Genomic DNA, 144,179 nt, shown 5'->3' with positions numbered 1-144,179 from the left:
AGAAAGACAATTTTTTTAAATATGCGTACAGAACTTATAATCAACATTTTGTCAGGTTAGCTCAATGATACTCAACCTTTTTCTTCTGCGGGCTACATTCATAAGTTTGTAAAGCTACGCGGGCCGCAACACTATACTGGTATGCAAAAAATATCATGAAACCCACCACCCCCGTTTTTTTGGAAAACCATTTGAGTAACCATCAGTGTTGCCAACAGATCTTGACCTAATGTCGCCGTTTTTAGCCGAATTTCAGTTGCAGTAATTCTAATGAGCTCACATAAATTCTGCCCACATATTCCCCACAAATATTCTACGTGAGAAATACCGGTGTATTTTTGTTTAAAAGGTAAGTTCAAGAGGTTTTTGTTATGTTTAGTAGCCTAAATGGCGATAAATCGCCTTCGTTGGCAACACTGGTAACCGTTTAACTTGGGAGCTGTCAAAAATTTATGTGTTGCCAAGAGCAAAATTATTTGCGCGCATATTTGTCTGTCAAATCTTTGTTTTTTGGAGATAGATCTAGCGTGTGCAGTAGTAACACTATTATACCAGATCTGATGTTGACACGACAACGACTATCCTCTTCGGGTTTCAATGTATGTACGTCAAAGTCTCAATTAATCTCAAATTAACGTGATATAGAATGCCAGATTTTGTAATTTATGGTCCTGATATTAAATGTATTGAGGGCCGCACAAAATAGCTTGGCGGGCCGCAGGTTGAGTATGACTGGGTTAGCTTATGTTAGGTTAGGTTAGGTAAGGTAAGATATAATTTATCTTTAAGTTATGCTTAAGCGAAACCACAGGGAAATAATGGATGAAAGCCCTGATGAGGTTATCCTTTCAATATAATCCAAAGCGAAGGATTGTTGGGTTAAGTTAGGTAAGGTTGGGTTAGATTAACACAGATGAGAATGGAAAAAAATTGACCACCTGAGAGAATAAGTAAACGCCGAATCACCAGAGGCGGACGAAAGGTCGTCAAGTTCACTCGGCCATTTATCAGGCCCGCGCATGTTGTAGGGGGAGGCCCGTGTGATTGGCGTGAATTCAATTCCGGTTTTGTAGTCATCTAGTTGTATGCAGAGACGGGGTCTATCTCACCCCCTTATATGGGGAGAATCGATGAAATTTTCGCATCGATGAAAAATAATGAAAAAGAAAAGAAGTAAAAAAAAAGAAGTTAATATCAGCCCTGCCATCGTTGCCAATATTAAATTCCTTGTGCTGACTAGGAACACAAGACAAAATGTAACTTTCTTCTGCAATACATAAACAACCAACTATCAGACACACTCACTATCCAATAGAATGCATGATCTGGGAAACAAGTTTGGGGGTACTATTGATATATTTACTGACTCGATTTATAGAATTAAGCGTCTTCTAAACCAGCGCTTTGTTAAATCCTACAAATTATAGTAGCGTTAGTAAAGTAGTTTTTGTGACAGGTCATATATTTAGTATTGTTCTAGTTTCTATATTATTTTATGTTATTGTTTCATGTTTCAGTAATATTGATTAATATTTAGTTTATCATTTTAACGTTATTTCATACTTTAAAAACTTTGGGTATAATATTCAATATCTCACTAGGTACATACTGTTCTTAAAATTCATGTAAAAGCCCGGCTGGGCGAAAAAACAATTAAAATAAAATTATCCGACAAAATGCGAATATTTTCGAATTTTTATTTTAATACAGATGTGTTTTACTGATATTGTATTAGTAAATCTGTCAATTAATTTGTTAAAAGCCTGCAGTCACGTTTTAAACAGGAATACGAATAACTTGAACAGATTTTCAATAAGTTACCAATATTATATGTTAGTATGTTTGTTCGGCTTGTAAACTAATCTTTCTAGTGTTGATCTTACAATATTATCTAAGATTGAAAGCTTGTGCTGCTAGATTCGTATTTGATAAACCGTATACTAAATTAGTAAAACTAAATGCAAGACCCGAGTGCTTCCAGCTGACCATAGCCGCATTGGAATCTAAGTGCCAAATATCTAAAAACACAATTTTTATTTGATTTTTTTAAACATTCCCGCGTTCAACATTTATCATTGGTAGAAAGCTGATATAATGCTTTCCAATTTTATCAATAGATGTCTAAATTCCGCCATTTAAAACCTGAAGTAGACTTTTCTAGAATTCATTCACATTTTTATTTATTTCTGAACTGCAGTTTTTTTTCGAACGCGGGCTGCCAAAATGGTGCAAATGTTTTTCTTTTCAATTTTTATCACATATTTACACACCAGTGCATTTGTAATTGAATTACCCATCTAACTAACGCGTTTTAACTCATGTGAAACGGTTTTTATTCAATATTTATTTATTATTTTTTTGGTAAACAAATGTTGGAAAAATCTTGTCTTGGTTTAAGACAAGATTTTTTATGCATAGCACAAAGGGTAACAATTATTTTACAAGCAATAATTATTAGCCTGAAACACTTATCCACATTGAAAAATTTCCTGATAAAAGATACATGACGCCAACGAGACTTGAACCCGTGTCCTTTCGATTTCCGGTCGACAGCTCTGACCACTGAGCTATGGCGGCTTATCTAAAAATGTAGACAATTTTGTCTCGACGCCATCTAGTGAGAGAGTTAGCACTTACAATGCCTTTCTCATATAAAAATTAAGTTGGTTGTTTCAGGTGAAAAAATGTAACAAGCAGTAATTGTTGAATGAAGAATTATTTCGCGGATAAGAGATAAGCCGCCATAGCTCAGTGGTCAGATCTGTCGACCGGAAATCGAAAGGACACGGGTTCAAGTCCCGTTGGCGTCATGTATCTTTTTTCAGGAGATTTTTCAATGTGGATGAGTGTTTCAGGATAGTAATTATTGCTTAAAAAACAATATTTATTAATTCAAACGCCATATAATGGCTTTTACAATACAGTGATAATCGAATTACAAGCGTACAGTGGTAAACAGGATAATAATAGCAATAAAATAAAGAACAATTATGTGTAAACAAAAACACTATTGCAAGTGATGCAGTTATTAATATAAGTGCAGTACGACAATGCATAATTCAAAAGAAATATATACCAGTGTAACAATAGTTGAACTACTTTATACTAGGTTTGTATAAGACCTGTCATAAATTGAAGTATGAGGTGAGGTGAGGTGAGTTATTGTTACCCACAAAATTGATTGTACTTGGAATAGCTGAGTAGGCATTCTTCTAATATCTTTGGTAGGCATCAACTTGGCATTAACATATTTATCTAATCAAAGTGTTATTTCTCTGCCACGTGTCTTTTACATTGTTAACTGTCATGTATAAAACTGTCTGTATAAAATGATTTATCGAAGTAAATAATGCAAGAATCGAGACTATTCTTACTGGCAATTGTATACAGCGAACGTATGTTTCTAAAGCAATACCATTTTTTATGGTGAAAGTATTTTTTATTTTAAATTGGTGTGTTAAATTTTGACAGTTAAAATACATTTTTACTAAACTTCTAAAATATATTTTTTTTATACAAAACTTTTAGAATAGCTGTTTACAATTAAAAATTAAGTCTTGTAATGTAAATTTGTATCTATGACTATCAAGTAGGCTATAAACAATATACATAAATAAAAAATATTAAATGTTGACCCAAATAAATGTTGAGGATGGCAATTTTAAAAGAACTCGCGCGTTCATAAAGATTATAAAATTTTAGGACACATACTTTGGTTATTTACGCGATCACTCGAGTGGTTAAATGTTTAAATCAGCTGTAGGCAGACTAATGAAACCTAAGCGCAAGCCAAATACTAAGTTTGGTGATCGCGCTTTCGGAGCATCTTGGCCGAAGGCTTGGAATAAACTCCCTCCAGAACTATAAGATCCATGAAAAGTCCAACAGAATTCAGGAACTAAAAACTTTTTAAGCTGTCATACCCTTAAATTAAATACACCATTCCTGAGAGAAAGTCCAGTTATATTAAATTATATCCTAAATCCTGTATCTAAATTTCGATTTTGCAAAAAAACGGTGCTATAAAAATCATCCAAATATTGTTATTATTTAACTAATGTATTTTTACATAAAAGTTGGTGGAAAGGACAGTCTTGGCGCGAGCAAGTACCTAGTCAGAATAAGAAAAATTTTAAATGAGAAAAATATGATACCGTATTTATCATATAATTAAGATCGTCCCATTTTTATTTTAAGAGACACGTATAAAGGACCACCACATTATTTATAGTACACGAAAGAGGAAAAAATGTGTACCTTCTCTCCGCTTAAAAACGTGTAACTTTTAATCTAAATATACATATTTTATCTAGCAAAGAAAAATAATCATTACTCTGAAAGTTTTGCTTGTATTTATTTAATTCGAGCAATCAAATCTACCACAAAAAGCCCATAGTTCTCGATATCGAATACGTCAAAACTAAACTCCGAAAACCACTAGAATTTAACTTTTTTTATAAAGAAATACCGGACATGAGAGGATTAACACGCGCAACACGATATCACTTCAGCATAAATAAAAACTTTATCACAATCCACACATCCACCCTGATGATGATGACAATCATGAACATTGTAATGCTGTACGAAACGTCGGCTAAAGAAGCCAAAAGCTAAAGAAGCCAAAAGCTAAAGAAAAAACCAAAAATTAATCACAGTGACCAAATCTGTGGTCATATAAAGGTGGAGTTTTTTCAAGCTTTCGTCAAGTTTAATAATCATAAAATCATCGATCAGCGCCATTTTGACTGTTTGGCATTAGATCGGTCCCTATTAAACGTCGATCCTCGGTACGTTGCAGTTTTTAAACACATTGCGATCGGCTAACAGGCACAACAACATGACTGTTATGATGACAGCTGATTTTGTATTGATTTTAATCAGCTTACATTCAAATTTATATCACACTTTGGAAGGCAGATATGGGTACCGCCGCCCCGGGAACCATTATTTAGATAGCCAACACCTCTGCCATATGTGACTGCAAGTTCTTGGCTATATTTGTTGACTTAGAAGGAGTTGGCGAGGTCTTGTCGTCTCGTGCCTACCCACTGGCTGCGTGCCGGATCGAATGATGCATCGCCTTGCATCGCAGTCACTCCTGGACACACTGACCGCCGGATTGTACAACAGCCTAACCACTAGGCAGAAACATTGGGGGTCTGGATTCTTTATATAATAAATGTAAAGTCATTTAACAACAGCAAAAATTAGAGTCCTTGCGAGAGCCCTTAAGGAGTAACAATTTTAAGGCGTAATTAGGGCGGGTAAGCGATGGATAACCTCCAGTGACCCCCAGATTCCTATCCATATCTCATACCATTTTCTTTTCCAGAACTTCATTAAAAAGACCCTTCACACAGCATCACAAAGCAAAGGGATTTTTTTTCTCAAAGCATCCTGTGTGGAGTTAATAAAAAAACACGGCTAGTTGTATTGCATTCAGAGCTGTTAATATAAATAAACAAACAATTATATCAAACAAAATAAAACACATTTACCATAGTGACTGAAACGGATAAAACAAATGTATTTCCTGAAAACAATGTAATAAATTTTCAGCTTGTAAAAAGGTAAATAATTCTCATGAAAACATTTTAAGACAGTGCTCGGAATACAGCCTTCAAAATATAAAACCTCTCAGATGATATTAAATTCTTTCCTACTCGCTCTGAAGGCTAATGATGATTTGCCATGTGGGGGGATAAATAAGAACAATTTCCCAGCTTTTTTTATTACCGCGCAATGAGAAATTGTCTTTTTACAGTGTTCTTTATGTCTACTCGCTCTACGTGATAACCGTCGCTCACAGCCTCCAGATATAAACGGATGTGGGAGAGAAATTTGGATAAGTTTATAATCAATACATACAGGGGCAAATTAACCATAAGACGGTGTGGGCAGTTGCACAAGGGCGCTATCCTTTTAGGGGCCGCGCGAGAATGGATCAAAAAATGGCAGTAAGGATTTCGTAATTTTTTTTCGTTGATTTGATATTCAATCGAATTTGATGGGGCTTTAAGCAATTTAACTTATATAGCTCAAGAGTTGGCTTATTATCTATCTGTTTGTGATCCATGCTGTCAATTTTGTCTTCAGTATTCTCAAGTAGCCAAATATTCAAACAGGATGTGTTCTTTTAGCTTTTTTAAATAAAAATATCGTACAAAAGTTCCAGCTGCTGAAGCTAATAGATCTCTGGTAATATTTTCATTAAAAAAATTGATTTTTAAAAACTGAATTTTATTATATATGGGCATTTTTACGAACAATCGTTAGCCATTACTAGTTATTCCCATTGATATCTTAAATTATAATTGCTTGGTGAAAATTTTTTTTATTAAAATTATCAGATCGAAAAATTATATCCGACTTAATATGCGTGTTCAAAATTGAAAATTCAAAGTTAAGAGAGTCCTGATTGAATTTCATATACCTAAGAGAGCTTACGCAGAAGTGGCGGATCTATTTAACTGTGCCGAAGGTAGGTACAAGAAGGCTATCCTGTCATATATTATCAATCAATATTAATACTTAAGTCCACATGTTTGGTATGCACTTGTATCTCTTGCTTTGGTATTCTTCTAGATCTTGGATTTATGAATTCATTAAATGATCAAATGCAACACTTAGGACAGGTTGTTTTGGAAATTTGTAAAAAATTGTATTCTTCAAATTTCAAAGTAAATTTTCGTTCTGTGAAAGATTTTTCAAGTCCTGTTATTATTTTTCTCAAATAACTAGCCTACACTGATACAGAACTTGAATAGAATTTAATTTAACTGAACAGAACCCGAAAATGAACATTGAAATTTGATGAATTGTTGAAATTCTCCGAAACCACCCCTTCCTTAATTGTTATTTACTTCCAATACGCTCTTATGCTTTTATTTAATTGTGGCTTTTAATTATTATTAATAGTATATTTATAATATTAAAACTAAATATCATGAATAACCGTTGAAACTCCGTTTGTTCAAGTTCAAATCCGTCTCCGTTCGTTAAAGGCTTTTTTTATGTGTCATCTAGTTGTAGACAAGCTTTTCTGGATAGCATACAGACTCGATAAACTAACAATCTTTTCATCGATGTCAATTTTCAAATTTCATTAATGTTTTAGTGTAGTGCTAGCAAGTTTCGACATTCTGAAATTGTTGATAAAAGTCTTTATCGTGACAGTATTAATTATTTTAAGGCGTTTATATTGCAAACCCTGAGACCTTCACAGCTCTTAATCCGGCACTGAATCCACGGTACCTTTTTGGTTTCGTGTGGGATAAAAATGGTATAAGTAATATTTTCAATTTCCTGCGGTGTAATACGGATTCATTACTTATGTTTAAAATGTCTCGAGGTATTTCTTTTATTTTCACAAACGTTTTACTGTATTTATATACGGAGCTCAATTTATTAGTCAAATTGTAAAAAAATCCCAGAATCATTTTAATGAATTTGTTTCTATTGCCTTTGGTAAGTATCAAATTACGTTTCTCCCCCCCTCCTCAACATTCCCACCATCTATTCCTCTTCCACAGTTTATTTTAACAAATTTTTATAATAATATATATTGCACCTTCAGAAAAATCTCGGAAAATGTGGATTTTATCAATGAAATCAATATAACTAAATAAATTAAAACTTTAATGTTTGTTTGTTCAAAATCTTTAATCTTGATTGTTTTGAAATTTTGATACAACGTTGCATTCGGATACGCGTGTGTTTTTATATACCGCTGGGAAGTGAGTTAGCTGACAGCTTCACATATGCACTCATAGAGGGCAGTGCAAAGTGCTTGCTTGGTCCGCAAGATGGCAGCTAGTAGCCAGTAGTAGCTAGGGCCAGTTAGGCTGCTTCCAGACAAATTCGATGTTTGCAGATCTCATTTAGCCAGCTCCTAGTTAGGTCGACCATCAAAGTCGCTCTTGTAATACGCGTAGTATTGAATAAATCCCTGACTTAATGTAAAGAACTTATTTTCTAAAATCTCCTTCCACAACGAGTTGGAGAACTGTTTGTGTGAACACAACATATACCTTCATTATACCTACATATAATGTAGGAATGTCCAACAGGTGGTTTAAAAACAGCGCCATCTGTTGGACGTAAAATCAATACGCGCAATTGTTTATCTATCTGCACAGATAGACTGGTACAGCTTGTTAATCAATATTATATTTATTTCCATATTTTTAAATTATTTAAAATACATACGGCACAACATATGCCAACATAAAGTAGAAAAATAATAAATATTGAGTGTAAAACCGTTTTAAATTGAGAACAACTAAAAATGTATAGTGTTAGTACGAAAAGGTAAGAAAAAAATATTTTTAATACATATTAATTATTCATATTATTAAAAAATAATATTCTGAGATATAATGTTAATAATATTATGACGAATACCAATTAACTTATCAATTTAAAAGGTAAGAAAATAGTTATACCGGGCATTTCAATTAAAGGGATTTTTCAAGGAGACTCATTGAGTCCTTTTTGATTTTGCTTAGCATTGAATCCTCAATCTAAAATTTTAATTAAAAGCAAGTTTGGAATAAAAATTAAGGTTAATACAAGGGAGAGTAGTACAATTTTGCATTTATTATTTATGGATGATATAAAATTATTTTCGAATCCTGAACAAAATTTTGAGAAAATGATCAAGGTAGTTAAAAACTCTTCAGATGATATCAAAATGACTTTTGGTTTAGATAAATGTAGAACGATCCATATAGTGAAAGGCAAAATTGTAGATGGGGACGAGAGTATATTTAGAAATTTCCAAATTACTAGTATGAAAAGGGATGAGGTTTATAAGTATTTAGGATACGCACAATCAAATAGATTAGACCATTATAGTACTAAAAATGATATTAGGATTAATTTTTAAACCAGGATCAGGAAAATTTCAAAATACAATCTATCTGCTAAAAAATTAGTAAAAGCAATAAGTACTTGGGCAATACCTCTATTAACGTACTCATTTGGCATGATTAAATGGTACAATACAGATTTAGATAACTTAGAACGATTAATTAGAACTACGCTAAAAAAGTTTAATTGCCATCATCCAAATTCAGCTATAAAAATAAATAATTTACTAAGAAATTTAGGAGGTAGAGGTTTAGTCAAAATAACTTGTTTGAAACATAATCAGGTAGAAATGTGAATAATTTTTTTTCCAAGCTCATAGCTCAGAAATGCATAAAATAATTTGCAAGGCAAATAGAAACATTACACCTTTAAATTTATACGACGAGAATGCCAACATTTTTATAAATCTCAACCAGGAATTATTAGATTCCTGGTCAAATGAAAATTTTACACGCAAAACACTTAAATTATCTCAACCAAACATAATATGTTGACAAATTTTTGTAAAACAAATGGTTGAGTATTTGAGAGTTGAGCGAAGAAATAAAAGGATGTATGCTTGCCACTCGCCAAAGTTTGGTAATTAAACATAACTTGATTGACTGCCGTAATATAATACCATATTATGAATACGAACCAAATTCATTTTTAGTAAACAAGTTTTATAAAATATATCATGATAAAACTATACTAACAGACCGAACGATTAGTCATAATAGACCCGATATAGTTTTACATGTTTAATTTTAAAAAAATAACTTATATCATTGATGTTGTTATTCCAAATTCCTGTTATATTCAAAAATCTTTTTATGAAAATGTAAGAAAATACACAAATTTAGGAAATGAGATAAAAGAATTTGGCATTCTCAGACAATAAAAATATTACCATTTATTATTTCGGCTACTGGCATTATAACTAGCTCTCTCATTAAAAATTTAGGCGTATTGGATCCATCAAAAAATGTATATATAAAAATGCAAAAATCATTCATTTTAAATACACGTAGGATTACGAAAGATTTTTTAAATATTTATGTTGAGGGATCAATAGGATTTATAGGCCCTGTTAGAAGTTCTATCGAGCTGAACCCTCTGATATGAAAATATCTGGAGTCGGTGAATTATTTTCCCATTTGATCTCTGATGAGTTGACGTGTTGTTCTTGTATTGTTTTGTATTTATTTTGTTTATATAATGCACTTGCATAATGTTGATTGACTAGATCAGGTGTGGCGAACCTAGGGCACGCGTGCCCGAGGTGGCACGTTTGATCATTTGGATGGCACACTAACGATTTCCAAGTTCATTTTTTTTTTAAATTTTTATGTTTAAAAAATATTTTTTTTTGGTTTGACCAGTTGTTTCAAAAATATCTGAACAATCGTTCATATTCTTCTTTTCTTTTCAAATGTAACAGTCATTCTGTTGATTTTTTTCAAGCCAGAATTGGGTTGTTTCAACTCAAATTTAACTTACGTTACATTTGAAAATTTCATTTTCAATGTTCCCCGCCGAAACTGACAATTTTTCCAGAGAAATCGATAGGAATATTTTTTTTACGCTTGCAACTTGATTGGTTTATTTATGTTCGCCGTGCGCACTGTTTTTTACAAATAACACATAAGTAAGTGCTGTTTTTATTCGTATTTAGTTAATTACTTGTACAGTAAAGCTTTAAAGACCACATAACACGTCGTGAAATACAGGTTTATTGTGTATTTTTAATCGACATTTGATAGGCTTGAAGTGCAAGATTTTTTGTAAAAAAATGTCTTATCCGTATTCAGAAACGTATCTACCAAAGTTTGTTTGATGTGATATGATTTTTTAACGTGTATAATTAATTAATATAACTTTAATTAAACACATAGTTATCAAGTTATATTAATTAATTATACACGTTAAAAAATCATATCACAATTATTTGTGTTTTTTTCTAGGGTAAACATGGCTGGTGGAAATAAAAAAAAGTATCGGAAACGATTTCCAAAGTTGGAGACTTCCAAAGTTGGTGGACTGAAGAGTATGGTATGATAAAAAAGGGTGAAAAAGCGGTATGTGTTTTATGCTCCGGTACAGTTGTATGCAGAACTTCGTCAGTTAAACGACATTTTGAGCTAAAACATAAATCTCTCCTTGAAAAAAGTAAGGAGGAACGAAAAGAATTTATTGCTCGAGCTAATAAAAATAAAAATGTACAATCAACATCCCCAATGAAATTTAAAGGCGGTGGTTCAAATATAACTACTGCTAGTTTTGATGCTTCAAACGTAATCGCTAAACACGGAAAACCATTCAGTGATGGAGAATATCTGAAAGAAGCATGGCTAAAATGGGCTTCCAATCTCTTTGAAGATTTTGAAAACAAACAAAAAATTATTCAAAGAATTAATGATATGCCTTTGGCTAGAAATACAGTGAAACATAGAATGATTGAAATGGTCAAAATGTAACTCATGAGCAAAACATAGATATAAAGTCTTTCGATTTAATTTCCCTTTGCCTTGATGAAAGTACTGATATAACTGGATCAGCTCGTTTAGCAATTCTTACTCGATACTGCAATGGAAATAATATCAAAGAAGAATTGATCAGTTTAATATCATTAGCAACAACAACAAAAGGAATAGATATTTGCAATGCAGTTGTAAAAGCACTCACTGAAAGAGAAATAGATCTTTACAAAATTGTATCAGTAACGACGGATGGCGCTCGCAGTATGACTGGAGAGGAAAATGGTTTTGTCAATTTATTTACTGAACGTGTTGGACATTCCGTTCTGGGTTTTCATTGCATTATACACCAGCAAGTTTTATGCGCAAAGTACGGATTAAAGTCACTGGAAGATGTTATGATTCTTGTAACAAAATTAATCAATTTGATATCTGCACGCGGATTAAACAAACGAAAATTTTTAGAATTGTTAAATGAGGTAAACTCAGTATATAAGGGCTTACTTATGTACAACAATGTGAAAAGTTCTTCAAAGATTCGTTGAGTGTTTGGAAGAAGTTAGGCTTTTTTTAATAAATGAGAATCTCATTGAAAAATATAATGAGTTACTAGACCTCGAATAGCTTTCAATATTAATGTTTTTAACTGATTTGTGCTTATATTTAAATGAATTAAATATTGAATTGCAAGGCGTCAACAAAACAATTATTGTTATGTTTGATTTAATCAAAGCATTTCAAGCTAAATTACAAATTTTCGATCATGACGTAGTATTTAACACCTTCAAATATTTCCCAAATACAAAAAAAAAAATTTCAGAAGAAAAGCCAGATCAAATCAAATTAACACAAGAATTTTCTGTAGTTATTCAATCGATAATCAACGAGTTTTCTTCAAGATTCAAACAATTCAGGAGATTTGAAAAGATATCAAAATTTATTTTATATCCAGATACAGTATCAGCAGATGACCTCAATTTGGAGATTTTCGAGTGGCTAAATCTAGAAGATTTTGTAATGCAATTTATCGAATTCCAATCGAGTTTGCTATGGAAACAAAAAATTGTTGATTTGAGAAATGATTTGGAAATAAATGAAAGCGATCGATTAACGAACATAAATAATAAAAATGCAGAAGAAGAAATAATGAGAACATGGAAAGCCATTCCAGAAATCTTTAGCAATTTAAAAAAAACTAGCGAGAGCAATATTATCAATTTTCTCTTCTACATATGCTTGTGAGTCGTTATTTTCAGAAATGAATTTCATAAAATGTGATTCAAGAACGAGAATGACTGACGAATCCAGTTGGTCGTGTGTGTTACTAAAAGTGACGAAATATGATCCAGATATTAAGAATTTGTCATCGAATGTACAACAGCAAAAATCTCATTCATAAATTACTAATATGTACATTTATTGATTATGACTTTATTTTTATGAAACTCTCTTGTAATTTTTAAGCTTATGAATAAAATTTAAAAAAAAAACTTTTTTTATTTTATCTATTTGGTTAATTTTTTTACAGCTTGGGCACGCCACACAATCTAGAAATAATATTTGAAGATTTTTGGCACGCGGGCCCAAAAAGGTTCGCCACACCTGGACTAGATGATCATTTGTGGAAAAGTGTGTGGAAGGGTTTAGTTTTTCCTATGAGGAAGATCTAACCCGGACATAAAGTCGGAAATTTAAATTAAAAAAAAAGTAAAATTAAAATAATAATTATTTATTATTAATTATCCCAAAAAAAAATATTTTGCGGATGATGCCATACTGTACAAATTCGTAAATAACCAATACGTTTATCAAATTACAGATTGACTTAAATTCTTAAATAGCGCAGTTATCTTTGTCAGATTTACCAGAATAACCAAGAAATGTCAACAAAAAAAATTAGTTGTAAATTAATTATCTGTTAAACGAAAACTATTGTAAGTAACAATATAAATTACACACTAATCAATTCACAAATAAAGCAGCCACAATTATTATACAGAGTGTATTTTTAGTCAGTTTTGTTTGTTAATATTATTTAACCCATCACTGTCCAGATTATATTTTTAATCTAGGTTTTTCTTTAATTTTTTGGTTTATTTAGACCAAAGTGCCATTACACACTTTATTTTTTTTTTTCTAAATTTATTTTTCACAGAAATAATGGTTGCTATCATATGGTATCGCAGGCGAATACGGGTACAATTGGTGTAAAAAATATGGTAACAAGCAAAAAGCGTAAAAAACTAAATTTAAGTGTTAAAACAATATTTTTTCAACCTTTTTACAATATAATAACCGCTTTAAAAATTACACTAGTATTAATAATTTTGTTTGGTGTGATATTCGGTAAAACAAGGAATCCCATTTTTTTCACATTTTCCTAATAAACGGTTAGCAAGATTTTCTAGCACATCGACGTGTAACAACAAAGTGGTCTTATGTCCGTAAGAAGTCAAAATGTTTTGTCTTCTGGGACTTATAGAAGGTCCACGAAAACTCGTTAGCTGAATTTTAGCGAGCCCTCTCCAAAATTATAGATTTGTTACTTCAACGTAATTTTTGTTTTTTACATTATCCGCGAATAGTGTGCCATAGAAATTCCTATTCCTAATTTGTTTAATGCAATAAATTCTCCTTCAAATTCACCTGCAGAGTCTTCATCCGAAGAATCCTTATACGGGGGAATATTTAAGTAAAGTGGTGGGATAAATAAATATAAATGTCTAGTTCATTATCGGTAACATCGGTGTTTTCATGTATAATGTCAAATTTCTTCAGATAGTGAAAATTCAGGGATGTAAATAAAAACATGGTTACATTTACGAAGCCATACTTTTTGTAAACGTTACCTCCCACCGATACCGTATAGTATCTTACCACTTGTAGTGTCTACACCGCAATCTTAATATGTTATTAAAATATTTATCTCCCACACTCATTGTAACAATAAAAACAAATTGATTATTCCAAAAATATAGGATTGTAGAAAATATATGCAAATTTTAGATCCGCGTTTTTGGGCATCCAAATTTTTAGGAGAAAATGACTGTCGTTTATTCTTCACAAGCTTCAAAAATGAACTGCCCGTTAAGTCAGATGTCCTCACACATATCTGGTACACTTATGGGACCAAACACAACATATCTCCCATATATCTCATATATTTCAAGATGGTGATGACAAAAATAATCTCACTATTTCGAATACCAGACGGTATCTGCGGGCGCTAGTGCGTTAATAGGCCTACCTACGCCATATTTGGATGAAATCAATGGATGATTCAATATTCCTTTTCACCCAATTTCCTTATTTCTACCGAAATACTTTGTCTTGTATATTTTAAAAAGGACTCCTTCGTAAAACCAGAGTTGTTGGAAAACGAAAACTTCTTATTCACAGAGAGATTTCCACAATTTCACTGGAAAGATATTTTTGTCAAAGAGATTGGAACTAAACTATAAAGAAAGCGTAAGTAACGTATGGCGTTCTCATTTCGTTTCATTTTAAGCCGAGTCAGTAAGGATCTTTGCTTCTTTCCAGATATAAAATAAAGTTTGGTGTTATTTAAACGTTTTTCTTGAGTGGTGCAGACCTTAAGTGCTTCAGAAATAATCATGAGAATTGTTAAATTTTGTAAAATCTCGGTCTTTTGAAATTGAATAAAAAATACTTTATATTATAATAAAGACCGAACGACTTTATTCCTGATATTAGTATTTTCTATGGTTGTGGAAAATTTACAGATTATTAACTCTACCCTTTACGCGGGTCCTGCTTGGATGGCGGAAAAAGCATTTTATATCCGATAATTTTACATAATGTTTTATACCAAAGATATTAGAAGAACGAGATGTGCTATGAGCAGTTCATACTGTGGGGAATTGTTTTGTTCACCAATACTACTGCACACCTTCGTTTACGCTAAGGTATCCGCACTAATACATAGAACAGATTTCTGTGCGTACACGTCCCGATAGTACTCAAAGTACCCTAATTAGGTAGCACTCCGCCTACGGTCCGGCGGCCAACATAGCATATCTCGTTCTTCTAATATCTTTGTTTTATACCAATCTCTTTTTAAGAGTCCCAACTATATTTACATATGTATTTAAAAATGTGAACCAAGTCTTCCCATATCTTTAAATCCTTGATTTTAGTATGTAGGTATATAATATATAGTCACATTCAATAGTATTATACTGATGACACATTAGAGACAGTTGATTGAAGTAGACATTTATTAAAAATATTAATATATCTTTTGGGGAAAACCGGCCAGTCAAAACTTTGTGAAAATAAGATCAAATTTTTTTCATGAATTCATATTTCCGTATCTAATGAAAAAGCAACCGCAAACGGCGTATCGCGCCATTTGATGTTACTTTGGTCCTTTCCTATATTTCGATACTCGTCTCGCGTTCCGATTCTCAAATGTACATAGTAAAAATAAATATGTAAAGCATAACAGATTTTATGTTTTTTGAGCCAGACTAGGGTTTTCAAGTACAGTATTTAAAGGAATCACTATTGAAACTGCCGGATTATTACAAAACCGTTCCTCATCAATTTTTTTTACCAGTCTTAACTCAGAATTTAAAAGAAGCATTAAGTGGGAATGATTTTATATCTCCACAAAATCCAGACAGTTGTAATTCTTACATTAAACGGAATCTGCGGTGAAATCTTTGAATTTGTTTCCTGCCTTCTACAACAAGTATTTCTTCCATAATACCAAGGAACACTCATCCTTTCCCCAGAAAGACCCTCTTAGCAACAACATCAAAGATGACATAGGCCCTAAAAGAAATAATTTTCCTAGGGAACTTCTACATGGAGTAAGTAAAATTGTTCAAGATACCACGATGTTCTAGCACAGTGAAACAATAAAAATGGTGCAATTGAATTAAAATTGTGAAACGGTAGATTATTTAAGTCCTCTTTAAATAACCTTAAAACTAGTTTATGTAGGAATTTTAAGAAGAGAAATTTTATCCTCTAAATGCATGATTAAAATATATTGCATTAAATAATAAAAAGCTTTAATTTAAAAATAAATAAAAATGTACCGTGGAATTAGTCTAATTTGCGTAAAATTTCCACAGAATTTAAGGGTGCGGACATTTTGGAAGTGGCATATTGTACCTCGCGTCGCAACCAATCGCAACTTTCACAAATTTCTAAATCATTTACTTTTCCAATATCGCCAGAAAACTCAAACGAATCTGAAAATATCTGACAAATGGCGTTTGGGGCAAGTATTGAAAGCCTTATTTGCTCACACAATCGCCGTGACAAGGGTTGACTCTGAGACTTCAAATCAGAACCAGAAGATACAAAATACCACCCTCAATTCCTCCCTCCCCTTAATTTAACAGATGTTACAGAAATTAAGAGATTACCTTTCAACTACTGATTTTGATATCGTGGACACTTTGAAGTTATTTGCAAGTTTTTGTTGTTATATTACATGACTTAGGGCGATATGAGACTATATTAACGGGGGTTTACTCGACGCTTACATTTTTATGATTTCTGATAAACGTATTACTAAATTTTCTAGAGGGATTATCAAGATGTAAGTTATTTATATTTAAAATTTTATAAAAACAGGACCTTACCTTTAAAACATTTTATGTAAAACGATTTTCAAATTTTATAAATCGTTTTTAATTTATAAAATTTGCAGTTATTACCAGATGATGAATAAGTAACTTCCCGAGGGGTCCCTCTAGAAAAATTTGAGATTTTAGTAATATTTTTATCAGTAATAATCAAAATAAATCCAACGAAATGATCCATTTTCTAGGGCTGCTATGGCAAAGTTACGCCGGGACGCGCGCCGAATATTGTTTTCATAAGACTTCTCTTAGTTCGCTAAGATTCTCACTTTATTTTAGAGATTTGATAGGGCAAATTGAACCGTAGGTCCTTCCAATACACCAGAGCGGGGCGTCATATATATTTTCTACGACTGTTTCACTTAATTCGTTAAGATTCTGGCTTTATTTTAGGGTTTTAACTTTTTTTGTTCTACAAATTTGAATTTCGATTTTGGTTTCTTGAATGGATGAAATATAATCTTGGTGGTGGAAATTAACCCTCTTTCCGACAGCCGATAGAGCTGAAACTCGGCAGATAAACTCGTTGTTGATGACAGTGCATTATAAATCCACTACCTGTTTACTGTTGGGGTTGAAAATAAGTTTATAATCCTTTTTAATCATAAATTTTAAATAAACTTTTGGTGGCACTCACCCACAAACACGCGCGCACACACACAATTATTGAAGCGGATGACATTTAAAAAAATTACAGCAATAAACCTCAGTACCATCCAAATAAGATTTGGCTTGAGTAATAGTGGTGTTCACTGATCTAAGTCAGCCCCTGGGGAGGAAGGTTCAATCCTCAGTGAAACCAAAAAAAAATCTTCTAAAGACATTATAAAAGTTTACAACAGTTAAAAGCCAGCCCCTGGGGAGGAAGATTCAATACTCAGTCAAACCAAAAATGTCCATAAACATTTCACAAGGAATTCCCTAATTGTACTGTTTTTCCTTTAATTGCATGTATTCAAAAATAAACATAATAATAAGATAATTTATGTAGTGTCATTTTTGTGAAAAACCACCTCAAGTGCGTTGCAAAACTAATTATCAAATACAGAACTAACTCGTTACCACCTCGTTATTACCTAAAATACGGTCTAAGCGCATTAGAAAATATGTTGATAATACTTATTAGACTAAGAAATATTCTTAAGATAGTTTATTACGCGTGCAGTCATTTATCAATTATGAAATTATTAGATGGAGAGGTGAATAGTGTCAAAAATTGTCCTAAAGAGGTGGTCAAACATTGTTAAAAAATAATAAAATTGAAGGCACTTTAATTTCAAAACTTAATTTATTATTGAGTCAAAAATTAATATAACATCACACTCCTGTATTTTCCACACAACAAATACGTAAAAAATATATTTAAAAGGGTATTTTTATAGTGAATACCTCACAACAGTCCCAACTGCTCCCGTCTGGAGCCAGTGAGACTATGGCATCCCCAATTGGGGGATGTTGTGAGGCTGAAGGTAAGTGGGAAAGGGAAAGAGGAAGGTGGGAAAGTACCTGGCTATTCAGATCTAGTCACTAAACACGGCTAAAGCCATTTGGAGCAACGTTTCAATTCTGAATGGTGGTCTTACACCAGGGCGATTCTGGTAGTATCTTCCACTCTGGAACGTGCCGCGAATAGACTATATATTATTTTAATTAATTAATTGTATGAAATAAATAACTTATCGATAGGTTATGGGACTCACTCCTTGCCTCATTCACATTCATGCATCGTGTCATCAATCTCTTCTGCGCGAAGAAAAATGAGTTCGGCTTTTTTATAAAGATACTGTGAAAATGTGACTGCATGACCATTTCCTAGTAAAATATTAGTCATTCAGAATATATCTGAACACGTTTTCACGCGGGTGGCCTTTTTCGAGTAAATATAATGGACGAGATGAGGCAATATTATTATTTGAAAAAACCTCCGCATAATACATTCGTGCTTTACCTAGAGTTTGTAATGAAATTTGTCAAATCATGCGTTATAGGCCTCCAGTCCCATTTTTAACAGGAGAATGAATAATTTGACCAGATTTTTAATAAATTAACAATATTTCATATGAGAAAGTTTTCTCCGTGTGTTATTCAGAATCTAGACATGACCCCACTCAAATATTTGATTAACTTGGTCTGCACTCACTATTCTTCCAACATCATTATATACCTTTAAATATCTTGTAAACATACTTCCCAAATACAAAAACTTTTTAAATTCCTTAGTATTAATCGTTATCAACTATTTAGATTCAATTTCATCATGGGCTGATGAAAATAAATTATTTTTTAATACAAAAAAATGTGTCGCTATGTCGTATTCACGTTCGAGAAACCCTATCAAATTCGATTAATGCATCAAAAATGATATTTTTTAAAAGTAAAATCCATCAAGGACCTTGGGGTAGTCTTTGATCCCAAACTTACGTTTTTGGACCATATATTGCAGTTGACTATATCATGCTACAAGCTTCTCGGATTTGTCATAAGACTCTGCAAACAATTTTCCAATCCCGAGGCAATGATGACTTTGTACAACTGCATTATAAGGTCTAAAATTGAATACACCCCTGCTGTATGGGCCCCATACTAACAAAAATACATTGAAAAATTAGAACAGATTCAAAAAAAGTTTTTGAGATACATGTATATGAGAATGCACGGAGAGTACCCGCGATTCATGCATCACGAAGATTTGCTTGCCGAAACGCGCTACCAAAGTCTCTACCCGAGGAGTGGGGCCCTTGCAGTAACGGTGTACATAATTCTTAATAATTTAATAGATAGCACATACCTTCTGGAATGCTATAAGTTGTTCGTACCGAACAACTACAGCCAGGGACGGCACCATGATCTGATATGTATCCCACGTGGCAGAACGGACGTACTGGCTTGGCAAAGCATGACACGAGGTATGGCGCTGTTAAACAACACCTCCAAGACTATCGATATTTTTAATAGTAGCCTTGAAAAATTCAAGAGGCATGTCAATGCCAAAAATCACTATTTATAACTTGTTATTTCTATTCTTTTTTCTTTCATTGTTTCGTATTATCTTTATGTAGTTAAAGTTACATGTGTATTGTAAATGGACACACAGTCTGTAATACACAAAAAATATATATATTCCAATGCTGAAGTGTACGTAACTTAACGATTACCTACGTTTTTCCGTCATCGCCTATTTGAAAAGATCCGTTTTCAGGCTGTGCGTGGCCACCACTTTTCCAGACGAGACAGCCTGATTTATAACGCCATCAGATACAAATCAAAAGCCTAATAAACCTTCCGCACCGGAAGTCTTCAGCGATCTCCTGCCAGAACATCCCGCCTCCGGAACCAGCTTTTATATATCCTGTTCGGTAGATTTAACCGCTGTTATATCTATGATTAGCATTATGCAGGATTGTTGGATTGGAGATATGTTAAAATTGTAGATGTCTTTTATAATATAATAAAACGAAGATTGCAATAAAACAATCAATAATTTTAAAATCAAATATTATGTAATTATAATAATTTAAAATAGATGTAGAAGGTCATTTACCGAGGGAATTTAAAACAAAAAATTGAGAAACTTTTCTTTTCGGTACGGACCGAAAGAAAAGTTACAAGGAGAAAGCAGATACAAAAAAGTATAAACCTAACAATCAACTTTAACTTTTGTTAGACTTCGTAAACAATGTTCATATTAAACGCCGATTTGTAGACAACAAAACTGTTAAAAAACTTGTCTGGTTATATACGTGTTTTTTTTTTTATTTCTCCTAAATACCTGATAAAAGTCTGGACATTGTTCCATCTAAATAAAATGTTACATTTAAACATTTAAGATAATATTGACGAGTCTCAAACGAAAAACTTAAAAAAAATGTACAAAAAGATTCGGAATCGGAGACATTTAGGAATTGAAACCTGGACCTCAGCCTTGCCGGGGCTTTGCTCTGCCACTAAGCTAATCTGACCCTATCAGTCCTATCACTTCGGTTCATATTTAATATTATCTCCAATGGTTAAATATTACAATTTAAGGTTATGCTCAATAAGTTATTCCACTTATTCGACCTCTCGTAGTCGGAAATCTTAACTACTCTACCCTGATGGTAATTATTCACAGGTGCGGATCAAAGACTCAAAAGGCAGTCGGCAAAAATAACCAAGAAGCAAGGCTCTTTACTGACAATCTGGAGATCGTGGGCTCAAATCTTGGCGTAGTAGTAAATATTATACATTACGTATAGTAAATTTTATATAAATAATTTGTGTTAAATATACAGGGTTTTCCAATAAGAGGTGTTATTTTAATATTCAATCGAAAAAGATCAATGGTTTCATTGCTTGTGTGGCACGTAGCGCCGTCTTTTTTAAAGTAAATGTTGTTCAAATCAATATCATCCAATTCCGGCCATAAAAAATCATAATTCATCTCTTGATAGCCTCATTTTAGAAAAAGTAAGGTCCAATCACTCCGCCGGACCATAAACCGCACCAAACAGTCACACGTTGAGGATAAAGAGACTTTTCAATAATAACTCTTGGGTTTTCCGAGCCCCAGATGCGACAATTTTGCTTGTTGACGAAACCACCGAGGTGGAAATGGGCCTCAGCACTCTAGATGATTTGCATTTGATTCACTCAAGTGAATTTTAATAATTTTAATGCGTTGTTGAAGCGTGTATTGTTCCATTTTTATCAATAACATAGTTTTTACTTGACAAATTTCAAAAAATGACAGCTTTAAAAGTAACATCTACTGAAATAGCGGGCTATTCAAAATAACACCTCTTATTGGAAAACCCTGTATAAAATACATTTGGGGGACTTTCCAAAGGGTATTCTAAGGACGGTTTGTTTCGGAGTATTTGAACAATTCATCAAATTTCAACGTTCATTTCTGGGATCTGTGAAAGTCCAATTCAAATTCTGTTATTAAATCATTATAGGCTAGTTTCTTGACAAAACTGAAATAAAAACAGAACTTGAAAAAATCTTTCACAGAACTTGAAAATGAACGTTGAAATTTGATGAATTGTTCAAATACTCCGAAACAACCCGTCCTTAGTATCACCAGGCTTTAGCCGTTTACTGATCAGATCTTCTAGGTACTTACCCACCTTCCTCTTCTTCATCTGCTTCCCTCCTCATTATTACCTAGAGATATTTTAGTAGATTAGTTCCAATTTCTCAATAATCTCGGAGCCTTTGGCGTCCCCAACTGGAGTAGGTAAGTTACGAGAGCGAACGGAGTAGAAATTTTTTTTTAAATCCTAATACCTTCTCAAAGACCCGAAAAACCTCCACAGGCAAAAATTTTTACATGGTGTTCCTCAGGAGAAGAGCAAGAGGGACAGAACACTTTTGTACTATCTCCTGTATTGTCTACGTGAGATCCCGACATTACATGTAGGTATTAAATAAGGCTTTGCGACATTGCATCAGATGGCGTCACCAAAGTTGAACAACTATTCACAAGACCTTCTCAATGGGGTTCATATATGTCATGTTGTTTTTCATGAATATAAATTCTTAAAATCATTACATTTTTTCTAGAATTTCTCATTATTATAATATTTTGTTTATAAAGGAGCATTTAGGGTATGAAGTTTGATACTTATGGAAATAAAGTGATTTGTTTGGGTAAATTTATTCATTCGAACGAATTACCATAATTCGTTTACCAAATATCGATCGATTTAGACTATTATAACCAGTACACAACAAAAGTGTTTTATGGAGAAAAGAAGTTTTCTAGATTATTAACTCAATTTTCCTCATTTAATATTTATCTCCCATCGGATACTTTCCAGTGTATATTTGACAAACAAAAACACAGAGTATATTTGTGCTTGCTTATTTCGAAAAGTAGACCACCGATTTCGATAGAAAAATTGTTCTTATTATGTCCTAGGGTGTTTAAAGAGTATTCTGAATGGGATAAGAATTCGGGGACACCCGAGGAACACTTAAGAGGAAGCTTCAAGCCAAAGATGTGTATATTCTTAGTAAACTTATATTGTAGGTAATAGGCAATAAAATCGCTTCTCAAACGGAGTTTAGAAACAGTCGTTTTCAAGCACAAAACTGGTTTTTATTTATTTTGTAAATAATTTTATTGGAAAGCAAAAAAGTTAATCAAGTGAAACTCTCACAGATAATCTAAGCTATAATACTGTATGTTTGAAGGTTGTTTTCTTTACGCTTTCATACATTTCTATATTGAAAAAAAATAGTAGTTAACATTTATATTTTTATTGAGTAATTTATTTTTTTATTTGTATTCTACTAAAGCGAAACGATAGGAAAACCTTCAATTTATCCAAAGCTAATTTTTTTGGTATTCGTAATGTACACCAATTCGTTATAAAGATTAATCAAAATAGTGATTTAGCATTAAGCTTCGCCTTAACGCAATATATCTGCACCGGAATGAGATACGGAATCGCATTCAAATCGATGTAATGCAGTTTTTTTAACAGTAACATTGTGGTATACAGTATATTCAGTAATGAATGGTTTAAGAAGTTGGAGATACCCGAATAAGATATTATCAAAGCATTACGGGGTCCAATAGTTAATAATAATTTGCTAATGCTGGGATTCAAATTTAAACCAAGTTGGTGTAATTCTGGATTTTTAAAACCGGAACCGCATTCCGGCTCGCCCCATTTTTTGACAACTAACGATGTTAGAAATAATAATAATAAACGTTACTCTTGTTTCTGCATAAAACATTGTAATTGTTATCCCAGAGAGAGGTCGTACGTACTCCAACGATGATAGTCTTTTTTTTCTTTTCACGCGTCTGGTATTTATATTTAGTCCCAACCACTCACAACCATCTGGAGCCAGTGAGACAATGGCATCCCCAATTAGGGTATCTTTTAAAGCTGAAGGTAGAGGGGATGGGAAGAAAATGAGAAAGATGAATTTGGGGAAGTACCTGGCTATAAAGATCTGGTCACCAAATAAGGCTAAAGCCATTTTAAGCTTGTTTTCAATTCCGAATGACGGTCTTCCACAAGGGCGATATTGAGAGGAAGTATATTCTGGAATATACTTTATATTATTTTAAATGAGTAATTTGTAAAATAACACAAATTAATCAAACAAAATTCCCTTGCGCACGCATGGATGTTAACCCGCGACCTCCAGCTTTGCTAGTTGAAAGTCTTAACCTTCGACCACGGAAGCCATCATGTATCAAAACGACAAAGACAGAAGATAATAGAACAATGACGTCACTTGCGACAACTCTTTGGGACTACAACGGTAACTGTGAGAGAAAAGAATAAGTATTTAATTTTACATACGTTCTCCTATAGAATGCAATCCTTAAGGCGATGCGCTACGCCGTGTAATATTTTAAATTGAGTCGCTATCAATTACAACCCTTACGAAGATGGCGATAAGGTTTAAATTCCCGCTTAACATCATCCGCCTGTTTTGATTTATGCAGTAAAAAAACATGGCCGAAAAGTGCCTTTTATTTTATTTTGTGGATGTTCAGGCATAAATATTTAATTTTTTTTCGATCATTTTATAGATAAATAATTTTCCACACTATACAATAAAATCATAACCGAAAATGGGTTCGTAAGTAGGAGATTTTGAACTTTAAAGCAGTATTCATAGGCCTTGTATATTATTTTTTTCTGAGCTTATAAAAAGACTTATCTAAAAAATACTCGATTATTTCAAAGGCCAAGATGTATTATACTCGCAGTATTTAATTAAAGCATCTGAAACATTTCTAGGCGACCAAATTTTCAAACCAAAAACAAATTATTTTGCATTACTACGTATGGCATCGCCTTAACACTATTGCAAAATAAAATTAATGATTGTAAACAACTAAAATAATCAAGGCTCTGTTTGAAGGTTTAAAATTCACTTTAGCAGCCTCTAAAAATTATTAGGTTGGGATGTTTCACAAAAATTCAAATCTGTCACTGTTATCAAATGGCTTATCAGCAAAAAAAATTACATTTGAATGTTCCCCGTTAAACGTCGATTTCATCTAGGTCAGTTTCAGCTTTGGTACACATCCGAGGTAAATCAGGGCTGTCTATAAACCCATCAAAAATTTTATTAAATGAAAATTATTCGATTATTGAAGACAATATTAGCGATTTCTAAACGAAAATCTGAAACAGAAAATCAGAACAGGATTTGGTCACATCTAGGACTCGAACCCAAGACCCTTGCCTTGCCGGGGCACCGCTCTACCACTGAGCTAATGAGACCCTATCCCCTTCGGTCACTTTAAGTTAAAGGTGACCTAATGGGATAGGGTCCCATTAGCTCAGTGGTAGAGCGGTGCCCTGGCAAGGCAAGGTTCCTGGGTTCGAGTCCTAGATGTGACCAAATCCTTTTCTGATTTTGTGTTTCAGATTTTCGTTTGGAAATCGCTAATATTGTCTTCAATAATTAAATATTACAATTTTAGGTTTTACTAAATAAAGTTATTCCAAAAAAATAAATGAAAATTATTCGGTTCCAGCAGTGATTAGACCCCGGTCAAACCACGGCCCGATCGTCCTAAAGACCCGCAATAAAAGGCACATAATACATGGGATAAGGTTTTAATACAATATGTCATTTGGACGTTTTATCTCAATTGAATGGTCCAGCGCTGAATGTCCGCACCATATTGCGTCACTTTAACGACACTTACTCCAGTCGTAAAACTCACGAATGGCATTATTAAATCTGTGAAACGTGCCCTTATTATATAATATATTATCAATCGAAGTCTTTTTTATGATATTTTATGAATGAATTGAAACAAAAGTCCTATTTAATATAAATATTTACTATAGCGTGATTTATAAATTATATGTTAGATTCCTACTAAACAATTATAGTAATTTATTTTTTGGGTATTAGTAGGGTTGCCAGATGGTCCAAATAAAAAAAACGATTATTTTTTATCAAGGGGTCCCCCCTTTGTTTTTTTGGCACAATTTCTCGAAAATCAAAGGGTCCTTTGATAATCATAAAACCCCCTTGATTTTGGTCAAAACAGAGAAAATTATCAAATATTTCTGAGGGTGATCACGATGAAACACTTAAAACATTAAAACTTATATTGGTTTTTACTATTCAATAACTTTTTAACATATTTGACACTAGATGCTACTGCTTTAAATAATCGTTTATTGAGTGAAGTAGTATCTTTAAATTTAGTGCAACTGACATTTAAATTGAAGAAAACACATAATTCGCTTTTTACGGTTTTTTCGTCAGTTCAAAAAAAGAAAAAGAAAACTTTTAAAAGAAACACAGATAAAAGTATATAGATAGATAATTTTTTTTTATTGTATTTGTTTATTATTTGTGTTTTTTACAATAAATATACAATGTTTACAAGTCATACGGCCGCTGTTCCCAACTTTTTAATCGTTATCTAAGTTCAAATCTTTGTTTTTGCTCAGCCAAGCGATTTTTAAGCAGTTTGTAGGGAACGTTCGATTTGCGTTGTTCCCAATCATTTTATCTTTGAAAATCTTAAGTAGCCCCACACACTACCGCACATTACCATAGACAATAAAATGACATCAAATTAAATACTTTCTATGTTAAATTAATATTTAAGAGTTAATTATTGTAGCTCTTATTAATCCACATTACTTCTTTTAAATACCGTTATTCATAAACTGGTATTACATATTTTTTAAACTAACGTATATAATATATTAAAAATAAAGTGACAACTTGAACGTGATGCCACAATCGGGACTTCCCATTTGATTTGGCAGATCGACGTAAGTTTTTTCTCCGTGCGACAGCAAAACAAACCCAAACAAACCTTAAAATGGAGATCAAAGCAAAGCGTGCGAAGAATAACATTAAATTGATAGAATAGAAAGGTTTTCAGATCTGACATGAGGTAAGGGCAAAATATTTCGCACATTCATCGCAAAAATGACACTTGCGTAAATAAAACTTACCTTTCGCTTGCATAAGTTAAATTCTCCTCAATTAGGATCAAAATATACAAAAAACACCTTTTCGTCATACGAAAACGGTCAAAAAATTCTTTGTCATTTAATTCATTTGTAGTTATTTTCTATATGTACTTTTTCTATTTTACATTGTCTTTGCCCTTCACATACATGTTCTCTCCATTCACTGTCATCTATGTTTTCTTATTCGTGTCAATATTATGGTTTTAATGGACATATTGTCCGTAAATTAATAAATAAATAAATAGTTCGATGTAATTGACATCCACACCCTGTCGCCGCCTGTATAACCCGATGTTTTCATCAATTACTTCGGCCCATTCCGCAATATCTAGTATATCTAAAATGTCTAAAACTTCTCTATCCATTTTAAAACGATAATGACAAATGCAACACAAAAAACTGAAAGCAGCGCGACTGTCGATTGTCAGAGTGACATTTGATTATTGATTCGCGGTATTTTTTCACTCTGTCGACACTTTTTGTAACTAGCTTTTTCCTTACATATTGCATATATATATTTTCCTTACATATTAAATAGCTAATCCAGCTGTCCGGCTGGCTTAGACTGAGCGGCTTGCTTAAGCAATTATTGTGTGTTGGAATTACGTAATGCAGTGGTGATTCGCTTAGAATTTGATTATTAGGATTGGGAACAGCGGCCGATACTGTTTTAATTTATACTACACTTCCATTGAAAGCTTGTGGATGGAAGAGGAGTGTACATTTGCGAAAAAATAATATAACTAGGTTACAAAGTAAAAAAAAATACAAAATTAAAATCCATGCAAATTATTATATTTGGAAGGAAGAAAAAATATAAATCATGGAGGATAAATAGAGTATAGTGGGATAATTTGTGAGATTTTCAACTGAAACTAGGGGAATCAGTTTTTTTGTTAACGATTTCCCTAAAATATTTTTTTGTATACTTGAATATTTGTTTTTTATCAATAATGCTTCTAATTTCTTCTGGTAATTTATTAAAGAAATGTTTTCCTTGGTGGGTATAATGGTGCTGGGCAAAAGAAGTGTGTGGTTTAGGGCATGCAAATATATATTTAAGTCTGGTTCGATTTTCAGCTTTGAATGAGTATTTATCTTTTTCTTTTATAATTTGAATAATTATTTTTTTCACAAATAAGTGTTTAAATGTAGGAACTTTGAATTATATGTCCTATAGTGGTAAATACGCTCAGTATTAGAAACATTGCTTTAAAATGGCTTTAGCCGTGTTTGGTTACCAGATCTGAATAGCTAGATACTTCCCAACCTTATTTTACTCATTTCCCTCCCTTTCCCTCTCCCTTCAGCCTCACAACATACCCCAATTGGAGATGCCATGCTTTCGCTGGCAGTTGGAAATAAAAAAAGAATTTCAGAAACTTTTTTTATCATTTATATTACATTATCCTTCGGTCTAAAATTAACAAAATGGTTATTAAATCTTGGCAGGACTAATTCCGTAATATTATTAAAAAAATTAATCTAATAATTATTCATCACGAACGCCTAGTTGTACTTATTTTCTCTGAAATTTTAAATTTCAACCAATTTTTTTATTTTTCTAAAATTCGCGTATTATGTAATTTAGTGTTTTATCTACTCAATTTGTTGTCATATTATTCAACAAGATAATGTCACTACTATGTAATTGTATTACTATTATGTGTTTTTTAATGTTATTATTATGTAATTGTAATAGTGTACATGTATGTTATTTGAAACCAGTTAATTTGACTGACCTAAAACGGGAAATTTTCCTTGTTGGACAGTTAAAAGCTTCATTCCATATAACGTAACGTATCTTTTGAAAATAAATAAATAATTTAATGAAGCAGTATTTATGAAGTAAAACTTTCTATTAAAATTTATGTGGCAAGAGTTCTAGGGGGGAGATAATAACAAGAGGAGGGAATAACAAGAGTTCTACATAAATTTTAATAGAAAGTAAATAAATAAACTCCTGGAATAACAGTAGTATAATGAGCTTAATTATGATTATTATTGGGGATATGCTATTATAGTCTTCTTGTCACTATATTCCGTGCAATTGAACATGAATACAATTTCAGCGAATGTATTGCTTACTGCATGAATCTAGGTACAAGCGAGAATCTTAATCCGTCCTGATATTGCATTTCAATCATTAGGAATTTTCGACCGAGTAGTTCTAGTTGGCACGTTGATGGTGATTAGGCTCAGTAAATCAGGGGTGTCTATAATTGAATTAACAATTTTAAAAATCAAGTCGGAAACTAGAATATTTTTGATATCTATAATATCTGAAAATGATTTATCAATTTTTCATAAGAAATAAGGAAGAAATGAACTTATTTTGAGCATACAGACAGACCCACAACACACCTCTAAATAAATTCATATTCTCTTCAGTTCTCTAAAATAAAAATTGTAATTAAGTTCATAATAATATATACTAAAAATATTTTGAGAATAAGTCGAAAATAACAATATTACTTCTTGGAATAATAATTACGATTTACTTCTAACAAAAGTTAGATTTATTCTTGTAAATTACTCGATTTGTGCCCTGACAGAACTCATTACGTGGCGTAATTACGCACATTTAAATTAACGCGAATTTCGTAGAGACAATCAGTTTGTTGTTGTGTTTTTTTTTCTTGCAAATTGTCTGTCTGCTGCTCCATTTTGCCAGATTAAACTTAAATAAAGACAAGCGAGTTTTAATTTGATGTCAGTAAAATTTTATACAAAATTTTAAAACTTTTTGTTGTGATTATTTAATAGGTCGGTAATATCATGAATTTTTTTTAAAGTTAAGCTCATTCATTTGACGGACTTCGTGGTTGAGGGGTAAGGCTCTCGAATGGCAAACTGGAGGTCATGGGTTTAAATCACGGCGTGCAGAAGTAAATTTTATTTATTTAAGTAAACTGGCGAGGTGACCAGAGGCGGCTCGTGACTTAAGAATGTGATAGAGTCTGAAAAAATCAATATTATTGAGGTTGCTTAGTCCAAAACGATTTTTTTTCTAAAATTTGATTTTTGGCTATGAAGATTTTACAAAAATAACGAATTTTCGAAAAAAAAATAAGACGTTTTCGGCTACATGACAGAAAATAGTCAGGTCTCAATAGCTCAGCAGTCATAGTATTTTCCCGGTAATCCTGGATTTGATCCCCGGTTGCTACCCTTACCTTTATTACTTTCTGTGTCTTGTTCTGTTTCATGTTTCCTTTTGAATTATTAATATTTTATTATTTTTCTTCAATTAAAAAAACCAATCCAACCTAACCTAACCTAGTCAACCTAGTTTTTTCTCAAGGCTTTTTATGACTCAATATAACTTGTCGAAATATGTTCAGTTATGTCACTGTTCTGTTTGGTCTAGTTACCGATATTTAATTCCTTTTCTATCTAAAAATCTGTTCCGAACTTATAAGTGCTGCTTTGACTCATTTAGACATTTCATACGCCAGAACTCACCAATCGAAAGTAGTTTTTGCTGGGTCAGAGACATTTATTAATCAAGATGTCTAGAGTCACTCACAAGACTCTGAGAGCTTTCTAACACTCCAACCTCCGTATGACGTCACTAATCTTCTCTTTATAAGTCAGGACTATTCTCAGTGCCTTGAGGCATCCCTCTGTAATCATTGATAAAGTAATAGAAGTGTGCGTTAAATACCAGATTTATGTACATAGACGTTATTCTGTCTAAAAATAATATTAACCATGACCTTTTAGATTTGACGTCTGGAAAAACTACCAAAGTTCAAAGATAAAACGCCAATGTGGGAGTAGGACGCCCTCTATGATTTGATTTCAGCAAAAAAATGTTTATTCAAAAATAAGACTTACAGGAAAACCATAGAATTCTTTGTAAAGTTATATAAGCGAGGGTGTGTTCCCAATGGAACAAGAATGAAATGGAAATACAAGTTTTTTTTTTATTTCATTGTTCTTATAAGAAGAAAAATATTCCCGGGTTACGAACAATTGAAATCATTTTTCAACTCCTACTGCCATCATTATTAGCTTAAGGTGTTTCCTGTGAAATGATGGAGGATTTATATGGCATATAAAAGGTACCAACGTCGCTAGGGCATGTACCAAAAACACATTTGTCAACTCGTCACTAACCGACCTGCTACTAAAGGTTTATAAACAAATCAAATATTCGAGAATATTAATGGAAGATACTCCCAGTGGTGTCCTAGTGAACGTTCATCGAGAGATAATAGACACAAAGGGATTTGCAACATTGAAGCGTGCCTACTACCACCGAGCTACAAGCAAACTACGCGGACTAACAAAACGGCTATGCAATAAAATTTGTGCGTCTGGTGCGTAGGTTGATACAAAGGCGGGCACCGCTGGTAGTATAGATAGTAGCATAGATGAATGCAATAATGTGCGATGAAACAAGCGTTGACTTTCTTTTTATCGACGGGGTAAGGAGTTCTCCATTTTTACATTAGCTCCACACAGGAGGTCATTAGGCCCTCATGCCCGATTTCGTCTTCAGGGATGCTGTGTGGAGGGTATTGGTAATGAAAGGAAGGAGAGGAAGTTCTGGGTATAAAAAAGTGTGAGGGGTGGGTAGGAATCTGGAGATCAATGTATCCAGGAGTGACGGACGTATGAATCCATCCCTCCCACTGCACTGTTCAAGGGGATGGGTCGAGAGAGTCCGGCTGGAGAGAGAGAGAGAGTCCCTGTTAAATCACCAAACGTGGCGAAAAACTTGGGGTGATTATGGCAGTGGTGTTGGTTATCCAATAAATAGTTCCCGAGACGGCGGTACGCGCACCCGCCTCTCAAATTGAAACTTTATGCCGCCAGTAGCGAAAGATGCGCTACAGTGTTGCGATCAAACTGTCAACAAAGCTTTAATGAAGTTCATAATAAAAACCGTCATCCTGGTGATGCATAAATCCAATCGGATAAAACAGAACTGTGAAAAAACAGAAAATGATTAAATAGTTAAGATTAGTTTAGTTTAGGTTTGTCCTTTTTCTTCAATATTCTGTTTTGTCGCTGATCTGTTTTGTCATGGAATCCTATTTTGTATAAATACAAAAGTAAAGTTTCGTTTAGCCTTGCTCAATGTATGTAACTAATTTCCCATTTTCCAAACTATCCAGAAGTAAGAAGCATAATCGGTCCTCCTTTTTACCAACGTTTTACAATAATGGCTTTTCAACCCGATTCAAAATTCCAATCGCTTTTTCTCCGTGGCGGCACGAAGGTAACCAACCACTGAAAAGATGAACCGACAAAAGCGTATTGTGGGAGGGACAGTGTGCCCAAACTAAGGGAAAATGATTTATAATTTTGAAATAACTTATTGCGCAAAACATCAAATTGTAATATTTAATCGTTGAAGACAATATTAAAGACTCAACTTATTCCAAAAAATAAAACACACTCATCCTAGACTTGAGAAAAAATCAATAGATGTCGCACATTAGAATAAAAATGGATATATTAATCAAAGAAACTATCTAGTTTGCATTTAGTTCGGGAAGAATCTTGCAATAATACGTAAAGATCAGCCAATAAAATATGCGTTAAGAAAATGAACTAACTAACCATACTAGAAATAGGAATACAAGACAAAATATAACATTCTTCTGTAATGCATACTCGACCAACTATCAGACACACTCACTGACCAATAGGATGCATGATCTGGGCAGCAAGTATGGGGGTGCTATTGATTTATTTATTGACTCCATATATAGAATTAAGCATAATCTACACCAACACTTTGTTGAATCCTACAAATTAGAGTAGCGTTGGTAAATTAGTTTTAATGATTTGTCTTATATGTAGTGTTGTTGTAATTTCTTTTTTACTTTATGATACTCTTACGTTTTATTGCTTCATATTTTTTTAATATTTTCTCATTATACTTGTTATCACAATTTTACAAGTGTGTATTTTGTACCTTCTTTAAAATGGATTACATCTATTTACTGTCAATATCTCCTGTATAATACATATTCTCCTATGTACACTGCATCATGTATCACTTCTATGTAAAAGCCCTTTTAGGCGTATATATATAAATAAATAAATCACGCCATTTCACCGCAGGGGTAGGCAGAGAGGACGGATCGCTAAAAAATTTGGTCTTGGCACACACTTCTTGCCCCAGTCACATTCATACATCGTCTCATACTACTCTTCTATTATTCTGACTCCTGACATGGCCGCACTCAAGTATCTGATTCACTTGATCGTGCCATATCTTCCCTTGGCGTGCCAGTTCTTTTACCATTCACATTTGCGTCATACATTCTCATTAGACTCTTTCATTTGCTCTATCTATCTCTCTAAATCTTTTTCTGTTTTTCCTTTTCAAATTTTCGTTTGAGATTCTCTAATATTGTCTTCAATGATTAAGCAAAAGATGTTCATACTTCTGGTTAAATTGACCAAACTTTTTCAGATACCTATCATTCTTCAACACACAGTATTTTAAATATAAAAATAAAAATGCAACTGCGCAGAAACGGGTGGTCCATTTGACAGATTCCCCCTGCCTTAACAAACGGTTTGCCATCATTAGAGCACAATCGTCAGGTGAGAATGCTGTCCGTAATCTACTGGAATTTAACTTTAAGATGCTCCGAAGAACTAGCTTTATTGATTCCTTCAACACCAGTGCATTATCGGGAAACATGCCAAAGGCGCGCCCAATATGTATGCACCCCTTAGATTTTTGTCACATGATTAAGTGTACTTTCTACAATTCGTTCTTGCGTTTCACAGTTGGGGGGTGGAACGATTTACCGGCTTCTGTGTTTCCTCCCTCCTACAAAAATTCTTCAAGAAGCATGTTTACTCCTTCTTCTACTCAAAAGATGACCTATGAGATGATATTTTTTTTCTCAGGACCTCCTGTAGGGAGTTATTGTACTAAAATACATTTCCACATTAATACAGGTAGTTACGTAAAATAATGACAAACGACAGATAACTTTATGGAAATCGGTACCAAAATAGTCCGTTTTTGCATCCCAAAATCACATTGTGAAAAGACGACTCAATTTTTTATATTTTTTAATTGAAACCGCATAAGAGTCCCAACAGCTCCCAACCATATGAAGCTGATGAAACTACGGTATCCCCATTTGAGGTATGTTGTGATGCTGAAGATAGTAGAAAAGGGAATGAAATGGGGTAGAGGAAGGTTGGAAAGTACCTGGCTATTAAAATCCGGTCACAAAACACGGCCAAAGCCATTTCAAGCAACGTTTCTATTCTGAATAGTGGTATTTCACTAGGCCGGCACTTAGAGTATCTCAGAACTCTAAAAAGTTCCGCAAATATTCTATGTATTATTTTAAACGAGAAAATTGTGAAATAACACTAAAAAATCAAATAAATTTTACTTTCACACGCCGGGATTTGAACCCGAGACCTCCGGCTTGCTAGTCGAGACCTTTCCCCCCGATAATGGAAACTGGAAAAAAAAGCATCGTGTATAACGCCCATTACTATCGAAACTCCATTCAATGCTAAATCACGAATATGGACTTACCGGACAGCAGATGGAAGTACACCTAAATAAGTATTTAAATAATTAAGGAAATAAATATTTATCTATTATCACACATTTTACGATGCCGAATCCTTTGAGGCTTATCTCGTATGATAAGTAAGACCCATCTACTTCAAATGATGTCATCTTGATAAGATTTTAAATCACCGTACACGTGTCTTATCGCCATTTCAAGGATGAATTACTCGCACGACAAAACTGTGGGACCATAGTAGTTAATTCTCGGTACTATGATGCATTGTAATATTTCGGTTTAGATATAAGAATAATTGCTCCACATTAACACGTGTAGAAACTGTTGAATTTTAACCCAATCGCAAATAACTGACCCAATCAGTCAGTTATCCGACGACTTTCGTGAAGTTGTGTTTCATTGCAAATCCTTCCCCAAGGTATTCCCGAGAAGAACCCGGCATTTTACAGTCGATGTCACTGGCGTAGGTGTGCAGTACAGACTTTTATCGTGTTAAAATTATCTTTTTACATATCTAACTCATGTTAAAGGGCGACATCAGTTTTATTTAAAATCTCATAAAGTATAGATGACACTTCTAAGGATTGTCTATTTGGTGGAAGCGGCTATCCGCTATCTGGCTAATGGCCGCTATTGTTAGATATCGGCAGACTATTTTGTGACGGAAGGAAGCGGGTGGGAAAGTGGGAGATTTGGAGGGTTATAGGTTGTATCTCACCCTGCCAGGTATGAAAAGATGTCGAAGTAAATTGATTCGTTGAGATATGATAATAATATGGGCAGTAACCGTCCTCCAACATCAACATTTTTTTTCTAAAATAAATATTTTTGATAGGAAAAGGGCATATTTAAATCCATCGTCAGATTTTGTGTTTAGTTAGGTTTATCAATAAATGTGGGGCTCTATCGCAAAAGTTGCTCCCAAATTCAATTGTTGGGCATACTTACATTTGTACTGCATTAGCTGCTGATCACTATTGAAGAATCTGACAGCCCTGTACAAGATGCCCTATACAAATTTAGTTGGGCTTCACGGTACTGGAGCTGGCCTGATACACCTACTCCAGGCATATCAATGGAGTCTTTATTGGGGAGGAACCTTCCATCAAATTGCAGCAGACAGTCATTGATCTCCCTCTTTGCCGAAATCAGACACGATTTGAAACAGAACAGGTTGGCCTTCCCGCACGCACGAACATTTGTGTAAATGTACGAAAGTAAATGCTTTTTACGAATACATGTCCAAAATCGGAATACTAACAGAAAAGTATGATGTTAAATTATGTAAGTCAATGTACGAATGAAAATGAAGCAATGATTGACTCGCTTGGAGTTATATCATCTCTGTATTACCTTTATGCCGGCGAGCCAACTGAATTTAGTTATCCTATATGAGGTATTTAACAAATGAAATTAAAACGTAGAAATCGGTTTTTAAGTTATTTGTATTAGATTAGGAGAGCCGCAAAAACAATCGGAAAATGTTCAATTTCCTAATTAAAATAACCACACCGTATTATTATTAACCAATTAAAAAATCTCGCCATCTATGGAAAATTTGATGACTTACGAATATAACTTTCGACGTAACCTCAAAATAGCCAAGACGCAAACCGTTAATACGAAAATTCTAATAAAAGCCTGTTGATGTAGCGTACGGCCTTACCAATTATAATAGAATCATCGCTTCTTGATTTGCAGTAATGCTTTCATGATCATTCAAAAGATGTCAGTGACTAAACCGACCATCACGCTATTTCCTCTCGGATGAGAGGATTCTCTCTCTTGACGCATACTGCTTGCTTCATTCACATTCATCCATCGTCTCTTATATACTCTTCTGTTAGTCCGACTCTTAATATAATCCAATAGTAATTGTTTCACAAGAAAACAAAGTAATTGCAAGAGAAAAAAGAGTGTTTTTTGTCATCGGATTATAATATTATTCACTGTTTTCAGTTTCTTTGTAAGGGCAAGCAGTTACATCGATAAGAAAATTAGGTTAGGTTAGGTTTCAGGGTGAAATTTAGTTTTCCTGGCCCTGGGCAAGGTCAACCAAATTTGCCAAAGTTTGTGATAGGCATATAAGAAATATAAAAGATGTTTCGAGCGAATTGAATTTGCCTTTTTTTATTTTGTTTTACCAACAACTAGCATGCAACCGTGCGCGACTATGCCAGGGTAAAAAGCAACAATTTATCTTACAAGCTAACACAATTTTTGTTTTATGTTTTAGCCAGCTGCAAAACCCGTTAAACGCCCTTCCGTGATGATGTTGGAAGCACTGCAGTAATAATGACCTAGAAATTCCAGAGAGGAAAAGCCATCTAAATTTTCGCACACCTGTTCGACGTTTTTTTCCAAGCAGGTTAAGTTGTTGACATTCAAATATCTGAAAGAAAAATTAAGTTATCCCAAAATAATATAATGTCATCAAATATTCCCGGAACGAATTCAATACTTCGTTTGTGTGAAAGCACTATGAAATAATACGTGACGTTCAATTTCAAATAGATTCGCAGTTTTTGAACGTATCCTCTTTCAGATTGTTTTATAATTAAAACTAAAAAAATGTTACTCAGACATAACTTAAGTGTTTTTTGCTAATCGTATTTACCACTTACAAAAATAAACAATAAATTACACTTGATTCGAAAAACGTATTATAAAGGTTATTGTTACTTTTTATCGCCTTTCAAAAAAATATTAAGTTAACCCGTCAGGCCTTTGGTATATTGACCACTATGTTTCTTAAAGACTGTTAGAAAGTCGAATAATTTGTGTGTATTTCCACTTTGCAATAAAATCAAAATAAATAGAATATATCTGAACGTATCTGATAGTTAAAAACTGTTTTTGAAAATTGATACGCTTTCAAATTTTTATTACTTGAAATAAACATATTTTTTCAAATGTAAAAATTTTTAAATCAAACCCTGTTTTTAAAAAATGGGGCAACGTTTTTCAACACTGAATTAAAATTACTGATAGCGAAAAAAATTTATATTTAACAAATATAAACATTACTGCCACCTCACTTTTTTTACGTTCCATTTAAAATAATAATTAATAAAAAATTCACAAAGTTTCAATAATTTTTCTCAAATTTTAGTCGGAACCTTTGGTTTCATAGAGGTGTACATTTGAAATATTTTGTGTTTAAATTCTAGATTTGAATATAAAGCGTGGTGTTTTTTTCTAACACCGTTTAGATCATATTGCTCGCCATGAAAGTAAGGGAGACAGAATGATTTCTCTAACACCATATGAAAGAGACCATAACAACGTTCTGTCAAAATTTGAAAGCAATTTTATTGAAGAACTTTCGGAGAATCAAGATTATGAATAAACGAACCTTTACATTTTTTATTTAAATAGATGTTTTACAATAATAGAAAATAACATCTACTGACAAACATAATATAGCACTATGTATTCCGGGGGGGTTAAGAAATAAAAATATATTCTTGACGCCTTAAAATAAATCTTGTTTTTTCAATATCAGTGGTAAAATATCATTGTTTATTTCCTTCTTTTAAGCGTGCAAGTTTGAACAATTACATGGATTTCCCCTTAGTTAACCAGTATTAAAAACAGACGATAATAATTACGTGATTCCATCTTTATTTCTCTCTTTTAAGCAAACTATATAAAAGCTTTAACAAATTTGAGTCAGCTTGTGCAATAATTTGATGTGCTTTTTTCCTTGGATTGTAGTCGCGGACTGTCGCATGTTGTCAACAACACGAAATAAAATGGCAAATTCAATGTAAATGATTATTTTTTTTCTTAACTATCTTAAAGTATGGCAAATTGGATTGACCTTGCTCAGGGTCAGGAAAATTAAACTTCACGTTGAAGCCTAACCTAACCTTGTTATCGAAGTATCTTTTTGTATTTTCAAAGAATCTGAAGAACAGCATAATATAATATAATCCGATTATAAACATACTTTTACTAAGAAAATTGCTTTTTTACGTGGCTGTATCGAATTACGCACACTCGTGTTATGTATCCCCCTAAACCACACCTAACCTGACTTTTCTTTTTAATTGCCTCCATTTACTACTCCCACACACTGCTATTTGTCTGTTTGGTGGGGTTAGGTTAGGTTAGGTTAAAAATGGCATAAAAAATGTGATCGAAACTTTTTACACAGTTTTTTTTTAAAATTTATTTCGCGTATGCACCTACATGTTGTCTGGAAATTTTTTTTTAACTTTAATTTTAAACAGTATGTCGTCTATTTGGATTCTTTGTGGGGTTTTTTTTTAAGGCGCAAGGCGATGGATCTAGAGACCAGTTGGAGAGGTCAAAGGGTCTCCACAAACCAGCCTCTCCCGATCTAGCATTCCACGCAGCTGGTGGATAGGTTCATCCTGAAGAATTCATCCAAAGAACCCGGGCACCCCTGCTAAATCATCAAATTTAGCGAAGCACTTGAGGTGACCTATGGAAGAGGTGTTGGTGATCCAATAAATGGTTCCCGGGCGGCGATACCCAAAACCGCCTCCCAAATTAATATAAGCGGGAAATTCGTTAATCTATTTCTTTTTCGAATCTTGAGCTTTCGTTTTGGAGTAAATTGAAACTTTTTTTGGTATTTTTCTTATCCTGGGTTAGTAGCTGTTCCAAAGATTCTGAAAACGTTGAAAAATACACAATAAAATGTGTTCAGTTTCAGTTTAAGTCACCACTATAATTACCATTAACTACCATAATTAATTTGCTACATATTTTTAATGTATGCTTAACATTACCCACCTCACTAGGTATAATCTGTTCTCATTTTACACCTAGTAAGGTGGTGAGGTATGCCTTTATAGGAAGGTTCTCTTAGCGATGTGGATTCCCTAATTTCCCGCTTCTAGAATTTGTTTCCAGACAGTATAAAAGCAGTAATTTACATTTTTTAAATGTACGTTATTTTGCCCAAAATCTCCGACTCTTCCGAAATAAATGAACAATAGCCCTGTTCTTACGTGAAAAGCAAAAAATTGTTTTGACCAACGCATAAAAAGTATATTCAACTTTAGTTCGTCATGATCTATCTTGAGAAAAACTTTGAGATGTCTTACTAACATCGCTTTCTCCACAAAACTGTATGAATTTGAATTCAATACAATTAAATCAAATAACTCATTTACCTCCGGTGTTATCCCTGCTTCACTTCAAAGTGGCCTGGAGTGGACCTACTCATTCTGACTTTCTTTCCGGGACCGAACTGCGGGCAAAATACTGGCGGCAGTTCCAGAGGGAAGTTATCCAGTTGGCCGCCTAAACTAAACAGGGGAAAGCAACTTCAGAAGCTGAGCAAGGAGAGGCTGGACCAGCAATGGACAAAGGCCGCTGAAGTACTAAGAAGACGACACCTTGTCCAAGCGATGAGCCCATGACCCAAATACGGGTGAGGAGAAATCTTCAATCTCTGTACAGTGTATAATTTACCACAAAACGAGATCTCATCCAAGCAGAGGATTGATCCCGCGACACATGGGTATATGACCTTTGGTTTCAGATATAATAGACAAAGATAAGTTTTTCTTAACCCTCGATAGCTTACGTTCGTCAAAATGACGAGCATCAAATGCAAATCTTCCGGTATATTTTGAATGCTTCTACCGATAATACCATAACCGATAAATGTCAATTTAGTGAACAAGAGACTCGTGTGTATTATATGGCGTTTGTTTTTAGGCGGTAAGTTCTTTGGTTTTGAGTTACCAACTGACTACTTACTATTCAATGATTTTGGTGGTTTTAATGGTTTTGTCCAACTTGCGTAAAAAAACGTATAAGTAATTATGTTGACATCATTGATTTATATCTTATCTCTTAACGCTGTCAAAGAAAAAGACATTTTCGAAACTGTAATTCTGTTTTTTGTTTTAAAAAGTGAAATTTATCTCAAAAACGTTGTGACATTTTAAACTTGAAAAGAGGCACGTTTTTGCTATTATTATGTTTAATTTATAACCTCGTTATTCGATATTTACTACATAAAATAAAAACTACAAATAACCTTTTAAAAATAGGACTTTTTGACAACAAAATGTTCGTCAAAAAGTTGAGTTTTTCATTTTTTTTTTCATGTAAATATTTTTGTAGAAAATTATTATGTAATATAATGACTTCAACTATGCAATAATTAATTTATTAATTAATTAATATATGAATTAATTATGTAATATAATGACTTCAACTATCCAGGGTTAATAGTTTAGAATTTTTTTTAAATAAATATTAATATTTCTTTACCATTAGCGCAGGAAAAGTAAATCTGTATGAACCATCATTGAACAAACACAAAAAAACAAGAACGACACAATTTCCGATACTCAAAGTCCGAGATAATCGCTAGATCAGTTCCCAGAAACTCTAAAAAACCAATCATTGTGTTACCTGCCATTATATACAGCTTCTGCTCAAGGTCAATTTTGCGATATTCAGTAATCTTCTTACGTAATGACTGGGAATTTAGTTGTTTACATAAACAATAATGATTATTATTAAGGATAATTACCGTTTCACGATTTGCAAGCCTCATCTCGACTTTTGATAAGTAGATATATTGGTTTTTTCTGGCGACAGCTTCAAAACCATTTTCACAAGGTGTTAAGGGACGTAGTTGTCAGGATTTTCAGGATTTACCCTGTATATTATTGTGCTACGTCTAAAATGAAACCCACAACCTCCCAATTCTGATTGGACTATCATTTTCACAACCAATTAGCTATCAATAATAGAAAAAAAAAACAAAAAAATGTATAGTTTTCCAAATTTTTAAAGAATTTGACTTTGAGAAATTTTTGTTTAGGAGCCGTTTGGGGTAAACGAAAAATTCAGAAATCAAAAAAGCGTACTGATTTTTTATGTGAGTAATGCATAAGGGTCTCAACTACTCCTTGCTATCTAGATCTATTGAGACTATGAGACTATGGCATCCCCAATTAGTACGTTGTGAAGCTGGAGAATATGGTGAGGGAAGGAGATGAAGTAAAAGAAGGTTGGGAAGTACTTGGCTTGACGAGATCTGATCCCGAAACGCGGCTAAAGCCATTTAAAGCAAGGTTTGATTCAATAATAATGTTGGGACTATGTACTCGTATATAGCGCAGTTTTTGTGCATAACCACCTCGATTCGAACCCGAACCCGAAATCATATTAACTTGCTGAAAACAGCAACATCACGTATAATTGTGCTAATTGCAAAATGTGGGTTTTATTGGTAAGCAGGCATTCTTGACTCAACGTAGCGAAGTCCTGTTTTAACTCGACCGTTTTGTATTTTGTCTGACTGTAAATTTGTTTTTACGTTCTGTTTCCGTTTCAAGATGTTGGCTGTTTAAATTTAAATATTTTTTCCAAAGTTAAAATCGTCGGTTTATTTGAAATTTCTTATTCGCATTTTTTTCAATATTGTAGTACCTCCTGTATTTTCACTGAGATAATTTCGTTTCTTTGAACAAAACGCATAATTCTTATTTTTTTTTAAATATGTGACACGAAATATTATATGGTTCATAATTTAGTAGGTAGGCATTTAAGGGACTGCTAACAAATCAATGATTTGCGAGAAATTTTTTGATTTTGAATTATTAAATAAGAAACAATCAGAAACGTACTTTTTGGATGCAAGTTCTAGTGTTCACAGAACTATTAGTTGTTAAACGTATGATTACACTGTTGATTCTTATAGAAGGTAGGTAATGACTTAAATCTTCCAAAGGTGATTATAAATCATTATAAAATTGCTGATTAATCTTCCCTAAAGCTATAAATAGATCTGATATAGATCTCACTTGTCATCGAGAACTTGTCATTAGCTTATAAATATATAATAATTAGCTAAACCTGCGAAATGACAATATAATCACCTGTGACTAAATTGATTGAATAGATTTACAACCTGCGATGACGTCATTATAAAAAAAGTATTTCATTAGACGAAAATAATTCTCCACAACACATATCACGCCATAAAAACATTTCTGCTTGAAAGTCAATTTCAAATATATTTTGCGGTTTTTTTCTGATTACAAAAAAAACGAAATGACAAAAAGACTCTTTCGGATTTTGATTTTACCAACATATTACTAAAGTGAAATTAAATATATTGTAATTTTCTACGCAAACATATCATTATCTAAAGTTATGAAAATCGTTTACATGTATTTTTTCTTGTAAATTTTGTTAACCACTTTATACGAAACTAAAAAAAATAACCCGTAAAAATTTTTTTTACTAAATTACACTTTTTCAAAATGCCTTTAAAAATTATTGAAAAAATGGTTTGACTGAGTAGTGTAGCACCGACATTTATTTCGTATATTATCTGCTAATGTCATCAGATTTCAGAGAAATGCGTGTGTGTATGTGTTTGACACCATATATAGAATAAATTTTCATCAAAAACGAGTATATCTGCCGAGTTACACTCCAAACGCATTACTTTCGTATTTTATTGCGTAGCCCTTTTGATAGTTCGACGCTGAGCGTAGATGCGTTAGCAGAGTAGTACGGGTGACGGCGAAACTTTTAACACACTAATTATACTAATAATTAGTTCAATTTAAAAAGATGATTTAAATGTTTTTATTGACAGACGATTGTCTTAATATTTTTTCATCCTAGTACTTTCAGATTTTATATAAGTCCCATTTGCTAAAAACTGAATGTCACCCTATCTGTCTTTATTATCTACTTCTTTCTTCTTGAGAATAATAATTAATAATTAGTAATGGTTCAAATATTGTTACAATATACTGTCAAATTACCCATCAAATAAGTACATTTTTTTCTTTATTTTTCAAATATTTTGTGATTGTATGTAGTATTACTTTATGTTTGCGATTACTCCATGTTTGTTTACTTAAATATAAATTTTTAACCTCGGTACAGACTTAGTCTTAGTGAGGTTAATTTTTATGAGAAAAAACGTGATCTATGTATTGTGAGAAGCAATAAATAAATAAATAGTTCATGACCTATCTCGCTTGTTTCTATTACCTGTGTTTTATGGAACCATTGTAAAGAAACATTATACCTTCCGTGTATGGAACCTTTACAAATGGAATAAATTATTTCTAAAGCGATCCATCTCGACGTGATCTGACATTAAGAATCTATCGAAACCACACATGATGATATATTAAAATCGCCTGCATGTTTTTATTTATGCAAACAAAAACATCGCAAAAATTATTTTTTGTTTTATTTTGAGAAGTTATACTGCATTTTTTTCCTACCATAATGTAATGAAGTAATTTTCGATACTATACCAACAATGAAACAGTTTCCAAAAATGGGTTCGTAAATAGGATATTTCAAAATAATGTTTACAGGTCTGACACATTATTTTTTTATAAAAAAATGCATTAAAGTTGCTCGTTTATAGAAAAGGCCAAGATGTGTTCTCCTAATCATACCTTTGAATTTTAATACGGACACGCATAAACTGAGTATAGTGTTATATAGCCAATGAATTCACCTTTATTTTTAGCATTTATAAAAACAAATATTTAAAAATCGTAAATGCGCGAATTCTGCAAATTAAAAAAATGGCATATTATGTATGGCGTACGATCACTCAAGATGTTTTGCAAACTCTGCATAATATGCCGAAAATCACTCCATTGATTAAGGGAACCCACAGCCTGTGCCAACTTTAAAAAAAAAGTAAAATACAACATCAAGTACGTAAAATTTTTAATTTTCGATTTTGTAATGTAATGAAGTGAAACATTAAGTTTCATGATTTTTTTGTTTGTTTGTTGTTAGTTCCTTGATGAGTTCCTTCCCCTTTCAGGAATATTTCCATTTTCTTTAGAATTATATTTAGAACTTATCAATGATGTTTTGGTGTAAGTTTCCGTCAAGGATTTTCTCACGCTTATGTGCTGATCTTGGTTGTATATAATATGACCTTAGATTTCTTGAGGTTAGTCTATAATTCAATGACGTTGGACAGTAAAGTTGTTCAAGCGAAGTGAATATCGTCATCAGTTCTTTATTACTTTCGCAGTTTATTAAACATTTATCTAATTAACGTCAATACTTATTATCATGTATAATTATAATAATCGCTACTATTTATATATTTATAAAAAAACTATTGCTAAGAATAATATTAAAATATCGCACACATCACAGGCACTTTTAACGAAAATAGCAATCCTGGATATTTATACATAAAAACAATTCTCATGTGCAAAGGGCTACTAAGTAACCATCACGCCGTTTCACCGCAGGGGTAGGCAGAGAGGACGGGCCGCCAAACAACTCGGTCTTGGCACACACTCCTTGCCTCATTCACATTCATACATCGTCTCACACATACTCTTCTATTATTATGACTCTTGACTTGGCCCAACTCAAGTATCTGTTCACTTGATCGTGCCATGTCTTCCTCAGGCGTCCCCGACTTTTGCTACCATTCACATTTGCGTAATATACACTCCTTTCTTAGCTCATTCGCTCTACATGCCCAAACCATTTCCCTCCCTAAACACTAGTAATTGTCAATTGGTGATGTTAATTAAATTAACAGCTTAGAACTAGGTTTTTATTTTCATTGCTTATATATCTTGCTTTTCCGTTTGATATTATTTTATTTCTTTTCATATAACCTAATCTTTGATATTTACTTATGATAACTTCAAATAGTGTATGAAAATGTAGGAATTATGTTTCAATAAAAGAAAAAAAAACACATGAAAAAGCGTCCCTTTCTTAATATTACTCGTTACGCTACCTAAAATGTATAATTCCTCCAACGAAAATAGCTTTCGCCCTGCGACAATTCTCTTATATTGCTCTCAAAATATTCAACTTACTGAGTATTAATACCAGGAAGTCAAAAACTGATGATCTTCATGTCATAAGTATTCAGAATTGGTTGATTACAAAGTGAAGGAATTATTTTAATGAACGTTACACATCATAAAAATAAGTTCATTTGCTCTAATCATTCATTTTTGCAATTTGAAATTGTGTAAGAGTTCACCCATAGATGGCGCTAGATATTAGACTATTAGGTTATCCATAGATGGCGTTTAACTGTCGAGCATTGTAGCGACCTTGTCTAATAAAAAGGGTGAGAAACTCGTGGTCCACATGATTACAACCGCCTGCTAAATTAGATATCTGAGCTATTTCGATTTATCACAATAAACTCCAAAACTGTTTAGTTGAGCCGGAGTTTTATTTAATAAAAGCGTTGGTGACAAAACCCGGAAAACACTTTTTTTACTCAATTAGAAAATTTCCTAATTTTAATTTCTATTCTTTCAACAAGTAAAATAATAATTATATTTTTTTACAACATTTAAACTAATAATTGTAAAAGACCTAATTTGATTTTAACTTACTGTTTTGCCACCATATGTTTATAATTACGCACTTTTATGGCATTTTTTCTTATAATTTTTATATTTTTCCGACTTTATGTCCGGGTTAAATCTTTCCCACAGGAAAAACTAAACCCTTCCACATACTTTTCCACAAATTATCATCTAGTCAATCCACATTATGCAAATGCATTATAAATACAAAACAATACAAGAACAACACGTCAAATCACCAGAGAACAAATGGGAAAATAATTCACCGACTCCAGATATGTTCATATCAGAGGGTTCGGCTCGATAGAACTTCTAATTATTGAACCTATTAATCCTAATATAATTTTTTTTTAAATCTTTATAACTTTAATTTAATCTATTTAAATTATTATTATAGTTAATTTATATATTTTATAGAATCTCTACATATATACATTTATGTATGTATACATAATATACATCAAATTTCGACTAATGAGGGGTCTGGTCTGGTAGTCAATGACTTTTATACAAAAAAATGAATAAAACTGAATAAAATTTTATTTTTTTTTAAAGTAAGAATAATTTTTTTATCCAAAGTTTTTATTCTTGTGATTGCATTATTTTAAATATTTCAGTTCAGCAACTTTCTTTTGATGCGTTTTTGAAAAAAAAAATCGGTTCATCCAGACTGACAGAGGCGTGCGACGCTTAAGCTAAACGAGTGCGATTAAGTATCAAGCAGTATATTACACCCACAAATGATTTGTTACACTTTTTTTTCCCTTTTGACTGCTTAAGTATTTATTTAATAGTTAATATGTTAAGAATGTTTATTTGTGTTGAGTGAAGACGATTTTCCAGACGAAGTTTTTTCTACACAATATTGCCAACTGCCCAGAGTCAGAAAAAGGTTAAGAATTACCTGTCTATTTAAAATATATCCATTCAGAAGGACCTAAGGAAAATTATTTCTCTGATGTCATTTCCGTCATCTTTGGGGATGCTGTGTGAAGGTTTGCTTAAGGGAAAAGGGGCAGAGGAAATTTCGCAGAAGGAAAAAGGTAGGAGCATCTCTCATACAATCTGGGGTCAATGTGTCCAGGAATAACGAATAAATATAAATCCATCCCTCCCAATGCGGTGCAAGATGATGGGTAGATAGAGTCCGGCTGGGGAGGTCAAAAGGTATCCCTCAACCAATCTCTCTCGATACGCAGTAGGAGGGCAAACGCATCAGCCGCTAAGACCTAGAATAAACTCACCCCATGAACCCGGGAAACCCTTCTAAGTCACCAAACGTAGCAAACTGTTAACATAACATAAAGTTAATTCCACTTTTAAGCGCACTCCGGATTTTCGATTTTAACCTCTGGATGGCCAACAGTTCAACAAAAAATAGGTGCTAACTAAACTCTTCATGACTCCTTCATTACATCTAATTTTTTAAATGTTGTTCATATTTAGTTACATAATCATTTTGTTATTCAAAATAAAATACATACAATTAAAAAAGATATCCAGAAACATATAAACTTCTTTAATTTTAAAATTTAATTCAAGACAATACTAAACATATCAACTTCCACGATACCTCAAAAAAACGTTTTTAAACAAAGAAACCAAAGTACACAAGCGTAAAACAAAAAGACATTACCAGGAATATAGCATGTTTTTACGCGCTCTATTCAAGCAATGTATATGCCATAGATTTTTTCAAGACCCCAATATATATATATAAAGCTGACAAACGTATAATTGATTCATTAAGGTACAGGTATTCTGCGTGGTCGCTCTGTCATATAGAAGAGTTTACAGAATTCTTATATAAACAGTAGTTTGTGAAGCTTCTCTTATAGCACTAATAAGTATTAAAATAGTACTAATTAAATATAGTTTGAAATGTCGAAACTAAACATTTTCCTGTCTTTTGTGATATTGCAAACTTTCATCAGTGTCACTTTCGGAGGAGCCATACGTAAGTTATTCATATTATTATGATCACAGAATAGTGTGTTTGAGACAGTGTGTGAATGTGAATGAAGCAATGGGTGTGTGCCGAGACATCGTATTATCTGCATACCACTGCAAAGACATTTTGTGATGCTTAGTAGTTAATTTTATAATTATTGTTTGCTGTTTAGTAATTTTTAACATGCAATGTTATTTCAAGTAACGCTATGTCAGTATAATAAGAACTTAGATTGCTAATATTGATATATAAAATGGATTCCATGAGTAATAAAAAATAATAACGTTAATACAATGAGAGTGGAAATGACAGCAAATATTACAGTTAGTAAATATGTTTTGAAAAACCTTTTGTACTTTTTAAATTTGAATTAGTGCAAAATTATTTCCTGGATTGAAATTTTTTCAAGAAGTGCTGACCATGGGAATTACGCCGGTTGCAAACACGTGATTTGAATTTTCACCTCAAGAAGACAAAATTATGAATATCCATCATTTTATTGAATTACAACAAATATAACGTGTTAATTATTTTCTTAATCAGATCTAAACTGTGACCTTTCTCTTGTTTTTTAATAATGAAAAGTTCTCGGAATAAAACTGTAGATTTGTATAAAAATCAAATTTACGTCACCCGCCCGCAAACACTGTTATTTAAGCAAATTGATAACCCTTGCATCAATAACTATTAATTAATTGAAACGTTGCTACATTTAAGCTATGATTAGTAACCAGATCTCAAGAGCTAGTTACTTCTCAACCTTACCCTAACCTTTTTTCCTTCCCATCTTTCTTTAGCCTTCCAACAATCATCCAACAGGGATGCCAATTTTCCCATACATCTGGACTGTAATCCTATTAATCTTTGCGATATGACATAAATAACAACAAAAAAACTTTTGTTGGAATTATAGCCAACGTTACAAGCAATGTTTACAAGAAATTTTTAAGCCAATTTTATGGACATTAATGTCGAAAAAATGTATCCACTGAATACATTAATTCCTAGAACTCTGGCTCATTCTTATTCAAAACATTCATACGTTTTCACTTTCGGCAGATGGTAATTTTATATTCTTTGGTTGTGACTTGGACACACCAATAAAAGTGAAACCATTTATTTGCAAAAAGAACTAGCATGAGAATATAAATCTTCTTATTACACTTATACTTATTACATACGATGGTATTTTGATTCAGTAGGTAACGGTAATTATTACATTATTAATTTTTAGTAACTCAGTAAAGTGTCAGTGGTTTCACAGAATTTGAACAATTCATCAAATTTCCAAGTTCTGCGAAAGTTCTATTTAAGTCCTGCTTTTATTTCAGTTGTTATAAACAACTAGCACACAATGAAATAATAACAGACCCTTACTTAAACATTAACATAACTTCAATTTTAACTTTGAAATTTGATGTTCTGTTCCAATTTCCAAGTCAATATTGAAGTTCTGTGAAAGTTCTATTCAAGTTCCGTTATTATTTCAGTTTTATGAAGCAACTGGCCTATGATTATGTGATAACAGAATTTGAATAGAACTTGAAAATTAGCTTTGAAATTAGATGAATTGTTCAAATTCTGAAAAACAACCCATCCTATGGATACCGATTTCACAGAATTTGAAAAATTCATCAAATTTCAAAAAAAAATTTCAAGTTCTGTGAAGGCTCTATTCATGTTCCGTTATTGTTGTGTAATTATGGGCTAGATGTACCACATAACTAAAATATTAACAGAACTTGAATAAAAGTTTATCAGAGTTAGATAATTAGCTTTGAAGTTTGAGGAATTGTTCAAATTCTGTGAAACACCCCGTCCTAAGACACCTCAATGTAACAACCGGATAGTGACTGAGTAGATAAATGAGTTTGGTCCCAACCTAGGCGTCGTGAGTTCAATTTTTTCTCTCCTAGCTAAATCCTCCGTCATTATACAAGCAACATTTTACGCTATTGATAATGGTACTGGAAGTTTTTTAAAATATCGTCGCAATATCCATAATGTTAATTTGCCTTTCTTTTAAAAAATATTTCATATTTATACCTTTTTCACTTTTCGTTGCATAGGTAGTTAAGATAAGTATTGATTGTAATTGAAAGGTGGCATCATTTCCTAATGGATACCGTGTTATCAATGGGGTCAAGATGTCATTTTCTTATCGTAAATTATGAAGGATGTTACAACTTCGTAAAACAGAGTAGAGAAAGAAATTTAAAACATTTTAAATCACAACGTGTTATTTAATTCTCAGTAATATGTAATTATATAATAAAACAAACATGTAACTAGAAAATTAACAACCTTCTCAAGGTTCCGTGGGATGAGATGTAAATTTTGATTCGTAAATTTTATAGCTTTTATCTCAACGATGATTAACAACTTATAATATTATTTTTTATATGAGTTCCGCACAAGAGTCCCAACTGCTCCCAACCGTCTACAGCCAGTGAGACTATGGCATCCTCAATTGGGGTATGTTGTGAGGTTGTGGGTAAAGCCATTTCAAGCACCGCTTCAATTCTGAATGGTGGTCTTACACCAGGGCGATACTTAGAGTATATTCCACTCTGAAAAATTCCACAAGTATACTTTATATTATTTTAAATGAAAAAATTGTGAAATAACACATATTAATCAAATAAATTTTACTTGCGTGCGTCGGAATTAGAACCCGCTACCTTCGGATTGCTAGTAGAGCTATACCCCTCGACCACGTCAGCCGTGAACATTACATACTATCTTCTCGGATTACTCTCTCTTCCACGATCGATCTCATTTCTTCATTACAATTATATCGAATATTATTGAACAACAATTGAAACCGAGATCAAATAAACAACATAGCTTCTTGTATAATTTTTTGACTTTCAAAGATGTATTTAAAAGCTTCATAGCTCACTCCCGTAATTACGCTGTACCCTGAAAATAATTGCATTAACCATTCCACGAGCTGTACAAATTTCTATACAGTGTTTGATTCATTTTACTTCTTCATATACCTATCACGAAACAGATATTTTTTTGGTATTTTTCCATTATATACTCTGTTATGTCTCTGCTTTACAGATTTCTATGTTAGGAACTCTTTGATAAGTTCTTTTACTATAATTGTGTTTATTTACGTAACAATTAATAAGTCTGGATTTAGCTACACTGTTCATTACCCGAGGGTTGATAATTCTCTCTTTCTAGAAGCTTGTTGTCTGCCAAAATCTAATAATATCCCACTATCTAATAATATCCCACAGGCAATTGCTACACTCTAGCGACATCTGTCGGACTCTGGAGTAAGCTTTATGACTAGCGCCATCTATCGCTTAAATACCCAACTTATTACCATACATCACACACTCCATTATATTACGTCCGGATACTCATGATATTCATGCAACGTTCTTGTTTTTAGCTTTCGTTTTTAAGTAATTCAAGTCCGAAGGAGATTTTTTGTGGATAAATTCGAAATAGTCGGTCGCTGCGGGGTGAACACCACCTGCTTATTTCATTTTAAAATGCGCCTATTTTTAACCCTTTTAGTAGACGAACAGATGTAAAAGTTTTTTTTAAATGCGCAGATCGAAAAAAACGTTTTTTTAGGTTCTCTGTGTGATGTAGATTCATCAGTTCCACGCTTGTACACTAGTTTCCCGTCACCGTGTATCACTGGTTCTATTCGTGAATCGTCTTATTTGAGAAATTAGTTTGCCTCAAATGCTGATATATTTATGATTACCTATTCATCGCCAATAACAGTTGGTTTCTTACCTAAATATATATTTTTAAATATTATTCAAATAAGTGATGCATTGAAAATAGACCTCATGTTATAGAATTCTTGGAACAGACGAAATTCTGTTTCTACAAACTACAAGGTAATTATTATTTTTTACACCCTATTTCAATATTTGTCGTAATCGTAAATTTCAATGCAAATTTTTTATTTTATTCAAGAATGAGTACATATTTATTAATGTGCATCATAGAATATGAACGAGGTTTGAAGGTCGTTATCGAAAATCAATTACTAGTTTATTGAAGTTCTATGTGATATCGGATAATACGAGTGTAATTGCATTAAAGGGCCATGTTTTTATATTACAAAACATACCTTTCGGATGCAATGTGTTTATTTTTAAGTAGCAATAATTTGGTAATTTATAATGTTTTACATATTAAAAACTGTTCTCATAAAATTTAATAAATAAACAGAAATATTTAGGATTTTTCTAAAATAATAGACTAAGGACGGGTTGTTTCAGAGAATTTTAACAATTCATCAAATTAAACAGTTGATTATTAATTTCTGTGAAGGTTCTATTAAAGTTCTCTTATTATTTCTGTTTTATGAAACAAATGGTCAATAATAATATAATAACAGAACTTGAATAGAACCTTCACAGAGAGGACGGACCGCCAAACAACTCGGTCTTGGCACATACTCCTTGCCTCATTCACATTCATACATCGTCTCATACATACTCTACTATTATTCTGACTCTTGACATGGCCCGACTCAAATATCTGATTCACTTGGTCGTGCCATGTCTTCCTCGGGCGTCCCCGACTTCTGCTACTATTCACATTTGCATCGTATATTCTCCTTATACTCCTTTATTCGCTCATTCTCTCCACATGCCCAAACCATCTAAGCATCCCATTCTTGATCTTACTCATTACGCTTATATCAGCCTTGCACTCTTTGCGGATCTCCACATTTCTCACACGACCATACATGGTTTTACCACACATACGCCTTTCATCCTTTCTTTGTCAGTTCCATGCCTCACTTCCGTATATCAGGGTAGGTACCAGCACTCCATTGTGGGCTGCTAACTTCGCTTCTTTGGACAATTTGTTGTTAGCGCCAACTGAGTTCAGTCCTCCATTAAAGAAGTTACTTGCATTTACGCTTCTTTCAATATCTCTTTCAGCATTCCTTCCTAAATACACAAACTCATCCACCTGCTCCTATTATTCCTCATTCACAACTATATTTCACACTGTTTTCGTTTTCTTATACCTATTCAATACTAATAAATATAAACTTCCACGGTAAATGAAGGAATATCTCGAAGAACGAAGTTATCATCGATTATTGAATAACATATCTCTTTAATATTACGAGTGTAAATGTACTAAAGGGCCATGTTTATATATTACAAAACATACCTTTTTGATGCAATGCAATAAAAACTTCAACGGTAAATGAAGGAATATCTCGAAGAACGAAGTTATCATCGATTATTGAATAACATATCTATTTAATATTACGAGTGTAAATGTACTAAACGGCCGTGTTTATATATTACAAAACATACCCTTTTGATGCAATGCAATATAAACTTCAACGGTAAATGAAGGAATATCTCAAAGAACGAAGTTATCATCGATTATTGAATAACATATCTCTTTAATATTACGAGTGTAAATGTACTAAACGGCCGTGTTTATATATTACAAAACATACCTTTTTGATGCAATGCAATATAAACATCCACGGTAAATGAAGGAATATCTCGAAGAACGAAATTATCATCGATTATTGAATAACATATCCCTTTAATATTACGAGTGTAAATGTACTAAAGGGCCATGTTTATATATTACAAAACATACCTTTTTGATGCAATGCAATATAAACTTCCACGGTAAATGAAGGAATATCTCGAAGAACGAAGTTATCATCGATTATTGAATAACATAGCATGAAAAACATGATTGCATAGGAAACATCAACAATGACGTTAGTAATTTACATTGTGATTATTAACTTGAATGACGTCAGCGCCAATGTAATAGGATTCCACTGAGCAGAAATTATAACATTATTTAAATAAACAATTAATAAAAAGTACTAGACTTTATATTATCCATAGTATGAAGAATAACATCAGAAACACTTTCCATACAAATTTGAATGGAAACAAATGTTTTATTTAGCCCAACAGCTACCTTACTTAAACTCAATTCGTATTTGTTTATTCGATTTGAATGACTTAAACACAGTTTTGTATTTAAAATTTAAGCATCGATTAGGTAAATATTTCAGGGAAAAAATACTAATACTGAATATTGCACATTTATTAAGAATCTATTCAAATTATTCATAATCCGGGAAATACAGGATTGCAGGTCCTTAACGAATGAATTTATTGGTTTCATAATAAAATTTTAGTATAATACGAATGTAATAATTTTTCGAAGAAAACTTCTTCTAACTGCTTTTCACTTTGTGATGGCATTATTTATTTTTTATTAAAACACAATGAATATGAAAGCAGATATTATTAATAAACAAAAAATTTTTATAAACCCCATTTTAAATATTTTCCCAATTACCCGGTCTTTCCCGTCTATTCGGAATTCCTACTTTGAATAACCCTCCCCCACTCTTACCCCTCCCCGCTCCTTCTACCTCTTCTTTCTAGAACTAATTTTAATTATAACTTTAGTATACTTGTGCTCCTGATGAAGTGAACTTGGTTCATGAAACATGTTGAGATTTTGTATCGAAATAAAGTGATGTAAACAATGTTATTTGTGTTTTAATAAAAAATACGAATGTGTTATCACAATGTCGGAACATGTGTTCATAAAAATCCTGGTATTTCCGCATTTATTCATTGTATATTATCAAGTCAAATGCAGGTGCATGAACACGTGTTTCCATTTATTGCGGAATCGCTAAAATTTTATCAGGAAATGGCCTGCAATCCCGTTTGTAAACGGATTAGCAATAATTTGAAGCGATTTGAATAAGCTACCAAAACTCATTTTAATAAAATAAAATACTTTTTTGTTTTATTTTATTAAATATGTCAAACCACAAAGTGATTGCTTTCTACAATAATATAAAACTCATTTTCTTCATGTTGGATCACGAAACACGCCAAAAAATAAGACGCTTTTTAAGTGTTTTTTTTTTTGGGGTATTATACCGTAATGCGCTCTTTCCTTAGCTAACGTTTCGGACAGCATTACAGTGTTCATCATCAGAGCAGATGTGTAAACGAAGATTGTGGTGTAGTGTGTGCATATGTATGTAGATGCGATGCCGTGTTGATGACGGAAACTGTAATACTGTCCGAAGCATTAGCTAAAGCAAGAGGTAGCTTATTATACTATAATACTTTTGGACGTGAAAAATTCAAATCATCATGCACTTCTTGTGTTATTATTTATTCTATGATATTAGCAGATTGCATTTATTTTTATCTTTATCTATTTGATGTGATTAATTACTTAAATATTTGGTGTGAATAACCTTACTGTATAGTATGCAAAGTAGCTATTGGTAAATATACAGAAAATAGCGACACGCTCAATCCAAATATTTTTATTTATTTTAAAAACTCTTTCAAGTATTTATATAATAACGAGAAGTTTTTATTTCAGTTTCCGGAAATGGATAATAATTCATTTTAATAGTTATGTGGTAGTAATTAATAATTAAAATTGATTGTTTACTTGCTGACCATTATAACAATGGCCGTCTACTGAACAATATTGTCAATGTTTTAAGGTTAGTTTTTTTTTCTTTTCTTATTTAAACCAAAATATAAACCTATGATCCTAAAATAGGTTATCATGTTCTTAGTTAGGGTTTATTTTTTTTAATCTTTTTTTATATTAGACGGAGAAAAACGAGTATTGCTTATTTATTAAAATCCCGTTAAAAGGGGGACAGCAGGCCGCACCAGCAGGGACCAGCAGGGATCGGTTCTGTCTCCGACTTTGTTTTTGTTGCACATCAATGACCTTTTGACATGTGCACCGATTCATTGTTACGCGGATGACAGTACAGTTCATGATAGCTTTTTGTTTGACAAGCCCCCAAAGGGCACACAAACTCCAACGGCTCGGAGGGCTTTGAAGCAGAGAATGGACGGTTATCTCGAGAGTATTTCCTCCTGGGGTAAAAATAATCTCGTCGAATTTAATGTTTCAAAGACCCAATCCTGTCTGATTACGTCTAAAAGGGATCCAAATGATAATCTAGTCTCCTTCAACGGAAGCAATCTTCCGAACAGGCCTTCCATTGATATACTTGGTGTAACTATAAGTGACCAGCTCAGGTACGGGGGCTCCATCGAAGCCAGAGTAAAGTTGGCCTCTCAGAAGCTGGGCGTACTGTACAGGGCCCGCAGATACTTTAATAGTACACAACTGCTCACCCTGTACAAATCGCAAGTGCGCCCTACGGTCGAATTTGGCAGCCATCTCTGGTCTGGAGCCCCTAAATACCTGAAAAAAACCCTTGACTCTGTGCAGAAACGGGCGGTCCGTTTGATAGATTCCCCAATCTTAACAAACGGACTGCAATCTTTAGAGCACAGGCGTCAGGTAGGTATGCTGTCCTTGTTCTATCGGTATTACAATGGAAGATGCTCTGAGGAACTAGCGTCATTGATCCCTTCGGCACCGGTGCGTAGTCGGGATACACGCCAAACGCGCGCCCAACATTTGTACACAGTTGACACTTGTCACATGAGAACGGGTCGCTTCTACGATTCGTTCTTAAGTTCAACAGCTCGGCTGTGGAACGAACTGCCGGCCTCTGTGTTTCCTCCCTCCTACAACATGGGACTCTTCAAGACCCATGTTCACTCCTTCCTCTCCACAAAGAGACCCTCCACACAGCATCCCCAAAGATGACATAGGCCCTGAGGGAAATTATTTTCTTCAGGGCCTCCTGTGTGGAGTAAATATATAAAAAAAAAAAAAGGCCGTTTCCTAATAAAATTTTAGTACTTTCCAAATATATTGGAACACGTGTTCATATACTTGCGTTTGCCATGTTAATATGTTAACTTCGGAAAGGCAAAAGGTCGGTTATAATCATGCAAAAATTATAATCAAAACTGTGCGATTAACTAATTTTTGACTAAATTGTCGCTTATGACCTTTTGTCTTTCCGGCCGTCGATATAATGACGAAATGCGAAAATATAATATTTTTTTTATTGAAAACGTGTTTCTTTATTCTTTTTTTGTAAAATTTTAACACGTAACCTATCAACTGACACGTTAAAAGCTTGCAGTCCCATTTTTAACAGGATTTAGAATAATTGGAAGAGATTTTTAATAAATTAGCAATATTTTATATCAGTTTGTTACTACTTGTATTACGTCGACACATAGCGTGAAGAAAACACGTCAAATTACCATAAATAATAATACCATAGTTAAAGAAATAATTGTACCAGTCTAAATATGGCTAAATAATTAAATGAAACCGGTAACGGTCAAAAAATATTCTAAGTGGTAAAAGGTTTAAAATTCTTTCAATAAAATTATACTTTAACATATTAATCATGTTTTTACTGAAGGTTCACACGCCTTTCAGAAATGTGCAAATTTATCACGTAAAAATAAAAACCCACGTATACTTCAAGGAAATGGTACAATATCACGTGAATTTATTAAAGTATACAAACATTTAAAAATATATATAACACAAATACACAAAAATTATATTCACATATCTCAGGAAACTTAAATCAATGTCTTCTCTTCCTGTTAAACGTGAGGTAATTATTATTCAAGTCAGATTTGTTTTTAAGTGTTCACTTGACATTTTTATATCTAAATAGGCTATAAAACGCATTTATTGCAAAGTGAAGAAACCTTACAGCTGTGTTAACTTCCGTATATATTTTTGTCAATACGTATTACAATTCTATCCGGCAGTGACCGCTCGTGTCTTTTGGGTGTACTAGAGTGCTAATATTATTAAAAATGTCATTATTTCTGATGTTGTTGTAGCTGAAAATGATTTTTTTTTTTCCAAAAATCTTTTTTTTTTGTTTAAAGATTTTCATTAAATTTCTGTTTAGCAGTGAACTCCTGAAAAGTGATATCCTGAAAATCTTCATACAAATGCCAATTTAAAAAAAAAAAATTTCAGCTACAACAACATCAATAACGACATTTTTTTAAATATTAGCACTCTAGTAACCCAAAAGTAACAATCCGCCACTTGTTGGCATAATATTTCAGGCGTAGCGACATTTTAAAATAACACCGAAAGTTAAGACGATGCCATACGTAGTAATGCAAAATCGTGTGTTTTTGGTTTGAAAATTTGGTCGCCTAGAAATGTTTCAGTTGCTTTAATTAAATACTGCGAGTAGAATACATCTTGGCCTTTGAAATAATCGAGTATTTTTTAGATAAGTCTTTTTGTAAGCCCAGAAAAAATAATGTAAAGGCCTATGAAAACAGCATTAAAGTTCAAAATCTCCTACTTACGAACCCATTTTCGGTCATGATTTTATTGTATAATGTGGAAAATTAAGTTATTTATAAAATGATCGAAAAAAAATTAAATATTTACGCCTGAACATCCACAAAATAAAATAAAAGGCACTTTTTAGCCATGTTTTTTTCTTGCATTAATCAAAACAGGCGGATGGTGTTAAGCGGGAATTTAAACCTTATCGCCATCTAGGTAAGGGTTGTTATTGATAGCGGCTCAATTTAAAATATTAAACGACGTAGTGCATCGCCTTAAGCAGTATTCGTAAAAGTTAAATCTGTAATTTTTAATAAATACAAAAATATTGAAAATATAAGAGCTACCAAGCTGTCCACAAGCGGCCATCAGGCTAGTCGCGAGTGTTGCCATCGTTGAGAAAGTATCGTTGTTACTAAATGGAATAATTATTTACAATAAGCACTCTTTACATTTTAGACTATTGTCTTAAAATAAACTAGATAATGTCAGTATTAGTTTTAATAGTTGAAATAGTTTTATCTGTGTTTATTGATCAGACGTGACTTAAAAGTTTTCTCCACTTCCATATTTGTATTTATTTTAAGGAAGATAAACAGTCTTAGTATTAATTTAATATACAAAGAATGATGGAAAAGAAAGAGATCAATTATAAATGTCCACATATGGTTGAATACGACTAAGTATTTAGTGAATGTGGACTATATAATAAGCAGGACTAAAACCCAATTTAAAAGACGAACTAAGTAACAAGTATAAAAATGGAATTATAAGAAATGCAATACACCTATATAATGCATTATAAAAGAATATACGTGTTTATAAGTATACAGGACGGATAGAATGGGAGACAGGTTTTGGCTTTGTAGATATTTTCGTCTTACTCCGTTACCAATATTGACGATGACATAGTTCCACGGGTTCCGATGAAAAAAAGTTTTCATTTTTTTTACTATATTATTTAAATAATTTTATTCCTAAAAATATGAATAATGTGAAAACATATGAAACTGATTCAAAACCAATGAATCCACATAAATATATTGGCTCATTATGGCAAATATCGCTCAAAACTTTTTAGCAAACAAAAAATCGTCCGCGTGGTCTTGTTTTCATCGGCTGATATCATAATAAAAACATAGATAATGGTTAAATATTGGTTTTAAATAACGTGTTGTTTTTTTAAACACTTCTTTCAAGCGAATCTTATTTCCTGAATCAGTTAAACTTGAGTTGTACTGATGATTTACGCTTTTTTTACAACTATCAAATGTTGTTTACCTGCTTTAACACGTGTCGATATGAGAAAAAAAAAACAAATAAAAAACAGACTCGGCATGTTGACCCAAACAAAACAATGAATATTTCCTTTCAGACTTGTTCAAGAAACAAACTATACAAAAAATTATCATATAAATTTATTTTACGTGGATATATTCCAAGTCATTTACTTGAAGGTTGCTCGTGCATAATTGTTTATATATAATAACTATATAAAGATTACACATTATTTATTAGCTTTATTATATTGATTCGGTTGCTTAGAACGCAAACAGTTATACCTACTATATGTTAAGTTACAAATATAACTTTGTTCAATAACAACGAACATGAAATTTAATAGGTTATATATCCGTATACGGTCAATAAAAATTAAATTGAAACGTGATATTCTGAATTAGGGGTTGCAAATCCCGAATCCAATCCCGCGGGATTGCGGGATATAAATTAGTATGGACAGTAATGCTGTCTATCATGCTTGATGATGGATACTGTAATGCTGTTGGCTAAAGAATGAGGTAGCGCAACATGGCACAATGCCCCGAAATTAAATTTAATTCCTTTGGCCCTGAAAATCTCATATCGTATGTGATAAATACCTACTTTATTGCTTGTTTGAATTATTTCCAAAATCAGTTAGAATTTTTAAAATCAAAGCAAATTTCATTTCTAGAGTTCATTGAACAGGCAAAAAAAATATTAGTATTTTTGATGATGTTAATTTAAATCTGGATAATTGAGCAAAGATATATTATTACCTACATATGGTGATTGTGTAATATTATTTAAACAGATTATACAATTTCCAGTTCATAAGAGCAGAATAAGCATTATGAATTAATTTACATGAAACAGCATTTTTTCCAAGAACTTTTCAACCGTCATATATCTGGTCCAGCAGAAAAACGACACAAATTAAATAAGTCACATTTTTCATGAGACACATAAAGTTTTCACAAATGATGATGAAATATCGAGAAGTGATACTCGTAATTTATTGCGACTCACCAAAATTAGTATTCCTCTATTTAAAATAATTATATGTTTCAATCATTCAAACGTTTCTGCCGAAAAATACTGAAGTAACATTACTAGACTTCGACTCTAAACATTTCTCTAGAATGTTTTTTTTTTTGACGTAATGTTACAATTTATATCCGAGAGAAAAACTTAATTTTTTCTAAATGTTTCGAATTTTTTGATTGTGAAAACATAATTTTTAATTTTTATTTCCCTTGTAAGCTGTGTCTGTTTTCTTGATAGCTTGCTGAAATAATGCCGTAACTTCTCAGTTTGAAATACTGAATAATGTGTATTAATCTTACCTATATATAATAAGCAAAGTACCTACTATAGCAAGTACTTATAACAAATAATTATTTCATTCGCTTGCCACATTATTCTCTCAACGTTGGCAACACACGCGACAGTTCGAAGCATTTTTCCGAATACACGGCACTCTCCCGCTCCCTTAAAATCTTAAATATTTCTCACATTATATCAAATGTAAATGGTTTACAATTTAGTAAATTAGCTAAAGATAAATATTCTTTAGATTTCATTTCATATCTGTTACTTTTCCGGCTGTAAACCTTTCAGGAAAATTTGTTCGCTTTTGGAAACAACTCATATGGTTTCATAGAAATCGTTTTCTTCCTTACGGTGGAGGTGAAAAAAAAAATTTAACGGTGTCAGAAAGAGAAAACACCACGCTTTATATTTAAATCTAGAAGTTAACTACGGAAGAATTAAAAGGTGCACCTTTATGAAACCAAAAGTTCCAACCGCAATTTGAAAAAAAAAACTTCGTAAATGTTTTATCAAGTATTCTTATATGAAACGACACAAAAATGAGGTGACAATAACGTTTATAATACATTTGTCTGATAAAATAATGTGTTTTTTATCTTTTCCATTATCAGTAATTTTAATTTTTTAAAGAAACGTAAAGTGAGTCATTTTAAAATTTCAAATAATATTTGTTTATTTCGAATCAATCAATCAATTTTCAAAAACAGTTTGTTGTTTTGGGATAGGTAAAGAAATATTCCATTTATTTAGATTTTATTGAAAAGTGGAAATACTATGATATTCTTACAGAATATGCCTGAGGCCTGAAGATTTAAAGTATTGAAAGAATAATGGGGCTTCATAAAGACATAATTATGTGCCTACTACTACTAACAATAACTAAAAATTCGTATTTTTTTACTTATAACGTTTTTCTTCAAGGCCAGAAATATTATGTTAGAAGAAGACTGAAGTAAGAGCCAACAATAAAACCCACGTAGTGATTAGCATTATTGACGACAATCATGTAATTTAGTTGAATAAATAATACCAAGTTGGTACTTCACTGGCCTTACTGCTGACGAAGTAGCAATGCTAATTTATCCGCTGTTTGTTTATGGTTAGAACACAAGGATACCTGGATAGGCACGTTTTTGTTTAAACCATTCCTACTTGTTACAAAGCACTGAAACAGTTTTGTTGTATAATGCGAGAAGTGGACAACATGATTTTGATGACTTAATGACTGGGTAGATACAGGCATTCTGAAAGTCCTTCGACAGCGAAATGATAAGAAATTATTAGTGTAGTTTTTTTCTAAATTAAAAAAAAAAAAACTGTAGTACGTCTGCAGCGACGTATTTCGTGGATCGTCGGGGTGCAAGATACAATAACAATATACCTGTTGGAAGGTTGGACGGCCTTCATGTTGGAGGGAAAGGGTCCTTAATTACGAATACAGGTTAAAATCCAGGCATGCCTGAATTTGAACACCTTTGCGCCGTCATACAACTCAGAATCAATAAAGTGATACAAGACTCTAAAAGCGGGGGTATTTTTTTTAATTTTTTTTTTTTTTTTTTTTTTTTTTTTTTTTTTATTTATTTAATATCAAAATAATATACAAAAATCAAAAAGTCCCAATAAACTACTTTAAAGTAGTTTGTCATTGGGTGCTTTTAACTTAAACAGATTATATCAAATGTATACATTCATATCATGAGAGGTGTAATACAATAAAAATAAAAACAAAAAACAATTAAAGCGTATGCAGTTAGAAATAGTTTGTATTAGAGTCTAGTACAAACTATTTCTTTCAGCTAGCCAATTTTTCAACAAAAAATTTCTTTTTATATTTGTACATTTTTTGCATTTATGATTAGGCCAGAGTCGTGAGACCATTTTAAAAGTTCAATGTAATCTTTTTGTAAAAGTTCAATACATAATTGCAAATCACTGCAAGAAAACACCAATGCAGTATCATCCGCGTACACAAAGTGTTTTACATGTTTAAAAATAAATTTAATAAAAGATACATAAATTATATATAAAATAGGACCTAATATGGAACCTTGAGGAACACCTGCTAAGATTTTTCTTTTTTTACTTAATGTGTTCAAAAGCTTTATTTGCATGCACCTGTTGTTCAAATAATTTTCAAATAGTTTTAGAAGTTTCCCTCTTATTCCTATGATTTCTAGTATTTTCAACAATTTTTTATGGTTAATAGTGTCAAATGCCTTGGAATAATCTATAAATAAGACTAATACATGATGTTTATTATTTAAATTATTATTTATCAAGCTGGCAAACTTTTGAAGTAGCACTTCAGTGCCCTTTTTTTTTGGAATCCATATTGGTTAGTATCAATAATAGAAAAATCTTCCAAATATTTTATTAATTTAATTTGAATGTATTTTTCAAGAATTTTTTCGAGTGATGGCAAAATACTGATTGGTCTATAATTACCCAAAATGGTGTGATCACCTCCTTTATAAATGGGTCTGATAATACTACATTTTAAATCATCTGGAATTTTTGCTTCAAATGAGATTCTGTTTACAAAATGGGTTATAATTGGACCTAATGTTAATATATGTTTTTTAATATCGCTCATTCTGATATTATCGATTCCAGGAGAAGAGCTTTTAAGTTGCTTCACAATGTTTTCTATATCAGCAATTTTAGCCCTAGGTAGGTACATGCTTTGAGGCATCTCCTCTGGTTCAAACCCAGTTGTCCTGTGATTACATTTATGTAACATATTGCAAACATTGTCAGAGAAATAATCAACAAAGTCATTTGTTACGCTTTCTTCGGTCCGATCTTTCATCAAATATTTGGATGCAACTTGGTCACAATCATTTTTACATTTCTTTCCTAAAATTTGATTATATTCGTCCCATGTTTTTTTTGAGTCTTGAAATATATTTTTGAATTTATCATTATAGTATGAGGTTTTTAATTTTATTAACAATTTATTTAAAATATTTCGAAAACACTTATATTCTTTTTCATAGTATTTGTTCGTTGGAGCATTTCTCCAACGTTTGTATAAAAAATCTCTTTTTTTAATGTTATAAAGTGCATCAGTAGATATCCATTCATTTATGGCATGCGGTCGGTTTTTTGATTTTTTGCTTATTTCAATTGTGCTTTTTTTATACAAGTCATCAAAATAATTTTTAATTTTCAAATAAATAACAGAACATTCGGTTTCCTTTAGAAGCGATTTCCAATCATAATTACAAATATGTTTATCAACCAGTTTTTGCGAAAGAATTTTAACTTTATTATAATCATTTGAGTTTATATTATCTACCGAGTTATAGCGTATACTTATAGCTGTTGTGTTGTGATCGGCAATGTTATAGTCACATACACATGCGAAGATTGTACTGGTTAATCCAGCGGGCAGTTTACCGCTTATTCGCACGTAGAAATGATCGATACATGAACTATTTATTTTCTGTTTAACAATTACTTCCCTAGTGACGCCATCTATACATTTTTTCAAATAGTTATTTGTAAGAATATTTTCATAATTTATTATGATAGGATCATTTTTGTTTAATAAATTTAAATTTATGTCGCCGAAAAATATTACACTTTCATTTGATTTAATATTGTTTTCAAACACAGAGGATATTTCTGACAAAAATGATAGCTTATTTAGATTCGGAGGTCGGTATATTGCTAAGACATTTAAAGTGCTCTTATTTGGAAGTGTCAATATTCCAAAAACGTTCTCAAAAAATTTGGTGTCCAGAAATATTTGCGAAAAGGAAAGGTTATTCTTTATATATAACAAGATGCCTCCACCGGATTTTTGTTTTCTACAATAGTGATACGAATTGTATCCGGGAATATCATAAAGATTAACAAGTTCCGAACGAATTGCCGTTTCGCAAAGCATGAGTACGTCAACGTGATTTAAACAGTCTTTAAAATAAACATGAAATAGGTCGAAATATTTACATATTGACCTAATGTTTAGTTGAACAAAATTAAGTTTACTTGTATCACATTTCCTTGAATCTTGCTTTTGAAACCATTCACGCAGGTTATTTACTTTACAAAAATTAATATCATTGTCATCATCTATGAAACTAAAAGACATAATGATTTAAATAAAATATTTCCAAAACATTCATGGTTAGATTATAGTATTGTTCAGTATAAGGTAGGTTTAATAATTTGTACCAGTAAATACATACTGTACATTTTCTACATGAAATATATTTGTTTCGTTCATTGTATTTTAATTGATAACTAATTGATAATTGATAATTAATTGATAACATGATAATTAATGGATAACAATAATTTATTTGTTTCATTCTCCATTTGGTAATGATTTGTAAGTAAGATAGTGTGCGTGAGTTTACGCCGCTAAAACAAGTATTGAAACAGTAGTGCAGATTTAAATGGGAATATTGGTATTGCGGTGTATATAAACTATTATACTCTTTATTTAAAATATAATAAAATATTACACTTATAACATTCCGTATAAAAGTAAAAAGTTGAAATACAGTATTTATTAATAGATAATTTAGATGCAAGGCAATGGACATAATAGTATATGTAGAGTAGGTGTATAGAACGTATTTAAATAGTGTAATAATAGTAATAGTAATAATATAATAATTAAATAGTGTAATATAAAACTAGTAGTGACCACCTGATTTTATTTTTCTAGACGATGAAATAGCAACTTACCTTATTCATTTAGAAACATCTGAGATTTTAGTAACACGTTTATCAGATTTAATTAAAATAAATCTCGCGAAAAGATTAATTTTCTAGGACTGCTGGAGCAAATTCGACCATAGATCTATCCAATACGCCAAACCGCGCACCCAATTTTTTTGTAGAGATCTTCTCCACTTACGTCATTAAGATGCCCACTTAATTTTAGAGCATTTGTTAGGGCAAATTCGACGGTAGGTTCGTCCAAAACACCGGGGCCGCGCGTCACATATTTTTGCAGATGCTCTCTTCACTTATTGTGTCGTTTTTAGCCGTTTTTGTAGATCTGAATATCTAGGTACTTCCCTCTTCCCTGTGTCCCTCCCTTCCCGATACCCTTTAGCCGCACAACATACCCCACCTGTAAATGCCAACCCCAATGATTCCAGTGAGCAAGGAGCAGTTGGGACTCTTGCCAGGTATTCAGATTTAAGGAAGGGGCTAGGGGGTTTTGTTTAGTGACCTATAGAAACAGTTTAATTGGATTAATTTAGGTACGAAAGGCAAAAGCCATTGACAATGGTTTGCTCCCTTGTCCATGCGTTTATTTCTAAATGCACTTAAAAGATACACGGAAACATATAGAACGTACGTAATATATTGAATTTTATTTTTATTTCATTTTATTCTACGCCCAGCTGGGCTTTTACGTGAATCATACGAACAGAATATGCCTAATGAGATATATAAAATCATTCAAAAAGTTTTAAGGCATGAAGTTATATAAAACCGTTAAACTAAATATGAAACAATGTTATTAAAACCTATAACAGTAACATAAAATAAAATAGAAAATAAAACAATACAAGAAGATAAATCACAAAAACTGCATTACCTGCGCTACTATAATTTGTAGAATTCATCAAAGATCTGGTATAGATTACGCTTAATTCTAAATACTTAATTCTCTCAGTCTTGTTGCCCACATCATGAATCCTTTTGATTAGTGGGTGTGTCTGATAGTTGATTATGTACGTGATACAGAATCATGTTACATTTTGTCTTGTATTCCTATTCGGCATATGGAATTTATTAGTGGCAGGATTGTAAATTAAGTTGTTAATGACTCTATAATACTGTATTGTATACGAAGACAAACTTGTGTTTGTTCGTGGATTTTGTTTATTTTGCTCAACCCTGGATAGGAATTAGAGTGCGAAGCCAAATTATTAGTTTAACATTTTTATCCATTGTAAGTAGGGGGATTTTATTATTTTAATGTAAATTGGGTTTTTTCTTATAAAATTGAAAAAAAAAATCTTTTTAATAATACTCATTTGAGAAAAATCACAAAAGAAAATTTTTCAAAAATCTCTTAATACTTAGTAGAAACTCCCTTTACATTAGTCAGAGCTACCCTATTTCTGCAAGACGACGCCTGATTGTTCTAGCAGAAGAAGTAATTCCGGCCTCATTTATAATTTTCGTCCTACTGACTCCTAAATAGCGTAACTCCTTCGTACATTTTCTCCTGTTAAAACAGAAGAAAATGTACAAAGGAGTATTGTAAACAAGCAAATGTCGATCATTTCAAAGTGAATGGTTTTCCCCCTCATTTTCTAGTTCTCGGACTTACTATCCGTATTTTCCTTTCTAGTTTGTCAATAAAATTAGCGATAATTTTGTATTTATTATAAATGCTGTTAATTTGTAATAATTTATTATTTCTCAAGAATAACTTTGTGTTCAATTCCGTTATGGGGAGAATACATAGACTGAGCTATGTACTGCAAGAGATCGCTGATATTTTCGATTTAAATGTTGACACATTCAAACTAAATTAGTTCAGCTCTTTTTAGCCATCGTAAAAAACGAGTAATAGTTATTTATGCATATCTACACCTAACTAACTCTTTCAGTACCGAACTTTTATTTCCACATATAGACCATATTTTAAGCTTCATAAAACCTTTAGAAATTATTTGTGTATAATTTTTTTTTCTTAATTGATTTTTATTATGTTTAGGTCTTATAGGGTTATTTTGTGTTAGTAAGTAAAACAACGTATCGCACAAACAATTGTTTAATTTTTAAAACATATTTATTTACAGTGTAAAATACACAAATATACAGATAACATAAAAAGATAATAATGGATCTCAATACAAGAAAAACAACCAAAACGGAATGTCATTATATTTAATGACAAAAATTAAAAGTTTTAACTTTCAGGAGCCAGTGAAACTATGGCTTACGTAGTGGTTTTACTGTGTTGTTATAAGTAGATATTTCAATCAATTGTGTATTGTTACATAATTACACGTGTAGTTTCAAGAGTTAATAGCGCTTGCAACAATACAAATTGCTTTATTATTACTTTCAATGTCACAACAACATAAAAAAACTTTCCATCCAGACTGACGATCTCGGACCACATAATACGGCTCATTGAAGTACAACAAACTGTTGGGGTTTTAAAATCAACACATGTAAATATTTTAATGATCCAGATGCAATGATCGCCATGTTCGATTATATTATAAAAAGTAAGCTGGAGTATGCTTGTGGTGCGTGGACTCCTCACCAAACTAATAAATATTCTGGAACAAATCCAGAAAAAATCCTTAGCTACGTCTTTATGCGGACGCATGAAACTTATCCAAGGTTCATGCACCATATGGAATTACTTCAGGCAACAGATATATTAAACCTAGAAACTAGACGCTATGCAAATCTTGCAATACTTACTTTTAATATAATTCAAAACTCCATTGATAAAACATTCGTCTTGGAATGCGATGGCAAACATGCCCGAAAATTTCAGCCATAGTTAGCGCCATGACTTTTTCAAGATACTACACGGCAGAACAGATGTGCCAGCATAATATAACACGAGGAATGGCGCTGTTGAATGAAATTTCAGAAACAGTAGATGTTTCGTGACGCTGAATTGTTTTAACGCTTTTTCCGCTCCAACCAATAAGAAGGCTAGGATTCAAATTTCACTGGTTTGAATTTGCGCAGTGGTGCTTTGAGTTGAATCGAGCCTCCCGCGCCGTAGCGAAAACGTCATCTAATGACAGTTGACAAAAATACCGTACCGAAAAAACAACCGATGTGTCAATTCGATTTTTAACCGGAGTTATAATTAGTTCAATCTTATACGAGTACCTGTGAATTCCTCCACCATACGAGCGCTGCCAAAAGAACCATATCATAGAACATCATTACCAACTCTTCCGTAAGTCACATTTGCGAATAACTATCCTTTTGGCTCGGCGAACGGAGCGTTAATTTACATTGGCACATGCCTGCCTAGATTATAACCATTATAATCTAACCCATGTATCGATAGTCTACGCGATTATCGCACAGTAGAAGTTTAATTTCACTGTTTATTTTTTCTTTACATAAAATAATTACATACTTTCATAAAAAAAATTATTATCTTGCCTGGCGCAAATGAGAATAATAATTCTTTAGAAGAACATGTTTTATGTATTCAACTCTCAAATCCCAGAGCTGATGAACTCTGATATCCCCGATAGGGTAATTTGATGGATTATAGAAACAAGACGATGAACGAAAAACTATTATTAGTGTAAAAACCGCGCACAAAAGTACGACCAATACCGTCCACAATTACTACCGCAAATCGCATCTATGCACAGCAGCGCCCCGCCTTTTATTTCTACCTACAAACCAAAAGAAAAACTTTCAATAGCTCCTCCCTTTTGATAGTCCGTTCAGTTTGGTCGTAGTTCAGCGATAGTCGGCAATCGGTAGCTTGCAATATCTCCCTTTGTTGAAAAAAACCCAAAAAAACAACAACTGGTCATGTAATTCAACATGTTATAAGTATGAAAAAAATTACAATGTTTCTTTAAATGCTACTTAAATCAGATTTTTTGGAATTTATGCTTTATTTTAAATTAGTCGTGGTTTATTAAATATTTTCACAACGGTCGCTTACGCCAATTAATTGAAATCGTTTTTTTTTTATAATTAGCGAATTTTCTGTCATTCGTGTTTACATTTGTCCCCAAAACATCTTCAGTAATTTTCTTCTTCTTTTTGAACGCTTATAACTGAGACTTCAGTGGCTATTTTCTGTGTTATTCTTATACAAATTTTTAGGATAGGCATTATTTAAATAATAATATTTATAATTAATTCCTACATTTACTGACGATGTATTTATTTAATTGTTTCAGCGGATTACATCCATGTTTGCAAGAGAGATCCGGAAACCATAAATGGTTGTGTCCGAGAGTCAATAGAATTTTTACGGCCGAGACTGGCTGATGGGATTCCAGAACTGAACGTCCCCGGAATCGAACCTCTGATCATTCCTGAGGTAATTCATATGTTGCTTTCTTCAAATCTTCAACTTCTTTACATCATTACATTTATATAGAACCGATTACGAACATTGTATCAATGCAAATATAAATTTATAATTTATGATCCTGATTTATGCAATCCAGAAAAAAAATTCGAATGGATTCATACATTTTTTTTTATAAAAGTATTATAATATAGACTCATAAGATAATATTTAAAAAAAATAACAGAAGCAAATATTTAATGAATTATTAGGACCCCGTAGTAAACGTTCGGAGATGGTTTGAAAGGGAGATATTATGTAAATACGAATGTTAGAGAAAATGGTGACATTATTTAATAAAACACCACTCGTTTTAACTAGAGTAAAAATATCTCGAGAAATGCTTTAGTTTCATTTAAAGATACACTATGAATGTTTTAATGCCTATTAAATATTAAATAATATAACAGAACGTTTTCTTAATAATTTTCGGATCTTATTTTGCGATTTTTTTCTATCGTGAAAATTTCATAAAATTAACGTTTCGGCATAACAAATATATAGATATTATTTTCAAAAATAACATTTTTTTTGGAAATTAATAACCATAGGAAATTAAAAACTAATATAATTAAAGGGAAATTTGGTAGAAATTGGAAATGCGGGGGCTTATACTTTAAATAGATCCACTTCACACGGAGAGGAATCGATTTTTTTCCACACAATAAATTAACAGGTGTTGTTAAAAATCATCAATTTAAGAATGTTTTATCGATTTACATTGATCATGACGATGCAAAAAAAATTCTTTGTTTTGCAAAAATATTCAGATTTTCAGGAACACGTGTTCCAACATCATAACATAATAATGAAGTTATTTTCTAAAACCTTATCAGGAAAACTGTTAATTCATTAGTAAGGCCTGCAAATCCGTTTTAACCGGAATTGCCAATAATTTGTAGAGATTCTTAACTATCCCGTAGCCAAGTGGGGGAGTAGGTAGTACCCAAAATTACTATCCACCTTTTGTTAGCTTAAATACTTGACTTATCATTTTAGTATTTTACGTATTTCTGCACAAATAGTGATCTGCGTAAATAATAATAGTTTACTAAATAATTGGGATATCTATAGGTAGTTTACAAGCCTATAAGACAGAAAAATGTATGGAGTCGGCGGAAGACCCACTTGGTCATTTTTCTCTGAGCATATGGTCTGATATAAGCATCGGCAGATTTTAATTTACAACTTGTTCATTTCTAATACTTATTACATACGTAATGTTATTTTTCTTTAGATATGCTTAATCTAGGTACATTTCTAATTTCACTACTAAGGACGCTATACATTTGGAAGCCTTTAGTCAGAAAAAATTGTGTTTTTGATTTTTTCAATGTATTTAGTCTAATGCTATTTTCTGTCTTGTGTGGTGTGTGGAAGTCTTTATTTTAATTCAGTTTGTCTCTAAAGTAAGTTGGTAGTGTTGCTAAAAATCTTTGTGGATAAAATGTGCATTACATATCCTGCAATTATCAACAAACTAATTATTATGAACTTATTTTTAATTGATTTTTTGTTGTTTTTTAATAGTTGTTGGTTGACCAAGGAAATTTGGTACAGTTCAAAGCTGTTGGAAGGGATGTCAAAGTACACGGAGCTAGCAACTTCAAGCTGAAGAAATTAGAGTAAGTTCAAGATTTTATACATTTAACAGGTTATAAAATTGGTCGTTATTTTATCGTTTATCTGAATTCTTCACACAATCAGTTCCACTTTTGAAAACGACATTTTTGTTTAAAGAAAATCCAAGTGAAATCATAATTACAATCACTTATTAATTAATAGACCTACAATGGAAATTAGAATGTTTGGTTGTTTTTAACAAACTAATCTCGTTTTCAGGGTTGATCTGGACCATCTAGAGGTCAGGGCCAGAATCTTCTTCCCCCGTCTCGAGATCGACGGCAAATACGACCTGGACGCCAGACTGGTCGTCGTTGCGCCCATTCATGGAAAGGGAGACATCAGGGCCAATGCCAGTAAGTACATATTCTTACCTTATGTAAATCATTTTCGTGATAAGGGCAAAACTTGCCAGCAAGTAATGGAAATTAATATATTTTTCATGGAGCTACATTTTAGTGTAATAAACAAAAAACAAAACAAGGTAAGACTAGTAGTGTTCAAATAAGTAATGAAATATACCCTTGTGCATGGCAGAACCGTGTGAATCTGACAGAAAATGTATTAAAACAGAGTGAATGATTAAGATATGAATTACTAATTAATTAAATGCTACTCAACCGTAAAACGATGATTTAGTTGCACATCGAATAAATATTGTTGAAATTCTTTTTTGAAACCGTACCAATAAACGTATTTTAGTGACTCTGCAGTTAAAATAAATTAGTGTTGCAGTAAGTGGTTTCTTTTAGGAAGGTGTTAAAGATGAAAGGTGCTAGGAAGGATTCGTGCCTTTTGGCAAAGGTTGAATTAATTTTTGGCACTTGAAGTTGATTCTGTGATTTTTCCCTTGTTCTTCTTAATAAATAGTTTCCTAATATTTAGTATATGATTTGTAATAAGGAGATTTTCCGTTGGATGCATATATGGTTTTTTGAACATAATCCTAATTAATGTTTTATGAGTTGTGTTGAAAATATATATTTGTAATAAGCATTTACTTTGTGGCTCGTCATAATTTACAATAAAAGATATAAATTTGTTTTAGACCACTTTAATTTTAATTGCACTCTACCGGTTTCGGAAGCACCCTTCCTTCGTCAGGAGGATATTAAAACTCAGTTCAACAGTTTGAATATTCTCCTAACGAAGGAAAGGTCCTTCCAAAACCGGTAGAGTGCAATTAAAATTAAAGTGGTCTAAAACAAATTTATATCTTTTATTGAAATTAATTGTCGTTAAGAAAAATTATGTTCTGCTAATCTGTACGACAAAAATCCATATCCTTTTTATGTATGTGGTTTGAAAAAATACATTTTAATAGAAATTGTAGGTATTGACATCGTTATTTTTTTCAATTTTATACAATATTTAATAACAAGCATTAAAATACATAAATCACAAAAGAATACTAGATTCAACGCTAAAACTCAGCACAAGCCTCTTCCACTATGTAAGCGGTGTGTAACTAACTTTCATTGAACTCTGTACGGATGTTAAACATCAGTTTAGACTGTGTAATGTTTATAAGTTAGATAAACAGTTGTTCATCAGTTGTGTAAAATTTTATTAGTGAGACACATTTATTAGTAAGACTTTAAATCGTTAAGGCGTAATGGAGACTCTGTACGGATGTTAAACATCAGTTTAGACTGTGTAATGTGTATTAGTTAGGTAAGCAGTTGTTTATCGGTTGTGTACATTTTTATTAGTGAGACACATTTATTAGTAAGACTGTAAAACGTTAAAGGCGTAATGGAGATCATACATAATTGTATACGATGGAAGAGAGGAGATTTGTAAAGAATTCAAGACCGAAGTGAGCGTAATGAACAAGTTCAAGAAAGAAAACCTCATGTTTTTATTTAATGCTAATTGAGATTTAATATATAGGTGGTACGACTTTAATATGACAGATAATTTTGTAACATGGGAAAAAATAGTAAAAATAAAATTACAATACATAAAAATACAAGAAAAAAAAATATTTTTAAAAACACAGTGATCGGATTGGATTACAAAAAATAAAAATGAACGTTTAAAAATATTATATTTAATGATTCACAGAATTTTCCAATTTAACTTTAAATATATCAATCGCACGAGTATTTGTTCATATGAAATTGGGCATAGGTATGTTATTGTTGGTATGTGTAAGCATGTTATTGTTGGTATGTTATTGTTAGTATGTTTATGTATGTTATTGTTGGTATGTGTAGGTATGTTACTGTGGGTATGTATGGGTATGTTATTTCTGGTATGCTATTGTGAGTATGTATAGGTGTCATTGTGGGTATGTGTAGGTATATTATTGTGGGTATGTGTAGGTATGTTATTGTTGGTATGTGTAGGTATGTTATTGTTGGTATGTGTAGATATGTTGTTGTTGGTATGTGTAAGTATGTTGTTGTTGGTATGTTATTGTTGGTATTTGTAGGTATGTTATTATTGGTATGTGTAGGTATGTTATTATTGGTATGCATAGGTATGTCGTTTATTTTGCGTTTATCTTCTAATGTTCGTTGACACATGAAGGTAATGAGAAAAAAAAATAAGTATACCCAGCATACCAAGATGAACAATTTTGTAATGTGATTTGTTTCTAATATTTGGCTAATTTATATAGCGTAGTTTTCGCGAAACATCACTTCAAGGGCGCTGATCACCTCTAATAAATGCTAACTATCCAATGTTTGTATTACAGCGAAGTGCTTAGCTGATGTTGTCATTCACGTAAAGGTAATTGAGAAGAAGGGAGTCGAATACCTGAAATTCACGCAGGTGGATTTGGACATCGATGTCGGGGACTTCACTGTGGAAATCACCAACCTGTTCAATGGAGATGTTCAACTGGGTAAATATAGCTTTTATAAACACAGGTATTTTTGGAAGACCAACAATTTTAACCCATGCAAAGAAATGGAATGGCCAATAAAACAGTTAAATAATACATAAAATTTTTGGGTAATATTTCAAATTGATTTGATAACTTTTATTACTGCGGCATTAGGCAAACTGTTTTCAATCCACTTGGTAATATTATATCATTCGCCATCTTATTGGGGCGATCTTTATTTTTTTTTAAATTTTATAATTACGATCATCGCGCCTGACTCTAGGAGGTGTAGCACACAATTTTTTTACTAAGAAACTTTAGTTTTAATTAAGTACAGAAATAATGTCACTGTACCTTCAAAAAAGATACGATGAAAATAAAATAATAACATTTATTTCTATTTTTAAAACTGTTAGTTAGTTAACTTGTTGAAATTCCACTGCAAATGAGTAATGAAACAATATGTAAACTTTATTGCGCTTACAGTGATTTGCCGTGTTGCGCTACCTCCTTCTTTAGTCAACGTTTTGGAGAGCATTACAGTGACCATCATCAGGGCAGATGTGTAATCGAAGATACACTTTTTTAAGTTAATCTCTGGTACAATACACAATCCGCTTATGTTGAAAGAGGTTAACTTGTATGTCCCTAACAATTATACTCGAGGGAGATCCCATGCACTCTTATATGCTCTGAAAGCGAAGACTTCTGCCTATCAGAACGCGCCAAGAAACAGAGCGACTCAACTGCTTAACGATTCTGCATTAGCCATCGACATTTTCAATGTCACCTTCAGACAATTCAGTAACTATCTTTTAACGCAGGTCACAAAATAGTAAAACTGCCTCTGTAAACTTTTTAATTTGTAATCTTCTCGTGTATAACCGTTTTATAGAGAACACGAAAAAAAATAAAAAATAAACTTTTTTTTTTTTCATTGTCCAGATTATTTTTCTTTTGATTCTCTTCTTCGTTTAGTTTTGGTGTAGTCTTCAACCATACCGTGAACTATTGAGCTTACCCTGGTGTATTTATTAATATTATTTCAATTGCCTCCGTAATTGGGCACTCTCTCAAACATTGATATCGTGGAATAATTTAATGATTAAAACCTCATATTGGAATATTTAATCATTGAAGACGATATTAACGACGATAGTAATTTATTTTTCATGTTCCAGGTGATATCGCTAACCAACTCGTAATGGCCAACAAAGCAGAATTTCTCCGCGCTGCAAAGCCTTACATTGAGAGGACCACCGCAAACATAGTGAAGAAAATTGCCAACAGAATTGCTAGTGGATACAAATACGATGATATCTTACCTCTGCCCTAGATGCACCTGCATTATATATATTCTTCTTTTTTCTACAACCGTGTGATATTTTTGATGTTTTGTTGCAATTTAAATGTAAATCTGACTATTGAAACCATTAAAGTTTTTTTTAACTTATGCCTTATCTATCTTCAATTAAAAATTAATATTAGGTGTGAAGTAAATAATGAGAGAAGAAAACGATAAAGTTAAGACCGTGATCAAGAGGCTGATGATGAAGAATGGGATAAAGATGGAGAGCAATAATGGGCGGCACTTGGTTGGACTTTGCCCAGTTTAAGTGATACTAACAACAGTTACATTTAATAGGTAGATATTAAATCATTCACAGAGAGAGGGTGAGTATATATTGTTAAATCACGAAACAGGAAGGAGTTAATGAATAATAACATGTTCTAAGCATAATAAGAATGACAGTTGTTTCGGTAAAACTTTACCTACAACTACCGTATTGAATACGCATTTAGAAAAAAACATTTGATTCAATTTAATGACGATAAACAACAACTTACGATGTTGAAAAATATTGATATTTGATATTATTTATGTAGATAACAATTTACGCGAAAATTTTTCGACCAACGCACCATCTTGACAGAACACCGAGTTGAAAGTATACAAAAGAAAATATGACATCTTGCAAAGGTTCAACGCAAAGATATTAGAAGAACATGGCCGCCGGATCGTAGGCGGAGTACTACCTAATTAGGGTACTTTGAATACTATCGGGACGTGTACGCACAGAAATCTGTTCTCTGTATTAGTGCGGATACCTTAGCGTAAGCGAAGGTGTGCAGTAGTATTGGTGAACAAAACCGGCGACACTGGGCAAAACAATTCCACACAGTATGAACTGCTTATGAGCTTGATGTGCTATGGCACATCTCGTTCTTCTAATATTTTTGGTTCAACGTGAACTTTATTTTTTGTTTTTTTTTCCTTTTTCCTCACATGATGGAGGAAAGTTGGTGAAGGTAAAAGTGGGATGCTGAGGTTAACCAAACGGTATATATTTTTGTATTGTATTTATGTACCTCCTATATTTCTTAGTGAAGCAAGCATCGCAAAAAACACCTTCAATCAAACTCTATGTAGATTAATAAATTATTTATTCCATTTCATGTGTGATCTAATAATATACATCTTTTCTCAATCAATTACCTTTCAATTTTCCCCAGAAGCCCATGATAACTACAATTTATGTTTTAGATCTTACAATCAAACATTGAAAAGTCAAAAACAGGAAAATTGCAATTGCTTTTGTTATTATATTATGATAGTTATAGCTAAATGGTTTGGGGTAAAGTTTTGAAGTTGTGAATTCTAAAATACCTGACAATTTGGTACATTGTCAAGGTAGAAATAATATTATTGTACTGTAATGAGTGTAGCACGGCAGCTACTAGTAGGTTTTAGAGTTTCAATAGACGCAACGCGCATCACATTGGAACCTATGATAAGAAGGCGAATATGCACTGCAAGTAGCTATCTAGAATAATAGCAAAGCCCGCCATTTGGTTTGTTCTCGAACGCATGTGCCCTATATATAACGCGACGATATCACGGTACCTAAGCCAGTCTCACATGAACGTCAGTCCCATTCAAGCGTCCAGCTCATGTACAGCTGCAACTGACGATACGCCCGATGCGCGCTCGTGCCGCGCACCCCGCTCCTACCTCACCGCGCCGCCATGGGAGACGAACTCCTACGCCCAGACTTAAATGAGAGGTTTCAACTAATCATCAGCTCTGCGGGATTACAACAGCGCCATGGCCTTGTGACATCTTCCCTGGCCACCACATACTTCACACTGGAGCACCAGGTAGACTCAACGTCATCACCAATGATGAGCGCTACCTACGTGCATCCTATCGTGATGCACATCAACTGACGACATCGTCGTTCATCGTCAGCAAGTCTGGTCTTCACCGACGCAGTGTCGAAACACCGACTTCATCGCCGTGATCATGGACCAAGGATTCACATTCCACCGCGATGTGACCTACATGCATAGTCATCGTCAGTAACAACTGTGACTACTCTGGGTACTCCAATTGTACTCTGTTAATCGACTACCACAATAAATCCGCTGCAAGGATACCACACACATCTTTCATTCGTCTCGTTCCATCTCTTCCTCTGGCGTCTTCGACCTCTTCAAGCATTCACTTTCAAGTCATAATTTCTCCCCACACCTCTTTTTTCGTTCATCTCTTAAGTCTTATTTTACCACAAATAATTATTAGATTCATGTCTTCCTCGGACATCCCCGACTTTTTCTACCATTCACTTCATTTAGTATGATGAAATTCACGTAAGGGACAAACATAGAATACATATAAGGAATATTATAAATAATGAACAAAATTGATGACAGAAAACTAGGTATTGGAACTCCAACAACCTTAATAGTGTCCATAGTTGTGTAAGAGAAACACAGGTAGCCAACAGATGAGAGAAGCTGTCGAGCTAACTTCTTGCTTTAGATGGGTGAAAGGTTCCTATTATATACCCATAAGGGTTTTAATATCAATTTTATAATAGATTATCATGTCCAAAGGTGGCCGACTGTATAGGCCTAACTTATTGCTTTTTTATTATTTATTTATTTAATTCAATTTTTACTTTTTTAACATTGATTGGGGTCTACGTCGTTATATTTGAACCGTTTATACAATTTATAAGCAGTTAAAAAAAACTTTGTATGTGCATTGTGGGACATAAAAAACATATCTATCTTGATCAACTACATTTACATTTAAAGAGAACGTGGCTTTCTCCATGGGTGAGTTCATAAACAAATTGGTGTGGCTCGCTCTGCGATACGGGAGGTTATGTAACGGTTTAGTAAGAGATAAATCAGAGCAATACCTTTATGTGTCTCTAAGGAATGATAATTGTTCATGCCTAGGATATAAGTAGATGGGTATAGTCAGGGGTGATACTCATAGAGACGTAAAGGAATATTGAATTTTACGAGTTGAGTTAAAAATGGAGATATGGCATGGAAGGGTGCTGACTGTCGCCGAGCTAATATCAAACTTCACGGACTATCAATGTGGCGTAGCCAATGAAAGTTACGCTTTTCCTGTGTAGGTAGTAATTGAACATAGATACAAATTGCACTTGTATGGGTGAAAGATGTTCACGACAATCTTTCATGTATATTAATTACGAAAAAAATTATAGTTTAATAAAATTACATGGTTCTATGTGCATACTAATAATAGTTAATAGCCATCTTCCTTGTTTTTGTTATCTATGATTGAGACATGTTTTATATTTGTATGAAGAACTTAAGTATGAGCTAATTAAACATAATTAAATAAAATTTATAACTTTGTATCATAAATCAACTAGCGGATATGAGAAAAGGGTATGAAAATAGAAAAGCCGTATAAAACTGTGGAAAATTATTGTTAGGTTTAACCTTTAATGTGCCGAAAAATCTACCTTGGATTTCTGACAGTTGTACCCGTAGTGAGCGAAGAATCCACCGTAGATTCGCTAGTAGTTTACCGTACTTTTCCGAGTTTGATTGTGTTTTGTAACATATGGCATAACAAAATATTTCTTGTTCGCCAGGAAAAGAAAAAATGTATCACAATATTAATCTGGACGAATCTGGACATCAAGTGCAAATACATCTTATCTTTATATATTTCCGGGTTTCAAGGTCATAGAGAACAGTATTTATTTACAGGATGATCTCATATAATTTGATTGTATTATTAAGATCACTTATTTTACTTTACGTAAAATATAATAAAACCCAAGAATTTTTTCGTATTCCTTTATTCCGTATTTTTTCATAAAATTAACTAGAAAAATCTTTTCCTGAATATATGTAGTTATCCTGGGGAAATTACATACGAAAGCCGTATAAAACTGTGGAAAATTATTGTTAGGTTTAACCTTTAATGTGCCGAAAAATCTACCTTGGATTTCTGACAGTTGTACCCGTAGTGAGCGAAGAATCCACCGTAGATTCGCTAGTAGTTTACCGTACTTTTCCGAGTTTGATTGTGTTTTGTAACATATGGCATAACAAAATATTTCTTGTTCGCCAGGAAAAGAAAAAATGTATCACAATATTAATCTGGACGAATCTGGACATCAAGTGCAAATACATCTTATCTTTATATATTTCCGGGTTTCAAGGTCATAGAGAACAGTATTTATTTACAGGATGATCTCATATAATTTGATTGTATTATTAAGATCACTTATTTTACTTTACGTAAAATATAATAAAACCCAAGAATTTTTTCGTATTCCTTTATTCCGTATTTTTTCATAAAATTAACTAGAAAAATCTTTTCCTGAATATATGTAGTTATCCTGGGGAAATTACATACGACAGATATACATTTTTTAATTTATCCGATAATATGGTACAATCTAGTCTCCTTCAACGGAAGTAATCTTCCCAACATGCCTTTTAACTCGGTAGAGTTAGATTTTGGCACCGGTGTATAACCGAGAAACTTGCCAAACGTACGCCCAACATAACACAGAGCTGACATTTAATGAGTTTTTAATAACGGGACGCTTCTACGACTCGTTCTTGATTTCAACAGCTCGGCTGTGTGAAAGATTTGCTGGCCTTTTTGTTTCCTCCCTCCTACAACATGGGTATCTTCAAGACCCATGTTCACTTCTTCCTCTCCTCAAGTAGACCCTCCACACAGCATCCGCAGAAAAGACGTAGACCCTGAGGGAAATTATTTTCCTCTGTGCCTTCTATGAGTTTTAAGGGGGGGGGGGTTAAAGAAAAAATAAAAACAATTTACGAAAAAATCATTTTATACTATTTTTATCCGTGGCAAACTAAGGTTTCAAGGTCGCAGGAGGTCGGCATTCCAAGGGTTAATAGATCCTTTATTTATCTCTATGATTAATCCCTTGACCCTATGACGGACTTTATATTTAATACTTATCAAAAGTCATCGTCAAATTCAGAGCCGGCTCGAGGGTACTACATAGCCGCCAGATGGAAATAATAATACATATTTGACAAATTTCTATACAGTCACAAAACAGAACAAAGATAAAAAGAAAATAACGAAATTAACCATCTTAACCTTAATCTTACCTAAGCCCGTGTTTTCTTCTCAAATTAGTTAAAATTAAAAATAATTATCTGACTTATTGTGAAGGAAATATCAACTGATATGTGTTTTGTGCAGCTTGAAAACACTTACTTTATCTCTTTTTAAATACTCATACAGAAGCAATATTATATGTTTTTGGAATATTTTTAATATAGTTGTAACGTCGATTGTCACCACATATTATATTAAACTCACCGTATACCGGTTATATGCTCCACCATAGCTTGCAGCAATAAGGGGAATTGAAATGATGACACAGCAATATCAATTGTGATATAATAACATGAATGTATATTTAATTTAAACTTTGATTACAAGAGCAAGACTTAAATTTAGAAAATCAGGGGTGGTTGGCTATTTGATAGCACAACGTAATTTGAACTCGGCCATGACATTTACTCGTAAAATTATATTAACTATAAAGCTTAAAATAAGACATCACCACTGAGCGCCAGTCTAGAAAACTCTTCTAAACGAATTTATAAACATGGTGATATCTAAGAGATTATGTGTCTAATTCATGTGGATTAATAAAATTGTCTCACGTGCGTATATTAAATCTCCGACATCTAAGCAGCCCGTTCTCCGATGTGATTCCCTCTCGCCTCGAAAACCAACTGCCGGCTTCTCTGGAATTCAACGCTCAGCTTCTTTGAATCCACCGAGTGGCGGCTGAAATTCGATGCCAACGAGTGTCTAGAAGTATTGCTATGTAAGCGGACAGTTCCTACCGCTACATAGTTTTGGCGGGAATGTTTATGGTTGTTCAGTATTACTTTAATTACAACTACAATTTTACAATTTATTCATACGCACCTGTCCATCCAGAAATTTAATACAGAATTATTAAATAGACTAACGCTAACGAAATAAATAAGCACATAAACCTTGTTAGTGATAGGTAAATTCATGAAATAAAGTTGTACCAAACGAGTGCAGTTGGTGCAGATTTTTTTTTTCAGTGTTTTTATTGGTTTTTACAGTTTTAGATGTGTTACAACCACCAAGCTAGGCACATGCCGTGTTATGGTGGTTGATTAAATATACAGTACAAAAAAATAACAAATCAAGTATGAAATATAGAAGAAATTAAAATAATATAACAATTTAAAAGAAAATAAAAAAAATATATAGTTTAAGATAGTATGTGAAATAATTTGCTATTATAATTTTGATACCTTAATGCTCCGTAGCAAGCATTCAAAAAGAAGAAGAAGATGGTTTGTAAATGAGTATGTAAATACGAAAGTTAGTTAGAGCGCGCTAATTTAAAAAAAGATTAAAATTAATAGGCGTAAGGGGAAATCTTTACTTAAACATGACTTATTTAAGATAAAGCAAAAATCTCTCGACTTTTTGAATAACCACAAAGTTCTAAAGAATTGGTTTGCAACCTAAATAGTGTCTCGAATAAACATATAAAAAGATTAACATTGAACTTTGTGATCATTCAAAAAGATAGCTGCCAAATATATAAGAATAATTAGTTGCAAGATAATAATGTTAATTCTGAATTTGAAATATGAGATCGACAAATATGACGTATATTTATTAGGTCAGAAGGTCAAGTGGATAAATACGTTGTCTCAGTAAGACAAAGATCCTGGGTTTGATTACAAGTTAAGACGGTTTTTTCTGTGTCTTGTCTGTTTCATGTTTCGATTAGATTTGTAAATATTATCTTATTTTTCAATGGTATATTAGGTTGACGGGTATAAAAAATTATAAGAAAAGTTGTCTTTCTAAAAATTGTCTTAAAAAACATATAAACACTGTCAATATTTTCATGCCAATAAAGTATTAAATAACCGACCAAATGTGTTTTTTATAATTTACGAAGAATGTTTTAGATTTTTTCCTATGGAGGGAAATTCATACAATTACTTTTCAACTCGGTAAATATTTGGAGATTATCTTAAAAGATTACTTAAAACTTAAATTGTTCGTGGGAAGTATTTTATATGTGGATATTAATTAGGAATGCGGGGTCTTAAGTATTGAATATAACACAAAGGCAAATAATTGGCTATCTACAGCCGCCTCTTGTTCTGGCCGCCCTTGTACACCGCATGCATTGCGCATAAGGATGTTTCGTCACTGATTGTAAATAATTGTATTATCTACACGTAATTAAGATGAAAAAAATTGTGACAATTAAAATAAGCGTTTCTTACATTCAAGGAGGTAGAGCTAGAGTTACTAATGTTAAGAAGTATACAAAAAAATATGTATTTATCAAACAGAGCCAATATGATGGTACAAGAAAACATTGCAAAACTATTAGCACACACGAAGATGTGAGCTAACTTAAGATTAATAAATAAAAATAAAATAAGACATCCGTAACATCCGTAGTCCGGCTTTTACATTGTTTTTCAACTACAAAAAAACGTTAATATTAAACATTCGTAGTCGGGCTTTTGTATTGTTTTTCAACTACAAAAATACGTTAACATTAAACATCCTTAGTCGGGCTCTTGTATTATTTTTCAACTACAAAAATACGTTAATATTAAACATCAGTAGTCCGGCTTTTACATTGTTTTTCAACTACAAAAGTAAGTTAATATTTTCTAAATTTATAAACACCTATCTGCGTAGGTACATAATTGGAATCAACGTTTGATTTTATATAACAAATTATTAATTTGTAGATTGAAGTCGCAATAACAGTGGACATCGGGAATGAATCTGACTTACCCTATTGTTTAGCTGCACGTCTTATTGAGAATCGGCATTATGGCACTGAGGGATCACTGCACAAGTTTGCATAATATACTAACTGTTACAATTGTTGCAAGGTATGTATTCAAATACTGTCAAAATGGGACAGGTAATTGGGTATTAGGTTGGGTCGGGGAAAGATGGAACTGACGTTAAAGGAAGATACGTGCAGTTGTGTCAGGATATATTCTTACCTAATTTGTATTTATTTAACTTTTTTATATTAACTCCACACAGGAAGCCCTGAAAAACTAAAAACCTTCTCTAAAATCTTTGGGGAAGCTGTGTGGAGGTTATTTTTAATAAAATAAAGGAGGTATGGGAAGGCAAAGGTATGAGGGGTGGGTAGGTATCTAAGGGTCTGTGTATCCAGGAGTTATTTATGTAATACCTTTACGTTAATTAAAATGTGAGCCTTGAGTAAGCCCCCGTCATTACAGCCCTTGGGGTGATTTTTCACAAGAACGGCGCTACACAAATTAACCAATTATTATTATTAGAGTCTTGTGTCATCTTGATAAATTATTTTACTTAATTAATCGAACCTACACAATCGTTACCATATTAATCTATATTAAAGGAACCTAGGCGGATAGTAAATACATAAAACTTTATACATAACATGATATGATATTGTTACGACAAAAAAAAACAGATTTTCTTCATTATATAATTAAAAATTGTGAATAATATTTAATCGACGATAAAAAGATTCACGTTATTTTTCACCACATCCCTTCAAATCAAATCCCATGAATGCATTAGATGTGGTCATTATACTTTTATGACTTAAGCTGTTTTATTTTAATTTCATCGCATAAATAGAGCTATCACCATTGTTTTTATACATTATAATATAACCTTCTCAACAAATATTCTCTCTTCCCTGTTGCATATAATATTTTTCTTTTGTTAATAACCCCACTAATTTATCTGTCCACCAAGAATCAGTATTAAAATAAATTAATACTTGTTATTTAAGTGTTACGAAATGTCCTCAGTGAGATGGTTTTTCGTTTTCGCTGTTCTACAATCACTGTGCAATGGATTTATGGCAGCCAAAATTCGTAAGTTAATTGCAAATAACATATCACCTACAGAAGACCCCTAAATAGTTTATGAAATAACTAAGTTTTGTGAACAGCTTAGAATTCGCATCCAAAAATGATGCTTCTAATATTTTTTCTTTTAATAAATCAAAACCAAAATTTCTTCTCAAACCATGATATTTGTTAGAAGGTATCTGCTTAAATATAAACCATAATTTTATTTTTATTTCAAAAATAATATTTTATAATTTGTTCAAAGACACTATCCCAGTGACAATATTTTTTTCAAAATTTCTTCAGACAGGTACCATAATATTATTTATTGATTATTCCGATTTGACAGCACGATCCACGCTCATTCGAACTCTAGCGAGATAAAAATGTAGTATCCAACACGGCCACCATATTAAACCGGAAACGTGACACACAAAGAACTTTACAGAAATGCCAAACGGTCGAATTAAAACAGGATTTATATATAAATAGCTCGGTCAAAAATCACATTCACTAATTTATTTTAAATTCTCTTAAAATTATTGGTAATTCTGGTTAAAAACGGATTTGCATGCATTAAAAATGAATTAAAAGGACGTGGCGGACTAATAAATATTCGGACGTAAATCATCACAATTTTCTGATAAAATTTGATTAAATTACGAAAATATAATCATGATGTCAAAATACGTGTACATGAAAATCCTAATATGTTTGCATTATTATCCGAATCTTTCTGACAATTCCACGGTAAATAACTCACATTTTATTATTTTTCAAGATATTTTATCAGTAGCTATTAATCTATTGTTGGATGATTTGTATAACGCCGTGTTTGTGGAAAATCCCTCCAGAGAAAACTCAATACTCTAAAAGGACTTCTTCTTACAGATATTATTTACATATTTTACTTGCTTAATTCAGTTCGTTCATTATCAGTTAACTTATTTATATTCGTCAGTTAATTTCCCTTTGATATATGAGGAATCGGTGTCATGAATAACATTACTATGACATTACAGTTTTGTTCGAATAATTCCACAGGAAATAAAAATAATGTATGGCTACTTTCGTGATATCTTATTATTCACTTCATTTAAGAAAAAGTTGGTAAATTTTACATATTCAAATGCAATTATAATTTTGGACGGAAACCTTGTTAGGAAAATTTAAAAATAAATTATCAGTCATCAAAATTTTGTGCGTACATAATGTTGTTGTATTTATTTTTGTATCGTCATGATAAATTATAAAAGTAAATTGGTAAAATATTCTTAATTTATTATTTTATTAATAAGGCCAGTTAATTTATCATGAGGGCAAATCGTTTTCTCTCTCTGTATAAGATATTGATAAGGATATTGATTTATGAAGTGGAAGTTCATGGTAGAAAAGTTCTGGACCCCCGAGGAAGATGTGGCACGATCGAGTAAATCAAATAATTATGTATTGTAAAATGAAGTGTATGTGATGAACTAAGAAACGTGTGTAAACAAAATTATGTTGTGGAAGTGAATGGTACAAGAAGTCGGGGACACCAGAGGAAGACATGAAACAAATAAGACATTAAACAACTTATCTATAGCTAAGTGAGACGTAGGTATGCATAAGGCTGGTGTAATCAAAATATGCTTAGATTGTTTGGGTATAGAGAGCGGATGAACAAAGACAGGAGTTTTGTGTGATTATATGACGTGGAAGTGAATGTAAAAGAAGTCGGGACGCCCGAGGAAGACAGAGCACGATCTAATAAAACGTGAGTCGGGTAATGTTAAAAGTCAGAATAACAGAAGAGTATTTGTATGATTGTGTTTGAAACATAAATACAGTGTACATATCATATTGATTAGATGGTTCCATGATAACTCAATACAGTGACAATTCAACACACTTTTAAAAAGTGATATAAAGTCATTAGAAACGATAAAAAAATTTATAACCTAACCTAACCTAACCTACTTAACCCAGTTAATAAAGTTTTTGTTTCATCACTTTCCATGACTTTATATAACTTTTCAAAGATGTGGTAAATTATCATTGTGATGATTTATCCGGTCACCTGATTTAATATCTCACCATAATTGATGAGACAATATGAAGACTGTCGCTGTGCATTGCGATTGAAGATGTAATTAATTAATGTTACAATATTATTATAATAGAAATATTTAGCGTGTCTTCATTTCAATTAATTTAATACTAAGTTTCCGTTATAACGTCAATCAGGAAATTAATATAATTTGTAATCTTGTTAAATTACGATGAATTGCATTGTGATTACTGATGTGTAGGTATCATAAAAACAAGCGAGCCTGAGCAGAATAATGGTCGATGTGTTTTACTTAGAATTTAAATATAAATATCAAACTGTGCTGGAGTAGGCAATAGGGGAGACTGTGAACCGCCGAACAATGCTATATTGGTATGCTCCTCGCTTCTTTAACAATTATGCATCGTTTCATAATACTATTCTTCTATTTTGACTCTTGACATCACCAAAACCTCCTAGATCACAAAGCCGTAATACACTTACAAAACAGCCTCCTAACTTGTATAGGATTTCACAAAAATTTAATTAACAAAAAAAAAAAAAAAAACATTTTTGGAGGTTCTCATACAAGTTAGGAAGCTGATTTGATTCAGTGTCCGGGCCTTGTGATCTAGGTGGTTTTGACATCACTCATCTTACTATTTTGATTAATCTTTAAAACGAATTGGTGTACATTATGAAAACCAAAAAATATGCTTTAGTTAAATTGAAGGTTTTGCTATCGCTCCGCATGAGTAGATTATACAAATAAAAAAATAAATTACCCAATAAAAAATATAAATGCAAAAACTACTAAAAAAAAATTTTTTTCCACACTAATGTATGAACGCATAAAGGAAACAACTTTAAAAAAATACACTTTTATAGCTTATTACCTGTGACAGTTTCACTTGATTAACTTTTTTGCTTTTTTATAAAATTATTTACAAGTAAAAATCAGTTTTGTGCTTGAAATCGAACGTTTCTAGACTCTTTTTGTCAAGCGATTGTAATGCCTATTACCTACGATATAGGCTACACCAAGAATATACACATTTTTTGCTTGTAGCTTCCTCTTAAGAGGATGAACGGTTCATACAAACTTACATTTGGATATGAGACCACAATACTTGACCAAACTGAATATTTATTTTCAAATCAAAAGGTATAGCAAATACCTTGTACAGGTATGTGCTGCTTTGTGTATTTGTTTTTTAGATTATACGTATTTGCCACCAAAAAATTCAATTTTTGACAATTTTAGATGAAACATTGCATTTTTTGTGAGTTAATAGTAATTATTAAAAAAAAATAATCTTGCCCGATTCCCTATAAAAATATAGAATAAATAAAATGAGGCATCGTTAAAAAAATGTTTTGTGTCGAGATTTCATATTTATATACGATTTGTGTTCCTACGCAAATCGGTCGTTTGTTATTTAAATTTAAGCCAAATCGCTTTTTTAATAATTTCATTAAGAGTTGACCAGTAGATGTAACTAGATATTAGCCTTTAAGTTTACCCATAGATGGCGTTTTGCTGACAATAATGTAGAAACCGAGTGTATAATGAACCTCAAGGTCGGGGCCCAAATTATTTCAACGTCTTGCTAAATCAGATATCATAGCCCATTATCAACATATCACAATTAACTCAAATACAATGTTTGGTTGAGACGGAGTTTTATTTAGTAAGAGAGTTTGTGAGAAAACCCAGAGATTTGAGTGAATTTCTTAAAGTTGCTTTATTTATCTGCATCTGTAAAGAGATTATTTTCGAAACCAGATATATTATTTACTTGTAATGTTCCAGGGAAGTATCTTATAAAATGTCTTGTCTATTGGATTCACTTGGACGTTTCATATTTTCCTTGTCTTTAATCTACTAATCCTCTTCTCTGATGAGGAGAAACCAAACATGAAAGTCCAGATTTGAGCTCAAAACGTTGGTACTAACTTTGCATCATTCATTGATCATTCTTGTTTGGAAGATTTTATCGTTTTTGTTTCTTTCTATTGCAAATCTATATCTAAGCTTGCTAGGTGGTTTAACTTCCTATTTTACTGAAATTTGGAATTTAAAAAATGAATTAATGATGACATATTAAACAGCGGAGTACATCCATCTGTGTAAGAGGGACCAGAACACCATAACTGAATGCATAAAAAACTCCATAAAAGTCCTGAAACCTAAGCTGGAAAAGGGAATACCAGAGCTGAATGTTCCAGGTATTGAACCGCTGCTCATCAAAGAGGTAATTTGATGCGCTTATCCCTTAATTTTAATTTTTTTACCACAAATTACATTTCCATATTAAAATTTTACAAAACTGATAATCTTACCCATTTTCACGACCTTGGCAAACAAATATAACTGTCAACATAGCCAACTGGTCTAGGTTCTTATTCACGAAGAAAAATGAGTATTGATGATTTATTAAAATCCTACATCCATTAATAATATATTAGAACACGTGTTCATGTACCTGGGTTTGTCCTGATAATGCACAATGACGAAATGCCAAAGTCTTACAATTTTTGTAAACATCTTTTATTTTGTTTTGTGTTTATTAAATATACAAACACATTACAATTATTTACAAATGTAGATATTTCGAAGCTGATTGCGAAAATGTGATATTTTTTAACGAAACTGTCCAACTCAATTGAGAAATTATTTCTCGTGTTTGAATTGGGGAGTGGCGTTACTATGGTTTATAAGGTGTAAAATTTAATTAATGGATGTACATAAAAATGAACAAATAGTTAAAAACCTAGATGATAAATTTAAATAACATAATGTAATTAAGAAAAAAAGAAAGATAATTACAAACTTTAATACTGCGACACGACAGAACAGATTTTCTGGCACGACAAAGCATTACAAGAGGAATAGTAAATATGTTTAATTGTTCTTTAAAATCTAAAAAATAAAAATTACCGATCTTCCCATATTTTCGGAATGTTAAAAGAGAAATCTTGGGCCTACTGTAAATAAATTATTAATCATTTTTTAATGATAAACTAATGTTTATAAGACAAGGTTTTTATGCATAGCACAAAGGATAACAAATTATTATAAACATTAATTACTCGCATGATATATCCCTACAAATTGAAAACATCTCCCTAGTAAAAATAAACGCCGCCGACGGGAATTGAACCCGCACTTTCTGATTTCCGGTCAAGTATTCAATCGACAATTACTGCTTATTATATTTTTTTTCACCTGTAAACAACCAAATTTATTTTTGTTTGAAAGGCTTCGTTAGTGCTTAATTTTCCTACTAGATGGCGACGAGATATATTTATTATAACTACATTTGTTGCTTGCATTGCTCAAAGGATAACAAATTATTATAAGCATCAATTACTCTCCTGAAATAATCATACAAATTGAAAATATCTCCCGAGAAAAAATAAATGCCCACGTAGCTCAGTAGTCCAGAGCACCTCGGACTACTTACACCTCGTCGGTGGCATTTATTTTTACTCGGGAGATATTTTCAATTTGTATGGATATTTCAGGCGAGTAATTAATGCTTATCATAATGAATTATTGATCTGTCATCACAGACATATGAATATATAGACTAGAAATTAAAGGTGAGGGGTAAAATCAACTGTTGAAGAACGAAGGGGGTAAAGCTGACTATGATTCGTCAATAAATCAATCTGCCTATATAGGCATCTCGCATTATAATATCACCATTTAGTTCTTAAAAGTAAAATCTGCTTTTGAATGAATAGACATTTTTACATGGGAGCGCAAATTACTCGCCACGTTATGAACAAATTTGCGAAGTCCAAATTCGGCAAAAAAAAAATTCTTCTATTTTCAGAGTCGAATATTTTGTTTACGTATTTAGTTAAGACACTTTTATAAGTGTTCATAATTTACTTCCCAATAACAATGCGCACACTTGAGAATCGCTACATTCGACCAATGTTGGCTCGATGTGATAGTATTTGTTTCTACAACTGATTCATATTATACGACGTGAATAAGCTTAAAATGATGCTTACATATGGAATGTAATACGACAATTGGGTTTATTCTCTTTTTCACATCTATTTTTACAAGTTTTCATATCACAAGCCACTATTTTGCCGTGTTATTTCATAAAATGCCTCGACCATAGCTCGACGCTAGTTCGAACAAGAATGATGACGTCACATTCTCAAGATTCACGGGAAGCCATACGCGAGCCCAGCCGGCTCCAATGGAACCGGTATGGGGAGTGGGGAATAATACGCTTTTAATCACTTAGGGCAGGTCTACTAATATTCATATGTCTATGTCTGTCATGCAATTATTTGAAAATGTAATTTAAAAAATTTTAAACATCGGTTCCATAATGTGTCCAGGTATTTCTAAATCTTGGAGAAGGGTCTTTCTGAATTATAATAACACACTCATCATGATCTTCAATTTGTTGGTTTGACAATAAAAAATATCTTTGAATTTTCTATTATTTACGTGGGAGAGGACACATTAGGACCATTACGGGGTTTACTCGAATTTATTTGATAGGAATCATAATGTAACTCACAAAAAAAATGGTTCACAGTATAACTTTTATTTGTTTTAGTTGGTGTTAGACTTTGGAAATGTCTTCAAGGCAGTTGGAAGAGACATAAAAATAACAGGAGTCAGCAACTTCGAGATCAAGAAATTTCAGTTAGTATTCCACCGACCCGTTGGTGGCCGAGTTGACATCGCGTTTGGGTCCCACCCAGGCGTAGTGTGTTCAATTCCTCGGCTAGCTAAGTCCTCCATCACAACACAAGCAACATTTTCAGCTTACTGTGGTGGTAGTAGGAGATTTTAAAATATTGTCAGGTTATTCGTAAAATGGTCTAACTTTTTTTCTGACGCCACGTGAGAATTCAATCGCGTGAAGCCAATGGATGGACTATGATCATAGACTAAATACAAAAAATAGATATTGTTCTGAGACCAAAGAGAGTTGGGGACACGGAGTTGATTGTGTAGCTCCAATTTAAATCAAATAGTTTCAATATAGTGGTCCATCACACAAATATGGTAGCTGGATTGTCAGGAAGTAATTGCGAAATGAATTAAGAAACGAAATGCAATTGGGAAAGTAAAGACTTAGTTATAAACACAACCTATTTCTTTAATGTTGCATTTTGCTTCTCGAGAACGTTGGGGCATAGGTTACAACAATTAAGAAAAAAGTGGATTGCTTCTTAAAAAATCATAAATATAAACCGATAAAAAATTCCTGAAATTAACAATAAGAGGAAGCAATAAGCCAAAAATGTGTATATTCTTGGTATACCTTATATTGTAGGTAATAGGTATTAAAATTGCTTGACAAACGGAGTCTAGAAATGTTCGATTTCAAGCACAAAACTGGTTTTTATTTATTTTGTAAAAAATTTTATAAGAAAGCAAAAAAGTTAATCAAGTGAAACTGTCACAAATAATCTTAGCTATAGTACTGTATTTTCTAAAAGTTGTTTTCTTTACGCGTTCATACTTTTCAAATGAAAAATATTTTTTTAGTAGTTTACATTAATATGTTTTTTGGAGTAATTTATTATTTTATTTGTATTCTAATCAAGTGAATCGATAGGAAAACCTTCAATTTATCTAAACCATATTTTTTGCTATTCATAATGTACACCGATTCGTGATAAAGATTGATCAATATAGTGATTTAGTATTAAGCTTCGCCTTAACAATAAACATTCTGTTCTAACAGATCATGTGAGGCCTTTGAAATATATTTTTTTTCATGAGGTACAACAACTTTACTTATTTTATAAAGTGGGCCTCACTGCTTTACTTGTGTTGAGACCCCTATCTTACAATTTAGTAATTTTTAATAAAACTGAGATGAATTAAAATAAAATACAATAATAAAGGCACAAAAAAGGTTATTATAGTGCCTCCCTTGAGTTAAGGATGTACATAATGATGTGTGTATTGTGTATTACGTATACATGTTTTATTTTTTTTAATTTATAATTTTATTGTGATATTGCCTTTTTTGTTCTTTAATCCATATTTTAATTTTGCACCTAAAATGTTTTTGTTTCCCTCACTTTTTATATCGAATGAAAGATTGTTGAATGCTTGTATTGCCTAGTATATTTCTTTGTCCAAAGCTTGTGTTTACCGTCGGAGTTTTAAAGTTTTTCTATACACTTGTCTAATCGGTCTGTTAATGTTAATTTGTGTTTGTTAAAATTTGTGTTTTTTGTCAAAAATGTAGTTCAGTAGTGTTTTTATGTAATGAAATTACAAAAAAACCCTATTTAAAAATATATTGTTTAAAACAGTTAAAATAATGCTGGTTTATGTCATGTTTCAGGGTAGATTTGGACCGGTTAGAGATAAGATTTAGAGTACTTATGCCCCTCATTATTCAGGATGGCAACTTCGACGTGAATGCAAAACTGGTCATGATTCCTTCCATTCATAGCACAGGTCACATACACACCAACGCAAGTGAGTCTTAATCATTTGACTAATAAATTAACACTCAGAAATATTATTTAAGCCACAAAAATACATCAAATTAATATTATGTCAATATGACGGTAAACCTTATTATAGTTACGATTTCGTCGGAATTAATCGAAATGTAACCCCCATTATTAGAGTCTTGTGTCGCCTTAAATAAGATTCAAAAGCATGTACCTGCGCGCTCCACACGCTCTTCTATTCCATTATGAATCAAAGTAAAACATACCATAAGCAAAATTCTGGCTTGTGAACTTTATTACAAACATTTCATAAAAATTATGTTGATTTATTTTTTATGCATTAACTTCAGATCTTTGAGGATGGTGTATGGATGGTCTTTTTGAGTGAACATGGGTCTCATGGGTCACCATGTTGCAGAAGGGAGGAAACACAGAAGCTGGAAAATCATTTCTCAGCCAAGCTCTTTAACTCAAGACCGAGTCGTAGATACGATTAAAGATATGATAAGGATTTTATTTAACCTCCCCATACAATCATTAAATAAGTATTGAAGTTCTCATATTTTTCAGCTGGGTGCCTTTCCGACATCATGATGAAGTGTAAACTAGAGGAGAGAAATGGAACCAATTTCCTGAAGTTAGTAAGCGTCGATATGAAAGTTGATGTTGAAGACTATGATATTTATATATCTGATCTATTCAAAGGAAATCCAGAAATAGGTAAGAATATAAATGTGTTTATTCAATTGAAGAAGAAATTCAGTGTAAATTTTCAGTTGTTGGCTTGAAATGAAAAAGGTATAACGTATGTGCGAGAAGAGATTGACCATGCGATGGACTGAGGTCAAATGCTTTAAGGCAACTTATCAAAGCGATCGGTCCCCAAGCCACCTGGAAAATGTGAATGAAATTAGTGTAACAGATTGTTTTAGGATGTACCCGATAAAAATTCACCAACGATTCCTGAAATTTTTCGGAGACCAAAATGTCAACGACATTGTACTACGGTAACATATTTTTTCAATTAAAAACCAAAAATAAATAATTTTATCACGTGTCTCCATTACGTCTATGGAATTAATATATTTTTAATCATCATACATCAAAAAATATATTAAATTTTGTTAAACCCAAGTTGCTAGGGAATGTACAAGTAAGTAATTCAAAAGATCTAATAATTGATTCGCTTTTCCAGCTGAGAAAGAAAAAAGATACTCTTCCAAACTCATGAAGCGCCTCCAAACTTATGAAACTCCTCCAAACTTATGAAACTCCGCCAAATTTATGAAGCTCCTCCAAATCTATGAAACTCCTCCAAATCTATGAAACTCCTCCAAACCTATGAAACTCCTCCAAATCTATGAAACTCCTCCAAACCTATGAAACTCCTCCAAATCTATGAAACTCCACCACATTTATGAAACTCCTCCAAACTAATGAAACTCCACCAAATTTTTGATACTTCCACAAACTTAGGAAACCTCTCTTTACTTACGAAACGCCTCCTAATTTTTAAACACCACTTAACTTATAAAACTCCTCTAAACTTATTAAACTCCATCGAACTTACCAAACTTCTCCATAGTTATGAAAGTGTATGGGTATATTTATACCGTCGATATTCAATAAATAAACTCCTCCAAAACTTCAATGACTTGGAGATCAAAAAGATGTTATCTCGAGCGTGTTCTTAAATAAGTTTCTAATTTCCAGGTCTAGTGGTGAACACCATCGTGAGAGACAACAAGAAAGATTTCTTGAGGGCGTCTATGCCGTACCTGGAGAAAACCACCGCCCATCACCTGAAGAAAATAACCAACAAAATTCTCTCCCAATTCACGTACGATGAAGTACTACCACTTCCATAGTAAAACCGACAGCGTTACTCTCATCCATGCTATATGAATCGTTTGGTTCGGTGTAGAATTACAGATAAAGACAAATTAAAAATAATGGGGTACAAAATACATGGGCGTTAATAATTTTACTTTTCGAAAAAATGCGATTAAAAATATTTGTGTGTTCTTATTTTCGATGTTGATCATTTCGCTGATAGTGATCTTGAGCCCAGCTTCCTCCAATCGAAAAGATGATCAGAGCAGAGATTAAAAATACTCTCAGAAACGCCCTGGTGAAAGACGAAAGTTCAGAATCGAATCGTTGCTTGAAATGAATTTATGTTTAGTGACAAAGTCTGAATACCGGGTACTTCCCACCTTCCTCTTTCCCATCTCCTTTTCTGCTCCACTACCTTCAACTTCAAAACATACCCCAATTGAGAATGCCAGATTCCCTGTGAAGAGGCAGGATATGGCATAAAAAAGAAATATTGGAAAGCAGAGATTAGAAAGAGAGATAAAGGAAGCTAAGGTGAAATTTATTCATTCTTTAAATAGGTACATATTTCTGAAAAAATATTACAGCATTTCCATATTTTTTCAATTTCCTGTCACACCTGGATTTTGGGATTTCTTCTTATATTTGGAGGTATCAACCGAACAATACGATAATTGATTTGACGTCGATAGTGACTCGCTTTCTGAAATGCGTTATGCATTTTTGGGGTCTAGATGGATAATTGACAACAGTTATTCGATCTTTGGATTTTTTGCCCATACTTACCTACTTATTTGGGATAATGAATAATAACTAATCAGGACCAAAAACCATTACTACTGTACTGATAAAACCACTCGGTAAAATGGTCACATTACTAAAGACCTATTTGCAGAGGCGTATTTGCCCTTAGGCCTATGTAGGCCCGGGCCTAGGGCGGCCAGATATTAGGGGCTGGCCAATCGTGACAAAAAAGTCACAGATGATAACAAGAAATTACTTCCTAAGTACCTAAATATTCTACGTACGAAATAGCGATATGCAAGAGCGTGTTCACACACAGCACAGCATGAATGATAATGGCAGGAAAATTAAAACGGTTTTGACCCTAGGAACTTACTGAAAAGTTTAGATACTCTTGGTCAATATGATGGGTACTGAGAAAGGGGCGGCTACATGGTCTGGGGCTTAGGGCGGCCAAGACTGCAAATCCGCCTCTGCCTATTTGAACGATTAGTACCTAAGTAAACACGGAATTTTTGTGATTCTTTTAACTCATACTACCTACACAGTAAGCGGAAAATGTTACTTGTTTTGTGATTGAAGACTAAGCCAACTGAGGAATTGAACACACTACGCCTGGGTGGGACACAAACACGTTGTCAACACAGCCACCGACCGGTCGAATAAATCATTATTATTTATTAATCACGATAGGCTAAAACGACATCTTTGATTGAAACCTCAAACCATGTGTATATTGTATGCGCATAAAATGTAGCTAAGATATTATCGATTTGTAATTTAATGCCGGCACGATTTCTTTCGTGTCTACATTATTTTGTTCAATAGTAAAATCGTTCGTCTATAGATGCCTCTAAATAATTACATTTGCAGACAATGTTTAAATTTTTTTGCAATCAGGGGTTAGCGAAGATATCATTTTATTCGTTTGATGATATTACAGAAAAAAAAATGTATCCGCCATACAATTCTGACTTAGCACACTGTTCTTGCTTCATTCACATTCGTGCATCGTTTCATACATTCTCTTCTGTTATTCTGACTCTTGGCACGTCTCGATTCAAATAAATATTTTTTTTATTTTTGGGAAATCGACAGTTTTCATTTTATCTGTCTGTACGTGTGTAGTATAGCCAAAATGAAACCAATTATGGATTTCCTCCTTGTAACTTTACCTCTTGTAAAACTAAAAATAAAATTATGTTTCCAGTAAATTATGTAAAACAAAAATTGCTCAAACAATTTTGAAAAACATTTATATTAGATAATTAATTCAGATGGTAATTGAAGAAAGTCATTTTATAAAAATAAGAATGGATATAACGCATTAAGTTCATCACTCAATTATATAAAATAAAACTCACTTAGAACAATAATAACTCAAAATAACTTTTTTTTCACTGTCCACACTAAGAACATACATAAGAAATATATGCATAAAACAGAATCAGAAAATACTATTTAACGGACTTTATACACGGTGTCCGGAAACTCGTAGTACAAGCGGGAAACTGGAGAATCTACACCACATGGGGAACCCAAAAAAACATAAAGTTTTTTGATTTGAGCATTTTCAAAAAAAAAAAAAAACCAAAAAAAAATATTTTTCGGCTATTTTAGGGTTAAAGTTTTTTCTGGTGTTTAGGGTTGAATAACAGATGTTTGAACCCTGCAGAGCAGAAATATTTTATGATTACACCGGGTTAAATGAAGGGTGATTTCAAAATAATGCTTCAAATCCGAGTTTCTTCATTTGTTTTACTTTCAAATAGTTTTAATTAGTTGGGTACTTTGATCTTCAGTAATAATTTATAAGAATTTGATTAAAAAAAAAAAAAAAAAACAAAAAAAAAATCAACTTCAAACTCGATTTACTCGATAACGAAAGCTCAAATAAAAAAAATATATACTACAAAATCGACTCCAAATGTGATGTAGATTCACCAGTTTCCCGCTTGTACTACGAGTTTCCGGACACCCTGTATATATGCTAAGCTCGCAATTGAAAATGTCCACTTTTGATATTATGTTATTGCAATTATTACGTAGTCTGTTCAAGAAAAAAAAATGTATAAAGTTTGTTTTACATTAATCTACTTAGAACAGGAAAGAAGAGCGTGTGGAGCGCGCAGGTTCATTCAAATGAATCTTATTGAATAGTAATATTGCATCTATGTGATCATTTTGTCCGACTCTTCTGCCATTTCTTTTCGCGTCATGCGTATATTCTCTTTTTCTCCCTTTCTTCAATCATCTACTTCACGTGTTCAATCCATCTAAGAGTCCCTTTCTTATTATTGTTCACTACGCTTTCGTCAGCCTTGCGTTGTTCCGGATCTCCACATTTTTTGTAACATATTCGAGCATGGTTTTACTACACGTACGCCTCAAGGATCTCATTTCTACAACATTCAGGCCACTAAAAAAACAGGTTTCAAGGATCACTGTCATTCATCAGGGTCGGTTTCAGCACTCCCTTATGGACTTTAAATTGATTTAATATTGTATTGCATTGCAATCCCATTCATTTCATACAAAAATCTATCTTTACTGATAACATTTTTTATTTTTTCTAAATTTAAAAAAATAAGTTCTCTAGAAATAATTCACAATTAAACCGGGAACTATTTTTTTCTTGATTATAAGAAATGTTGAAATTTTAAAATGCGCGTTGAAATCATCTGTGGTTTTTGATTTCACCGCATGAAATTTCTCGCTTGTGGCAAAGTAAATAATTTGCAACGTGCGGTTTTCTAGTGTAATCATCTTGTGTTTGGAGAATATGTGACGCGAAATGCGCGACGAAGTTAATCAAATTCTTAAGTCTGGTCATGTCAAATGTCAGAATAATAGAATAGTACATTGAGACGATACATGACCACCACCTTTCTTCACCACCTAGGATTCTTGCTTTATCTTCTATCTTAGTCGAACGTCACAGCGGGATAGTATTTCAGCGCTTTATTAGCAGCAGACACATACCTGGACGGATGACGAACCTCGTGCTGGCACTGTTGGTGGACGCGGTGGACTCTTTCGCTGCAGCAGCTGGTCCAGTTTCTTCACTACCTAGGATCCTTGCTGCAGAGTCTCCATCTTCTATCTTCGTCGAACGTCACAGCTGTGCTGCCAAGGTCTGGTATCTGTGAGAGGATAGTGTGTCAGCGCTTTATTAGCCGCAGACACATACCTGGACGGATGACAAACCTCGTGCTGGCACTGTTGGTGGACGCGGTGGACTCTTTCGCTGCAACAGCTGGCCCAGTTTCTTCACCACCTAGGATCCTTGCTGCAGAGTCTCCATCTTCTATCTTCGTCGAACGTCACAGCTGTGCTGCCAATATCTGGTATATGTGAGAGGATAGTGTGTCAGCGCTTTATTAGCCGCAGACACATACCTGGACGGATGACGAACCTCGTGCTGGCACTGTTGGTGAACGCGGTGGACTCTTTCGCTGCAGCAGCTGGTCCAGTTTCTTCATCACCTAGGATTCTTGCTGCAGAGTCTCCATCTTCTATCTTCGTGTCACCTGTTCCTATACTTCATTTTACTTAACTTAACTTCACTTTATTTTTGTAACATTTATATTTTTTGTAATACCTGCATCAACTGTAAAGCGCCCCTGAGGTGATATCTCACAAAAGCGGCGCTATACAAATGATCCAATAAATAATAATAATGAACGTGACTGAAGCAAGGAGCGGAGAAATAGTCTTTGGCAAATCTTCCTCTTCACTTCTGATTTCCCTTCCCTCTCCCTTCTCCCTTCAGTCAAACAAACCGACATGGTTGTCATAGTTCCGCAGATTTCAAACACTTCGGACAATCTGAAGCAGTTTCGCGGTAAACAGATAATTTTATTAAGGCGATATAAAATTCTAATAAAGGTGGTTTGCTCGTCGCTCACATTTAAATTATTCCTACGGATGTAAGTTATTTATATTTAAGATCAATAAAAACAGGACCTTACAATAAAAGTATTTTATGTAAAACGGTCTGAAAATTTTATAAAACGTTTTTCAACTGTAAAATTAGTGGTAAGCACCAGTTTTATTTTTTTATACGAATAATTAGTAATTTTCCTAGGCATCCCTCTAGAGACATTTGATATTTTATTAATAGGTTTATCAGAAATAATTAAAACAAACCCCTCAGAAAGATCGATTTTCTAGGCTTGTTGGGGCAAAGTCGACCGTAGGTCCATACATTACATCAGGCCGCGTATTGAAGCCGAATATTGTTTTTTTCACGACTGCTTATCACTTATGTTTTTAATATTCCCATTTTATTTTAGAGATTTGACAAGGAAAATTCAAACGCAGGTCTCTCCAAATACTCACGGCTGCGTCGCTTGCATCGTTAAGATTCTGCCTTTATTTTAGGGTATTGTCATATCTTAACCATGTTTGTTATTTTTTTTGACGGCATCCATGGGTAAAGCTGTCGACTATGAATTCGGAGGTCTGTGGTTAAAAAGCACTTCGTGCGAAAGTAAATTTTATTCAATTAATTTGTGGAGTTTCATAATTCAAACAAAGAAAAAGATTATGTATTACATTTGTTCAGAAGTTCCTGCAGAAATTAAGATATTCTAATAATCACCCTGGCGATAGACCACCATACAGAAATGAAACGTGCGTTGCTTGAAATGGTTTTAGTCTTTGGGGATTTTGTAAGGAGTCAAATAAATTGGTAGGTTGTGTTAATAAATGTGTAGGAGTTTCACAGTTCCATCAGTGGCGCAGTTGTGAGATGACGATGGCACCAGGTGTAAGCGGCAATGACGGCGGTGGAGTGGTCGAGGCGATAGAGTCGGTGGCTCGACACCGCATTGGTGAAGACTGGACTTGTGGATGTGTTCAGCACTGTGTACTCCAGTGTGAATATAGCCGAAGGTATAAGTGACTTTGTCTGCAGATGCGCGGGAGATGCATGCCGGCGACGATGTCGCGGCGCGGAAGCGCAGACCGGAGTCTACGATAATTCGTAGCCTCTCCTATAAGGTCCGTGCAAAGTAGGCCCGTGGCCAGTACTGTGGAGTAGGCATAGAGAAGCACAAATTTTTATTATTAAAATATCGCAAAATGTGGAGATAGAACAAAAAGACATAAAATTCCGGAATTATTTAACGCATTACCTGAAGACATTAAAAATGAGACATCTTATTCAAAAATCAAAACGAAAATTAGATCGTTCTACCTCCGTAAAACATGAAAACAAATAATATTGAGGATAAATACCTAGATCTGTGAAAACCAAATAATATCAAAAACAAATAATATTGTGAAAAATACCTAGACTTGTTAGCAATTGTTAAAAATAAAACAATTAATATAGTTCATTATGATCATAAGCATTATAATAATTAGTAAATATTTTTATATTAGATATATATACTATTAAGTAAATATTATGTATTACGCATCAAGATATCAAGTTGAGATTTATATATATTATTATAAGCAAATAAATAGGAAAAGTAAGAGATTTCTTACAATCAAATTGATTGATCAGTTTTTTAGGATTTAAGTTAGATAAAATATTGTACAAATAAAAAAACTGAATTAACACATTAAAAAAAAATAATAATAATGGCGGGGCGTGACGCAGTGACCGGCTACTCAGTAGGCAGCGAGCGGTTGCAGAGCTCGCAGGTTGGTCACTTGTAAAACTGTACGTCTAGATGCGGCTCGTTTTCTCGGCTCGGCTAGTCGAGAATATTTGGGCGTGTAGGTAGAATTTACCTACAATGCTAGTATCTAGATTCTAGATAGTTCGTGGGCAAACATTCCCGAATATTCTAGTAGCGATGCTACAAGTCGTTTGGTGGCCAAAAATGAAAAGCCAGGTATTTTCCTCCAACTTCCTCTTAACGATCTTTTTATCCTCCCCACTTCCTTCAACCTGACAGCATACTTTAATTGGTAATAACATAGTCTTTCTGGCTCCAGAAGGTTGGGAGCAGTTGGGACTGTTTTTGTTAATAATTAAATTTAAGTCAATTACATTTTAAAGATATTCCACTCGTATATTTTCTTTGTATCCACTTGGGGTTTTCCAATAAGAGGTATGAGATATTTTGATATTCAATCGTAAAAGATCAATGGTTTTGTTGCTTGTGTGGCACGTAGCGCCGTCTTGTTGAAAGTAAACGTTGTCCAGATCAATACCATCCAATTCCGGATAGCGCAATCCATTCACCGTAACTGTTGGAGCAACCTCATTTTCGAAAAATTTAAGGTCCAATGACTCCGCCGGACCATAAACCGCACCAAACAGTCACACGTTGAGAATAAAAAGGCTTTTCAACAATAACTCTTGGGTTTTCCTAGACCCAGATGCGACAATTTTGCTTGTTGACGAAGCCACCGAGGTGGAAATGGGCCTAAACACTCAAGATGATTTGCATTTGATTCACTCAAGTGAATTTTAATAATTTCAATGCGTTGTTGAAGCGTGTATCGTTCCATTTTTATTAATGACGTAATTTCTACTTGTCAAATGTCAAAAAATGACAGCTTCAAAAGTAAAATCTACCGAAATAGCGGGCTATTCAAAATAACACCTCTTATTGGAAAACCCTGTATTTAATTACAATATTTAAATGAATGTTAGTTATATTGTAAACTAGCTGAAGTGTATACGGCGTTACTCGGAGATTTTTCTCTACTTTCTTTATATATAATGTGTATATATTATAAATATAAACCTTTTGGAAAAAATTCTCTAAATTATAGTGAAAACCCCAACAAAATCCGTTGCGTAGTTTAGAAAAACTAAGTGCAAGTGCGGATAGCGACTTAGTTTTATACTATTTAGAGATTAGAAATATCTTTAAATGTCTGAGATGTAGCTATTAAACATCCACTTAAAAGTATTTTTAATTACATTCTAAGGTCAACATAATATGCTTGCCATAATCTTTTACCATCTAGAAGTTCTTGAAACAAAGTCAGAGTCCATAGTTGACGTTATAAACCATATTTGCACATTAATATTACGATTTATGGATACCTAATGTCTGAAGAAGATGAGTTCAAATTAAATAATGATTTTTAATTACAAAAACTTACTCATTACCAGCGATTTTTTTTAAGTATATTTTATTTAGCTACTAGCCGACATGTACCCGGTGATGCTCGACTTTTCTCATTTTCAATAAATATAATATCCATGCATTATATATATAAACCTCTCAAAAGAAATTATCTAAATGATACTGAAAAACACATTAAACCCCGCTGCGTAGTTAAGAAGAACTAAGCGCTAAGATAGACGTGGATAGTGACTTTGTTTTATACTATTTTTTATACCAATATATTGTCACGATTACGAATTTACTAAAAGTTTATCTGGAAACGGCCTGTTATCCCGTTTTTAGTTCATTACGATCTGGAATGTTCCGAGATGTTTCCGAACGTTCCAGACTATTCCTTAACATTCCACAACATTACAGAATATTCCGGGATGTTCTGTAATGTTATGGAATGCTCTCGAATGTTCTGGACTGTTCTAGAAAGATCTAGAGGGCAAAACTTTCAGCCCTTATATCTTCGAAATCAGGCCCTTCAGGTAAAAATGGGAACCTTCTTCATAGATGGGGGATAGAGGGCTACCACACCATATAACTCCTTTGCTCGTACCGGGACTCGTTTCTGAGTTTTAGCGGCACGTACATTGTACACTTACTTTTAATATCTTTACATTTTATGTCTAGTGTATATCTATTCTAAAACTACTATAGTAATATTATATTATATGGATGTCACAACATTGAGGGAAAACCTCCGAAAAACTATAAGACTTTTAAAATTCATTTTAAAACCTTTAAAATAGATATTAATAAATATTGTTTTGTGTTTTCAATAAATTTGTCTAAAGAAGCCTTAAATTTTTGCAGCTTCTCGTAGGATAGCCGTGAGCTGTACTATTAATACTTACACTTCTTAACATGTAATTTATTTATTAACGCTACAAAAACATTTACGTACAGAATAAAACGTGTTTTCCACAAAAGGGATTACAAATATTTATACAATTTTACAATCAGGTGTAGGAAACAAAATGTTACTTAACATCTTTTTGCGAATAAAATATTTAATGTTTTTATTAGTTTTTCCTGAGCTATTAAAAATATCTGCTACTTCTGAATTTGGGTTACCTATGCTGTGTACGCGTGGTATAAGGGAGTTTTATAAGTGGATTGCTTTTGACATTATTTTTGCAGTAAAAGATAGTTTTAGTTCATGTGACTCCATTAGGAACATGAAATAAAATGAAAAATCTGGTAGCATTTCATTGTTGAACTTATAAATTAATACTAGAATATAATAGACTAAACGTTGACACACACTTAGAATATTGATTTGGCGTGACATTTTTATCCTAGTATATCTGCTACAGCACAATATAGATCTCATTTCCTGTTCTGAGTTATTTCCATTCTTTCAATATATATCTATTTTTCATGGCCTCCATAAAACAGTTGCTGTACATTAATATATTAAAGAGATTACAAATTTAGGACACGTAAAGGTGCAGTAAATGAGAAATGGTAAAAGAAGTAAATATACAAATAGTAGAAGTAAGATATAACATGCGTATTTTGAAGATTTAATACAATACTAAAGAGGCAAAAGTCTATCTATTTTTTCAATGAATAATATTTGTGGATCTGGTATGTATACAAATCTTCATTTATTCCGAGATCAATGGGGGTGACAGATTAAGCTATAAGCTCAAAGGGTTTTATATAACTCGATATTGCTGGCCATAAAGTTCCGTGGTTATAAGTGTGGGCGTGGCGACAATGATGCGCCGGGATTTATTAGCCAGGCAATATTAGAAAATTATTCGACCACCTCTCAAGGTCAGAACAATTTACGCGGCTGTCATCTGTCGAGGTGAGAGCTTTTATTCAAATAAATGATATTCCGTGGCAGTTTCCCAATTGATCTGACCCCTTCTCCTGAGGAACATTATAGTGTAGTGTGACACGTCAGCATACAATACGTATAGGCCATGCCAAAATTATGCATTACGCGTATAACGTATTGTGTCTAGGGTTTAATGAAATTTTGCATAATTGACCTTCAAAACAAGAGGTATTTTTATGTGAAACTACACAACAGTCCGAACTGCTCCCAACTTCTGGAGCCAGTGAGACTATGGTTTCCCCAATTGGGGTATTTTGTGAGGCTTAAAGTAGTGAGGAGAGGAAGGGAAGAGGAAGATGGGGAAGTACCTGGCTAATAAAATCTGGTCACCAAACACGGCCAAAGCCATTTCAAGCAACCTTTCAATTCCTTATGGTTATTAAACCAAGGAAGTATTGAAAGCATCTTCCACTCATTAAATTTCGATAAACTCTGCGTGGAGCCCTGGTAACGCCGGGGACATATGCTAGTATCAATTAAAACGCAAGAAGTAACATTGTAGTGTTATTTTACGTTTTTGCAACAAAAGGTTATTAGAGAATAGAGAAAAGAAGTATAAAAAGGTCATGGGGGCGGATGTACAGACATAACCATTAAATACCCTGACTGATCAATGTGTAAGTTGTTCTGAAAAAGAAAAATACTCCAATACCTTGATATGAGGAATGAGATATACAAAAATTTCCAGTTGATAAATTAGGAGGAGGTTGATGGAAAGCGCATAAAGGTACGTATACATTTTCGACCCGAGCCACGAATTAGAGGAAAGGAACGAAACAACTGCAAGCGGCCGGCGTTTCGCGCTTTCCCATAAGTTGAGTTCAGTTCGGCAGTTCAGCTCACGTATGTATACTTAGCATAAGATGAGAAAATTGGTACGAATGCAAACTCGCTTCATTCCGATAAATTATTTATAGCTGAAGTATCCAGAGTGAAGATAATGAAACGGAAATAAAAATAAACAAGTTGAACGGTGGGTTTTGCGTCAGGCAGAGACAATGTTCGATCGAGTGGGCCGAAGAAAAACACGTTCTTAAAATGTATTATTTTCCTAGGCTTTTCCTCATCTGAGATGGCTAATTTTATCACTTTTATGAAGGTTATGATAAAAATGAAAAAAAAAAACATGATAATTAATACCCACTACACACATCGTGTGACTCAAAAACCGGTGGTCTTTATAAAAATATTAATTTGTAATTTTTTTTATAAAAATATTAATTTGAAAGAAGTTTTGATTACTCTACGATTACCACCAATGTTTTTTTTAAGAAAACAGCTATGCGGACAGTAATTAACAAGACAAATTATAAAACACAAAAATTATCCATATACTGCACATTCATAGATGGCAAGAATTTAATATAATAATTTAAGAAAGGTATACAATATTTTATTTGTATACCTTTCTTGAAAGAATTGAGTGCTTTTGCAGACAAAACAATTTATTCATATTCGTATTTTGTATGTAGAGGCGCAAATAAATAATTCATCTTAATATTTCACACAGCATAACATGCAAAAAATGTTTTTTCTAAAATAATTAAATTAGCGCCATCTATGAACTAGCAGATTATGAATACTTTTAAGTTTATTAGATTCTCATTAGCTGCGGATAAATTAACCATCTTTAAATATAATAATTTTAATTATTAAAAATGTTTCACATGGAGAAATTAGACAAAGTGTGCTTGTTTATAAATAAACGTTTACAAAATAAAGTTTGTGGAGATAAATTTTTTAATCAAAAATAGTGTCAAACAGAGTAATGAGAAAAGGTACAAATTTGTAAACAAAATACCTATGTTGAGGTTGTTTTTTTTTTAGGAAAGAGATTATAGCCTCGCAGGATTCATAGCATTCCTAAGAGAGTAGCGTTCGATCGTTGCGGGAAACTTAGAAGTGTTAGTGCGTGTATTGTTTTTGTATGGGTTGAATCTGTAGTCTTTTTTATTTTTTTGGAGATTATCCTTTTCTACTAGTTAGTATTTATATTGTATTGTATTATTTATATTCATATGTTTTTCTACCTATATATAAAATTAATCTTCTGTGGAAACTTTACTGGTTTATGCAACTTGGCAAAAATGATTTGTATTAAAATATATTTGTATAACTGTTTGTTTCCCAAATAAAATAAAATAAAATAAAAATTCCAATTTTATACTAAAAGTACTGCATGTAACAAAGAATATGTCAGAATCCTTCAGGTTTTGATTTTGATTTACCAGGAAACATATAAATTCATCCGTTAAGAGGAAGTTACAAGCCAAAAATGTTTATATTCTTGATATACCTTATATTGTAGGTAATAGGCATTAAAATCGCTTGACAAACGGAGTCTAGAGACGTTCGATATCAAGCACAAAACTGGTTTTTATTTATTTTCTTAATAATTTTATAAGAAAGCAAAAAAGTTAATCAAGTGAAACTGTCACAGATAATCTAAGCTATAATACTGCATTTTTTTAAGTTGTTTCCTTTAGGCGTTCATACATTTCCATTGAAAAAAAATTTTTTTAGTAGTTTACATTTATATTTTTACTGAGTAATTTATTTTTTTATTTGTATTCTACTCAAGCAAAACGACAGGAAAACATTCAATTTATCTAAAGCATATTTTTTGGTATTCATAATGTACACCAATTCGTTATAAAGATTAATCAAAATAGTGATTTAGCATTAGGCTTCGCCTTAAGGGCCTACAATCCCGTTTTTAACCCGAATACAAATATTTTATTAGATTCTTAATAAATTAGCATTACTCATTTTTCTCCGTTTGAGAGCAGTCGAGACTCCTGTGCGTTGTTTGACAGTCCATCCCCTCTCAAATCTCTGTTAGGTTAGGTTAGGTTGGGCGAGGTTAGGTTATTTTGTTTAAAGAAAGCGAAGTTACAGGAGATTAAAATAATATTTAGAAAAATTAGTAAGGTAGGTGCTTAGGTTTAGGTAAAGACTGATTAGAGGTTAGAGTAGTCTGTCAACGAAATGATTTTATATGTGTAAGTTTAGAATAGTAATTTATCTGTGCTAAAATTATTTCAATTAAAATTAACTAGCATCTATAATCAAGCAGCAGTGTTATTTTTCAATTATTCAGAAATGGAATATTTAAGGCTTGCTTCACATTCATTGCTATGTATTAGATATGTTACCAGTTTGCTGGAAAACTTCCAATAAAGGTATGTTTTAATATTACAGTTTTTAATTAACACTAGAACAATTTATAATCCAGATGTCCGGTATGCCCTTAAAGGCAGAACAACAAGCAAATATAACAACCAGAAGTATTCAATGTCTAGAAAACTTGCCCTTGGAACAACGGTAATGTCATTCGTGGTTGGGTTCTAGAGATTATTAATTTAAAATTTGAATAACGTCGCGGACTATAAATGTATTTAATTTTTTATGTAGTTTAAACTTAAATATATTATGTAGATATTAAACGTGTTGCTATAGGAAGTAATTTACAGATTGTTATGATCTACGCCAGCAAATTTTTTTTAAGGTCAGCTATTTGAACTCTAAATATTTTTTCAGGTCCTATGCTGGGCTTAATTCTAAAAAGAAAAAATATATTTTAATGCTAGGCGCTAGGCGCTGCTCTATGTTAGTGTGGGAAAATAAAAATTCTTCCATGAAAAAATATTTTTTTATGGGAAAATAAATATTGGAGTTTCTTTTTTATCCTCATTTTTGTTCCCTGGGCATCCTGCATCCTATATTTATGACGAAATGCGAAAATGTTAGAATTTTTGTTAACACGTTTTTCGACGTTGTACTTTACTAAAAGTTTAACAGGAAACCTATTAATTCATTGGTTAAGGGCCTGTAATCCCGTTTTTAACCGCTTACCAATTATTTGAAGAGATCTTAATAAATTAGGAATTCTCGTTTTTTTACAGATAGTGCAACAATGTTTTTATAAATTACTTAACTTGTTTTAAATTGATATGTGTCCTAATTCTAATAGGGCCAAATGAAAGATGCCTTCATAGACATTTTTAGCAAGGAGGTCTTTGAGTCTAGAATTATTCTCAAGTATTTGTTTCTTCCACAGAGAATCGATGGCTTACTTTGTATATTACGCTTGTCCCTAGTTTAAGGCATTAAATGCGTGTTTCTTGAAACCTGTAGAAATACCTCCACAGAGCGCAGTACATTGCATGTCATTAATAATACCCCTTGCGTAATTCTGCCTGAAGATAATTGCACAGAAAAATGACTGCTAGATTAGATGATATTATGCAGTTTCTTGTGTTCAAGCCAGACTGCGCAAATCAGTGATGATGGCTGATAAACGGGTCCTTGTTGTTACACATTATTAACTTTAAAATATGACACATGTCAGACTGCAATTAGACGATAGTTAAACGTTCTAAGAAGCGTCTCACGCCATGTGTAATTATATGAAATTAATTAATACCTTTGAACAGGAATTGTACATTAATGGGATTGGGTCGGAAGTCAAAGGAGGGGGAAGTGCTTGCTAAATATAGATACATAATAGAAATAGAAGAATAGAAGCGTATAACTGACCTTGAAAGTATTTTTAAAGGATATAAACTAAAGATTTGCTTTAAAAAAGAAATTTAAAAAAAAATGTTCTCATCCAAACAAAAGAGATTTTTTTAAGGTTATGTGATGTACATGTTTCCTGTTATGCTACGAGTTTCCGGACACCGTGTATATGTTTTTTTAAACATAAACTCATCTTTTTGCTATCCTGTGTATGTAATCTTTAGGGATGCTCTGTGGAGGGTGAGGAGAGAGTGAGGAGAGGAAGATCTGGGAAGATAGAGGGTGGGTAGAAACTCAAGGGTCAGCGTGTCCTGAAGTGACGGACGTTCGAATTCATCCCTCCCAGCTGGTGAGATAAAATGTGGGCATATAAATAAATAAAAACATTTTATAATTTGGAATAGTTTCCCTGCCAACATCTAGTTAACGATGTTGTTTCGGTTTAAATGTTCGCTAACAAAAGATTGTGATGTCTCTCAACAAAAATATTGATGAATTCAACACAGATTTAAAAATTGAGTAGCAACATTGGTTAAAGCGTCCGCCAGACAACTCTCCACATAGCACTCTCAAAGACAACAAGGGGGATTATTTTCCTCGGAGCCTCCTGTTAGAAGTTAATGCAAAAACATTTGCCATAGATCTCAAGATCAATGTTACTTCCTATCCATCCATCATTTAAAATGCAATTATTATACTACCTACTTGAAAAAATTGTAATGAATTTTAAACTGCAAACTTCTGGTGGTTATTTATTTTAGTATTACTATAATCTGGTAATAATTATATTATTATTTAGCATTCGGTATCGCGGAATCCTCATGGTCAAAATATTTCTAATTCGACTGCAACATGTTCATGTGCCTATTCTGTTAGTCAAAAATCATGTAAAAACGTCTGTATTATAACATTTAAATAAATAAATAAATTTGTAAAAATCTTTCGAAAAGCCTCAATCGGTCCGTTGATGCAACATTACCGCAATGGTATATGTGATATTTTCTGAAAACCAAAACCTATGTTTTTCTAAAATGTATAATTCAAGAAAAAATCTTCTTTTTTACATGCAGCAAGTTTAATTAGGCAAGTACCTACACGAAATGTTAGAGAAATAACACAATATAATCCTCATGTGCGTACGTTTGTGACAATTTCAAAATTGGAACTTACTATTACTTATAATATTATTTGTGTCGGGAATTATAGATGTTTTCAACTGCACGGAATAAAGTTACAAGAAGGCTATAATAACATATCTTAGAAATAATAACAATTAAGGATAGCATAATACTGCCGGTTATGTATTAGTTCTATAAAATATTAAATTCAAATTTTACTTTTGTTCACTGTTCCTAAGAATTATTTTTTTTTTTAATTAACGCTCTTTTCCGGGGCTTTTACATATAACTATTAAGATATATACATTATTTATCGTACATAACTGAATTGCTTCATTAACAACATTTTATATTTGTTTAAAGATAAATTGAAGATGTCCACTAACTTGGTATAATTGTTTCCCTACATTAGTATTCTGGGCAAAGTGGACTACATATGGTAGTTCGTTCCAGAATTTATGCACTGAAATAAATCCTGACTTCTAGTATTACATTGTAGAATCTGGAGTCTTATCAATTCTGGCAATACCGGACTAAATCATTTAAATTTAATCTAGAAATAAGTCAGTGAAAATTCTTCTGTCTGACAATTTGACCATATTCATATTTAACAGAGTATCGTAGTTCAACATAATTGCTGGAATACCCATTTTAAAATTTATAAAATGTAATAATTTGTTTTGTTTTATTTTAACAGCTTGTACATGTGTATTATAATGTGGGTTTCAGACAGGAGAATTGTACTCAAGTTAACTTATTACAAAGGCAAAATATAACAACTTAATACACTTGTTAAATTTTCTGGTTAGCATAGTTATAAATCCCAACATTTTTGAGCCCTTGTAGAGATTTCTGTTATGTGGTTAACAAATGAAAGATTTGATTGAAAAGTGATGCCTAAGTCTTTGAGTTGTGTTAATGTCTCAAGAGCATTGTTTTCAATGTTGTAATCAAAAATCACTGGATTTTTTATTCGATAAAATCTAACTATTTGACATTTTGAGATATTTAAGTAAAATTTATTTTCACTACGTCAAATTAATAATTTGTTGATATTGTCTTGAAGAATATGGCAATGGTAAATATTTTGAATAGTTCTATAAAAATCTAATAAGTCATCAAAAAGTAAGATATATACATGATGATTTTTTTTGTGAAATCATTTATAAACAAGATTAATAAGATTGGGCCAAGGTATGTACCCTGTGGAACTCCACTTGTTGCATTAATTTTTTTCCGACAGGGAGTATTTTATTATAACAATTTGTTTTCTTCCAGTTAGATAGCTTTCAAACCAGGCTAATGTTATTATTTTTTTTTCATGTTCTCCATAAAACGGTTATACACCAATATATCATGGAGAAGATTACAAATTAAAAAGTTTACAGAGGCAGTTTTACTATTATGTACTAGTTGACGCTTACCCGGCGTTGCTGTGGGTTATTCTTGGATGATAGACATTTTCCATTGCACACTTTTCGGTAGACTTTTTTAAGATTACAATGCTACAATTCCGTAGCATATTATTTTGTGCCATCGTAGATACGGACAGTAGTGCGGACAATATTAGCGACACGGTTGGTTTTCTCTTCTCTCTCTTTTGTTTTATTATCTATGGTTTGTTTCAATTGCGAAAGATTTATGAATTGTAATTGCATCTTATGTGGAAATCATGGATCTACAAAAATAACCTAGTTCCAAAAAAATGTACGAGTTAAACCCTGTCATGTGAATACTGTACTGGAGTCCAAGTTCCTGCACGAAGAAAAATTAGTTTTACTAACTAATTAAGAAACTCTTCAAATTATTGGTAATCCGGTTAAAACGTGATTGTACGCCGTTCCCCGATAAACTTTTAGTAAATTTCTTATATATTGGAACACGTGTTCAGGCACCTGCATTTGCCTTGATAATATACATAAATGAAATACGAAAATTATATATTTTTTATGAACACGTGTTCCGACATCGTGATAATAAATTCGTATTTTACTAAAAAGAAAACCTTTAAATTCATTCGTAAGGGACCTGCAATCCCGTGTTTAACCGATTACGAATAATTTTAAAAGATTTTTAATAAATTAGAAATTGGTACATCGCTTTTTTTCGCGCAACTGTCAGAACCGGTGGAACTATGACATCTCCACTGTTGGTGTGTTATGATGCTGAGAGAATTGGGTAAGGAAGGAGTTGGGAAGAAGAACGTTGGGAAGTACCTGGCTATTCAGACCTGGTCACTTAACACGGCTAATCCATTTCAAGCAACTTTTCAACTCTGAATTGTGTCCTTTCTCCGTGGCGATACTGAGAGTATCTTTACTTTAACATAAGATCTATCATAAATAGTCATTAGTCACGTTGTTCATATCTTTCAAGAAAAAGATAACACTAACAAATCTAAACGAAAAACGAAACAGAACAAGAAGCAGAAAAAAAAACATAACGGTCACGTCTAGGAATGGAACCCAGGATCTTTTGCCTGTTCCGGTAAGAAAATAGATCTTGGGTTCGATTAGTAGTTGTGACCGATATGTTTTTATTTTCTGTTTCATGTTTTGCTTAATTTTTTTAATATTATATTCTTCTTCTGTGATATATTAAACAGATTAACTCATAAAAAACATCTAGCAGACATATTTTCTTAATTCATTTTTAAAATGTATCATATTTTCAATCTCAGTAATTTGATTAAGGATTTTATTCTAAATTTGGAAGGCCTGGTACATCAGAGATTTCTGGGTGCTTGATTTCTTCCTTGTGGTATTTATTTTATGGTAAGATAAAATTATTGACATTTGAAATAATAATGTATTCGCCATTTCATAGTTCGGGACAGACTAATTAGAGTAAGACGAATAAAAAACAAATCAATATTTTTTTAATTTTCAGTTAAATGTCATTAACGATGGTGTTTTAATTAATTAAAAATAATTCAAATTACAAGGGAAATGTCATAAATTGCTCGTAAATTGATGCTTAAGCCATAAAATTAGAGTCAGCAATACATTGATGCTTACAAAATAATAATTATTGAAGCGTCGGATTAATAAACTAACTGTAATGGGTTTTCCGATTATTTTTTTCTTTCAATTTGTAAATAGAATATGGTGTACGATCTTAGAGTGATTAAGAATATTCTGCAAAGAGAGGAAAATGGAAGGGTAAAATAAATAAATACAACATATTTCAATGTATCTGACAATTAGAAAACGTCACATTATGTTTTGTTACTTATATTTATAGAGGTTGATCAATTTCAAAATGTATTTAAGTTTATTTCGACTTTTTCCGAAAGATTAACTTAATCGCATTTTTATGATTTTCCTGATCAAATTTTTTTGTATTAAGGCGATGCACTACGTAGTAATGCTAAATCATGTGTTTTTGGTTTGAAAATTTGGTCACCTGGAAATGTTTCAGATGATTTAATTAAATACTCCGAGTAGAATACATCCTGGCCTCTGAAATAATCGAGTATTTTTTAGATAAGTCTTTTTATAAGCCCATAAAAAAATTATGTATGTGGCCTATGAAAACTGCTTTAATGTTCAAAATCTCCTACTTACGAACCCATTTTTGATTATGGTTTTATTGTATAATGTGGCAAATTAAGTTATTTATAAAATGATCGAAATACATTTAAATATTTGTGCATGAAAATCCACAAAATAAAATAAAAGGCACTTTTCGGCCATGTTTTTTCTTGCATAAATCAAAACAGGGAGATGGTGTTAAGCGGGAATTTAATCCTTATCGCCATCTACGTAAGGTGTGTTATTGATAGCGGCTCAATTCAAAATATTACACGACGTAGTGCATCGCCTTAATCTGACGGGAAATTGAAATATTTTTCGAAATACATTTGAATAACCATAAAGACATTGGGCCTAACGAGATTTAAATTTTACACAACTAATAAAACAACCATTAATAAAGGTCATGTAAAGTAAACGCTCTTTTAAAGTGGAATTGTTTTCCTATGGTGTGGAGTTAATGTAAAAAAAAGACTTGAGAAGATTTCAAACTAACCGACTCAATCCTTATAAAATGTTGAAATGCCTAGTCCAGGCGAGCTAGACTTCATTATAGCAACCACTCCACTCCTCAGTAGACAAGCTTACTGGTAACTGGAGTTAAAGTTACTGACTACTGGAGTCAGCTCCTCAATAACTCCATATAACCTTGCGGTCTGAATTTTACTGGAGTATTTTTTTAAATTTCTTTTATAGTTGTTGTGATTGTAAATTATTGAAAATGAAAAGCTTTGCCTTTGTGATGTTTTGCGGCTCGTTGTTAATTGGAGTCAATGCAGTTATACGTAAGTTACTTTACAATTTAATAAATATTTTTTTATTGACACAACAAAATCACGAAAACAAAAGCATTAGAATCACGACGTATTTAGGAAAAGATTTTATTTTTCAATATATTTTATTATTTATATTATTGTGGACGATATTTATCAGTCAAATTATAGTAATTTATAACGCAACGAATTCAAACTCGTACTCATTTCCATCATGAGTTTATAAAATAGTTAGCTATCAAAATATGCCGGATTGCTTGTTCCAGTTTTCTGATTTGTTCTAATACATTTTAAACGTGGTATAATGGCAATTTCAATACAATAATAGATTATTTTGTATCATAAAAATAATTGAGAAGACTTAGATAATTAGTATTGCTAAATTATTAAGAATCAAATTGTTGGTATTCCGATTAAAAACACAGAATTGATGGCGTCTAACCAATGAATTTACGGGTCTCCTGATAATCTTTTAGTAAATTTCGAATATATTATCACGATGTTGGAACAAGTATTCGAGCACGTACTCTGACATCGTGATTATGTATACGAAATTTACTAACAGTTAACCTGTTAATTCATTCGTGAAAGGTATGCGACCCTGTTCTTAACCGAATTACTAATGATTTGAAGAGATTCTTAATAAATTATCAAACTCATTTTGAGATATAAAAAGTTCTACTACATATCATGGCCACAAATTTCACTTGCTCGACCGTTTTAGCTGTTTCATATAGCCAGATTTCTGCTATTTAAAGTAAAAATATTATTTAAGAAAACGAACGATTAAAAATGTGAAGATTTCATGATTTATTAGAATTTTTCATGAAATGATCTACTAAAGCGCGTTAGCGTGTCTTCATTTTGCAAGGTGACGTTAAGGTTGAAATACCACAGGGATTTCTTTACATATTTCGCATATTCGATTAAGTGTTTTATTGGTAAATATTTATTAATCTTGACATTGAAAGCAGATCGACCTTTTTCTAATATTTTTAAAGTTATTTTTGTGATTATTTGTTTGTTAAATTAGGCACAATCCTTAATCATTTCAAACACAAACATTAGTTTTCTGTTTTAAATCAGCAAGGATTTGTACATATTTAGTGTAAACGTTGCATAAGAATACGTATGTTGACACAAATATATAAAAATACGACAACAAACAAATACGCTTGTATTCTGTAATTTTAGGTGCATTTAGATGCATATACAACTAACTAACTAACCGTCAAAATCACGCCGTTTCTCCGTAGCGGTAGGCAGAGATGACGGACCGTTTAACAACTTGGTCTTGGCAAACACACCTTGCTTCATTTACATTCGTACATCGTCTCAATATTTAATTATTTTATTCATATTTGTTACACCCATCATTTAATGTCCCCATGGTGAGGGGTGACTATTCACAATATAAACGCTACTCAATGTGGCTTTAGCTATTTTTAGGGACTAGATCCAAACAACTGGAAATTTCCCAATCTTTCTTTTCTTCTTTCTTCTTTCTTCTTGCTTCGGACTAATAAAATTTCAAAGAATAGGGCAGTTTTCAAAAACGATCCCAAATCAGGACCAACTTTCCATCTTTCCACAACAGGCTTTATTGAAACTAGCTAACTAAGTAACGATCACGTCGTTTTTCCGCAAGGGTAAGCAGAGAGGACAGACCGCCAAACAAGTCGGTCTTGGCACACACCCCTTACCTCATTCACATTCATACATCGTCTCATACATAATCTTCTATTATTCTGACTCTTGACAAGGCCCGACTCAAGTATCTGATTCACTTGGTCGTGCTATGCCTTCCTCGGGCGTCCCCGACTTCTGGTTTTATCTAACTTACAATATTCCGAACCTAAGTCAAAAAATTACAAAATTTTCAAAATAAAGCCATTCGGTTAGCCCTGAAAACTCCAAAATAGATTAAGGTTTCCCAATTACATCGAAAAGTCGGAGGTTATCGTTAAATCAAACAGAAATTTATAAGATTAAGTTCCGTTCATATATAAACATTAAAAAAAATGATTATAAATACTAAACATGGCAAAATTATTAGTTCAATAGAGATTTGTATTATTATATAAGAATTAACAGTTTTTTGCACATATAATTAACTTAACTAGAAACATACCTATAGTAAGTGAAGAAAAAAATGAGGAGGAAAGCGATTCGAGAAATGATCGATAAATTCTTGACATTTTCTGGAAAACAGAAGAAAATGTACGAAGGCTAGTTGAAGGTCGAAAATTAGAAATGAAACCGAAGTTATTTCTTCTTCTATAACAACCAGGCGTCGTGTCGTCTTGTAGAAATAAGGTAACTGTAACTAACGTCAATGGAGGTTCTACTATATATTCAGAGATTTCGTATTGAATATTTTCTGAAAATATATTATAGTAATTTATTTTTGGGGTATTATACCTGTTGCGCCACCTATTTTTTTAGCCAACGTTTCGGACATACACATCTGCCCCGATGACCTACGCTGTAATGCTGTCCAAAACCTTGGTTAAAGAAAGAGGTAGCGTAACACGGAATAATACCCCAAAAATATATCACTATAATACTTTTGGCCGTCAAAATCTCAAATCATAATCAAAACAATTTATTTTGAGTTGCATAAGAAATATCGAATGTACCAAAAAAAAGATAATATCCCTCTATTTAAACATATTATATAACTTCAAACTGAAAATATTGTATTTTTTGCACGTTTGACTAATAATTTTAATAATTTGGCCACACACTGTATATACTTATCGAAATTTGTTCGACTACAAAGTAAACGAAAACCGAAATTTACAATAAGAACAGCGAAAATAGTTTTATTGTTTATTTGATAAATGTCTACAATGTTTGCATCAAGAGATGAATTCAGCCAGTTTGATTTGAAGCCTATTTAAGGTACTAATGTCTACATCTTGTAGGGTGTTGAACGTTTTGCAGATACGTCCCATTAGTGAATTAAAACGTATGATGCCATTTTGTAACGTAGATTGTCACCACATGTATTAAAACTTGCCGTATTCTGGTAATATGCTCCACCATAGCTTGCAGCAATAAGGGGAATTGAAATGAACACTGGATATGATAATATGATTGTATATTTAATTTAAACTTTAAATACAAGAGCTAAGACTTAAATTTAGAAAATCTAAGTCTAAACGAATTTATAAACATGGTTATATCTAAAAGATTATATGTCTAATTCACGAGGATTAATAAAATGTCTCACGTGCGTGTATTAATCTCCCGACGATCAAGTACCTCGCTCTCAGGTGTGATCCCCACTCGCCTCGAAAACCAACTCCTACGACGAATACACCCGAAGAAACTGGAAATAAATCCTCTGAAAGGATCTGTCCCCTGCGGTAAATTATCAGTTACAACCTAACCTAACCTAACCTAACATAATCTAACCTAACCTACTATGTAATATTTGGTTGATAAAACATTTATAAACTGACAGAATGGTAAATATTTTTAGATACTGGATGTCTTTAGCCGTGTTTGGTGACCAGATCCGAGTAGCAGTTACTTTCCAACCCTCATCTTGCTCATCGCATTCCCTTCCCACTCCCTTCATCCACATAACATAACGGTAATGGTCCAACTCAGGACAGTGGCAATTCAACACATTTCAACATACTATTGAAAAGTGATGAAAAAAACGAGGTTAAATAGGTTACGATACTCGCTTTACTTTTTACACTTTTAATAACTTTATACCAGATATGATTTAACGACTAAAAGTAATACAGTGGTTTATTTTTGGGGTGCTATGCCATGTTGCGCTACTTACTTCTTTAGCCAATGTTTTGGACGGCATTATAGTGTCTATAATCAGGGCAGATGTGTAAAAACATATGTTTGTGTGTTTTACAAATCTACCCTGCTGATAGACACTATAACGCTGTCCGAAACGTTGGTTAAAGAAGGGGGTAGTACGGCATAATATCCCAAAAATAAACCACTAACTTTATAATATCACTTTTAAAAATTGTGTTGAATTACCACTGTCCTTGGTTGTCATATAACCCGTATGACATTTTTAGCATTAGAGCACATAGATTCTACTCACATGATAAACTTGGGTTATGTCAAGATACTTTATTTAAACAAGTCCTCTGGCTTCAGTAATTAAGCACCAACTAGCTACATAAATGAATTTGTTATAATAAATATGCGCATAGTGCAGGTTTTACGTGATTAGGTACTAGGTATATGTCATCTTAAATGGATCAATATTGAATGCTTGCAATTCACTTACTCTGTGTGCTAAAAACAACATAAGTAAAATGTTTGAGATATTTCTGAATGCACACGGAGAAAAATTAGCATTGTTAATTTATTAAGAATCTTTTCAAAATTTTGGCAATCCTGTTAAAAAAAACATGGTTTAAGGCGATGCACTACGTCGTGTAATATTTTAAATTGAGCCGCTATCAATAACAACCCTTACGTAGATGGCGATAAGGTTTAAATTCCCGCTTAACACCATCCGCCTGTTTTGATTTATGCAAGAAAAAAACATGGCCAAAAAGTGCCTTTTATTTTATTTTGTGGATGTTCAGGCACAAATATTTAATTTTTTTTCGATCATTTTATAAATAACTTAATTTGCCGCATTATTCAATAAAATTATAACCGAAAATAGGTTCGTAAGTAGGAGATTTTGAACTTTAAAGCAGTTTTCATAGGCCTTTACATTATTTTTTTCTGGGCTTATAAAAAGACTTATCTACAAATATTATAGTTAAGCAATTAAAGTTATACATTTGGTATGTTCGTAGAATCAGTACAGCTTTGCTTAGATTTTGTGAACGTATTTTATAAAGGTAATCCCTGTTATCGTGATGATTTTGTTAAAAAGATTCCATTGCTGTTATTCTAAGTTAGCTGGACATGGAAGGTCTCTTGAAGCGGGTTTCCAATTGCAGCGGAATTCAGGTGCAGGTAGCAGGTACCTGCTGCACTCAGAAACTGTTTCAAGGCAAGCGAGACACAGGCAATATAGTGTTTGTTGCACATGCACCAGGCACCGGTAGGCCCGCCGCGTCCGTTGCACTTTGCTTGAAATGCATACTGCTGCACATGGGACCGGACTAAAAATTATTATTTTTGCCCGGTTCAAGTATGAAATAAATCAACTGCTCCTTCAAAATTAGTTAATATTTAGGAAATCTACGCCTGAAGTCACTCGAAACAGAATGAAGTTGCTTCTGAAAGACTTTTAAACCCCACTGACTGGTTCGCTAAAACGCGCATGCGTACCATTATGGCGATTAACAAAATGTTGCCAGCGTCTTAAATTAGATTATGAATAGTTCACGATTTTCAAAGCCATGGTACCGTATTTATTTTTTAATTTCTTTGTAATATATATTTTAGAGAGAATATAAGTAGTTATCCTATCCATTTGGTGCACTGAAAAAAATGTTAATTACGTGTTTATTTTGTATATTAATCTTTAAGAAATGTTTTATATTATAAAAGAAAACATTGTTTATACAACTGCATTCATATTTTGATAAAATAATAATCGGTTTTGTACGGACTGGGAACACGTCTCCTCTGCACCCATAGTAAATTCGGCTCTGGTTATGTACGGACATTAGATAAGTACTGAGGTGGACCCATTGAATATCAGCATATTCTTTGTTAACCCACAGTGAAATAGCGATAAAAACCCCTGTAGATAAATTAAAACCTCAGTAAGTAAGACATAAAGATAAAATATGTCCACCCTAGTATAAGGAGCGTTTTCACAAAGAGAAATTATTTACAAAACTTTTGTTTCGTGAGACAGTTTTAAATGAATTATTACTCGGAGTCAATATTTGATGTTAATATTTAAATGCAAATTTATCATTCTGTATTCCACATATTGCAGGTAAATATTTACATATTTAAAAATCTGAATATGCCATTTTGTAGACACATACATAAATAATAAATTCTCACCTCAGTTCTAGTTTTATATATCACACTAGCTACGGCTTTACCCGGGCTTTCCACAGCATTAGGTATGACAGTGACCTTTCTCTTGTTTTGAAGGTCAAGTAATCAAAATATCATCAACCTATGAATAAAACTAAATATTTGTATAAAAATCAAAGCCAGGTCACTAACCTACCATAGACACTCTCCTTTATATAAATAGAGAAATAGACAGTGACCTTTCTCTTGTTTTGAAGGAGAACGTTTGAAATACCGGAACTGCATTACTAATTAATATATATTTGTTATTTAACTGTATAGAATTCAAGTACGACTCTGAACAGAGATATCGATTCAACTCAAGTTTCTTACGGCAAGGAAGTGGAAAATGATGCAATTTTCCGATTTTCCTCATCGCTTATTCTCTTTTACTTGCGTGGAGTTATGACTTACAACGTTCAAAATAAGGCTTTGCGATTTGCTCGATTATTATTTGATACAATCACACGCTCGTACCAAAAATATTCACTTTGCATAAATACCACTCGAGCGATAGAGATTTCCGGGCGGTTGGTTTTATATTCATACCTCATAATACTAATATGGAAACATATAAACTGTGGTTTAAAGCCAATGAATTCAACTATATTTCATCGTTTGTCTCGTATAGAACTAGCAGAATCTTCAATAGTGACCAGCTGCTAATCCTATACAAATCTCAAGTACGGCCATTAATTTGATTTGGGAGCTACCTCTGGGCTGGATCCCACAATTTTAGACAAACTTACTTGATTCTGTGCAAAGGAGTGCGGTCCATCTGATTGTCAATCCGTTGAAAAGACAGATCGCCATTTCTAACTCACTCACTCAATGTGGGCATGCTGAGTCTATTCTAAAGGTATTTTAATGGAGCCTACTTTAAGGAGCTAGCAGCATCATACTCATCAGAGCTAGAGCACCTGCCTCTCCAAGACCCGCATTAATAAAGCCCTTTCTAAAGCCCCTACCTTAACCCACCTCATAACGCTGTCCAACCGGGTGGCAACATAGCTTTAAGACTGTACAGAGGTATGTATTTAAAAATAAATATCGTTAAAATTATGAATTCTGTATTAATAAAAGTACATGTAAATAATAAGGTTTACAATTTACAATGACAATCTTTAATACTACTCTTCCAGAGAAGCATTCGCTTGTGGTTGGAAAAATATTAATATAACTATTTCTCTATATTATCTATGGTCTACTTGTGGTTTACGTGGAATTGTCTACAACCACGGATATGAAAAAAGCAATTTAACATTTAACTAGATCAATTTTAGAAAACAATTGATAATAAAGTCAACGCACAGACTTCACGGCTCAAAACATTATTTAGTCTGGAATATTCAATGAGACAAGCCTGACTCTATCGAATACCAACAGTGACACCAGTTGGTATTCGATAGAAGCATCAAGCTAGCGACTGATAATCTATTCGGGAAGTTCAAAATAAATTAATTTTAATTCATAAATAAAATGAGTGGATAATACAAAATAATGAAATCTCTCAACTTCATTTTTGTTAAAAACGTAACTTTTCATTTTTTCGCGTAAGCGAGTTTTTGATAGATTTGAAAACGGTTAAAAAAATTGCTCGGAAAATTGGTCCGAAAATGGATCAGGAAATTGTATAAAAGTTTTTGAAACTGAGAAATTCTAGGTTTTGTAAATTTTATTTTTGGCATTTTCATGACATCATATCCCTTAGGCGTATGTGTGGTAAACCTTTATATGACCCTGTTCAAATTGTGGAGAACCGATAATAATGAAAGGCATTTAAATGTTATGGTTAACATTAAGAAAGGGACGGTTAAGACATTTAGAGCCGGGGAACAGAGAAAGGAGCTGTAAAGAGAATGGTAGAATAATTCGAGGACGTCTTAGGAAATTATGGCATAATCGAATGAATCAAATACTTGAGTCGGTTAAGAGTCATGTTAAGAGTCATGTTAAGAGTCATGTTAAGAGTCTGAGACGATGTATGAATGTGAATGAAGCAAGTAGTGTGTTACAATGTTTAGTCGCTGAAATGATGTTCCTCTTCTTCTGTTTCAGCCGACTACATTAAGATCTGTCACAGAACGGATCCGGATGTGGACGCTTGCATCATCCGGTCCATTGATGAGATAAAGACGAAGCTGGGAGCGGTTAGTATATTTTTATTACTGTTCTATCATAAATTTGAAAAATACTACTGATTTTTATGATATTTTAAGCATTCCGGTCTTTTAGTAGATTACGAAAGTACCAGTCGGTGGCCGAGTTGACATCGCGCTTGGGTCCCACTCGGGCGTAGTGTGTTCAATTCCTCGGCTGGCTAAGTCCTCCATCACAACACAAGCAACATTTTCAGCTTACTGTGGTGGTAGTAGGAGATTTTCAAATATTGTCTGGTTATTCGTAACCCGGGAATGTTTGTCTTTCTTTTTAAAAATAATAATAATAATAATACATGATAGATTTAGGCACAATCATGATTTAAAAATAATTCACCAAAGTTTGGTAATTAAACATAACATGATTGACTGGCGTAATATAATACCATATTATGAATACGAAACAAATTCATTTTTAGAAAACTTATTTTATAAAATATATTATGATAAAACTATACTAACAGACCGAACGATTAGTCATAATAGACCCGATATAGTTTTACATGACAAAATTAAAAAATTAACTTATATCATTGATGTCGCTATTCCAAATTCCTGTAATATTCAAAAATCTGTTAATGAAAAATAAGAAAATACACAGATTCGGGAAATGAAATAAAAAGAATTTGGCATTCTCAGACTATAAAAATATTACCATTCGTTATTTCGGCTACTGGCATTATACCTAGCTCTCTCATTAAAAATTTAGGCGTATAAGATCTATCAAAAAATTTATATATAAAGATGCAAAAGTCGGTCATTCTGGATAACGAAAGATTTTTTAAATATTAATGTTGAGGGATCAGTAGGATTTATAGGCCCTGTAAGAAGTTCTACCGAGCCGAACCCTCTGATATGAAAATATCTGGAGTCGTTGAATCATTTTCCCATTTGATCTCTGGTGAGTTGACGTATTGTTCTTGTATTGTTTTGTATTTATTTTGCTTATATAATGCACATGCATAATGTTGATTGACTAGATGATCATTTGTGGAAAAGTGTGTGGAAGGGTTTAGTTTTTCCTGTGGGGAAGATTTAACCCGGACATAAAATCGGAAGTTATTTTAAAAAATAAAAATAAATAAAAAAATTATCACGATGTCTGAACACGTAGATATTCATGAAAATCCGAATAATTTTGTATTTCGTCGAGATATATTATCAAGGCAAGGAAAAATGCATGTTTATATAACACAAAAAATATTTTTTTAATATAAATGTATGAACCCGTAAAGGAAACAACTTTAAAAAATATAGTATTATAGCTAAGATTATCTGTGACAGTTTCAATTGATTAACTTTTTGGTTTCTTATAAAATTATTTACAAAATAAATAAAAACCAGTTTTGTTTTTGAAATCGAACGTTTCTAGACTTCGTTTGTCAAGCAATTTTAATGCCTATTACGTACAATATAAGGTATACCAAGAATATACACATTTTTGGCTTGTAGCTTCCTCTTAAATACACGTATAGGAATATTTATACAATTACATGCATACAATCAATGGATACCAATGTATTTATAAACAATATAAATATTAAAAACCTTTATCTATTGAACAATTTTTGATTTTTTGAATTCTGTGTTGATTCGCTTTTTTAAATCCATCGGCATCTTATTAAATATAAAAGCTTCAAGATCAGAGAATGTTCGTTGCCAGTATTTAATAGTGTTTTTGGATAATTATGCTGACCATTTAAATAATACCCTAGAAGAAGTAAAGGGGAGCAGAAGTAGGAAGGAAAGATTAAGAACTTCCTGGCTATTCAGATATCGTTGGTAAGCCTTGTTAAAGCCATTTTAAGCAATGATTCTTCTTAACAGGGCGATTTTAAGAGTATCACGTCAATATAGATATTATTATTTATTGACATCATATTAATAAATATGTTTATTCAAATTAATCCACATTTTATTACACGTGTTATTTATCTTTGATATTGACCTTGGTTATTCCGTCAGTCAATACTGTAAACATTATACTGCCTCTGAAATCAATTAAAGGTTAGGTACATGCAAATAACAGAGTATCAATAAAAAATACTTCATTTACCCTTCAGTCCTCGGAAGGACATTACTAGCCACAAACATCATATTCCATTATAGCTTTTGAAGGACAGATCTGACCGGGGCATCCATACATTATAATAGTATTTTAATTTTTGAAGTGAAACTTCTTTACGCGCGTCATGCATTTTCGAGGACCGGAGTAAAACCGACTCATGACCGTCACGAAAAACCGTGATCATTTGGTGGTGGGGGTACGGGGCCCCCACCACCGCTCACCGTTCACTGTCGCTCTCTCACCGTAGTCGCTTACTGAGGTGAGGGAGCCACTGACGAACGTTCTCTCTCTCTCTTCTCTCTTTTCCTCTCTCTCTAGCCAACGACGCCACGCCAGGCATCAGCTGCTTGCTTCGTGTACTGCGCGTTGAGTGTAATACGAGTGAAATACGTAATTGATTGTGGTTTATTCGATTTGGAACAGAGTTTTAGTGTCTAAAATGAGTAGTGACGAGATAGAAGTGAGAAAAAAGAGAGAATGAAATGAAAAGAGAAAGAGAAGAATACTAAAAGTTTCACTTCCGTCGTGCGTAGGCTTGCCACACACTGTATTTTATTTTTTCTATAATGCGTAGATAGGTGATTTTTTCGTCATTGGAAAGATAAATTGTTGTGTTTCCACAAACAGTTCTCCAACTCGTCGTGGAAGGAGATTATAAATAATTGTTTTTTTTGTGATAAATCTTTTGTGATAAATTTTTGTGATAAGTGGTTTTTTTAATATTTCGCGTATTACAATGGTGACTCGATAGTCGACCTAACTAGAAACTGGCTAAATGGGATCTGAGACATTAAGTTTGTCTTCGAGCATTTTCACTGGCCCTGGCAACTACTGGCCACTAGCTGCCATCTTACGGACTTTCACGCAAGCTCTATGCACTGCCCTCTATGAGTGCATCTGTGAAGCTCTTACTTCCCAACAATTAATTACAACAAATAATTATTCTTTTCAGTTTGTATCAAATATTTATACCGGATTACATGGATAAAATAAATAAAAAATTTCAAAGTGCATGATTACGTATTGGCAGGATTTTTTCATTGACAGTTGAAATTTAAAATTTATTAACTCAATTTATTTAGAATTAATGGCACAAGTGCCATTTACTTACATGATAGTTACTGTCATTCATAGTACATTGTAGAAAGAAGAAAGAAAAGAAAAATTGGAAGATTATACAAGTAAACAAAACAAAACAAAAAATATATGCATTAGTGCATTTAAATTAAGGGGGGGCTAGGGTTAATTCGTACGAAAAAAGGAATTTTTTGTGACAACACAGTTAAAATCTCTTTATTAAATCTAATAGTACAGTAAAGTATGACATTTTAAAAATGTTCTATAAAATTTTCACGGAGAAATATTAAAAAGTACGGCAATGGCAGCAATTATTCGGACGTATCTCAAAAAAAAGGAGAATGGCGGTGCCCCTCGTAACTCGGTGCTGGTTCATCTGAAATCAAAAAATTAAAGTTCATTTGTTAGATAATAGTTTTTCCCAGGTAACGCTGCGAGGGTTTTTCGAAATTTTAATTTTTCACTTTTTTGGAACACTTTGAAGGGAAAAACGCTATTTTTAGTGAAAAAAATCGGCTAATTTGTTATTGTAAAATAATAATTATTAACAAATATGAAAAAAACTCTCCAGCGTTACCTCGTAAATTATGTACAAAAATAGTTTTCAAAATTTCAAAAATATCGGTGCAGTAGTTTTGAAGTTATGACGGGCACCGACTTTGAAAACGTGAGTTGTGGGAAAAACGCTTTAAAGTTTTGAACATTAAAAAATCTGGTATTAAACGTTTAAAAGCAAATTTTATCGGCTTACCTCACACTTCACACTGAATCATCAATGCTAGGTCCATAAAAGATGTTGCTATCATCCATGATGTCTAAAGCACCTTTTTGCTCCTGTCTACGACGAATCCTGCCTTCTTTAGTTTGTCTCTCAGCTTCCTGCTCTGCTCGGCTTATACGTATGGTCGTGTAGGGGTTAAAATCCGACAGATATAAAAATACTCGTAACTTCGTCAATTTTGCTCCAATCAACTTGAAATTTGAACACAATATTCTTAACATATTAAAAATTTATTTTAAAAAATACAAAAAAAATAATTTTAAAACCCTAGCCCCCCCTTAAAGAAATGAAGCAGAAACAAAGAGGCATATTAAAAACATAATCTAACATAGCATAAGAGTCACCAATGGTGTGTAATCTATTTATAACAGAATTATATCCTGAAATCGTAGTATGATTGTCACAATAATACATACTAGAGAACCTTGATCTAATTTATTTTATTTATTTATTTAACGCCCAGAGGGCTTTTACATGGTCGGTAGTATATTTTTAATTTGACAAATACTTGGAAACATAAAAAATAAGAATAAAATTACATTTGATAAAAGGAACATGAAAGTGAATCTATTATATTATAACGCTAAGGTCTTTCGTAGGTACACACTCGTCCCACATGCTAGCTCCAAATGGAAGTGCTACCATCTCGAATGTTCAAAGAGAACTGTCGAAGATTTCCATGCATATGCATCTATCCGCGGTTGCAGGTTTTTACCTGCTAGTAACATTAATATATCAAGGCTATCCCACCGATAAGTTACAATTTTATGTAAAAATATGTCACTTAACTTCAACAATTTCGATTAATGTAATAAAAAATCATAATCTATTGATTCTATTATTAAAATTTGCAAGGTGTCCCAAAGATGTCGTTCGTAGTTAGATTCCGCAAACATTGCGCCAGTGGTATGAACCCTAGGCCGACTAGAAAACAGGCCTGTTCGCGCGGCCTCCAAATTACAAAGCTAGTGTTGTTGCTAAGTAACTGTTAAAAATAGACTAACCAGCAATCAGATGTAACAACAATCACCGCTATTTGAGAACTGTCCTTGCTCGATGATGGCACTTGCTTGATAACAAAATCCATCGATCGCCCAGCTCTGTAGTCGGCCTTGGATGAACACTGTTATTTCCACGTGCCCTACATGTACCTCACAAAACGGCATTAACGGCTAGTAAAAAAATATTTGCAGCCTTGACTGCCGATAAATTCAACCATATTATAATGATCAATAAGTTCTGTATAACGATAGAACAGTGAAGAAAGATATATTTTGTATTGATTTTATAATGAGCAAAGGCCAGGTCGAGCCCTACGAAAAACATTCCAGATCTCCTTTAAGGCGACACAAGACTCTGAGATTAAGGTTTTGCTCTAGGCTTACATTTTAATTAATTCCGACGAATTCGTAAATATAACATATATTTTTTTTAGATCGATACCTACGCCTGTAAGATATTTATATTTAAGATTAATAAAAACAGGATTTAGTTAAGTCTTTCGACTATAAAATAGCGGTAAGCACCAGATATATATCACAATCACTTTCCGAGGTATTCCTCTAGAAACATCTGAGATTTTAGTAATACGTTCATTTGAAATATATTGCCTATTAGGGCAAATCGGGACCGGCCCACAGTGGGCTGAAAATCGCCTTTCATAGACATAGAGACTTGAATTTTCAAGGGTATTTTTTTGGCTAGAAATGGATTCTGCTGATCATTACTATGCTATAAAATGTCGTACGAAGTAATTGCGTGTACAAATGAAGGAGTTATAATTTTTTTAAGAAAAAATTGTATTGCGCTGACATTAGAAATCAGGCTATCTCTGGAATCATAAGGTTGGCCGTTCTATCCTTACACACAGATAATACTACTATTTATTTGTATTTTTTTGACATACTTCATATTGTGGCGCAAGGTGTGATTTTTATTTTTAAATCCTAAAGTGGAAAAAAAATTTTTTTTTTGTTGATTACATTACAAAATAAAAAAATACCCTTGAAAATTCAAGTCTCTATGTCTATGAAAGGCGATTTTCAGCCCACTGTGCGGCCATCCGCGGGCACAATTGGAGCAATCCGCTCCGGGCGCCGAATGGTCAAGACGCCAAGGTGCTAAAATACCAAAAATCTTACAGTCTTAACACATCGCCCTTGAGATTATTCTTCATTAAAACGGCGCTACACAAAATACAAATCATCCCAATATTATTGATTACGGTGATCACCTACATCTACATCTGGGGCAAATTCGACCATAGATTCGAATATTATTTTACACGACTTATCTCGTTAAGATTCCCACTTGAGATTTGATTTGGCAAATTCAACTACAAGTCCGCACAATACACAAGGGCCGCGCGTCGCTATTTTTTGTGCACGGCTCTTACGTCGATAAGATTCTGGTTTGATTTTAGGGTATTTTCTCAACTTAAGGTACTTTTAGTATTTTCGTCCCGCCAAAGAACTAAAGATGGAGAATGATATAGGCAAAATAAATTATTGATGGCAATAGTTATCGTTTTATTCTCTAAAAAAGCGTATTGCTTTTCAGAACATACTTTCTATATATACTCGTATATATTTAGATGCATATAGAATTTTACATAACTAGATATAAAAAATATATACTATAAGGAATATAATTTATAACTAGTTAAATACATAAAAAGTTATGAAAGTATTGCAATCACGATTTCAGTAACAACTACATTTCTGTAGGCCTTTTTAAGATATACAATTCCATAGTACATTATTTTAATGTATCTTATAAGGTTTATACAGCGTTATCGATGTAGTGCCCGAAAATATATTTTTACGTCTTGATTATAAAACATTGACTTTTCTCTATTTTCTTAAAATATAAAATGCATATATCATACATGTAAACCTTACGGAAGAAATTCTCTAAATAATAGTGAAATCTCTATCAAAATCCATTCATAGTTTAGAAGAACTAAGCGCAAAGACAGACAGACGCGGATATCGACTTTATTTTACACTATTTATATATTAGATGTATTGTTCTATTTATTATGGTTTAGTTATGCGTCGATTTTCCATGATAATAGAAAGAAAAAAAAACTGTTTAAGTATTTATATGCTGTATCTTGCTACCAAAAATTATTATATGCTGTATCTTGCTACCAAAATATTCCTTTGCTGTATCTTGCTACCATAGTATTTCTATGCTGTAACTTTCTACCAAAATATTTATATGCTGTATCTGGCTACCAAAATAATTCTATGCTATATCTTGATACCATAATATTTATATGCTGTAACTTGCTACCAAAATATTTATATGCTGTATCTTGCTACCAAAATATTCCTATGCTGTATCTTGCTACCATAGTATTTCTATGCTGTAACTTGCTAGCAAAATATTTATATGCTGTATCTGGCTACCAAAATAATTCTATGCTGTATCTTGATACCATAGTATTTCTATGCTGTAACTTGCTACCAAAATATTTATATGCTGTATCTTGCTACCAAAATATTCCTATACTGTATCTTGCTACCATAGTATTTCTATGCTGTAACTTGCTACCAAAATATTTATATGCTGTATCTTGCTACCAAAATATTCCTATACTGTATCTTGCTACCATAGTATTTCTATGCTGTAACTTGCTAGCAAAATATTCATATGCTGTATCTGGCTACCAAAACAATTCTATGCTGTATCTTTATACCATAGTATTTCTATGCTGTAATTTGCTACCAAAGTATTTCTATGCTGTGTCTTGCTAACAAAAATCAAAAATATATTTCATTTTTAGTATTATACATCTATTTTAAAACTTTTTTAGTTTTCTGAGTATTGAACTTTCCTACCCAGTAACTGGAGTCAACAACTCACCAACCTCGCTAAATGCCGATCGGTTAGGACCGACATTTGTTTCGTATATTAACTGCTTTACTTTCACCTGATTTCCGAGACAACGAGTCTATCTGACTAGTTTCAGCTCGATCGGTAATCAGTAAGTGAGTTAATTTCCTCTTCCTAGATTTGCATTCAAATATATTTATTTAAAAATACGATACCTCCGGTAAATTCTGCCCGGAGCAACCTGCCCCAATCAAACCTTCATAAGTCCTAGGTAAGATCCTAAGTAGTCTAAGTCAAAGTTGAACAAAGGGACTTCGCACCCAGAGTTGAACAAAGGGACCTCGCACCGAAGTTGAACAAAGCGACCTCGCCTCCAAAGTTGATCGAAGGGACCTCGCACGCACAATATAATTATTAAAGAATTCAACAAACACTGATGTTTTAATTATATTCTTTATAAAAAAAACAATAAAGTAATTTATATTATAATTTATTTAATAGAGATTACTTTAATAACACTGTGATAATATTATTAAAAAACTAGTTTATAAACACAGCCATAAACAACATTGATCGTTAAACCTAGATATACCTAATCGCCGTGATAATTATTCAGAAAATAATTAATCAAACTAAACTCAATCTTCAGAGACAACTTTTTCTTTTTAACTCATTTTGAAGGTAATATATCATCGAAGAGAAAGATAATACTAATAAATCTAAACAAAACATGGAACTGAACAAGACACAAAAAAATAATAAGATAACAGTCACAATTAGGAATTGAACCCAGGATCTCTTGTCTTCCCGGACAGTCGTCAAACCACTATTGGGATCTATTTATTATGTCATATTTTTCAAATTATATGGTAAAAATTTGTTGCAAGATGATATTGTTAATTCTGAATTTGAAATATGATATAAATAGGTCCCAATGGTCGAATATGATATAAATAGGTCCCAATGGTCGAAAATGATATAAATAGGTCCCAATGGTCGAATATGATATAAATAGGTCCCAATGGTCGAATATGATATAAATAGGTCCCAATGGTCGAATATGATATAAATAGGTCCCAATGGTCGAATATGATATAAATAGGTCCCAATGGTCGAATATGATATAAATAGGTCCCAATGGTCGAATATGATATAAATAGGTCCCAATGGTCGAATATGATATAAATTGGTCCCAATGGTCGAATATGATATAAATAGGTCCCAATGGTCGAATATGATATAAATAGGTCCCAATGGTCGAGTTGTTTAAGACCCGGTAAGACAAGAGATTCTACGTTCAATTCCTAGTTGTTACCTTTTTTTATTTTCTTCTGTCTCATGTTTCATTTAGATTGATTAGTATCATCTTCTTCAATGATATAATCTAATGATATTATTTTACCTTGAAGAACACATTTTGTTATTTTATAGACACGTAGCCATATTTTATACGGACGCGTATTTACGGTAAATGAAACAACCATTGAATATCAGACTCTGAAATCACTAAAAATATCACCTATATAGTTACGTATTTAAACCTATATAGTTTTTTTATAAATTTATTTTAACTGATATTCAGCTAATACTGTCACATGTATGTATTGTTGATGATACCTTCATAATTTAAGATTTTCTAACCTTTTATTTCACACTTCCAGAAGTACAAAGGGATTCAACTGATGATGTTTACGGTTCCATGATAACTCAACACAGTGACAATTCAACACACTTTTAAAAAGTGATATAAAGTCATTAAAAACGATGAAAAATATTTTAAATTATTTTAAACATAACCTAACCTACTTAACCCAGTTAATAAAGTTTTTGTTTCATCATTTTCCATGACTTTTTAAATATGTGATAAATTATCATTGTGATGATTTATCCGGTCACCGATGTTTACATATAAATGAACAATGTGTAGCAATTTTTTATTTAGTTAATTTTAGTGACAATTTAAACACTATACATACAAATATTTAAAAAATAAAGATTAGAAATTTTAAAATTGTAAATTCATATGTCATACGGCATAGATTCTGGTCTAGTAATGTGTAATTTCTATCACTTAAGAAATTCTAAAAATATAGTACTATAGGATTCATATGTCTTATACTGATTTATAAATGTGGAAATTCTAACTATACAATTGTAAATGTTCTCCAAAGTGCCCTGGAAAGAATCTCAAACTTGTGATGTCCCGAAAGAAACCATTCATCTGTTCTGAATGCAATTACTAATGTTATTCAAATTGACCCTGGTAATAAATTACATCTTTGCGATTCTTTCAAGGATAAAGAAACCATCCTGTCACTTCGAATGCAATCAACTATGTTCTCAAAATTTGTTTTGACAGCATCGCCATTCCATTGTAAGAATATTATGTACTAAATACACAAGTTGGCTGTCCTGAAACCGGAATCCTTGCCAGTTGGACAGACAAAGGTTCATTTTGTTTTGTATTGTTTGTAATTTATATATTATAAAAATAAATAAATAAAAAAGAAAAAAATAAATTTTAAAAAATATTGTAGTGAATTTATGTGCTGATGCGGACGAAAGTTATATAGTTATATTTTATATGTCTCCATAGCCAGATTTTTATTCTTGATTTGTACACATTCTATTCGTTTTATACCTGAGGGAATTATGCTGTGAAGTTTATTGTAAAATAAATGTATCTTCTTTTTTTGAATATGGTTTTATGGCTTGGAATGTCTTTTATGTCATTGAAAACCTTGATTTTATATCGTTTGTTTATACGATGTTTAATATACTAACCTAATATAAATAAATTTGCAGTTATTGACGTATATTAAATTAATATTTTTTTCATTGACCTCTTTCAGCCAGATTTGTATTCTTGATTTTTGCTCATCAAAAATTTCTATTTGCTTTATATCTTGGGGTAGGATGTTGGGAATTTTTATTACAAAATAAATGTTTGTTCTATTTTTATTTTTCTTTCGGATATGGTTTTGTAACTTGGAATATATTTTATATCATTGCAAACTATGATTTTATATCGTTTGTTTAAGCGCTGTTCAATATACTAACTTAGTTACAGTTAGTGACATATATTTAATTAGGAAAGTTTATTATTTTACTTGCACTTCATTTTAGAGTGGTTTTTAGTAGCATCCAACTGAGAAATGATAATTCAAAATAGATACGCTGTTAGTTAGTTGAAAATGCTTTAGTTTTGTTAAGTAACCATAATTGATACGCCAGATACTCCCTCCAACTCTCTCTATTATTTTTGCTCTCCGTTCTTCAATTTCTTTTGCATTCTTCATTAACTATATGAAATCTAGCATTGCAATTTTCCACACATACTATACCTGAATCATATCATTAAAATCCCTCTTTACTTGCTTTAATTTACAATTAACTTCTAATTCTAGGGAATCCCCGAGCTGGACGTGCCCCCCATGGAGCCTCTGAACATGAAGGAGATCATCTTGTCCCGGGGGCCCAAGGGAGCGCTTCTGGAGGCCACCATGTCCAACATTAAGGTCTGGGGACCTAGCCACTTCGTCGTGCAGGAACTAAAGTAATACCTAGTCACGTCTCACTACTCGCGCCTATTTTTAACAATTTGCTGCATTGAGGAGCATCTGCATCTTTTCAAAATTTTTAACAATTTAAAAAAAATCATTTACTACATGTGTTTAACAATCTTTTCAAAATTAAAAAGATCTAATCGTATCTACTGAATCATTTCTAATTCATTTCGAAATTTAAAAAAAACCAAATCTTTTCAGATGCCATTCAACATTTATTCAATATCTGTTATAATTGTATTTAAAAAAACTATTCAAAATCAATCTAATGCCTATTTAAATCAATTCCAAATCTATTTCAATTATATTCAAAATTTATTCAAAATCTATTCAAAATCTATTTAAACGTATTAAAATCCATTCGAAAATCTATTAAAAATCTATTTCTATTAAAAATGTATTAAAATCTATTCCAAATCTATTTAAAATCCATACAAAATTTATTCAAAATCTATTCAAGTTTTATTAAATATTTATTCAAAGCTATTCAAAATCTTGGTAGCTTAATGGACATGCTTTAGAACCCTCACTTTTTTTATTTTAACGTATCGAAATTAAATGAAATCGTTGGTTTGCAGGTCTGACCTAAAGAAGAACCGTTTTGACTTCCGCGTGCACTTGCCTCGTCTGCACTTCGAGGGCAACTACAAGATGGATATGCAGATTCTGCTTTTCACGCTGCACGGGAAGGGAGACATTAGAGGAAACTTTAGTAAGTTCACATTATGTCAGATCAATTAAGACAGACAAAGCACCATCTTTTTAAGTGTGACGTCGGTCAAAACTTTAAAAAATTACATAACTTGGAGTGAGCAACTACAAGATGAGCATGGAAATGGTGCTCTTCGCCCTACTTAGCAATGAAGACATTGTATTAAACTTCAGTAAATCTACAAAACTTTATGTAAAATAGTAGATCACTTAAGTCAAACGTTGGAAATACCACCTCGTTCAAAACTTCATTTGAAATGCTTCAATTTCGAGTGTACAGTGTGTATGATTCACACTGCACGGAAAGGGAGGCATACAACAGACAGGGGCAACTTCTGCAGGCCCCGTGGGATCATTTAAATATGATTATTACTGTCAGAAAATATTGAATTAAACTTTTTGAGGTTTAACCTCATGACTTGACGAAGTGTTTTTAAAATAAGTGGAACAACTAAAAGCTGGATACGCAGATTCTATTATTCAAGCTACACGGCAAGGGATACATCTGGGGCAATTCAGTAGATAATTAATATAATATAATATAATAAGTGTTTTATTATCTTTTTTTTGTAACAAATAGATATAATGATATCCTCACTGGGATCTCCCGTGCTGAGGATTTCATTTACATATTATGTATAATTTAATTATAAGAAAATTAATTTTACATCAAAGTTACATATGAATTTAATTATGGACATATATCATGTAGTATAATTTTTTTTTTAAATAATTTTAATATAGGTAAGATTGTGTTTTTTGGTATAGTTCAGTTGATTATGTTTTAGTCTGTGTTTGATCTCAGTAAATTTTCTATTTCAGATCTCCCTATGTTAAGTATCAATTATTAATTAATTAGAGTCACAGAAAGTACTACCTTTCGAGGTTTGACCTTGGTCATGACTTGAAGAAGTGATTTTTAAAAAAAGGGTCCAATTACAAGATAGACATGTAAATCATATTATTCGGGCTGCATGGCAAAGGATGCTATTATTAATGAAAATTCCCGCGAGATTTTTTTAATCGAGAACGGAGAACTTAAAATCTCGTTAAAAAGGATCAACAGGTAGCTTACTTTTCAATTGTGCATTTTAATATTCGAATATCATCAAGTTCAACATTTAACATCAAATATGTACCCAATCGGCACTTTCCTTGTGCTACGTATTCATACGCGAGCCAAACTGCCGAACTGAACCTCAACTTATGGAAAAGGAAAAAAGCAACCGCAAATGGCGCAAAATGCCGTTTTCAGTTGCTTCCTTTCACGTAATTCGTGGCTCAGTTCGCGTTCCGGTTCGCAAATGTATACGTACCATTAGACTGTCTCACAACGTCGTTCGATCATATAATGATATCGATTCCCAAGCTTTAGGCAACTTACCTAAAGAATAAGAAAAACAATGGTGGTATAATTCTTGTCATTTTATTTTAAACGCTAAGTAAATAATAGTCATTATTTAAAAATTGAAGAAGAAGATGTTTATAAATCTAAACGGAACATGAAACCAAACACGAAGAAAACTTACTATTAATTTAAATATGATTTAAGATTTTCACGGCTAAAAGTATTTTTGTTATTTGTTTTTGGGGTGTTATGCCGTGTTTCGCTAACTCCTTCTTTAGCCAACGTTTCGGACAGCATTTCAGTGTCCATCATCATGGCAGATGTATTAACGAAAACGTAATGACGTAATATGATATAATGTAATAACGGAAACACGGCATAACACCCCAAAAACAAATAACAAAAATACTATTAATTTAATTAATATCTGGTCAAATTATTCGTTTTCCTGTTTAAAATGGGACTGTAGGCCTCTATCGAATGAATTGACAGAGTTCCTAATATAGTAGCAGTAAAAATCGAATGTTTTATGAGGACGGCGGAATACGTGTTCATACAAATTCTGATACTGATATTGACGTACAGACATTTTCGCATTCTGTCATGATATTTATTACTAAATTAAAGACTAATATTTTATCAGGATATTGGGAGGATCATTTTTCTCCTTGTAGAAAATAAACGCGGTGATTGACAGTCGCAACTGGGAATGGAACCCAGGATCTCTGTCTTACTGGGAAAACGCCTCTAACCACTCGTTTAACTTTTAAAATCTATTAAAAAAAGTTATTCCAATAGTCTACACAGAAACCATTTTGTTGAGGTCACGCCTGATTATCTAGGTATATTGAAAATCAGTTATCGATTGTAACTGATCGATTAAATGCATCAATTAACCACTTAATGATTTTGCTTTAGGTGACAATTATTCTAATACTAATTTGATTAATAATTGGTCTAATATGGAGCGGGTAAAGATCTGTCCTAAACAATTAGTATTATGCAGACAAAGACACTGGAATCCTTGACACCAAATATGTGATATTTATGGTTAATAACTGAACCCATTGGTATGCTTGAATGTCGAATGCTTTAATACATTATTCAATTATTTTTAAGTGCAGGTATTTATAAATTATATTATGTCATACATTACTGTTGCTATTATACGTCTGTCTAGCTGACATTGATGACAAGTCTTGAAGTTATGTCAACATTTTTTAAATAACATACCTAAATAAATACTAATATAATTCTTTTAAATCTTTTCACAAAAAACTGTGATACTACGTATTGTCTGTAGCCAATAGAATGAAGGTTCTCCGTCTTTATGTAAAGTGAACTATATTGGAATACAACGGAACTATATTGCCACCCAGTTGGGCAGCGTTGTGAGGGGAATTAACACAGGAGCAGTAGGAGGGGATTTATTAATGCCGGTCTTGAAGATAAATGCATTATATTAAAATAGGAAAAACAAATAGAAGTTTTGGCATGTACAATAGATTCTATACATAGCAACTTAGATCAAAGGTAAAAATGCATAGCGATATATCTAGATTTAGCTAAAGCCTTTGACTCAATCTGCCACAATTCATTTTTTGAAAAATTAGAAAACATGGGTATCAAAGGCAAGGAACTCCAGTTATTATAAAGTTATATGAGTAACAGAACACATCAAGTCAAAATTAACAACCATACTAATAAACCACTGCCGATTACATAAGGAGTTCCACAAGGAAGCATACTAGGGCCCGTTCTTTTTACTATTTACATAAATCAACTTTTCAGCATGAAAATAGACGTGAAGTAGTTAGCTATGCTGACGACACAGTTTTAATCTTCAAATCTAAGGATTGGAATAATGTATATAACATAGAGAATTTGTGAATCTCGCAAGTGAAAACATGGCTAGACTCAAACATACTTACACTCAACATATCAAAGACAAAATTCACAACATACAGTATAAATAGCATGGGACAGCCAAAAAAACAACACAAACACCATAAAAATACACGAATTTTTAAACACCAACATCTGCGATTGCCCTCCTCTAGAAAAAACAGAACAAATAAAGTATCTAGGAATCAAAATTGACCATAACCTTAAATGAATACCTCACATCAAACAAATCACAAATAAAACAATTGAAAACAATATATTTTGCACTTTGCCAATCAATAATAGAATATGGAATTATTGCTTGGGGAGGAGCAACAAACTCGGCTATCAATTACATAGAAACTGCACAGAAAACGATCTTAAAGGTAATACTAAAAAACATAGACTGACTGATACAGACCAAATATTCAACAGCTGTGACATACTAGATATACGCCAATTATACGTTAAAACACTACTAAACTACATTTTTGACAAAAAAAGTAAATTTCAACATACACAAAATAACACTAACAGACCAGTTAGACAATCGTACAAAGAAAACATAAAAACTCCGACAGTAAATTCAAGCTTTGAACAGCGACACTACCAATATCATGCTATAAAAGCTTTCAACAGTATAAAACTTGAAATTAAAATTGAGGAAAGTAAAAATAAATTCACACACAAAATTACAAAATGGATTAAAGAACAAAAAAGACAATATTACCAAAATTTCATATCATAAAATAAAAATAAAACATACACGTAACACACAAAACCAATATAAACACACATCACTCACAAACACACAACATTATATTTTAAATGTATTATTTTCTCTTTAAATGTATTATGTAGATTATATTTTCATATTATAAAATGAAGGCCTCAGCACGGGCAAGCCACCCAGTGAGGCCAACATTACTGGAAAACTTTGAAATGTAAAAAATATTGTACCAAATAAAAAAAATAAAATAAAAAATGCCTGTAGCTTGTTCTATACGTGAGCCGACTCATAAAATACTAGTCAGAGAATTGAGTTTTTACTTTAATCAGCTTTTTACAGAAGATATTAATAACTCATTTACAAATCAAAATTGAATAAAGGTTAATAAAATCATATAAATAAGACGTCTCAATGTGACATAAGCACAGTGTTATAATGCCTTTGAACTTCAAAACATCTATCACAAGAGAACAAATTATAATTCTTGTAGAACGCACACAATCATGACCTTATTAAAATTGATCAACTTTTAATTTAAAAAAAACACAACCATTAAAAGGCGTTTTGCATTCATCCATTCGCTAAAATCAAATATATAGTATTTAAAAAAATAAACTAAATAGAGTTCAAAGAATTAAACAGAAAAACAATAAAAAAATTGGACAATTATTGATTTTCAACTCATGAACACGGTAAGTTTCAAAGTAACTAGAAATGATTTACTGACACAACTTATAATGAAATGCGTCCTCGTAAAACACATATCCTGCATGATTTACAACAAGTGAACACTGACCACGAACCAAGTAATTACCATTGCAAATGCACATCCAAGTTCTTAAAATTTCATCATAAGGCTTCGTATACCCGTTAGGTTCTGCATGATCTGTTGTAATAATAAGTACCTTCTCAATTGAAAGTTCATGTTTCAATGCATATTCTTCAGTTTCCTTCGACTCATTATATTTTCTTTTTTAAATTGGTAATTTCAAAACAAACCCAAAGAACTACCGTCACAAAAATCTACTTAATTTCTATATACTATATTGTTTGAGTATACACGTTTATTGTTTGAGTTAAAATCTGAATAGTTTCGTGATAATAAAAAAAAAGAATATTTCTGGTTTCATCCTTCTAGGGTGTTCCAGACTATTATTTCAAATTGCGGAGAGAATTCATTAATTCGTTTTATTTAAATGGGCAAAATTCATGATTTTGTGTAAGATTTGCCTCGATTTCAGACTGAGATGAGATATTGAAAGGAAGGGAGGCAATTTTAAAAAAGGCTTGAGAGAATTGAGAATATATTTTTAGAGAGGGACAGCCAAAAATATGTGATTTAATATTCCCACTTCTGGACCATGAAAATTACAATGACGTGAATTTTAAATATGTGAGAGGGAACGGAACAATAAGTTCAATGTAGTAAATGGGGAAATTTCTTTTTTGGAAAAATGGGGGAATTGTGTTTGGGGAATTGTGTTTGAAAAATGGGGGAATTAGAGCACCATTTTGATGGGATAGCCTTTCGTAACTTTGTATCGAGGCATAATAGGATCCGTTGTATAGATAGCAATGTGCCAATCCCACTGGTCGACATTTATTTTTTTAAGTGCAGTCCCTTAAGCATAGCTAATTTTTTTTATATGTATTTAGTATCCATAAACACGAAATGAATAAAAAAAATTGATAGGTCAGGTTTTTTTATTATTTAACAAAGTTTTTTTACATAATTCTTCCATAGTATGACGGGTACTTACTTAACAAAATTTCAAAACTAATTCAATTTAATTTTTTTTACTCCTGATTTGCCCTTGTGAGTATCTTGAGAGTCTCTCTGCAGGGTCCAGCAATAGTCTGCTAGCATAGATGGACTCCACTTTCCTTGGTATCACTTTTCCATACCCGCAATGTCCTGGTGAAATCGTTCACCGTGCTCCCCACTGACATCTCCCATATTTTCGGGGAAAAAATTCAAATGAGAGTAAAGGAAGTGTATTTTTAGTGACGTGTTACATCCCATATTTTTATAGGCCATGAACATTTCAGACACAATGCTGATATAGTCTTCACTTTTATGAGTTCCAAGAAAGTTCTCGACAACATTCTTGAAGGCTGACCAAGCGGCTAGCTCGACTGGTCTCAACACTGTTATAAAATTCGGATCAGTCAAGACCTCCCTTATTTGTGGTCCCACGAATATTCCTTCTTTAATTTTTGCCTCGCTGAACTTAGGAAACTTTTTCTTTAAGTAAATCATGCCATTTCCGTCCTTAGACAAGCCTTTTACAAAAATTTTCATCAAACCCAATTTAACGTGTGAGGGTGTAAGTAATATATCTTTAGATTTTACTAAGGGAGCATGTTGAACATTCTTCGTGCCAGGTCTAAGGTGCTTTCTAGTAGGCCAGTCCTTCTTGGCATAATGGTTTTCCTGTCTCTGATGTCCCACTCTCACATAAAACCACAATACTTTGTATATCCCGCTTGCAGTCCTAGTAGGAGCCCTATTATTTTTGGATCACCACATATTTTCCATTCGTATTTCACATATTTATTTTTTGTTAACAGTAGCTTGTTGTCATAGTTCTCTTTCCAAGTGGAATGGATGGTCAAAAAATCAAAAATCAATGATAACTCACGAATAAATATGAATTAATACACATTTTAGTAAACCTTAAAACCCATAAAAACCTGACGTGATAGAAAAAAACTAATCACATATCTGAAATCAGCGTAAAATTTCCTGTAAGATTTGGCTACTTTCGTTAAAGGGACAAAAAATGTGTTGACCAGTGTCCTCTGCCAAACATCGTGGGAACTCTCTTTGAGAATTGAAAAAATGTATGATAAAATCTCCGGGGGATGTGGGAAATTAAACTTAATAAACCAAACTTTGAATGAATGTCTGAAAAGGGGATGTGGGTAATTATAGTTAATAAACCAAACTTTGAATGAATGTCTGAAAAGGGGATGTGGGTAATTATAGTTAATAAACCAATCTTTGAATGAATGTCTGAAAAGGGGATGTGGGTAATTAAATTTCATAAACCAATCTTTGAATGAATGTCTGAAAAGAGGATGTGGGTAATTATAGTTAATAAACCAAACTTTGAATGAATGTCTGATAAGGGATGTGGGTAATTATAGCTAATAAACCAATCTTTGAATGAATGTCTGAAAAGGGGATGTGGGTAATTATAGTTAATAAACCAAACTTTGAATGAATGTCTGATAAGGGATGTGGGTAATTATAGTTAATAAACCAATCTTTGAATGAATGTCTGAAAAGGGGATGTGGATAATTAAAGTTATTAAACCATTATTTGAATGACTGCATTTATTATATGAAGTTACTGGTTCAAATTTAATATGTATTATTTTTTATCTCAATTTCACATCCAAACCACCGGATTTTTTCAATCTCCTAACTTACTACTGACTTCCCAATACTATTTCTACTGTCTATGTAAATAAAAATATGAATGTTCTTTTATTCAAAATCCTTAATCATGTTTTTCTTGAAAAATATTGCCATCTGTTGGACTAAGCCACAGTATATTTTTTAAATCAGTATCTTTGTAAACACCAGTTAATATTATTTATACCTAATACCGACAAGGATTCGTCACAACAGTACTTTCTGCAGGGCAGCATAACACTCTACTACCGCACTACCCTGAAGAAGCTACGGTTGTATCGAAACCCGATCGGCATTAAGAATAAAAAAAAATGGTTTATACCAAGTTATTGTTTAATTTTAGACAATATAATTTAAATTTTATGCAAAATTAACGATTATTTTTATTTTATAGAACCTTATATAGTTCTAATAGACAGATACATTTTATAGGGTGACATTCTCCGTATTCTGTTCGGTATTTTATAAATTTGTCAAGAACGCTTGAAGAAAACCACATAGCGACATCTGTGAAACGTTTCGTTAATAATATTCACCGCTTTACAATAATAACAACTAGAATAATATTAGTGTAAACTCAGCATCAGTTTTTACATTAATTATATCGCTTATAATTAATATATGTAAATATATTCTTATGTTTTAAAATTAAAATCTACAATTTTGTAGATTTTTCACGGCTTTTCTATTATTAAAATCCTTTTCATTTTAATTGTTTAGCTGTTTATTTAAACAAGCGCAGACCTGTGAAACATCACGAGATTTTTAAAAAATCAGTTACAATTTTAAAATTCATACAATATTTTTCCGTTAAAAAAATTCTATTATAGGTAGGTACTTTATAGCTTTTCTGAATCAGTTACAATTTTTGAAAATCACATTTTAATTCAAAGCTGTTTGAGTTCATTAAACCAATGTTACCCAGGACACACAGACAATGAAAATAGTATTTTTAATTGATTGTAGTAGCTGATACCGGATTATAGAAGGTAATACATTAAATTATAAGAAAATTATACGTAACATATGGCATTATTATGAAATTTTACAAGGTAATGAAATAATATGAGGTCACCCAAAAATTGTCATGAAAGTGTTGTTTGTTTACATAATAAAGGCTTTTTTCTTGAGTGACTCAATAATAGATAACTGCCATAGAATTTAATGTAAGTCTGTAGCGTGTTAGAAAATCCAGTTCTTTTCTCTAAAATCTGTGTTTCATATTTTCTCTTATTCTTGGTGTTTTTAATCAAATTACGCTTATTACATTATTTCTTTAAGTCATTAAGCTTATAGAAAGGGGCCGGATTCACAATAGTTTGCTTTTGTTGTAGAAAGTAAAAAAGGCACAGTGTAAAAAAATAATTTAAGACCTAAATAATATTACCAGCTAGGACATTATGTCCTGAATGAATTGCATTATGTTATATTTACATTTCCCTGATACCATTCCACGATAGGGCCACATTTTAATTAAATGTTACCTTTAAAATATATTACTTTCTAATATTCTACAATAATCGTACAAATATTTTTTTTAAATCAATCAAAAGCGTGGGGCATGATGGAAAGGCAATGTGTACACTTTGGGCGAAAAAGTAAAATTACCAATGTGACCAAACAAATTCCTCACGATATATCCTAACCATCTCTTTTTCTTCCAGCTAACTACATGTGCAACGTGACCATGAAAGGCCACAAGAAACAGCGCGACGGAAATGACTACCTAGAATTCGATAAGATGAAGATCAACCTGAACGTAGGAGGAGGAGATATATACCTCTCCAACCTTTTCAACGGAGACGCACTCCTCGGAGATGCCACCAACCGTATCCTCAACGAGAACTCCATGGTCTTCATTAACGAAATAACGCCGGTCCTAGAGAAGGCCCTTGCGGATCTCTTTACCGATATCTCTAACAGAATCACTTCCAGATTCACGTATGAAGAGCTTTTCCCCTAATCTGTTTGGTTTTAATAAATTTTGTTTGTATTCTGTTTAATTGCGTGTTTTATTTGATGTGTATCTTTACTTTTTAATCTATTTTTTTTGTTATTCCTCTTCTTCTCTTTTTATTTATTTTTTTTGTACTAAATATGTATGCTAATGCATTCAAATTTGACTGTCCTAAAACGGGAATTCCTTCTAGTTTTTAATTTATACGCCTGAATATTACGGTAAATTCCAGGAACTGCGATTAGAATAAAAGAATTTTCTTTTGGTTACCTCTTTTACTGTAGGATAAGGGCAAGCTTCACTCCGCAGACTCGCCTTAAACAACTCAGTGAAATTGGACTCTTATTTAATGTCGGAAGCCATTGAGTGTTGTCTGTCAACCTTCCCCGGTTTATAGTTAGGTTTTCTTAAATCTGTCA

General features: G+C 32.5%; 3 protein-coding genes across 3 annotated transcripts; all 3 read left to right on the top strand.

Annotated features, from left to right (window-relative positions):
- The first annotated feature begins 47,533 nt into the window (after window positions 1-47,533).
- On the top strand, window positions 47,534-75,461 carry LOC149411275 (circadian clock-controlled protein daywake-like). The gene is made up of 6 exons (XM_089647525.1): window positions 47,534-47,735; window positions 69,440-69,582; window positions 71,143-71,237; window positions 71,455-71,591; window positions 73,940-74,089; window positions 75,253-75,461. Exons 1-6 carry the CDS (start codon window positions 47,660-47,662, stop codon window positions 75,405-75,407), a joined length of 756 nt encoding a protein of 251 aa, XP_089503651.1. The 5' UTR covers window positions 47,534-47,659; the 3' UTR covers window positions 75,408-75,461.
- A 1,637-nt stretch (window positions 75,462-77,098) lies between these two features.
- On the top strand, window positions 77,099-94,645 carry LOC149411274 (uncharacterized). The gene is made up of 5 exons (XM_089647665.1): window positions 77,099-77,230; window positions 90,911-90,999; window positions 92,663-92,799; window positions 93,348-93,497; window positions 94,491-94,645. The coding sequence occupies exons 1-5, from the start codon at window positions 77,099-77,101 to the stop codon at window positions 94,643-94,645; spliced, it is 663 nt and encodes a 220-aa protein (XP_089503791.1).
- A 19,403-nt stretch (window positions 94,646-114,048) lies between these two features.
- LOC149411273 (protein takeout-like) lies at window positions 114,049-143,769 on the top strand. The gene is made up of 5 exons (XM_089647528.1): window positions 114,049-114,251; window positions 122,277-122,368; window positions 133,551-133,699; window positions 134,288-134,421; window positions 143,468-143,769. Exons 1-5 carry the CDS (start codon window positions 114,188-114,190, stop codon window positions 143,764-143,766), a joined length of 738 nt encoding a protein of 245 aa, XP_089503654.1. The 5' UTR covers window positions 114,049-114,187; the 3' UTR covers window positions 143,767-143,769.
- The last annotated feature ends 410 nt before the right edge of the window (window positions 143,770-144,179 follow it).

The sequence above is a fragment of the Hesperophylax consimilis genome, chromosome 26 (assembly GCF_061612785.1).
Source record: "Hesperophylax consimilis isolate HC1 chromosome 26, BYU_Hcon_1.0, whole genome shotgun sequence".
Classification (NCBI taxonomy): domain Eukaryota; kingdom Metazoa; phylum Arthropoda; class Insecta; order Trichoptera; family Limnephilidae; genus Hesperophylax; species Hesperophylax consimilis.
This window is presented reverse-complemented; position numbering and strand designations above follow the sequence as displayed.

Bases quoted from the DNA above. Each gene is read 5' to 3' on its own strand.
- LOC149411274 (XM_089647665.1), top strand. From the start codon at position 77,099: ATGGGAGACGAACTCCTACGCCCAGACTTAAATGAGAGGTTTCAACTA. The intron at 77,231-90,910 runs GTAGACTCAACG...TATTTGTTTTAG, and splicing joins ACTTCACACTGGAGCACCAG to TTGGTGTTAGACTTTGGAAA. The intron at 91,000-92,662 runs GTTAGTATTCCA...GTCATGTTTCAG, and splicing joins TTCGAGATCAAGAAATTTCA to GGTAGATTTGGACCGGTTAG.
- LOC149411273 (XM_089647528.1), top strand. From the start codon at position 114,188: ATGAAAAGCTTTGCCTTTGTGATGTTTTGCGGCTCGTTGTTAATTGGA. The intron at 133,700-134,287 runs GTAATACCTAGT...GTTGGTTTGCAG, and splicing joins TTCGTCGTGCAGGAACTAAA to GTCTGACCTAAAGAAGAACC. The intron at 134,422-143,467 runs GTAAGTTCACAT...TTTTTCTTCCAG, and splicing joins AGACATTAGAGGAAACTTTA to CTAACTACATGTGCAACGTG.
- LOC149411275 (XM_089647525.1), top strand. From the start codon at position 47,660: ATGTCGAAACTAAACATTTTCCTGTCTTTTGTGATATTGCAAACTTTC. The intron at 71,238-71,454 runs GTAAGTTCAAGA...TCTCGTTTTCAG, and splicing joins TTCAAGCTGAAGAAATTAGA to GGTTGATCTGGACCATCTAG. The intron at 74,090-75,252 runs GTAAATATAGCT...TTCATGTTCCAG, and splicing joins CAATGGAGATGTTCAACTGG to GTGATATCGCTAACCAACTC.